Source organism: Eretmochelys imbricata, chromosome 13 (genome assembly GCF_965152235.1).
Source record: "Eretmochelys imbricata isolate rEreImb1 chromosome 13, rEreImb1.hap1, whole genome shotgun sequence".
In the NCBI taxonomy this organism is placed as follows: Eukaryota; Metazoa; Chordata; order Testudines; family Cheloniidae; genus Eretmochelys; species Eretmochelys imbricata.
Genome location: NC_135584.1, coordinates 16,499,120 through 16,643,298, shown reverse-complemented (window position 1 = coordinate 16,643,298; position 144,179 = coordinate 16,499,120). Strand labels below are relative to the sequence as shown.

At 43.8% G+C, this 144,179-nt stretch overlaps 2 protein-coding genes and 1 long non-coding RNA gene across 4 annotated transcripts; all 3 read right to left on the bottom strand.

The window, feature by feature from the left end:
* Positions 1 to 28,427: 28,427 nt before the first annotated feature.
* On the bottom strand, positions 28,428 to 60,142 carry LOC144273443 (uncharacterized). The gene is made up of 5 exons (XR_013347761.1): positions 60,016 to 60,142; positions 38,420 to 38,511; positions 32,222 to 32,401; positions 31,262 to 31,315; positions 28,428 to 31,150 (listed from the first exon to the last, which is right to left on the bottom strand). It is a non-coding gene; the product is annotated as an uncharacterized LOC144273443 (long non-coding RNA).
* An 18,032-nt stretch (positions 60,143 to 78,174) lies between these two features.
* On the bottom strand, positions 78,175 to 96,315 carry UBE2V1 (ubiquitin conjugating enzyme E2 V1). Its single transcript, XM_077831679.1, has 4 exons — positions 96,183 to 96,315; positions 84,203 to 84,351; positions 80,307 to 80,432; positions 78,175 to 79,952 (listed from the first exon to the last, which is right to left on the bottom strand). Exons 1-4 carry the CDS (start codon positions 96,202 to 96,204, stop codon positions 79,806 to 79,808), a joined length of 444 nt encoding a protein of 147 aa, XP_077687805.1. The 5' UTR covers positions 96,205 to 96,315; the 3' UTR covers positions 78,175 to 79,805.
* A 14,583-nt stretch (positions 96,316 to 110,898) lies between these two features.
* Positions 110,899 to 143,824, bottom strand: PEDS1 (plasmanylethanolamine desaturase 1). Of its 2 annotated transcripts, XM_077831678.1 has the most exons (7): positions 143,485 to 143,824; positions 136,941 to 137,060; positions 119,610 to 119,699; positions 118,826 to 118,917; positions 117,957 to 118,101; positions 116,926 to 117,138; positions 110,899 to 112,087 (listed from the first exon to the last, which is right to left on the bottom strand). In XM_077831678.1, the coding sequence occupies exons 1-7, from the start codon at positions 143,645 to 143,647 to the stop codon at positions 111,966 to 111,968; spliced, it is 945 nt and encodes a 314-aa protein (XP_077687804.1). In that variant the 5' UTR covers positions 143,648 to 143,824; the 3' UTR covers positions 110,899 to 111,965. The 2 variants fall into 2 exon arrangements, with proteins under 2 accessions (XP_077687804.1, XP_077687803.1); XM_077831677.1 differs by lacking the exon at positions 119,610 to 119,699 and having other exon boundaries at positions 143,485 to 143,678.
* Positions 143,825 to 144,179: the final 355 nt, after the last annotated feature.

Genomic DNA, 144,179 nt, shown 5'->3' with positions numbered 1-144,179 from the left:
CTTTACAGGGTCATCCTAATGCTCTGATTTAAACCCAGGCTGCCTATTTCTCACCCACAGGAAACTCAAGGAGACACTGCTGTGCTCAGTGTAGCTATAACTATGTGAAAGCCAAAGGCATTTATAATCATTCCCTATTGTGAGCTACCACTAAGCCCCTAAATATGTCAAAAACAGCCACTTGTGCAAGATGCTGCTTGCATTTACCTGCTTTGGGATTAAGTAACCCTAACCCCGCCACTGTCCCTATCTCCAAGACTATGTCAGACAGGTGTTCAGGTACAGACTTTGCCCTGCAGGCAGGGCTGCTACTTCGCTCGCCATCCCTGAGAGTCCATCAGGTTCAAAGGTTAGATGTGAGAGATGCTTCCCCGAGCACAATCCGTGCACCCTGGAGTCCTACCCAGCTCTTCCATAATAAGTTTCCCTCAGGACAGAACGAAAGCCATTATCCACACACACCATCATCAGAACTTTGCCGTTTTTTAAGGGCTGGTCCAGTTCAGAGGCTCTGGACTGTTTGAAGAAGTGTTGGTGGTGTTTTTTTCTAGCTGGGTCTAGAAACAGAAATTGTGAAATGCCACAAGAAAGACTCTATGTGAGTGTGTTAATATATTTTATTTGGCCCAACTTCTTTTGGTGAGAGAGATAAGCTTTTGAGCTACACGGAGCTCTGCTTCAGGTCTGGGAAAGGTACTCCCAGCTACTGTACTGATTAGTTTCAGAGTAACAGCCGTGTTAGTCTGTATTCGCAAAAAGAAAAGGAGTACTATGCTCAAATAAATTGGTTAGTCTCTAAGGTGCCACAAGTACTCCTTTTGTATTGATTAGCTTATCTATCTAGCTATACACAGGAATTACTGGACTGAGTCAGAGCAATGGTCCCAGCTGAGCTACTCCAGTGCCCCCTCAGTGACCAGTACCAGATAATTCAAAGGGGTAAATTTCTTCCTAACTCTAGTCATGTAATGACTGACTTATGTCCTGAAGAATGAGGATTATTGTCATATAGATTTTTAAACCCTATCTTTTAATGTAACTATGCATTTCATTATCCTTATAAATATCTGTCTCTTTGTTTGTTTGATTGAATCTTGCTAAACTCCTAGCCTCAGCAATATCGTGTGGCAGGGAGTCCCACAGGTAGGCATGTGTTGAGTAAAACGGTATTTTTTCTTTTCTCAGTTTTAAGTTTGTTGCCTTTCAGCTTAATTGCATCCCCCCTTGTTCTTGGTATGCTGAGAGAGGTTAAATACGAAGTGCACCCAATTTACCTTCTCTATGCCAGTCACTGTGTATCTCTCTGTCATGTCCCCTCTTGTCCAGCTCCCATGAGTTTTTCCTTGCCTGGGAAAAGATAAAGAAGACTCCGTACCTCATGGCGGATACGTACCCAGGGGATCTGATCGGGAAGCGATTTGTGCAGTGTCTCGCCGGGCTGAGCCCCGCGGGGCCAGGCGGGACAGGGAGCACGTGGAATGCGCACCTGCCCCTCAGAGCCACCCCGCAGTGAGCTCAGGCGGGTGACAGCCGGCGGCGCTCAAGCCCGGACCTGCGGGCCCAGGGGCAGGCCGGGGCGCGGGCGCGCTGTGAATTCCAGCCCCGCGGGCTGGGCGAGACGCGGGGCGGAATGCGGCTCTCCGGAGAGCCGGCCGCCGGCCGGGCTCGTGCTCCGAGCTGAGGCCGCCGCTGTGGAGGCGGGGCCCGCCTGGGGCTGCAGCGCGATGCACCTGCCGGCGCTGGGCTCGCCGGCGCACGGCAGACACGCTCGGGACGCGGCCCACCCACCCCGCAGTGATTTGCAGCCCGCGGGGCCGGGCAGCGGCGGGAGGATGCTCGCGCTAGCCGGCTCCCAGGGGCGGGCCACAGGCACCGCCTTCACTTGCCCACCCCCAGGGGCGGCTCTGCGGCTTGGGCAGGGAAAGCCGGGGAGCCCCCCGCGCGGGAGGGCGGGCACCGGGGGCCACTGGCTGGAGGACGCGGTGTGTAGTCCCAGCGCTGCCGGGGGCGATGCACGGGGTGGGAGCGCTGCAGGTGCAAACGGGCCGTCCGGATTCAATCCCTCGTTCAGAGGGGAAATAAACCCTCCGCCCAGCAAGCGCCACGTGCATCCTCCCCTCCTGCGTAAAGGGCTGGGGCGAGGAGTCACTGGCGCGGGTGCAGGGGCGAAGTCCTCCCCAGCAGCTGTTCCATGGACACGGCTACATCTCCCGTGCGGCGCGGCGTGGAGCGTGGCCAGGGGATCCCCAGCGTTGGGGGTGAGCCTCCTTGTCCCGCCGCCCAGTGGTGTGGCACAGGGGGAGCTGGAGGTGTTTGTACCCCCGCAGGTGGGCTTTCCGGGGGGTGCCTTCACAAGCCTTTCCGGCTGCAGGCACCCATGCTGGGAAGAGGAAGGTCAATTGCCCCCATACGCGCCAGTGAATGGATTTCACTCCAAGCGTGGATGGGGCAGGAAGGCCTGGGCCCTGCTGGTGCCGGTGGAGATTGTTGCTGGTGCATTTTTGTGGCCGGGATCCCAATGCCCACCGACCCCCTTCCCAGCCAAACAGGTGCTGCCGTCCAAGGCCGGGGGTCAGCTGGAGTGAGGGCCTGCTGCTGGCCGCTGGGTCTGGCCGGCCAGCCACTGCTCTGCAAGCCTCCAGCTCGGGCTTGGCGAGCGCGGCCATGGATGGAATGACTGGCACGGGTGCAGACAGACACAGCACGTGTGGGAGAACCCTCGTGGAGATTAAGGCAGAGATTGCCTAAATTGCCCAGGAGATTTGAATACTCAATACTCGCCTTCCCAAATTGCACCCTATACACATGTAACTTGCAAAAGTAGTATCCACAGGGGAACCCTGATGGTAAGAGGTACAGGGAGAGCACCATGTGTCTGCTCAAACCTAACCAGTGCAGCTCCCCTGTCACATATTTGTAGTCAAGTGTCGCTCTTCAATAAATTATTGATTGAAGATTATTCACAGATCTGCAGAATTTCAAAGAACAAATAAACTGAGAAAATCCTGAATTGCCTGGGGACAATTTGTGAACAGAAAAAGAAGCGCAACAAACCAAAGACGTTCTTTGCAGTGAATTATTCTCCCATCTCTGCTGTTCTGCATGGGCCCAGGCACGTTTTGCTGGTGTAACTACCCATTTGGCTGTATACGTTGAGGGCACTGCTGGCCAGCGACTGTTGGAAATGTAGCTCAAAGTTGTATTTTTCCTAATAGTTATTCTGCTGACATTCTCTGCAGCAACTCAGTCCTATTCCAGGAGACTCGTGACAGGGCAAAAAGCTGTGCCAGGAAACATCAGCTGTTTTGCGTTATTAGCTGAGGGTAAAAAAATGTGATTGCACAAACTACTTTCAAAACCCACTGTGCCTTATGCTCATTTCCAATAATGGTTTAAACCCTGAGGCCATGTCAGCAATTGGTTGACTGTCAGTATCTGAACCTCAGCTAGAAAGTATATCAGCAGCAGGGCTAACTATTCAGGGCGGGGCTGATAGCAGGTGTTTTACTGGAGCCTTGTGCAGGTTTGCCAATCATTCAACTTTGTTTGAGGGAAGCGGGGGAGGAGGGGCCCAAACCATGCAACTTGACCCACCAGTCCTTGCACCTGCCTGCACTACATGTTAATCAGACTGAGCCTGCTGCCTCATGTCAGGAACCAGTTACATCCCCCCAGAGCCAAGACACAAAAATGTAAGGACCATCAGCAGCTTGCATTGAAGTCCACAGCTAATAGCGGGTAATTAAGGAGCCTCCAGAACAGTACAGCTCTATTATTGCCACTGGCATCAGAGTGTTTTAAAAGAGACCTCGATGCAAAACACTTTTGATCCAGAGTCTGCCCTGCCCCAGTAATCGATGCATGAGTGCACAGGGTTAGCAGCGCTCCAGAACTGGGTGGGCAAGAAGACATTTCTTCCCAATTCTGAAAGAAGCCCCTCTAAGCAAGTTAAAAAGAAAGTGGGGGAAATATGGAAGCAGGGGAGCCTGTTCAACTCACCACATTAGGAAGAAGGCCAGTAGAATGGGACAGGGATGAAACCAATAGGATTTCATAGAATTTACTCTAAAAAACCCAAAGAACTTAATACAAACTGTGATCTTTGCTCTAAGCTTTTTGAAGCACCCTGCAGAATTCTATAGCAGAGAAAGATTTCTCTATTCGCTCATCTGGGATGGACAAAAATCTGATAGAGATCTTAGTCTTTATCAACTAAATTCTATAGAAACATCCTGTAAGCTTAGAATAGAAACTAGCTAGGAACTTAGACCAGAGGAAAGGGATAATAGGATACTGGAGTAACATGGCCACCATAATATATCTTCAAAAATGAACAGGAGAACTTGTGGCACCTTAGAGACTAACAAATTTATTAGAGCATAAGCTTTTGTGGGCTACAGCCCACTTCAACGGATGCACAGAATGGAACATATAGTAAGAAGAAATATATATGCATACAGATAAGCTGGAAGTTGCCATACAAACTGTGAGAGGCTAATTAAAGATGAGCTATTATCAGCAGGAGAAAAAAAACTTTTGTACTGATAATCAAGATGGCCCATTTAGACAGTTGACAAGATAATATATCTTGTGTCTCTGTAGGGCCTTTCATGAAAAAGGAATAAAAAAAGTATGATGCCCAATCCTGAGAAGTGAAATTAGTAGTAGATATGGGTTTTCAGCAGCTGCTCAGAGCCTCTCAGGGATTCAGCTTGAGAAACATAGGGATCTCTCCAGCCAACAGCGAAATGCAGTCAGCTCTCAGGGAGGGAAGTGGCGGTCGTTCAACAGCACACAGAGATACCACCAGACAGTTTAGGACAGGAAGTGAAGAACCGCAACCCACCCAGTTGAAAAAGCAGGGGGAGGGACGGATTTAGGGAAGCACAAGTTGGAATTTGTCCAGTTCTTCTACAACCTTTCCTCTTGTGAAAAGTTCAGTGCTTTAAATCTCTGCCCTCCAGCTATCCTGTTGGATGCACAGCAGAGAGCTGTCCTGCAATAAAATACTGTGATTTTTAACGTAGTGCCGGTGCCGTGCCTAGATACTACAGCGATGGGTGCCCTAGACAGATAGATGGGTATGCAGGAGGATGGATAGATCATTTCCTACATGCTTCTAGTAGCTCAGCCAGCCCTGACACCAGCGCAGACCCTGTTTTGTTCAAGGCTCAGCAGAGACAGACAGCTACCTACTTATCGGCTGTGCTATGTAACATGGACACAGCTCTTGTTCCAACGCTCGGCTTGACATGAGACCTCCAAAGGATGATGCGGCGAACAGGTTCACAATAGCCTCTATCACCCATAAGTGAGAATGCATTTTAGAGAGGGGCATGGTCTAGTGTTCTGAGCACAGGCCTGGGAGATAGACATTCGTTAGTTTTAACCTCACCTCTAACTGCAGCTCTCTCGACAGCCTTGGACTGCCTCCTTGCCTCAGTTTTCCTATTTGTAAAATGAGGTTAGTGATACTTACTTACCTCCCACATGTGCTGTAAGGTAGAGGATGGAAAAAGTACTGTTTTTAGCCAGCCTCCACAAATTCACTGTTCGAGATTAGGTGATGCGGTGGGTTAATGCAAACATAATAAAATACAGCTGCATTTGGCACAGACCCTTTCATACAAACTGTATTCCAAAATGCTCAGCAGAGTTAAATAAATAACTGTCATAAGAGTGGGAAATTAAAAGGGATAGGCAAGGAAGGATCAGAGATTGCTATCTGGGATCTGAAATGGGATGGAGAACCAGTTACATTCAGAGATAAAGGGCAGCTACAACTGCAGAGGAGAAGGCTCTTGCACCCACAGTGGTGCAAGCATGTGACAGGAGGAGAGAGGAGCAGAGTGGCCAGTGATGGACATGAGAAGCTGGAACAAGACTATGGAGGGTTTTAAAAACTACATGCATGCAGCTGGGCATATGCCTCATACACACTGGCATTCAATTTTTCATGAGTTTGGGGCAGCATTTCTCAAGGCAAGAGGCTCATCTGACTAGCTTAGCCTCCCTAATGGTACCCATTGTGTTGGGAGTGGGGGGGCTCCTGTTGGTGAGCAGGAACGGGCTGGCTAGTGTGTATGTACTTCACGTGGCAGGCTACACCCCTGAATGAAAAGAGCCTTTCATCTCTGTTGACCTGAGTTCAGATATGATTTAGGTCAACAAGAATGACTTGAGCAGTTTCACACTAGCCACCAGGGGCTAGCTGGCCACATGCCAAACTCACCATGCACTTGAGCAAAATTATAGTTTGTCACTGGCAGAGCGGAGTAAGGCGTTTACACTGCCTGTCTGTGCTAGGAATGGGGTCTGTCTTGCACTACCAGATGGTGTTTAGCAGAGTTGGTTGGAGAAACTTTGCGGGAACCATATTTTGTCGGAATGTGCAGCCCCGTTGAAATCAAAACCTGGTGAAATTTTTGCTGGAATTTCATTTTGAAAAAAAAAAATCAGAAAAAAAAGTTCCAACAGTGTCAAAATGTTGAGACATTTGTGGAATGGAAGGTTTCGATTTTGTGTTTTGAATTTTATTTTGTATTGTATTCTAGTGTAGTATATAATACAACATCTTGAAACAGTCAAACACAGGAACAAAACATTTCAAATGAGCCAAAACCATTCCCCCCCCCCCCCCGACTTTTCCTTTGTGGGGACTTTTGAAATGTTCAGTTTCTGTTCCAGTTTGGAATGGAGCCAAATGTTGACATGACTGGAAGTTCAATCTGCTGCATGGCTCTAGTTATTAGTACAGATGGGCTGAGCTGGAATCAGGGCTCCAAACACCAGTGAATCCTGAGAATGTTCAGATTCAGACCTGCATCTGGTGCTGAACTTTACAGCCTATAAGTCCATTTCTAGTTTGTGCTAAGACATTATCAGAAAGGTAGCATGGTCTAAAAGACTATACCTGGGGCTGGGTGCAAAGAACCCCTGAGTTCTAATCCTGCTTGACTGCATGCCTGTGGAGAACTCATGTAAAGTATATGCCTCACTTTACCCGTATTTAAACTGAGGTTAATAATACTGAGCTGCCTCACCGGGGGCTAGGATGAATCAGTTATTTGTTTGGAAAAATTTTTGAAATATAAAGTGCAAATTTTTATTCATGTGAGAGTAAACCCTCACTCAGGCAACTAGTCCTATAGAAGTCAATGGCACAACTTGCAGAAGTAAAGATTGCTCACACGAGTAAAGCTTTATCAGATGAGGCCCAAGCTGCTTGGTATTAACATATCGAGCCCCTGCTTTCAGAGCCATAAAAATTTCTATGCCATCGAAAGAAAACTGACTATCTCTTGTTTTAAAAGAAAAACTCTTGAGTTGGCTCCACCTGGGAATGTGGAAATGGGTGACAGCTCCCCAACAGAAAAAAAAAAATGGAATGATAGTAACTTGCTGAGCCTCTCCTGTTCCCAGCCCCACACCACAGATGTTCCTTCCTCACAGTCCATTCCACAACATACCTGATGGATTGTCACCGGAGGACAAAATCACTTTCCAAAATATTTGATCTGCGGCTGAAGCAAACCTCTTTGTATGTCAGTTTTATCTGTTGAAGAGCTTGTGCCCATCCATTTTAAGGCAAACCCCCTCCCCTCTCTTCATCTCTAAGTGTTATACCATGCACTTCACAGGGGGACTTCCACATACAGACGGAGAGTGGAATAATAAAGTTGAGATCCACCATGCAGGGTTAGAGCGCTCTCCTCCCTGAGTCAGTGCTGACGCCAATGGGTGAGTCAGTATGAAGCACTGAGTCGGTACTGACCCTAACGCCTTAAAGTGGCACTAGAGGGCGCTGTGTGCTGGGAGAGCCTGGGGGGCTCTTCCCACTGAGTCAGTACTGACCCCAATGCCTCAGCTTGGCTCCAATGGGTGCTGTATCACTCAATATGCTATTTTTCAGATAAAGCCATGGGCCTTAACGTCAATGAGATTTCCACGCATGCAATAAAGAAACATACCAGAGACAAGTTCTGCGGCCTTTGTTCAACACTAAGAGTCGGAGTCTCTGGTTCATTAGGGCTGCCTTCAGGCTGATCTAATTTATCAGACCAGTGACCAGATTTCTTAGGACTAAGTGCCCCCTTCCCCCCCCCCAAATTCCAGTGCCCTGAAGATCTGGCCTATTACCTTTTCAGGCTTGCTAGGCCCCTGACTTCGCTTTGCAGCTGTAGTGGGAGGTGAAAATATACATCTAAAAGAACACCACGCATCAAGGGTTTTTTTCCTATGAATTATAAAACACAAAGAGTGAGAAGAGAGGTAGACACGTCCAAGTTGTTTCCCAACATTTATGAAAGAGGAGGTTGTAATTAGCCAACCCCTGTGGTGAATGCATTTATCTGGAATCCAAGGAGACTCCCATCACCACTCATCTAAATAAACATTCCAATAAACATGGGCTGATGCAATTAACACAGCTTTGGGGGATGGCAGGCAGCCTCCCTCACACCTGGTGTCCTCTCAGAATCCAGGAGGAGAACTGACACCCTCCTGAGAAGGCAGTGGGGTGAGAGGAGTGGGGTGAGGGCCCAGGACCTCCAGGTTGTGGTCCCCACCAGCTTGTTAATATCCAAAGTGGCTGTGATAAGAAGCAGTTCCCAGGCCCACAGGTGGGAAGGTGTCAAGTCGTACACACGGAACTATAAACAGTGCACGCTCGTAAAAAGATCAAAGCAGAAAGAATTTATTTTCAGAATGTCTGTTTCCTCCATGGAGCTTAGAGACAAAGATCTTTTTGGGGGCTGGAAGGAGAGGTGAAACCTGAGGGGGTAGGAAGAAAAAGTTCTGATGTTTAATCTCTGAGCATTGGACAAGAGACTCCTGGTTCTGTGCTCAAAATAGCCATTGATACGATCAGCCGTAGGACAAGTCTTCACCTTGGTCAAATATCAGAAGTTATTTGCATTTAATCACCCAGGCCAAATGTAGAAGACAATGTAACCAATTGATTTCTTCCCAAATACCTTTTGGCCACAAATATGGGGCTCAGTTCAATACCCCTTGTTCGAGGTAAGCATCCATTAGCCATGAACTAGAAGTCCAGTTACCATCCCACCCAAGTAATTAGTTGAACTAATGCTCAGAGGCTGAGTTTGAATCATGTAGGAGATTCAGAATCAGAGCGCAAGCAGCAGACAAGTTCCTACTATTGACGAGAGGACCTAGAGCACAAACAGCACGAGTATGAGCCTGTAAAACTGGAGCCCGTAAGCAAACTATTGTGAAATCCGAGTTGGTTTTACAGAGAATACAATTCCATCATCCAAACAGGCTTCAGCATTGAAAGTGTTCACATTGAAATAAACAAATTACAACCTGCACATGATTACAGCAGCCAGGATTACCAAACAGACCTAAACAGAGATAGAGACCCAAATCCATCGACTTCCCATGGGAGTTGAGCACATACCCGCCAGGTCCTTTGAAAATCCCACACTGCTCCTTTTCCATGGTGATCATGGTTGTTCTGAGTACATGGAGCGGGGGTCCTAAAGGGAGCAGCCAATCAGAACAGATTTGTAGCAGGCAATCAGAGTACAAGGGTGAGAGGTCAGAGAGCTAAGGGGGGGTATTAATTTCTGTGTTAACTCAGTAATAATTGTAACCTGGGCTCCCCAGATCTTTGGCCACTTAGATTATTTTGTTTAAACATCCCCACTCTCCTGCCACCTTTGGATTTGATCCCTACACAGAAAAAGCCCAGCACCAACAATATATCCTTTCTGTCAATTGCTTCATTGCGAGATGCACCAGAATTATGTAATTCAGTATGAGCTCACTCTCCTCCCCCTACATCACATGGAGAGCAGGGCTGCACCCCTGGCTCAGGCAGCTGCCTTCTCCCTGACATGAACACACAGAAGTGTCAGTGTTAACATTCGTATGGAAATGTCCTGAGGCAGGAAATAGGTAACATCTGTCCCGGAATTCACAGCACCTGCTTCCTCACACAAAGTGTGCTGCTAACCAGTTCCCCCTATAGGAACAGACATTGTGCTGTGTAATGCTGTTCAATGCAGCCAGCAGTGTCACTGGTTCTGTCAATGGAGAGAAACAAACATTTGTCCGTTAACAATACATTCTTGTTTTAACATGCACTGCTGACCCTCTATTCACATTTGAAACAAGATGTGTGCATACTGCCCTTAAAGAAGACCGGGAGGATTAGATTATACCCACATTGCAGTACAGCAAAGTGACAGTTATGGGCAAAAGTCTTCTCTCACTTACACTAGTTAAATCCATTGACTTTTATTAAAGTACATTCCAAATTTACACCAGTGTAACTGAGAGCAGAATTTGGCCTTCAATGTATTTTTCTAATCAACTTTCAAAAAATTATTAAAGAGAATGTAGAAATGTGATTGAATGGTGCTTGATAGGCCTAATTCATGAGGCCATCTATTCAGCCACAGTTCTGGAGTTGCACTGAGTTTCTTGCTGAAGTACAAAACAATGGACTTGCACCAGAGTAACAGGGAAGGGAATTTCCCCAGTGAGTACAGCACAAAGTAGACTTCACTGGTTCAAGTATAGCTACCTACTCCCCACCACCAACGTGCCTCAGCCCAGAGTTCAATTTCCATGGTCTACTCAGTCCCTTCACTCTCTGCTGGCACATGCCAGTTCAGTGCCTGATCCAAAACCCACAGAACTCCAAAGGGCTTTGGAGCTGACCCAGAGTGCCTGTCATGCTCAGCTTTTCCCATAATGGTCAACACAGTTTTTTAAATTTATTTTTAATTTACTGAAATAAAAAGAATGTATTTTCTCTTGAGAAAGAAAATTAAATATATAAACTACCCTCCCATATCCTCTCAAAAGCACCTGCTGGGGTTCTGGCCTTCACCTTCAAAGTTAATAACTAGTGCGAAGGAAATATGCTGCACATTCTTCAAGAGATATTACACTCTGTTTTAAAAAAAAAAAACATTTAGCCCACCTGTTTCCCGCCTGGAACAACTCTGAGCCCTAGAGGACTCGACTGTGTCACAGACAGCCAGGAAGAGGAAACAGCAGAAGACCAAAGGCATTTTGCACACAAAGTGCTTTCTTCTTTACCGCTAAGCAGTTCTCAGTCGCTAGTATTCATGTTTCATGGTTTGCACTAATGCTGTAAAATCTGGTCCAGCTTCCCACCACGTCCTCTCCCCAGGGGAGGGGACAAGTGTTATGTTTGGGTCCAGGGTTCTGGTTCAGACAGGCAGAGAAATAGGAGCCACAGCACAATTAGCATTGGGGTTTGTATTTCAATCCTCACCTTCAATGACGTCAATAGAGTCACACTAGGATGTAACTGACCCATTGTGAAACTCTGGTAACACAACTCCCCCCGCCCATCACCACCACCACAAATAAACTCATCAACATTGCAAATTAGTATTGACTCATAAAGCTCTTTTAGGGCCATCCACAGCCAATGCTAGATTGCTCCTTGCAGTACATTTTATTTCGTGAGCTACAGCTCACTTCATCGGATGCAACTCACATCCGATGAAGTGAGCTGTAGCTCACGAAAGCTTATGCTCAAATAAATTGGTTAGTCTCTAAGGTGCCACAAGTCCTCCTTTTCTTTTTGCGAATACAGACTAACACGGCTGTTACTCTGAAATCAGTATATTTTATATCACTGTTACCAGTGTAATTTTAAAAGTCCCAAATGATGGGACTTTTGTCATAGTCCCCTAGGGACCTGTTGCCCAAGCTAAAAGGTCACTTGGTTGGGATGTTTCCTCAGCGATTTAGCCTAAATTCTCCACTTTTTACGTCCATCCCATTATGCCCTCTTACACGACCCTAATTCCTGGTATTTGCACTCTCCCATATTTGTAGAACTGTTAGCATGTTCCCCTTTTACTCACTCAAGGTACACTGCACATTGTTAGCGCTTTCAATCTTTGTCCATAAACCAGCCCATCCAAGGCCCTAGTCAGTTTTGTTTCTCTCCTCTCCACTCTCCTCCAGCTGGTCTAATTCTCACTTGTATGATATCAAGTACTTTATTAAAATTAAGGTCCTGATCCTGCCATCACTACCAGTGTAATGTTTGATACATGAAGTAATCCCTGTTGGATTACGCCCCATAGTAAATGTACGTGCTTGCAGGATCACTCCCTGATTGGGAAATTATATCAGAAAAAGCACTCAAGCCTCTCCTAGCTAAGCCCTGATCCAAAGCCCAACAACGTCACTGGAAAGAGCCCTATTGCTTTCAGTGCACTTTGGATCAGGTCCCAGGCCACCAGTTTGAATCCAACCTACAGATGTAGGGACTAAGATTGGTTACCTCCAAAAGCTTTTGAGGAATAAATTTGAGGGTCTCAGTTCAATTCCCACATCAAAAAACCCACTGCTACCACTGACTCCCTTGTTAACATTCCCAGCAAAGGGGGCAAGGATTGAAGGGTTATGAGGATTGAATACTCCTCTCGTTTTTAGAGATGGTCCTTCCAGGTCCAGGGGTTGAGGGGACATTGGCAGGTCAACCGTTGGGGGAGTTGTTCTTGCTCACATTAGTCCTGTTGCCTTCAGGAACTGGCGTATGTCTGGGTTCATTTCATATCCCACCTGCCCGCCTCCAGTGGGAATTTAGTGTGCTGTAAGTGTAGGTTCCTGGACAGCCTCCACAATGTTTATCCCAAACTCTCCTGTCCTTCCCAACTGCACACTTTGTGATTCATAACTACAGCTCATTAGATCTTCTTTAGAAACCCTGGGGGACGTACAGTCCATGGCCACATCTGCGCACGCAGCACAATTAAGAATGGCAAACTGTGTTTAGGTAATAGTGAACACCTGCATGTACCTCCTGCTAAATCAGACTCTCAGAGACACTATGGGGACTGTCTCTGAGACTCATTGTTCTTCTTTCCTGAACTGCCTCCATTGTGCAGTAAAAATGTACCAATCAAATAACCATTTTCAAATTGACAACATGCAAGTCAGAGCAGCCACGCTGAGCAAAATGTTAGCGGGAAGGACTTGACTCACAGCAAAGTTAATGAAAACAAAACTCAACAAATAAATAGCATTCCTATCACTTTCTCACTGAGTGTCTTGCTGTTTCCCATTAAGTGTATCTTTCCTGGCAAATGACGTAATGCTACTCATGACATCTCACATAAAGGGCCAGACCCTGATCCTTTTCATATCACTGGCCAAATTCCCAGTGGCTTAAATGGGACAGGACTGGCCTCCAAATCTTTTCATATTCCTATTTACTCGAAGGCAGATAAAGGCTGTAGTTGGAGCCTATGCACACTGCTCATGTGGAACCCCAAAGCAGGGGAGTTTGAATGCTTGTGAGTTTCATTACAAACCTGAAACACAAGATGGTATGAACTTCTGGCAAAGCTAGGCTAGCTTTAGAGTGAGGCTGGATCACAGTGTGAACCGCCCTGGGCTGAGTGTCATGTGAGCAAGGGGCACTTTGTGAGCAAACCTGGGCTGATTTGCAGTTCTTGGGGGGATATTATTGAATGTGTTGGCTTCCACTCAAAACCAGGCCATTCTCAATGGTTTGGGCTGAGTTTAAAGTTGACTTCTGAGGTTTGTTTGAACATAGAAACTCAAAGCAAAAGTCAGGTGGGTCCAAAGCGATGAATGACTAAAACCAACAAACAGGTCTCAAAGAGCTTCCAAACTGAACCCATTGGTTGCTGTGCAACTCTAGTTATTCTCCCTTAATGCCCTTTTCATGATAGTCACCAGCTTGTTAACTAGCTAAGTAATAGTTGGAAAGTACTTTGAAAGTGTATCTAAGTATGGGCTAGGAGACAGAGCATGGGGCTGGGAGCCAGGAGCTTCCAAATTCTAATCCCAACTCTGCCACTGATGTACTGTGCAGTCTAGTGCAAGTCACTTATGAACAGACATTCAGCCTGGCCACTGTCTGTGCATGCATATCTGTTGTGTGGGCACTTTGCAGATGTAAATGGCTGTGTGTGATCTATAAACATTTCTAACACCTGTGCATGCATGTTAGAATTTGCACCAAAGTGATCACAATGGGATTTGCGAGTGTTAATACTTAAATGCTTGCACACGCACAGAAGTTTGCAGTGTGCGTGCAAGAGTCAGAAACTTCACAGCCTGTGCACAGGTGTTTGCCTCTTCACAGTGAAGGCACAAGAGATGTGTGTGTGCAAACAGCAGGCCAGGCTTTGAAAATGTCAGTCTTTCCTTCATTTTGCCTCAGTTTTTCAACCTGCTTGTTTACCATTTGAAGCGTGCTAAATATGGTTATTATGAGATAGCACTTCTATATGATTTAAAAGCTACAGGGGCTGACCAAGGAGAGATATTCCATGCTAAGTGTGATATAAAGTCTTCAGATCCCTTTTGCTTTCCCTCAAATGAAAACTGTTAATTAAATGGTCTATGTTGTAGCAGCTGAGAATGAGTCACTGGGATGGTGGAGAAATTAATATTTTTATCCCCACTGGGCATAGAACAGCAAGAGGCTGTGGGCCTGTGAGCACACTTGCACGAATACATATTGCTCACTTACTTGGCCTTGTGGAATGTGATGTGCCAATTTTTCATGTAACATTTCTGAAGCTGTATGCTAGTGCTAATTACAAGATAATTAATTGGGACCCACTCATGGGATATTTATTTTTCTCTATTTCTCTGAGCAATTATATCAGCAGTGACCTACTGAATAACTTCATTAGAGGAATACAGGGATATGTGACAGCTTACCCAGCTCTCCAGGTTAGATAAGCTGCATGTAGACCTCATAAAGCAGGTCAGAACTTTGCACCACACAAGAGCTGCTGAGAATTTTATTTAACAAAACATGCTTTCCGCTTTTCGTCAGCGACCCCAGTTTTGCTTTAGTGAAGCAAACTAAATAACATTAAATGCACTGACTTCACTTACCACTCTGAGTACTGGCCATTACCGGACAGGTTTTGTAATGGCACCAGGAAAAGGGCTATGGCATTACCTTGGCCAAATGGCCTCTATTTTTGGATATTTACAATGTATTTCTCCTACTCTTTTTTTTCTTTAAGTGATATTGTTAGTATTGAAGCATCAGCCCTAGGGATAAAGGCTGTGTGTATACTGCAATCAAGGGTATGGCTGCAGTGTGAGAAGATATCCCTGAGTTAGCTCAGGTAGCAGAGCGGTGAAGCCATGGTGTCACTCACTTCATCAGGGACTGCTAGCCTCCCGAGTAATTACCCAAGGTTCTGAGGGTGCTTGTAGATTGCTAACAAGAAAAGCAGCACCCTAAGCCTGGCACCCCCGGAGCCCAACACCCTCCAAGCCGCCTGAGTTGCCTGCCCCTAAATCTGTCCCTCTACAGCCCACACCGATGCATGCGGTGCGTCAGCATCGCTGCTCCAGGCCCCAAGTTAGCTAAATGAAAGCTACCACGGGTATGTCTACTCAATCTGCAGTCATGCCCTATGACTGCAGCATAGCTATACACTAAGAGTACACGTTTCAAAAGTGCCTAAGGGGTTTAGGAGCCTAAGCCCCATTTTCAAAAGTGACTTAGGCACTTAAGAACTCTAGTCCCAATGAAAGTCAAAAGGACTTTGTCTCCTAAATCCCTTAGTGCCTTTTGAAAATGGGATTTAGGCTCTTAAATTATTGAGGCACTTTTGAAAATTGTACCCCATGTCCTCTACTCCACCAGAGCACGTGCAAGGGCAGTGAAAGCTTTGACGTACCTCCCTCCTCCCTCCCACCCCGACTTGGAGAGATCACTTTTAGAGGTGAGAAAGTGAGGCTCCCTCTCTTGGTCAAAATGGCCGGGGGGTGGACAGGACGGGACGGAGGGAGGGGGAAAGTGTGATGGATTTTTTTGTGATATGGACACTTACCAGCTAGGAACCAGACTGAGCCCATCATATTCACTGCAAATAGACCATCAAGCAGCCTTCAGGCAGTCATGATTTTGGGCTTATATAGAGGGAGAAATTTACCAGCAGAACTATACCTGTCTAATTATGTTATGATAGTTATAACCATATAATTCCATCCATATAATTCCCCATCTGGACCTTCTTATTCCAGAACCGCAGCATTATTATATTGGTTTGTTCTGCCATTACATTTCTCCACCAAGTCAACCCCTTAACACCATTACTAGCCCAGGCTGGACAATTCTTAGTGGCCTAGCCATGAAAGGCTCTGTCCATTCCCCATGCCTTAATCCTTCCACAATACTATGGTTCCATTGTGCCGGAATGCTGCCCGAGGATCTGACCTGGAAGCTGGATAGAGTGCTGAGCACCTCGGAGCTGATGATACCCAGTACCTCCCAGAACCAGACCCCCAGCTGAATGTTCCTCAAGGGCAGGGTACCAGGGGACTAACCAGGGAACCTGCTCTTATTTTTTGTAAATGACCAGAACACCCACAGCACTTTCAAGGTTTGATCCTGCTTCCTCTGCAGTCAATTGCAAACCATCCATTGCCTTCAACAGCCCAGACTTGCTATTCTGAAGCCTTGTCTTTGTCCTAGAGAATGTGCCTTTTATAAAATCAGCACGCTACTAAACTTTTATAGGCCACCAAAGTACATTACGTGGAACTGGCTGACCGTTTTTTTGACTGAAAAATTGTGCCAGTCTAAAACTGAAGTTTCGTCAAAAATTATTTTTTGGGTGGGAGTTGAGGGCAGGAGGAAATGTCCTTTTTGTTCAGACATGTTTCCATTTTTTGAGGGCAATTTCTAAATAAAATGAAAAATAAATTGTTTCGTCTTGAATTGAATTTTTCAAAACCTACCACAAAATGAACATTCTGATTTGACGAGCAATGTAATTTTTTATTCTAAACAAAATGAAAAATTTTGTCTAGTTTTGAAATTTCCTGCAAAACTTATTTTTCAAATGATCAAAAAGGCTTCATTAGAAATTTTACACTGGGTAGGGGACCCAGTCTTTGAACCAGTTCTAATAGTAAGTAACGTACTACACAACAGGCGCTAAATTAATCCCTGGTGTCACTGTGTTACAATCAATGGATTATGTCAGGATAAATCTGGCCCACAAATTCATTATACTCTCCAGAGGATGAAACTAACCATGTTTTCTTAACCCCTTCCCAAACTCTCCTGCTGACTAATTCACGAAGAGAACAGATGTTTAAAAAAAGATCAAATCTCTTTCAACCTACTACAACCTGAAATGCACAAAACATTTCCTGCTGAGACAGCACATTCACTGGAGAAAGGAAGGATCACATCCGAGAGGCCGATGGGTTTGGCTGACGCTTCCTAACCTTGCTTTCATTCACATTTTTATCAGCTTCCATCTTTTCCTTCTGTTCCTGTTCAGCTTTAGCAAGGTCTAAACTAAGACCTAGTGTTTGATGTCTGGCCCATTGTTGCACACCTCACTTGCCTCCCCCCCACCCCTTGGGTGAGATTTTTCATATTTCCATTCCAATTCTTTTTATTTAACTTATATGATTCTCTATGCCTACTTGCTTTACTAAAACACACACACACACACACACACACCCCAGAATATATATACACACACAAGCTACCTTTGTGGAGATGACAGCCATTTGATAAACTGCGACACCCTATACTTCTCTCCACACACTTGTTGGCTGCTGTTGGGGTTTGTACTGGAGGTCTGCTTTAAGACTATAAGTTTTAAGGCCTTTAGCCAAATCACTGGAAACATTTACTTTTGACTGTGAAAGCAGCTGGTTCTAGCAGTTAGAGTAGAGCCCAGAACTCCCGGGTTCTCCATTGACTAGCTGTGTGGCTCTGGGCAAGCCCCTTAACTTTGCTGTGCCTCTGTTTACCCATCTCTAAAATGGAAACAGTACTCACCTACTTCCCAGGAGTGTGGCAAGGCTTGTTTAGGGCAGGTCTACACGTAAAACACTGCAGTGGTACCACTGTGGCTCTTCAGTGAAGATGCTACTCTGCCAGCAAGAGAGCTTTTCCCGGCTGCACAGTTAATCCACGTCCACAAGAGGAGGTAGTTATGTCAACAGGAGAAGCCTTCCCACTGACATAGTGCTGTTTACACCAGGGGTTAGGCTGGTATAACTGCATCGCCCAGTCCGCACCCTGAGTGACGTAGTTATCCCGATGCAAGTTTATGGTGTAGACCTGCTCTTCGGTTTGTAAAGTGTGTCCTGGAAAGTGCCGTGGAAGGAAAAATGGTTACTAAATTGCTGGTGGTTTGAAACCCACCTTAAACCTTTCCACTCCAAATCAGGGTTAAGGAAAGAAAAGCCACTTGGTGGTGCGTTGTGATTCTGCTGAAGGACACTACAGCCGTCTGGACATACCACATCTCTCTATAAACAGGCCCCAGCTGTAGGCTCCTTATTGTGGCAGTCATCCTCTAGCTGTTTTGTCAATCTGAATGGCAAGTGTACCCATAGCTCTGGAAGCTCAGGAACACACACTGCCTGACACCCCATGGCGTCATCCGGATGACGTTTCCTGTTTATATCCTGTCCTGAGCCTTTGTCCCAACTGGAATTCAATTCCTGGCAACAGGAGAGCAGAGATAATTCCTGCAGGAAGCCGAGGCGGTGGGGAAGGAGGGAGAGGGGCATCGCCTGGCCTCTTGCTGGGCCAGGATGTGAATGACTTCCCGTCTTCCTTTATAAAATAAAGTCAAATGTTGATATAAAAGGAGCCACTTTCCTTGCCCCCTCCATCTTTTTTGTTATTAATGAATCAACTTAGGCTTCTTTTTATGTATTTATTTTTTAACTATTTGCTTCTCTGTCAATGGAATCTGTGCTGGGGCCAGCAGCCTATGCAGTGCAGCCTAGCAGAAGAGGGCAATTAATAATTATGACTGAACGGGGCATTGTAAAGAGGCAGGGTCGTAACATGCAACTTCCACTCTGGAAAGCAACTGTAAGAAATCGCATCCTCTTACTCAGCAGATCTGCCACACTGCGTGTTCTAAGTCATCTGTGCAGACTTGGTGGACCAAAAATATCCACAGATCAATACTTTACATTGGAGAGAGCTAGCTGCACGTCTGCCACACTGAAGGAAAGGGTCTGTTGAGATTCCTATAATGAAAAATCTATAAGAGAAAGTATGCGTCAACCACACTTCGGTGTTGTCATTATTAATGCATCCAGGGTGAAATGCACCTCCGGGTGCAGGGGCACTAAAGCCCTGATTTATGTGGGAATTAAGTGAGGCATAGACTTCATGCTGCTCTATACACAGGGGCGAAATTCTGCCTGGAGGGCACAATCCAAATCCAACTAAAGTCAATGGAAAGACTCACATCGACTTTGAATGGAGTTGGATTAGGAATTTTACTCTGAGACTCACTGGTCCAGAGAGGCAAATGAGTTAAGTGTGACGTGGGCAGAAGGGGTAGCACAAAAGCTATGCGCCGCTTAAGCCACATTTAAAAGAGGGTTTCAGTGGTGACTAGGCCATGGACTGACCCACTGCACAGAGGTGAATTTACCCAAGATACCCAAGTTGTCTAATTTGTGTGCACTATTACAGCAATAATCCAGGTGGATTTGTCAAGTGCACATGCAAATGAAGTTGGTTACGCACACCGTGGCTGCACAGCTACCTGATTTGCACGTGATCCCTGTACCTGTATGTGCAAACCGAGCACACAGCACAGCTGTTCGGAAACTGGAACTCCCAATTCCGCAGGAAACATGGACATTTTGAAAAAAATAATCATAATTCCAAATCAGAATGAAAATCCAGAATTCTGAAATGTCCCACAAAATGAACATTCTGAACAAAGTCAGTTCTGGATCATTGAAACCTTTCTTTTCAATAGTGCTGAACTGATTCATTTCAATAAGGTTTCAGAGTAGCAGCCGTGTTAGTCTAGAAAATGTTTTGTTTAAATATATATAAATATAATATGATACAAAATTAATCATAGACATGGAGGACTGGAAGAGACCTCAAGAGGTCATCTAGTCCACTCCCCTGCACTAAGGAAGGACTAAGTATCATCTAGACCACTCCTGACAGGTGTTTGTCTAACCTGTTCTTTAAAAACCTCCAGTGAGGGAGATTCCACAATCACTCTAGGTAATTCGTTCCAGTGCTTAACTACCCTTACAGCTAGGAAGTTTTTCCTAATGTCTAACCTAAATTTCGTTTGCTGCAATTTAAGCCCATTGCTTCTTGTCCTGTCCTCAGTGGATAAGGAGAACAATTTATCACCCTCCTCTTTGTAACAACCTTTTACGGACGTGAAAACTGTTATCATGTCCCCCCCTCAGTCTACTCTCCTCCAGACTAAACAAACCCAATTTTGTCTGTCTTCCCTCATAGGTCATGTTTTCTAGACCTTTCATCATTTTTGTTGCTCTCCTCTGGACTTTCTCCAATTTGTCCACATTTTTCCCCACGTGTGGGTCCCAAAACTTGACCCAGGACTCCAGTTTAGGCCTTATCAGTGCTGACTAGAGTGGAAGAGTTAATTCCACTATTATTTTAGTGTTAATAACAGTCAAAACAAAATGAATTGAAATAAGAAAGTCAAAATGAAATCTTTGTACCTTATTAAAAAAATCTGTTGATATTATCAAAATGAAACAAGAAAGTCAGACGGTTTTGTTTAGACTTTTTCTCATGAAAAATGTTGTCAAAAATTGGCATATTCCTGCAAAACGGTTTTTGACAAACCTGCATTTTTCAATGGAAAACTGTTCTACGTAGCAAAATGCAGCCAGTTCTAGCACACCATTGCACTCCTAAACTGTCTGAAAAGCTGATTCAGGCTGCTCTAGTGCAGCGTTTTTCAAACTGTGGGTCACGACCCAGTACTGGGTCGCGGAACGTAAGGCACTGGGTCGCCTTGCTCTGGTCAGCACTGCCTACCGAGACACTAAAAGTCCCATCAGTGGTGCTGCCCAGCTAAGGCAGGCTAGTGCCTACCCATTCCAACACTGCGCTGCACCCCAGAAGCAGCCAGCACCGGGTCCGGCTTCTAGGCAGGGGAGCCACAGGGAACTGAGCACCAACGGGAACCGGCCAATGGGAACTGGGGCGGGGGAGCAGTGCCTGCAGGCGAGAGTCGCACAAAGCTGCTTGCGCACCTCTGCCTAGGAGCCAGACCTGTTGCTCACTGCTTCCAGGGCACAGCACGGTCCATGGTGCCAGGACAGGCAGGAAGCCTGCCTTAGCACCCCCACTGCGCTGCTGACCAGGAGCTGCTGGAGGTTAAGTCCGTGCCCCAACCCTGTGCCCCAAACCCCTGCCCCAGCCTTAACCCCCCCAAACCTGGAACCCCTTCCTGCACCCCAAACCCCCCATCCCTGGCCCCACCCCAGAGCCTGCACCCACAGCCCAGAGCCCTGACCCCCTCCCACACCCTGAACCCCTCATTCCCGGACCCCCCCTGTAGTCCTGACCCCCATACCCCAACCCTCTGCCCCAGCCCTGAGCCCCTCCCACACCCCAAACCCCTCATCCCCAACTTCATTGGGTCGCAGGCATCAACAATTTTCTTCAATGGTTCCCCAGAAAAAAAGTTTGAAAATCACTGCTCTAGTGGACAGTGCAAAGGTATAGGAGCTGAACTCCAATCCCAGAGCTGCTGACTGCCATGAACTTAGTGTGTTGCCTTGGGCAAGTTACTTAACTCTGTAACATGGGCTCAATAATACTTACTTACCTACACCACAGGGGTGTGGTGATTAATTCGTTAATGTTGTGCAGTGGTTTGAATGTAAAGCGCTATAGCAGTGGTAGGTGTCATTACGAATGCCAAAGAATCACTTGGGTTAACTGTTTTGGATACAGTCCCCCTTGAATACACAGTGCGTTCAACACACCTGAATCCTTCTATGTTGCTTGTTGAGGCAGGACTGTGTATTTTATTGCTGCCTGGAGCCGATGAACCAACTCCTCTGCACTCTAGGAAACTGCCATGAGCTATATAATACTTCCCTACCTAGCAGGGGTGTTCTGAAGATTAATTACATCATGTGTGCACGATGTTTTGAGATTTGAAGTACCAAATGAGAAGCAAATAATCATGAATGAGTACATACTAATAATGACACTAGATAATAAAATTAGGAATGTTGAATGCAATCTGAAAGGACTCCATACTTGACCTAAGCTCCTTGAGTTGCGTTAAGTTAATGTGGCACCTTAGAGACTAACAGATTTATTTGAGCATAAGCTTTCGTGAGCTACAGCTCACTTCATCGATGAAGTGAGCCGTAGCTCATGAAAGCTTGTGCTCAAATAAATTTGTTAGTCTCTAAGCTGCCACAAGTACTCCTTTTCTTTCTGCGAATACAGACTAACACGGCTGCTACTCTGAAACCTGTTAAGATAATGGTTTACCAACCACCCCATTCATTTAATTGCAGGATGGAGAGGTTTTGAAGTGTTCTGTTTGCTGCTCAGAGTGATAGACAGATAGCCCAAGATTACCATGAGCTAATCAAAGCCAGCTAATTTATCTGGACAGTCTGCAATTACTTCCCCATGTCTATATGTCACCAGACTTTACCTGGTGGGCTTTGAGATGTACAGCGATGGCAGCCTGCTGCATTTATATTCCCGGGGGAGGGGCTAGCTTTGCCTTTTGTGGCTCTCTTTTTACAAAGGCCTTTGTGCACATTCCTCTCGCTGAGGACATCAGATTGCCTGAATGGCCACAAGATAAAGGAAACAGGCAAGAAGAGGGGAAAGCCTCCTCCACCAGCTATACTGACAGCAGAAAGTGACATAAGCCGCTCTCAAGAGAGACCAGGGTTTCCCAATTATCTTCCATGCCAGGCACAGAAAATGCAACCACAGCTAAAACGGAAAGGGAAGGCAAAGGGATGGAGTCCAGTGTATCCCTGCAGAAGTTCTTGCAGAATTTGTGTCCCAAGGGGTAAGGGGAAGTTCCAATAAGGGCAACAAAACAGCCACAGAGACTTATTTTGCTGCCACAAAAGAAACCTCTCCCCAGTGGGACAAGCGTAGCCTGGATCTCTGACTGCTGGACAGATGGGATAAACTATGATACTGCAAATAGTGCATCCACCTCACATGCGTAGCTCTCCAAGGGTGGGATTGTCAAAAAGGGAGTTAGGAGGCTAAGTCCCACTGAACATTAATAGGTCAAGTGCTCCTAAATCACTTCAATGAAAATCTCAAAATCCAAAATTGAGGTGTCCATGTAGTAGAAAATGAAAACTAAAAGAAAGAAAATCCACTCCACTGATTTCTGCATCACCCCAGGCACTTAGTACAAACGGCAGGGCGTCTTGCTGAGATTTATCATATTTGCAAGTATTTAAATGCTATTGTGGGTATTTCTAATCTGCTGCAAGTGTTTCAAATGTGTTGTGCATATTTCAAATCTGCTGATCTATAATCTACGGTGAGCATTCATAATCTGCTGCATAATCCACTGCAGCTTCGATTCCTGCCTCTGGATTTATTTCAGCAAGTTGCCATACTTTTTACAAATTGTGTTTTGAAATCCTTGAGTCAAATTTTCTCCTCATTTACTCTTGCCATACCCCCTTACTTTTTGGCTACTCAGTCTGCTGGCTGTCCATCAGGACTCCCCATGCACTAGGGACTAGGGAGAGGGCACCTTTTCCTACATAATGCCACTCCAATATCATTCAAGGGAGCCCTGGTGACACAGCATCACAGACTTTCCATGGACAGGCGTTGGGTAGCCATGCAGGTCCTACATCATTGCCTCTGCGGGAGTGGGAAGGAGTGGGCTGCATACCAGGGTCCACAGCAGAGGACACACAAGGGCTTCAGGATTTGACCGTATGCATTAAAAATTTACACATATTTGTTCAGAGACGCAAGCCTGGCAGTCAGGCTGTTCCACTCAGTGGATGGGTTAGGATACTCAGCTCATATACTAGCCCTGTAAATCCTGCACTTCTGCTGCCTTATTTAGACAAGTACCAAATGCTGTAACAGCCTGAGAGGGAGGCCTCCTCCCTTCAGGGGTTTAGATGTGCTGCACTTCAGCATGTCTCAGGCAGAGTGGAGCACGGACAAGGGCAGAAGGACATTGTCCTGTTTATCAGTTCTTGGGAATTGCAGTATTGAAGCACCTAGCCAGGGGGTATGTTTCAAACAAAAGGCACATCATAAAGGTATTAGCCTTAAGAATTTCATTAGCATCATTACTAGCTTTCAGGACCGGAGTCCTCATTTTTATTGTACCTGTTAAGCTAGCCACACATGTTGGAAAGGAGGAAGCAGAAGTGAATGTACCTGATCTAATCACAGCTGGGCCACTGTGGTTCTGCTCTGGAGAGTGGCAGATCTGCTTAGTGAGACACTGCAGCAGTGACAGCTGGTGACCTGAGACACAAAAATAATAATTTACCACTTTTTTACTCCTGTCAGCCCAGCAAAGCTGGCATAGCTCTGGGAGAGGGAGCTGGATTCCATGCTGGTTCAGGCATCACCAACGTAATTGTCTGTTGTATTTCATTGGCACCTGTGCAAACCTAATGAGGGCTATAGGACTGCCTAGGTGTCACTGAAGATAGAATTGAAAGATAGTGGGGTTGGACAGATGTGAGTGAGCCTTACAGAACTTTTATTACTGGCCTTGATGTGTGAAAAGGAAAGAACGTCAGCTTGATTCTCAGGTGCCAGATTTAGTTGGGGGACTGGAATTATCAAAATATTGTTAAGGCCGGAGTCACCAGATAGCTCTGACACATATGTAAACACTTACAGTTTTCATGTTTGAGCAAGATTTTAGTCTTTGAAGAAATGCTGTATTGTTGTTAGTTTTGATATGTACTAGTCCTTTGAGAGAAGCTGTGGCAGATAGGAGAGAGTTTGCACTTGTTATGTTCACGGCATACACACATTGATGTTAGATAAACATACCAAATACTCTTGCTGGAAGTCTGCAAAATAACATTACTTTTATTCTTAGAATCCAAAATAACTCACAGTAACCAAAAACACACAGAGAGACAAAGCAGACTGCTCCCCAAAGCAGATAGGCACAACTCACCACATCTTTTTCTACGCTGGTTCTTTCCAGACTGACTCTGTCTCTGATTGCACTTTCCTACAGAGCCCCTCGCCTGAAAGCAGGAACAGGAATTACCACCCAGCTCTGTCAAAGTGACAGCTTGCAGTTCCAACACAGTCCTCAATAAACCACAGCTCTCTGCTTTATTTTCTATATTTTGAGGTAATTCTTGAGGCATAACTGGGCAGTAGTATAGGGCTGAGATTTCTGGAAGAGGGGACTGTTTGCATGCTATTTGCAACTGCCCCTATTCTAGGAATGGATGTATATGTGTAAATAAACCAGGTTACACTTAGATTATACCCAGACTCTGTGTGACAGATTTCTCATCCCCTGGAAAGCTGATCCGCAGGGTCCCAGAATTTTGCTACTGCTGGGAAAAAGGGGCAACGATGGTAAACTCAGCATATATAAAATCAGCACATTGCATCTGGATTCAATGAGAGACAATAAACATGCAACCATTTTCAATTTTTTTCCCAGAATAGAACCAAAGTTTGATGCCTTTGCTGTGAAGAGAAAAGCAGCTGTGTCCCTGAAAGTATCAGTCCTTATACACATCTTACAAATAGTGTCTGCTATGGAGTGTAGCAATTATTAAATATTGCCAGATGGTTGAAAAAGTTCCTATACATCTTATCTACTCATTGGTGATGAGCAAACTTCAAAGGGTCCAGCACAACTAGGCTAAGCATCCAGAACGAGCCAGATCCTCAGCCAGTGTACATCAGTGTCACTTCACTGAGTGATTTACACTCATTAAGGCTCTGCCCCCAGATGTTTATCCAGTCCTGTCCCAACCTCTTGGGGCTGCAGAACTTGGGGAGTGATCTCTCAGTAGCCCTTCTTGTGATATTTTAACACTTATTCCTTTCAGTCCCAGCTGAACACAGGTGGTGATGGTATGAAAATGAAAAATAATAATACTTGCCATTTATATTGCACCATTCATATGAAGATTGCAAAGTGCTTCACAAACTGCTTATGCCGGCCAACAGCCCTATTAAAGATGAATAGTTTCATATCCTTATCACGGATGGGGAAACTGAGGCACGGGGAGTTTAAATGGCTCACCTGAGATCATATAGGAAGTCTGTGCTTGAGCCAGAAACAACTCAGATCCTTGGGCTCCGAGCCCTGTATCTTAGCTACATGACCACATACATGTCCCATAATGGGGGGAAAGAGTTCTCTGATCTTCGTGAACCTTCAAAATATATTTGCACTAGTTCTTTGTTAATATGAATCAATTTTCATATATATATGTAAGCAGAGGCAGTCACATTACAGATCAAAGGCAAGGTCTATTCTCTATCAGTTTAAGAGCCTATAACCTTAAAACCCTGGTGGCAGAATAAGATTCACAGCCACTTATCACCAGCTGAGGAGAGTCGCTTAAATAGTGCTGAAAATCAGAGCAGAGCCCACGACCAAAACTCCTTTATGTTCAGAGGACAATCACAGCTTCTTGGAAGGAGGGATGTCCCGTGGGCCAGCACCAGGCCAAACCTGGCCAGTAGTTACCTTCTTCAGCCCACGAGGTCAAGCAGAGAGAGACTGTTGAAAAGCATGAGTTCTGGAGAGGCTTCCAGGACAGCCCCTGTTATCACGATCCCTGGAAAGGGAGCAACAACTAGAGGAGAATGGCAGGAAAGGCCAATGGATTTTTTAGAAAACGTTGTGGCCCCAGAAGAAATATTCTGAAACGCTCCGATTGCCTGGGCTGTTTCTAAGCTGCTTTGGAGCAGTGCGTTCCTCTGAGTCAACTGTTACTCTTATCAGGGTACAGCCGGAGTTACCGTGGCTGCGTTCTTTAAGCTGCCTGTCTGTCTGCTTCCGTACCAGCACTGTAGAAACGTGCAGGCAGGCTGGGCTCCTACAGGCACAGATTGTCTCTGAGAGACAAGTAGCAGTGGGAGTCCAGGTAGGGTGTAAGTTAACGGTAGGGGGATGGTAACTCGGCCCACATCCTGTGCAGGGAAGTGAAGTAAGAACCTGGCCCATCTCCCAGTGGGGGCAATTTGGACCTTGGGCCTGGGACCTTGGTGCTGGGTGCAAAGGCGGAGACAAGCGCTGTGCATTACCATGCAAGCGGGGAAGGGGTGAACAGGGAATGGCCAGATCTTGGCTCCACCCTACCCACAACGTATTGGCCAACACAGCTGATTTGCACTGTGGTGCAGTGCTTGCTGCCAGGGTAGACCAGCAGGATGTTACGCGCACACAGACGCACACCCCACTCCCCGCCAAGCATGGGGAAGTAGGGAGGGGACTCTGACTCAGAAGGGTCTCTTGAGGAAGAGCACTTTATGCAGCAAGTGTTGCCCAGGGCTGTGCCTTAGAGGAACAATCTAGCCCTGCATGAATACGGCAAGAGAAAGCCAGTCACTAAACAGGGGCTGTGTTGGTTTATCTCAGCAGGGCTGTGTGGGCTGCTACTTTGAAGTGAGCTGGAGGTTCTTCGCCTGCTGCTGAGAATTAGCTCTGAGCTTGCCCTTTTCTATCTAATCTATCTGTCTGCACATTAATGCCATGCTCATCGTCACTGTAGTAGCTGAGAGCCTTTTACATATCAGTTTCTCTGATCCCTTTTCAAGGTGACACCATCTTCCACAGCCCGTGTGCTCAAGAAGCACGGCCATTTCCTAGGGCTGTGCAAGATCTAGGGTGCAGATACTTTGCCCACGAGACACAAGCTTGAAAGCCAGAGGTGCATGACAGCTCTGCTGCGGGCAAGCAGTTGTCTGCTGAAGCAGCACCCGCCAGGGGGACACAGTGCCATTGAGCAGGTACATACCGCCAGGAAATACACACTGCTCTGCCTTATAGCCACTGCTTGGGCTTGAGGAGAACAAACAGGCCCACAGGTCTGGGGCCCACTGAGTTAGTCATTGTTCTTTGGCAACCCATTTGTCTTCCTTCTGCAGGGACTTAAGCAGGTGGCTGTACCTCAGGAGGGTGCTAAGCGAGCCCTCATTTCCTACTGGGCAGGCAGTTCAGGCAGGGAGCTGATATGGATTAGGGCCTTCAAGCATTCTAGGCAGCCCCCTTTTCACCCCAGTACCCTCTCCAACAATGCAAACTTGCATGCTCCATGCAAACACTTCACCCCACAAAGCCAAGGACCCACAAGGCTATATTGGGGTGGGGAGAAGGTATTATGGTGGGGTGCAAAATTTCCCCCAAACCACCTTCCTGGATCCTCCTAGCCCTGCCTGTGCCAGGAAGCAAAAGTGTCAGGGACCCCATCTACACTGGGAAATTTCAGCGCTTCCCACCCCTGTTCCGTTGGTCTAGTGCTGGTGCAGTTCCCCTGGTGAGAATAGTAGGGCAGACAGTGGGTGCAAGTGTTTTTACCACTTGTTATGATCTGCTGCACCCAGAACAGCCATCTTAAAATACAAGGAAATTAAGACAAGAATCACAGGTAGGTGGTCAATCAAAACATGTAATAACCAGCAACAGCCTGAACAAAACATAATACAGTCCAAATGGCAGGTATGTAGCAGCAACTGCACACACCTAATGCTATGTACACACACACACAAACACACCCCCGCATGCACATGTGTGCAAACTGGACCACGGAGTTGAGGGAGCAGGCACCAAAAAACAAACAGGAACAGAGGGCAGGCAGCAATAAGGATACACACACCCCCATCATTACACCACTGGGTCATCCTACCCTGCACATCTTGGAACACATCCCGTTTTTTTAATGTACATGGACAAAGCTAGTCCACGCCAGTTTTTACGGACCAGATCAGCCGAGTGCACAATTTTGGAAGCTGCAGCTAGGAAGAAGGATAGGCTTGTGCTTAAGACCCCAGCTGTGGTATCAGGGGACCTGAGCTCGTTTCCCAGCTCTGCCCTAAATTCCAGGGGCCTATGGACAAGTCACCTGATCTTTCTCTTCCTCACTGTCCCCATCTGTAAAGCAGGGCTGCCAATCCCTAACCATCTCAGAAGGGCTCTTTGCGGCTTAATTCATTCCAAGGCATTAAAAGCCGTCAGCTCCTTGGAAGGACACTACCACAGCAGTGTGTATTATGATGATGATGTGGCCCTTCAAGCCTGCATGACAAAAACCCTGGAGTGGCGAAAATATTTTCACTGTGAACACGATTGCAGCAGAAAACAGTCTCTGTGAGAGGGCACATGGGAGAGTCATGCTCTGTCAGTCATCTTTCTCTGCTCTCTGCATGTGTCTCCCAAGCTCTTCTCAGGGTCTGCTGCAGCAGAGCCTTGTGTCCGCTACATGGGATCAATGTCTAGACACCTCCCAACTGAGATATTGTTTTCAATATGCTTGGCGTTGATGCAAACTTTCCCTCCATTCCATAGCTGTTTATTTTGCTCTCGCCGCCTTACGTACGTTACCTTTGTTCATGTATCAATATTCCCTCCAGGTAACAAGGGAGGTTTTATTTGTAAGGGACTGAAGCCAAACTGTGCTCATCGCAAGAATTCACACAGTAGGTTAAGCAAACACAGAAGCGACACACGGCTTCCCCAGCAATCGGTCCCTTCAGCCAACACCTCAGCTTGGGTGTTTTGGTGCGGCTGGTTTATAATGGTGCATAACCAGAGCATGTCAATGGGGTTATTTCAAACTCATCCATCTGGCTGATAATGATAAGGTAATCTGAATGGCTCCATTGAGCAGACTAATGAGGGATGCTACCTTCAGAAGCTAGATCGTTCTAGCTATGAATAGATACAGAACAGGAAAGCAGTCACAGCAATGCTTCTTTTCACTGTGGGGGAACGTGTCTAGGTTTAAAGGCTCCAAAGTACCCACCACATGTTATAATTGGGTCTGACCCTAATGCGCAACCTGGCTTCCAGGAACAGGAAAGAACAACAGCTGGTGCGGGGAGGGAGCTGCTTTATACAGAGAGGGACAAACACACAAAACTGTCAAGGGGTCAGCCCCTCTCACACAGGCCGTGCAAGTCTGCCATGCTCTCGGCCTGCCAAGGAGTCAATTTGGGCCAAAGGCCCAGCAGCAGGGACACACGAGCATTATGGACAGAGGAAGCTTCCCTTATAAAATGAGAGGCAGGGCTAATTATCCAGTGGTTAGGGCACTAGCCTAGGTCTTGGGAGGCTCTTCAAGTTTCTGCTCTGCCACAGATTTCCTCTGTGACCGCTTGGGCAAGTCATTTAGGGCCAGGTTTTAGGCACCTAAAGATGCAGCTCAGAGCTTTTGAAAATCCCACTCATTGCCCACCTGGATCATTTGGTGCACTAAAAATCTGGCCTCTCGTCTCTCTGTGCCTCCATTCCCCACCTGTAAAATGGGAATAACGGCACTTGCAAAGGGCATTGGGAGGATGAATACTTTTGTTCTGTGTTTGTCCATACTGGGGTCCTGGCCTGTGACTGGGGCTCCTAGGCTGTACTGCATAACAAAGAATTACTACTACTAATAATAAATGCATTAAAGATTGTGAGTCGCTCAGTTAATGGGGGCCAGATAAGAAGCTTAGCTAGATAAAGACAACAAGGCAGTATTGTGCAGTAACGGACCACAATAAGTTACAGCTCCTTGCCTTCATCTTCCAGGCTCCACACCACCCCATCTTGCACATGCCTCCACCCTCCCTCCTGTACCCCATTGGCCTGGCAGCAGTCTAGCCGCCGGATGCTGTAGTCCACGGGGATGGGAGCGTTGGAGTTTATTCAAAGTTTATCCTGTTGCTCATTTCATTGGCTGGGGAAACAATAGCCAGGGTCAGAGCTTAGTGGGACTGAGCAGGTAAAACAGAGGGGTCAAGAAGATAAACATGTTCCAAATTGGCACCACTGAGGCCCAAGGCCAGAGCTCTTTCAGGGATTAAGTCCCGGGTGCTTTGTATGAGTCACGTATTTTCCTACTTACCAATAGTAATCTAGGCAGGCTCACTGACACAGTGTGGCAGGAAAGCCCAATTGTTCTAATGGAGACATCGCGTGAGGGTGAATGTAACAGCAACTGGCAGGAAGAGATGCGCTGAGATATAACCACAGAGCTAGTGGCCATATGGAAACTTTAGTTGGGCACTGGACACCCAGCCTGTGTCAGTGCCTAGGGTACATTCATATTTCTTAGCATATTGTAAATATGCATCTGCACTTCTTGTCTTTCCTTTGTAACCACAGGAAGAGTTGAAACCACACACTGCCTGGACCGGGGAGAAGTGGAAATCTATCAGAAATGTGTGTTAAGGTTAGTCCCCTCGCACCCCCATTGTATGCACTTCCAAAGGCATATTTCATACATGGCCATGACCTACCTGCCCATCTTCTCTGGGCTGGGTGCTCATCATGGATACACCATCCGTGGGCTCCTTTCACCAGGAGAACAGAGAAGGAGAATTGGACAAGAACAGTCAGAAAATTCAGTGACTGGCCATAGAAAATTACTCATAACGCCCTGTGAAAAGCAGATCCTAAATGGCAATTCTGTACACAAAAGCATGCATGCAATTGCGAGTCTAATTTGCTCATGCAGTAACTACAGTTGCCCAAGCAAAGTGGGTAGTTGCCCATACAAACCAGCTGGTTAGACATGTGCCAGTAACTGATCAGCTGAATGTCAGACCGCCTGCACAGTCACTGGAATTGTGCACAAACGCGTGCATGATTTTCACATAAATGTACTTTGTATTTATAAAAAACTTTAAAAAATAAGGATCATTCTGAGAAGTCAGGAGGGAAAAGAGCTCAGAGGAGACCCAGTAATAACGGATGAGTCATTCCAACATTATGGGCCTGATTCCAGAATCTGGCTGTGCAGTACTTAGTGCAGGAGCTGAGCTGTGTGGAGGACGTGGCTCTAAGCCACCTTCCCGCTCTCCTGATCGTTGGCTTAAGGATTTAGAGCATTCCGCTGGCCAAGCATCAGCAGAGGGCCCCAGCTCCACCCCTCATGTCCCTTATCCTCCCTACATCTTGTGGGAGGAGATCGGTAAGTGGCATAGAGCCAGCTGCGCTGGCTTTACATCCCCCAGGGATTCCCCTACATCTGGGAAGCCTCTCCATCCTCTTTGGGCAACTGTCCACCTTCTTTGGGCCACCAGAGCAGCACAAAGAGGAGAGAGGAAGGGGCCAAGCCTGGTTCTATGATTGGTGTGATAAGAATATGAGCTACACAGGCTGTAATAGACACCACAATGAGTGCAGGAGAAGAGGACCCATGACTTATTACAATAGGGACAGACATGGCTGAAATAATGGAAAGGCCTGTACTTTACCAATGTGCTTCCCTCTGATCCAGACGCTTATGTTGTCTCTGCACTGAGAAAATACAGACACCCACGGCTCACATGCGATGCGAGGAACTTCCAAATGGTTTAGATATGCCTGCTCATGTTGCAACTCATGACCAAAGGCTGCTTGTTGCAAAACAAACCACACTTGACGTCACCACACAGCTGGGAAGAGAGTGATTTTTTTTTCAGATCACAGCAAATAGCCACAGAGATCTGTGAAGCTGGGTTACGAGCAGCCTCTTCAGCAGTTACAAAACTAAATCAACGTTAGCTGGTGTTTGTGAAATGGGTGGGGAGCTTTGTGCAATCCTTGTGGTGCAGGAGAACATCGTCAGAGTAACAGGATGAATGCTAGTGGAGGGGAAAGCCGATCGGTAAGGTGCTCTCCAGTTGAAGGCACTCACCATCACTCAGGATGAAGCCCAGGGTTCACAGGGTCAGTTATGAGAAGTACCCAAGTGGTCAAATGACACTTCAGAGTCCAACACACCCAGGAGAGCGTAGTCTGAGACTTACACGCCAATCAATTCCAAAACATTCACTGCCACTAGATGTCACTGAGGCCAAGAGCTTTTGTAGGATTCAGAAGAAGATTAAATAGGAGAGCACTCAGTTACATTAGTAGGATTAAACAGTTATATTAAGGATCTTCAGGTTCTGTTGGCTCAAACCAACAATTAAGTGTCTGGGATTAGGTAGAAAGTTCCCCTAGGGGCTAGTTATTTCTTCATTGTCCTCTATGGGGTTTCTTGCCCCTTCCTCTGAAGCATCTGGCAGTGGCCATTGTCAGAGACAAGATATGGGACTGGATGGACCCTGGTTTTGATCAGTAGGGCATTTCCTGTGTTCCTATATTGCTCTTATTGTAGGTTCCAATATGCACGTGACGCCATGCTATTAATCTAAGGCTCTTATATGGCCTCCATTACCATGATGTCTGAGCACCTCACAACCTTTAATGTGTTTATGCTTACAATACCCCTGTGAAGTAGGACTGTGCTGTTATCCCATTTTGCAGCTGGGGAACTGAGGCACAGAGAGGCTAAGTGACTTGCCCCAGGTCACATAGAACATCTGTGGAAAAGCAGGGAGTTGAACCGAGGTTTCCTCAGTTCCAGGCAAATGCACTAAGCACGGGGTGATCATTCCTCTCTCAGTTAGAACAAGGAATACGCTGGAGTGGATCCTGCAGCTTTATAAGGCTGTGTTCTTCCCAGGGTCAACGGGAAATAGCAGGGCCAACATGGTAATTGATTTTCTATTCTTTCCCTGGAGGGGTTTTTTGACTGCACAGTTTCAGCACTTTTGAAATCCCACGCTGCTCTTTTGGCTTCCAGGTAAAGAACACTTCTCTGCAAGCGTCCCAGAGGCCTTTGCAGGTGCTTCATCTGCATTTGTGCAACCTTCCTGGGATCTGGAGCCAATTCAGCAAGAGAACCTGGGCCAAGAACTGCTTGACAATCACTTGACTGCTCTTAGTGAGCTGTGGCCCACCCTGCCGATCCCCGGATGTGGCTGAGCTTCCAGCCTTGCCCTCACCTCTCCATGCCTCTTAGGCTCTGTACCAGTGAGCAGACGCAGCAGAGGGTGATGACACAGCAAGGATCTGACCCAACACTGTCTGCTGCCAATTCTCATTCCGCTCCAAGGCGGTCTATTAGATCAACGCCTGGCAATCTCAGCCTCTGGTTTACAGACTAAGGGCTCTATCCTGCAAGGTGCTGAGCTCCCTCTACTCTCCTTGAATTAGCCACCCAGCACTTTACAGGATCAGGCCCTGAAGCTAACCAAAGGCCACATGTTCCAGTGTTACTATTCCATTTTCACCCTGTGCGGAGACCGGCTTACACTCTCCATGGGTAGGCAGTCGGGAGCTTTTCTTTTACTTTGTCCGACATTGAGCCCACGGCTTGTAAACTAAAATCAAGTTGATTTGCATTTTCCATGGGCAGCTTAGAGTCATGGATAATTCATTCTCCACACATCTCTAATTAAAATGCTGCCCAGCAGGCTAAACAGGGCTGGGATTTAGCCAAATGTCCCCCTGGCCAGGTTGGGTCAGGAAGGCCCAATGTGGCTTGAATTTTGGGTGTAGTATCACTTACCGTGCTGCATCCAAACCACAGGACAACTAGGATAGGCGACCTTTCAGGACATGGAAGATTTGAAAGCTCTGAGCAGAGGTGAAGTGCAGCCGCTCAGGAAGGAATCCTGCAAATTAAAGGCCTGATCCAAATCCAACCAAGTCTTTCCATTTCCTTGGGATCAGGGGGCTAAATGCTATTCCAAAGGGGAAGCAGTGACTTGGATTCCCGCAATATATTTATTTCAATACATACATGCAGAAGGAGCTCACTGGAACCTGCGGCCAGCTTTTTGGGGCACTAGCCCTACAGGGCACTTATTGATTTTTCCCTTTTAATTCTGGTTAGCTACAGAAATAGGGGATCTGATTAAGCTGTAGACCATCGAAGCTGGGTTGGGCGAGGCCTGTCAGGTGCAGCAGGTAGGCTGCTGGTTTTTCAAGCATACAGAGGATGACGATATAGCAAAACTAGCTGGATAGGCCTGGAATTCAGGCTCCCCAAAATAAACAGTGACTGTAGCTGTAAGCAGGGGAGGTTGTTAAATGAAGGAATCCTTCACACAGACCTTGGGACAGAGTTTTCACAGACTAGAGGCATTTGCTCATGCAGTTGCAGTTTCTGTGCATACAAATTAGCCGGACACAGCTGAGCACGTTTTGCACATGGAGGTGTGTGCAATCTGGCCGTTTAATCGGTTAGCAGTGTGCCTGCCACCCAGACAGAGTCTGGCATTTATCTGGAAACAGAGGCCAACTGAAATATGAAGTATTTTTATGTTTGTTTAGGAAATACCGCAGCTGCAAAACACCCATTGCTACCTACACCCATGTACACACACACATTCAGAAATTCAGTCATGTACACACACTCAATCTTACTCATAGTGTCATAATCACACACATACACACACAGGTATACACACATACATCACAGATTTGGCACCATTTAGACTCATCACATGCGTAGTACACATATACAGCACAATTCATGTTCCTATATTCCTCACGCATACACCACGTACAGTACATCGTCATTCACACACACACACACAGAGCCTCACTTCCTGGAACAGTCATTTGGCACCAGCCAAAATTTTATATGTATAGAAAGCTGCTCCCACTTTCAAGACAATCCCTCTTATATTTCCCATTAATCTAACTGCTGCTGTCCCCGTTTGGAAAGTGCTTTCACAGAACTACTTTATTACATTTCCAATGGGAAGGTTTTAGCCTTGGGTTTCTTGCTTTTGTGTGTTGTTTTTTAAGCATTGCATTCTGCTTCGGGACTAAGGAAAACAGACAATTGGGGGAGGAGAATGGGGGCTACGAGAGAATTGGTTACATTTCCAGCTTTGCTAATGAGAACTCCAAATGTGCTCAGTGGGCTGCTCTCAGCATGGAGCTCTCAGCAGCGAAGACAGCCAGGGCCATTTTAATCATTTCCAGATTTGTGTGGGAGGTCAGGGCCCTGGGGTGCCGCTCCATGTCAGTTTTATAAACACTGCAGTTTTTCCAGATGGTCTCTGGCTCCAGCCTGGCTAGCAGGTTGATTGGGCCAGACCAAAATAACAACAGGTGGAGAACAGGCCATGACTGCCTGACGCTATCTCCTTTTTCCATCTATTCCCCCAAAGATTTTTTTTTCTTTGCAGAAAACAATTAACATTTGCTGGGGCAGATCTGCGGAGGCAGCGGTGGGGAGGCCAGCTCCAAGGTCCACACCTTTGCATCGAGTGCAAGTGCAACATGCATCTCTGTACGCCAGGTCCTTGCCAGGACTGGGTGTGACTTAAAGGCCAACCACACTCCTGGAATCACATGTTCCTTTGTGTTTGGGTTTCTTTCTTTGCTTGGCTGTTTGACTTTACCCAGCACAGCCCCTATGCCAAGCACCATACAAACCCTCACAACGCTGTCCACACGGGAGAGAGATTATGCACAAATTGGGGGGAAACTGAGGCACACAGTTACCTAGGGCCAGATTTGTCAAAAGTGTTAAAGGAATGAAAACATTGTGTACAAAATGCATGTTCAGTTGTGTATCTAATTTGCATAGACAGACACAAAAGTTAAGCATATAAATGGAGGAATTAGGCTTCCAAATTGGGTGGTGAACCATACCGGTATACAACTGACCATTTTGCACTTGCAGTCACAGCAATTGCACAGATTGGTTCTGCAGCCGAGCGTGCCTTTTGGACGTACATTCGTATGCCTAAATATTTTGAAAATCTGGCACTATATATATATGCCTTGCCCAAGGCTAAACCACAAAGTTCCGAAGTCCAGACTAGAAAATGGACTTCCTGCTTTCCAAAGACCGCCACTGCTTGTTCCATAGACAAGGGCAGTAAAAAAGGGGAGGCTTTTCATCTACCCACACTGATACAATGGTCCCACTTTTGCAGGAGCAATCAACCAAACATAACGGATTCCATCCCAAAATTGAGGATGCAGACATTTCCACGTGCAAAGCATGTGCAAAGTGTAGGTCAGACAGAGCTGGCCATTCACTCCTCAGTTTCTCTCTCTCTTATTGGCATTAGTAAACTGCAGCAGCTCAAAGCGCCCAATTAGACCCAAGGCATCAGGGGTTCGACTTGAAAAGAAAGAAGCCCTCTCTCCCTTAGCTGCTTTATCCTGAGGATTTTCTGTTGTTTCCTAGCTAAGGAGCTGACTCAGCAGATCAACTGCAAAGATTCAGACCAACAGACTTTATTCCATGACTGGATCTCAATCTTTACTCTTCTGAGTCCTGCGGTGACATTCCTCCTTCATCTTTTTCATTAACTCTTTAGGAATGTAGTTCCAAATTGATCACCCAGGAGTATGAAGTCTGCTGTGTACATTTCCAGGGCTGAGAGGCAAAACTAAGTCTCCATGGCACATCGACTCCTTCGCTTCTCCACTGAGACAGCCAGCAAGGGTGCCCCATTAGTGCCATTAGTTTTGGTGGCTTTGTGTTGTGGACACTTGTCCACCAGGAGCTGCTCTGAGACCCATCATCTAGAGGGTAGGGGTATATTTCAAGAGTCAGTGGGTGAGACTCTTTGGCCTGCAATCTGTACAGGCTCAGATTAGATGATCATTATCATCCCTTCTGGCTTTAAAGTCTATGAGCTCATTCTGGACTGGGCTAGATTTGAACCATCAGCCCCGTGTTGACAGGCTATTAGTAAATGCCGGCTCTCTGTAATTTTAGATTTTACAGAATTTACAAACAATTTTAGATTTTTTCCTCCCCCCCCTCCTCCAAATTTTGAATTATTCTGCTTTATTTTCCACCCTGGTTCTAGACTTTGAGTTTACGGCTCTTGTGCCACTGAAAGGCAAATCAATCTCCGGCTAGCTGTGTGGAAGCTGACATTTGGTACTGTGGGCTCCACAAACTAGCTTCTTAATAGCAGTCACAGCAGTAATACTGTAGCAGGCAGCGTAGGAAGTGTCTGTTAAACTGGGACGTCAGGCTAATATCTGAGGTCTGGCGCAATCCTGCCCTCTGAGTCCATGTGCTCTGGCAAGTACCGTGGGGGCCTGTACTGTAAAGCCTCAAGGGCTCAAATGCCAGGGGGCACACGGAATATGTTCCAATGGCGGCAGGTTTGTAGAGTCGTGAGGTAACTCAGATAGACTGGGTAACACAATCCTGTTTGGGTGATTATAGAGTTTGGATAGTCAAGGTTATGCTGTACTGTTCTTGATCCACAGCAAAAGTCTCATTGATCTCATGGGGCTGCTATAAACACATCAGGCCAACTCCTCAGCTGGTGTGACACAGCATGGCTCCATTATGGCCAATGGAGCTACATTGATTTTCGTCAGCCACAGACTAGCCCATCACATTCTGCAGCTCCAAGCAGAAAGATAGGAGTTGAGGGTTGTCTTAATAGATACCTGGAAAACCACTGTTTTCAACTACACTCAGACTGATCTGCACTTCACAGTCGGGACTATTTCACATTTGCCTTACCGTGAAAGAGGCTCTGTGGGCCAAATCCTCATACCCAGGAGGTGGAGTTTTGGCCACAGGTTATAAAATGCCTGTGGGTGTAAATTAGAAAGTGTATGTTATGCACACCAAGCCAAGTACTTACTCATGTCTGCAGCTGCTCATTTTAGACATCTAACAGCAGCGAGTGTAGTTTACTCATGCAAGTCCTGGGGTGAAACTACACAGGTACAAGGCCTGAATTAAAAGAAATAAAAACAAGCCCTGTAATCATGCATAAAAAGCCTTCACCTAACTTGTGCAAACAATTATTCCAGCAGTGCACATCAGTTCACAAGTAAATGTGTCTAATTAGCCATCTGTGCTTTCTATTGCCACAACTGTGGTCATTTCAGGTGCAAAATGAGCATGCAGGACATGGGCACACTTTTTGGGCCTCTTCTCTAAATATCTGGGCCATAGTATTGGCTGGCTGAACAGTAAGGATCTATAGTTGAAACGTTCCAAAGGGGCCTCAGCCAGGCCTCCGAGGGTGATATTTTCAAAAGTACCTTGGAGAGTTAGGCACCCAGACCCATATCCTCACAGACATTTAAGTGGCTAGCTCCTATGGAACTAAATACCTTTGAAAATCTGGGCCCCAGTTCCTACTGACATTCAATAGGAGTTAGGCACCCAGTACCCTTAGGCACTTTTGAAAAATCTGTTTTGGTGATTTGCCTTCATAGATCTTCATTTTCCAGAAGAACGTCAAAGCTCCATTAATCAGGATATTTGCCCATTCTCAGCCCTAACACTAACCTCTTTCTACAGACTACAGATTTCTTCCATAGCAAATAGTCCCCTTACGTCTAAAACACACTGACGCAGAAGAATGTAAGTCCCCCACTGTTAATTACACAATCCCAGGATAAATATAGCTCTGCCCCGTCCCTGTAATTTGTATAAATTGCTCACAATGTTGCAATTTAGTATTTAAGTCCAATTTATTTTGTGTTGATTAATGGAAAAGAGGCTTCCTCCTGTGACCAATAAAAAAGCACTTGCAGGCAAAGAGCTCCATATAAGGAGCCTGCAAGGGGGCTCTGCTCTGTCAAACTGCACACAATCCCACAAGCATGTCCGTCAAGGGTCTGCCAGCTGCTCCCAGGAGACAGCCAGTTTACCCAATGGTTTGTGTGACAGAAGAATTTCCTTGCCTGTTATCACATGGAAACCTCCACCAGTGCAAAAGCAGCAAAAAAGGGAACGAAACATTCATTACTGAATGTATGTTTTTGTATATGCAATTTCCATGAGGCAGGGGAGCAATTGCACATCTAGTTTGCATACATAATCATCATGATTGCATGCACAAATCCACTGCATGTACAGATTCACTGCATGTACAGGCAAATGGCCATTTGGGTCAATTTGTATAAGCAACATACCCATGGGGGTGGGGGAGTGTATATATGTGTGTGTGAGAGAGAGAGAAATAGTCACAAAACAGGTAAATAGATTCACTTCTGCCACAGCTACATCTACGCACACACACACAAAGCCAAACAAACAAAAAGCTCAACCACAGCAACCAAACCCAGGAAATCTATCTTGTCTGCTTCATTAAGAAATCTAGGAAATTTAGAACCTTATACTTTGCATTTTTGACTATCTCCTAAAATGGAAATTATGAATTTCCGCACTTTAGGGTCTGGAAAGCTTTACTCTGGGAGTTATGCAGGACAGCAAATCTGGAAACTCTCGAAGCTGGTGTGTTAGCTGTGGTAGATTCCTCTCTCTCCTTTCCCCCCAGCCTTTTGCTAGCATTATTGGTTGTTTAGGATCCCCAATTGAGCCAGTTTGAATAGGCCCCAAGCCTGAGAACACTTATATGCCTAACTTTGCTCATGTGAGCAACCCAATTTAAATCAGTGATCCTACTCACATAAGTACAACTACATGTGTGTAAGCATTTGCAGGATGCAGGGATTTGGTTGCTAGCTCATCATGGCAGAGAACAGGTCTCTACTTCTTTCTGTGAAGTACCTAGCACACTCAGAATAATAAATAAATACTTTTGCACTCATAGGTTATTTTATCCTCAGAATTTAAAGCACTTTACACAAGTATGTAAGTAAGTGAGACAGAGAGAGGTTAAGTGACTTGGCCAACGTCAACCAGTGATTCCGTGGCAGAGTCAGGAATAGAACTAAAGGTTCCTATGCCCAACCTCTAACCCCTGACACTTGAGAGTATTAACAAATAAAATCAGAGTTTGGTTTGCAGAGGGAGGCTCTCCACATCCCTCCCCCTTTACACTGGTCATTTTCATGATCTCTAACTTTTCCCTGACATAGGGAGGTCAGCTCTTGTCTCTCTGCAGCAATGGCAGTTCCACCACCTACTTGGGCAACTTGTTCCACTGCCCTGACTGTCGAAGGGAGCCATAGAACGTTAGCTGATATTTTACTGAAGGGCTCCCTGCTGCAGCTTAAACCCTTGTTCTCGCCTTAGGGCCACATCCTGGTACCACAGAACTCATGGCAAAACGCCCTTTGACTTCAATAAAACTAGGACTTGGCCTAGTGAGAATAAATGCTGAGCCCTGATCTTGCCACACCTGTAGGTAGTGTGAACTATAATATCTGTATATTTTTTGTCAACACTTCTGAAGTGTGAGCAGCTGTTGCCCCACATTCCACAACGGGAGCCCATAATGATTTCTTCTGTTACTGGCACTCGTAACTCTCTAGGTCTTAACACCCAGAAAACACTAGTCTCTGGCAAATGCTATTTTCAGGCATAAAGGAATTGTTCATATAAAATCAGAGCATTTCTTTAGAAAGGCTCTGAAGCTACATAAATCAAGCTACCCACACAGCCCACAGCCAACACCACAAGGAGCTATCAGAAATGACACACAGTAGATCTTTCTCCAGAACCATGTCGGGTGGAAATTGCATCATTTGTGCATGGACAGGAAAGTGGGCTCCAGTTTTTACGAAGATGCTGAATAAAAAGAACCTCTCTCCCTAGAAATAGATGTGTTTCAATGACAGGTGGCTCCATGGTAGTTGCATACGTTGATACGGCAAAACACAAAATGCAACATTCTGGCCCCACTGAAGTCTATGGCAAAATTCCCATTAACTTCAGTGGGGACAGCATGTCAACTAAACTCTCCAGAAAATGACCCAGTGTCTCCTTGTTACCTCATGAGCTATTGGGAACCTCCCATCTAATATGGATGTGTGTGAATGGATGCAGTAATTCATGCTGTGATACCCGGCTAAGGTTTTTAAAAGTGACTAGTGATATTAGGTGGTTCAATTTTTAGGTGCTCATCTCGAGATGCCTTAAAAGAGACCTGATCTTCAGAAAGTGCTCAGTGCCCCCTCTCTGAAAATCAGACCTCCTCAAGGCATCTCTCATTGGGCTTTGAAAAACGGAGCCACTCAAAATCACCAGTCACTTTGGGAAATCTTGGCCAGCAGGGTCCACCCACCAGCTCCTCATTGGAGAGGTGGGGATTCAGCCACCTGCCTTGATACCTGATAGCAGATGGGATTTAGTAACTGTATTTAACCCTTGAAATTGGGCTCATAGATTTGACGTTGAGACAGACACTGAAGGTTGAGACAGACAAGGAATGCCACTTGCAGGGGTATGAATGAAACTGCACGTGCTCGGAGTCTCAGCATTTGTACTTGCAGTCAATGCAGAATCCGTTCCCTCAGCCCAGTGAGGAATGGGTTAGTAAAGCTGAGATCCTCTCCTGAACTGTTGCCTAGCATTGCTGTGCCCTGGAAAGCCCTCTTTCAGGAAAGTGGGAAATACATGCTTCATTTTAAGCATATTAAATCCCAATGGAACTTAAGCATGTGCTTTAGCGCTTCTTGGAATGGATGCTTTAAAGAGCTGGGATGTTGCACTCCAGAAGTGCAATACCTGGACACAGGGGATTCTTCAGGGGTGAATGGCAGTGTCAGCAATGACAAATTTATCATTCTTCTCTGCAAAGTCAATATACGGTTGAACTGAACATTGGAAAATATAAACATTGCTATGGACTTGGGTTTCCGACACCCCCAGTTTGGGTGGCTGCTGCCACCACCGTGCTTTGCACCTGCAAATGTTACCTTGCATAACCCCCTCGCTCTGATCCCTTCTTTCAAGGACCCTGTCCCCAAGAGTAGGGAGCTCACTAATAAATACGGTGGATGCTATTTGAAGGCCACTGCAGGAAAAGCCAGTCACCACAGCTCCACTCCAGACTGTATTAAGAACTCTTACTTTATTAATTACAAGTGAGCCTATGAATGAATGAATTTAGAGTCCCCTTCTGGAACCATCAGCCAGGTCCCGGAACAACCCAGCTGTAACTGGCAAGTCTCAACACTCTCTGCAAAGAGTTCTTTTATGTAGTACAATTATTATCTATATATGCACATATATACAGTGTGTGTGTGTATCTACACTTCCCATTCCTCTAGGCTTAGCACTGAGAGTGGGAGAAACAGAGGCTGTTTCTTTTATTAGACAAAAGAAAAATAATGAAGGACGGACATAGGAAGCCCACACATTAAGCCACCCTCTTGGAATATTCTACCAAGCTCTGTTCCCATGTTGCTTCCAGAGACTCAGGCTAGCATCCCTTATTGGTTGCACCTGGCTGCTATTAACTATTCAATCAAAAAGGGATCACAAGCCAGATCGGAACTTTTTTACACAACAAACGCTGTTTGTTTTTTGGTGGGTTTTTTTTTAAAGCTAACTCTGGCCTTTGTTAAAATGAGCAAGATTTTTCTCTGCTTCAGAAAGCAGGAGGTGACGCAAACACATTTATAACTGGCTGAGAGGAGCCAGTTACAATATTATAAAAAAAAAAAATTACAATACAAACTAGGACCAATTGCTACCCCTGGGAAAAATCAGGAGATTGTTGGTTGGGAGGCGGGATCCAGCTTACATGAAATATTAGAACCATCCTAGAACCTTCACCCAAACTGAACCTCAACTAAAACTTTGTGTGTGCGGGGGGGAGGGAGAGGAAGAAAGAATAATTATAAATATATTATTGGTGACAGTGCCATTCACCCCCAAATACTGTCTGTGTCTAGGTGTCTAAAAACTTGGGTTATATTTTTTCTACCCTGTTTCTTTTCATTGTCTAGGGGTTTGGGGTTTCCTCGTTCTGGATGAGATGACATAAGAATTGCCAAACTGGGTCAGACCAATGGGTCATCTAGCCCAGTATTCTGTCTTCTGACTGTGGCCAGTGCCAAATGTTTCAGAGGGAATGAACAGAACAGGGGAATTTTGAGTGATCCATCACCTACCGTCCAGTCTGAACTTCTAGCACTCAGAGGCTTAGGGACACCCAGAGCATGGGGTTCCGTCCCTGACCATCTTGGCTAACAGCCACTGATGGATCTATCCTTCATGAACTTATCTACTTCTTTTTTGAACCTATACTTTTGGCCTTCACAACATCCCATTGCAATGAGTTCCACAGATTGACTGTGTACGGTGTGAATCATTATATGTTGTATGGCATAATGAGAAAGCTTAGTCTTGTGAAATTTCCAGCCTAGTTTGGGAACCTTGGAAAGTTCAGAGAGCTGAGATAAGTAGCCAGACTTTGGGGCACTTGTCTGAACCAAACAGAATTGCTGAACCTTTTTAGGTTCAACCATAATTAAAGGCCACATCAGCCCACATGTGAGAAATACCTGCACAAGATACTGGCCAGTTCTTGTGCTCCCACTCATGGAGCTTTCACTTCATCCTTGCATTGATGGAGGTTCTTCCTATCCCTAGAAGAATGGGCAAAGAGGTTCATCCTAAACCCATGGATGTCGCAAGATCTGTATGTATCTTGGGAGAACTGCAATAGGCTTGATGCTTCCTGCCTCTCCCATCCCCCACTTATTATTATTTTTTAACATTTATATTGTGATGGTGCTCAGAGGCCTCAAAGAAGTTGGGGCCTCATTGTGCTAGGCGCTGTGCAGAAATACAATAAGAGACAGTCCTATAGCAGTGATACTTCCTCGTGAACAACAGAAATGCACTTTTTGAATTTTCTTGACTTTAGCAAAGCTTTTGACACGGTCTCCCACAGTATTCTTGTCAGCAAGTTAAAGAAGTATGGGCTGGATGAATGCACTATAAGGTGGGTAGAAAGTTGGCTAGATTGTCGGGCTCAACGGGTAGTGATCAATGGCTCCATGTCTAGTTGGCAGCCGGTGTGAAGTGGAGTGCCCCAGGGGTCAGTCCTGGGGCCGGTTTTGTTCAATATCTTCATAAATGATCTGGAGGATGGTGTGAATTGCACTCTCAGCAAATTTGCGGATGATACTAAACTGGGAGGAGTGGTAGATACGCTGGAGGGCAGGGATAGGATACAGAGGGACCTAGACAAATTGGAGGATTGGGCCAAAAGAAATCTGATGAGGTTCAATAAGGATAAGTGCAGGGTCCTGCACTTAGGACGGAAGAACCCAATGCACAGCTACAGACTAGGGACCGAACGGCTAGGCAGCAGTTCTGCGGAAAAGGACCTAGGGGTAACAGTGGACGAGAAGCTGGATATGAGTCAGCAGTATGCCCTTGTTGCCAAGAAGGCCAATGGCATTTTGGGATATGTAAGTAGGGGCATAGTGAGCAGATCGAGGGACATGATCGTTCCCCTCTATTCGACATTGGTGAGGCCTCATCTGGAGTACTGTGTCCAGTTTTGGGCCCCACACTACAAGAAGGATGTGGATAAATTGGAGAGAGTCCAGCGAAGGGCAACAAAAATGATTAGGGGTCTGGAACACATGACTTATGAGGAGAGGCTGAGGGAACTGGGATTGTTTAGTCTGCAGAAGAGAAGAATGAGGGGGGATTTGATAGCTGCTTTCAACTACCTGAGAGGTGGTTCCAGAGAGGATGGTTCTAGACTATTCTCAGTGGTAGAAGAGGACAGGACAAGGAGTAATGGTCTCAAGTTGCAGTGGGGGAGGTTTAGGTTGGATATTAGGAAAAACTTTTCCACTAGGAGGGTGGTGAAACACTGGAATGCGTTACCTAGGGAGGTGGTAGAATCTCCTTCCTTAGAAGTTTTTAAGGTCAGGCTTGACAAAGCCCTGGCTGGGATGATTTAATTGAGGATTGGTCCTGCTTTGAGCAGGGGGTTGGACTAGATGACCTCCTGAGATCCCTTCCAACCCTGATATTCTATGATTCTATGAATGAAAATTTCCTAGCATCCCCAACCCCAGGTGCCACCCTAAGAAATGATAATTATTCTCTCTGCTGGCCAAAGGACAGAAATATTGATATATCTTTCAGCTCAGTTATGAATAGGGTTGTTGGTTACCCACAGCACATCCCAAGCCCAATTCAACCAAAGCTGTTGCCAGGGAGATGTCTGATCTCCATATTGCAGGATGGATGATGAAGGAGTGGGAGAGGAACTGAAGAAGCAATGAAGATGGTAAAGATCCATTGGGCTGACATGTTCAGGGGTTTCACACACGTTAGAAGACCAGGGGCAAAGGTGGACATGATGGAATCCTTGTGCCTGCGTGAACCCGCATTTGCACATACCTCACATTCAGTTCACAGGCAGACTCACCTGTCGTGTGTGTACTTACCTGCTTCGCAACATGTTGTATGCTCTTTAAGGTCTGAGACAGGCACACTCATCTTAGTTATCTATTTTTCAATATTATGTTGTTTGGATTGTCACTACCTGTAATGAAGCAGCGCCCCCTCGCCCTCCAACACTCCAGGCAACCTTACTGATCTTTGAAGAACACTAGTAAATAAACATACCCATCAGGTCCCCCAGATCAAATATAATAAACCGGACACAATGTAAAAGCAACAAAAATGAATGGAGCTCCATACACAATCCCTGGAGTCCTGCCACTCCATAAACCTACCCAACAACTATGTCTGCAAAAAGAGAGGAAAGATAAGCCTTGCAGTGTGCCCAGTAAGCCAATGCAGTGGGCTGTTAAGAACCTGGAAAAGAAGCAAGTTTCCAAAGATGAGGGACTAACAGAGAGCACCCTGCCAGCCACCCTCTCTATGTTATACTGCCCAGGCATCTTCACTGACCACAGCTCAGGAAGAATGTCATGGGTGAGGGATGTCTCTTAGGTATGTTCCTGACCATTTAGTGCTTTATAGGTCTAAACCAACATCTTAAAATCAATCCAAATACCAACAGGTGACCAGGGCCGGTTGAGAGAAAGAGACTCTGCTTAACAAGCCAGCTGCCAAATTCTGCATCAGCCACACCACCATGTGGGTGAACCCATATTCCCTGGCCCCCAAGACTCATTCCATTCACATTAAACCTCTTATCATCACCCAGTCAGAACACGGAGCCATCACCATCCTTGCTGTCCTTCTCAGTACCTTTTTTATGCCTTTGCTATGTCCTCTGTTATACAGTGTTCAGATCTGAGCCCAGCACTCCAGGTGTAGTGTGGTGGTAGGGGGCTCTGACTTGAGAACTGCCACTTTTGGTCTTGCATTAAGTTCAATGGAAAGCATACAACAGAGAGAAAGTGCAGCCTGAGGATTTTGTAGATAGTAATAGACTTAGTAGACTGTAGATTTCCGAAGTAAGATTAACTGGATAGTAAGATAGCCAGACTATATACATAAGTAAGACTAACCAGATTTTATAGATTTACTTCAATTGTAAATTTTTGGGGGCAGGGCCTGTCTTTTTGTTCTGTGCTTGTCCAGTGCCTATGGGTCCTGGTCCATGACCGGAGCTCCTAGGTGCTACTTCAATCAGTTGTCATCATAAATAAATAAATGAACGGAATAAATTCTGCAATGGAAAAGACACATGTGAATGTGAAACATGCAGTGCTCTTCCAAATGTCCCTCCCAGGGATGGCTGCTCTCCGGAACTGTTACTTCCCAGAAGTAAAAAAGACATGAAGGGCATAAAATAACAATACTTTGCATTTTTTAACCTCCTGGATTCAAAGCACTTTCCAGACACTAATGAATTAACCCTCACAGCCCTCCTCCCTCTCTGTGCTTGAGGTGAGCATTATTGTCCCTGTTTCCTGATGGGGAAACTGAGGCACAGAGGGGTGCAGTGACCTGCCCAAAGCCACCCAGTGAATCAGTGACTGAGAGGGGAGGACACAGGAGCTGTGACTCACAGTCACTGACTTTAACTAGTGGACCACACGAGTCCTTCTCTATGTGAGACAGTCACTTGGTGCCACTTCCTATGGTGAGAATTCTGGTTTGTCCTGCTCTCCCACCATGAAATAAGAGAATTATCATAATATTCTGAAAATTGCTGATCAATTCCTGAGACTGTTTTGATTTCATGCTAAGTGCATTAAATCACCAGTTTCCTCTTCATTTCTCCCATAATAAGCCAGTCTGAAAAACTCATCGAGTGAGTGAATGGCCTTGTATTTACTCAAACAGTAAGCAGAAACCAAGGAATTTTTACAGATTAGATGCTTCCCGTTCCATCGATCCCAAGGAATTCTTTTTAAATACTCATTTATAAGGACCATACGCAACACATTCCTGAATGCTTTTCTCCACGCATAGACATTTTCAGATGCCTGCTGAAATATGCTTGGTTTTAAGAAGGCTCCAAGGAGGTTTTGATTTATTACTGGCGATTATCATGAGGTGAATTTCCATGCTAGATAGGAAATAGTGAATTTACTCAAGCCGGGAAGAAATGAGGAGACAAGGGGAACACGCAAGCCTACCATCTTAATATTGCTTGTTTCATGTTGCTTGTTGTTGTTTTCTGATACTTACCTCATAATCACTGATATTGTCTTTCCTGACAGAAACTTTAGCTGTTTTAAAAATTTGGCTAGACTTTATATTTGATTTACAGTAGATTTTTAGCTCCCACCGTACCCAGCTTGTTGCTGATAAGAAGAGTCTAAAATCCTTCAGAATGGAATGCAATGGCTTATCTTCATTGCTTGGAGGTGAGGCCTCAGAGTTCTTCTACACAGCCTGTAAACATAAGGCATGGTCCAATGCCCACTGAAGTCAATGGAAAGACTTGAGGTTTAGCCCACGAAAGCTTATGCCCAGATAAATTTGTTAGTCTCTAAGGTGCCACAAAGATTCCACGTTGTTTTTTCCAGTGACCACAGTGGGCTTCAGATTAGGTCCATCCATAGCAGGGGAGCCCCACTGGAAGGGCTAGGGAAATTGTGGGCTTGTCTTCACTAGAGATTTTGTCTTGAGTGTTCCTGTTAACTCGCCCCCTGTACAGATACAAAAGCCTCTCAGAGCAAGGCAGCAACCTCACTTGGAGGTATGGTGGCTGGTCTGTAACTCAAGGTGTCCCTAGAGATAATTCTGGCCAATGTCACCAGATAACAATCAAGTAATGCTGGTCCTCCAGTCCCTTCCCACAACTTCCCAGGGTACACTCAGCTGGCTTCCTGTCTTGTAACCTCCCTATTCTCTGGTCCCTGACTGGAAGTCCCCTACCTTTGTATGGTACTGAGCCTTACCTCACCCACCTTGTCTCTAATATCCTGGGACCCACATGGCTTCAACTACACGTCGTACAGCATCCTCAGTCACACGCTGAGGAAAATGGTGGAAGACCCATTCAAAACTGGCCTATGCATAACACTGGAGGACATAGAGTAACTAGGGAACCACAGTGCATTTGGGAGTGGATCACACAGCAGCTCGGTTTTCTTTACCCTCTTTCATTTCTATCATTTCAAGGGCTTTGAATGGTACCTCTAGTTTTGCAGCGTTGTTGCTCAAGCCATTACTTGGGCTTAGCAAACTGGCCGTGTTTCATAGCCGCATGTTGTATTCTCTGCTAGATAAGATAAGACGCCTAGAAGAAAGGATTTCAGAGTCCCTGACTCACTAGAGAATCTTTTCCTATATCTCAACTACAGAGGCCTATAATACACTTAGCTATTTGATAGGCTTATCAATGAAATTTAAATGCCCATCTTTTCCTCTGGAAGGGAGACTCTTATCGGGAAACAAGGTCATCCCAGTCAGGTGTTAAGCACAGAGGGCCCTAGCATTGTGCAATTGTCAGCATTCAAATGCACAATATTCTCTCACTCCTGTCTCTGCAGCCAGTTGGCTATTCCTGCTCCATGGGTTCCCCTTGAGCAAAAAGCCCCTTCTTTCTGGCAATAATTAATATTTCTTTATCAGTGCTTTGTGAGAGCATAGGGAGGTAGAGGTGTGCAAACCCCTCATTGAAACATCCTTTCCCCATCAATCTGCTGATGAAACCTGCTCTGCACCCCTTTCTGCTAGTTAGAGAAACACTGTTGCCTAAGGAATACTCTGATTCGTAACTAACAGGTTTATTGTATTTGTTTGACGGAATCTCAGCTTCTGATCACTTAGTGTATATATGAGCCTAGTTGGGCAGCCACTTGTCACCTGGAACTCCCATTGGTTTTCAAGACTGGGTCATTTAGCTTAGATTGCATTACTTGATTATTTTAGATTGTAAGGCCCTTGCCTGGTCCAGTGTTTTGTACACACTGAGAACAATGATCATACTCTGGACTCTCCCTTGCAAACAGGGAAATACTGTGCCAAATTATCCATTACGCTCTGGTCCCTTGGTGGAGGGAAATATCCTGCTGCCATAGGGCAGGCAAAGCCAATTCCTGTGCCAACTGCCCTATGTTCCCCAGCATAGGGAAATGGAGGTGTGCCAGAGACAGGAGCATGGCAGAGCTCCACCCCACTATACTACGCTATGCTGATCTTCCATTAGCATAAATAAGAGCTACCCCAACACTGCTGTAACTCATGCCAGGGCCAGGCCAGCCAAGAATCAAGGAGCTATATCCTGCTCCATAAAGGCCTCTCCACTTCTCTGCACTGAGCTGAACTCAGCTGTAGGAGGGACTTGAGCCAATATCTTTCAAATAAAATAAATTCCTGGATTAAAGATCAGACAAGAGGAAAAAAAATGTTGATGGCGAACAGGTGGAAAAGACAAGATCATTATTATTTTTCATCCGCATTTCACACATGAGAAAACTGAGGCAAACGCCACAGTGTAGATCAGAGAAAAAGCAGAGGCAGAACCCAGGTCTCCTGATTCCCAGACCAGTGCTCTAGCCACTGAATCGTACTGCCTCACATTGAGCTGAATGGCGCCGCTTGTGTGAATAGAGTTAGAGGATCAGGCCCCATTTTAGTAACACTGCAATGAAAGACCACAGCATGGCCATGGCTGACCCGGGTCAGCTGACTGGGGCTTGTGGGCTCGGGTTGCAGAGCTATAAAATTGCAGTAGAGATATTGAAGCTTGGGCTGGAGCCCCGACTCTGAGACCCCACAAGGGGGGAGGGTCTCAGAGCCTGGGCCTGGGCTCCAGCATGAGCCCAACTATCTACACTGCAATTTTTAGCCTCACAGCCCGAGCCCCAGGAGCCCGAGTCAGCTGACCCAGCCCCTGCAATTCGGAGCCACCGGCTTTTTGTCACAGTGTAGACGTACCCTAAGAGCCCTCAGACCCTAAGGGTAACAGGATAGAGCTCTGCACTCTCGCAGGTCCTCAGTTCTTCTATCGACTGCTCAAGGGATGCAATTAGCAAAGCCTCTTATTTCATTAAAATATCGTTTCGCCCTCTCCCGTATGTTTCCTGTTAGCGTCGCTTTCCCAGTGTCGCTGAGGCTGGAATATCCTGTTCAGCTCGGGGTCTGAATGGAGTGTTAAATACATGCAGGTGGGCAACCAATGAACCCCCCTTCCCCTCAGCCTAGCTGTGTATGAGGTGCAGTAATATCCTGGAGAGGCAGCAATAAGGAAAGGATTAGATCCAGGAAGGGGGAGGGGAAGCTTCCTCCCCTAGGGAGATAGGTCAGGATCCGTCATTGCAGGTTCTGTACCTGCTCTTGGATTCTCAGCCCTGCATTGTCCTGTCTGTAAAGCAGCTACAGAAAGGAGCAGACTCATTATAGCAGGAACTTCAAGGGGCCAGATGGCGCAGCTCTTACACAGGCAAGGCTCCCACTGAAGCTAATGAGAATTTTGCCTGAGTAAGAACTGAGACCAGTTCTGTGCTCAGTTACACTTGTGTGAATCCAGAGTCACTCCATTGACGTTGATGGAATTACTCCTGATTTACTCCAGCATAAAGGACAGAATTTGGCCCGAAACGCTTCATGAGTTAACGCCAGGAGCCTGATTCTCCTGTCACTTACTCTGGTGCTGGCCCTCCCTTGATGTCAGTGGAGTCACTCAAATTCACATATAGGAAAGCAGACCCAGCCCTAAAGGCATGATCCAACTTTGTCAATGCAAGTCTTTACATTGATTCCAAAGGGAGCTTGATCAGCCCCAAAATGCTTGGTTTGATTTGACTGCATGAGAATTCACCATCTTACTCTCCACCTGTGTTTTTCTTTTCCAAGTATCACATTCAAATCTCCCCTGGCTGATCTGGGATCTGAGGCCTCTCTGATAATATCAGCAGGGTTTCAGCAGTGGCCTAAAAGTGATTGGGGGAAATTCTTTTTCCCAGGCAGTAAACAAACTGCCAAGTTTTGGAGCAGTTTTCATCTGCATGTGGCTCTCTCCTAGTTCTGTGGCTCATTTCAGATCTTTGTGCTTTTCTCTCCTTACTTACGCTGAGACAGAAATAGCTCTGAGAATAATTTCAATATTTGCAACCTTGCAATAGCACCTCAAACCTGGAGATTATATTGAAGCCTCCAAGAGGATGCTGTCAGAGTTGACAAGGGATTTTCTGACCATGTGTATAGTTTACTTTTGGCCACACAGCATCGGGCTCCTGAGATGGCACAAACCTAAGCATGCCATTAACTTATGCTGAAGAGCATTTGTTATTCCCGTGCAATGTAAAATACAGCTCTGCAAAAATGGGTGGACACATGCAAAAGGTCCAGGGAAATGGCACAGTGGCCCAAAATAGATTTTAACCAGGGCATGAAATGTAAGAGAAGGGTAAAGCACTACAAACAAATGTAAATATGTTTATCTATATATCTATCTATATATATATATTACAAGAAAAAAATAAATAGGAAACTGCCATCTGAATAACATAGGAAGGCTGGTCTTGTGGTTAAGACACTCGCCTGGGACCTAGTGGATCAGAGGCCAGTTCCCACCTCCGCCACAGAGTTTTTATGTGATCTTGGGCAAACCATTTAATTGCTCTGTGCATCCTTGGACTCAGAGCGTGAGCTTCTTGTCCTTGTGGACTATGCCAGCATCATTAACCTCATTTTTGACAAGACACAGATGGACTAACTCCTCCCTTGTAGAAGGCTAGCACAAGGTCCTCTACACCACTGCAGCCCTATATCACTGGCAGGGCTTGTGTGTCACAGATAGGGTGTATGGGCCGAGTGGCCGCTGCATGCTCCGTGCAACACAGAGGTGAACTTCATGCCTGTTCTGTGACACTAGGAACAGGGTGATCCATTAACTAGGAACCCCTATATAGGGCTGAATGAGCAGTGAAAGATAATTTCATGAGTGGACTTCCTCTCCCCCTGCAGAGTCCATTTATTCTGACTTTCCGAAATTCACTCAGTAAGATCACATGGTTACCCCTGGTCCAGGAAATCTCTGCCAGAGCTGGAATCCAGTTCTTCAGAGTCCCAGGCCTATGCTTTAACCACCAGATCATGCCTCTAATACAGAGAGTGGGACAGGGAGCTGGCGTGGGGGAGGGAGCAGCATAGGGACCCATGCCATAGTCTTTTTCTGCTCAAACCTCAGCCTACAGCAAACCTGCCGTGCTCAGAACACAACAGGTTAAAATAAGGGAGGACAACTGCAACTGATCAAATAATGGCTGATTTTCCTCAGCTCTGGAGGCAATTGTCAGGCCTGTTTTTAAAGACACTCTTGTAGGCAGCCTGGCTATGCTTTTTTGCTTGAGAGGAATTCCTCTGAAACAATAATAGTGACATTGTTCCTCACTTCGCTGGCGGTTTTATAGGGCTGGCTTTGGAGAAAGGTGACCATGGAAGACTTTTGGCCACATGTGTTTACATAAGGAAATGCATGTGGGTTCTGGGGTGGCGCCTGGTGTCAGCAGCCGCTCTCTGTACTCCTGACCCTTACAGAGCTGCTTTCTTGCTTCTGGGTCCGTTTACTGCACTCCAGATGTGTGCTGGCTCCAGCATGGCTGCCGAGCTTCAGGGATCTGGCATCCCCAGGCTCATCAGTCCGTGGGGTAGAATGCCACGGTGGTTGTTTTAAAAGCTGTAACGTGTCTTGGTAACACATCATGATTTATTCAGTCCTTGTTTGACAGAGTTGCTTTATCAAAAGCTCATGTGGAGGGCTTTCCAGAGAGGAAAGGAAAGCTCTGACTTCCCCGAACGCTCCCTATATATTCAGGTTTGAATTGTGCTGTCTGCCAGGGAAAGGTATGAGCAGGTTCTTTTTGATACTCCAGATCTGCACCTTCTCAAAAAAATATCTTTGTTTGGCTTTTAAGTTGCAATAGGTATAACAAATGCATAAGATCACTAAGCATGTATAGTACTGTTCTCAGACCTTCTATACTGCAGAGGGAAAGTCCCAGGGATGTTTTGCATTATTGCACAATTGTTGTGCCTCTCCCCAAAGATGGCTGCATTTCAGGATTCCTGCGTATCAGATGTATTAAGTTTGAAAAGTCTTTATCTAACTGTAAGATATTATTATTATTAGCACGTATGAATAAAAATCATGGCCTAATCAAATTAATAATTGCCCTTCTAAGCCCCAGTTTAGTGAAGTGCTTAGCACATGTTTAAGTCTGTCCCTATTCCACAGCTATGTGCAGAACTCTTTTAAAAATCTGGCCCTAGTACTTGTTACTATCAGCAATACCATTAGCATCAAGGCATGAATCCAAGAACTAAGCCTGATGGAGAAGCATTTGCAGGATTGGGCCAGTACACAAAGCGTTAGCTAGTAGCTTTGACTTTGGGTGGCAAACTCCTAATTCCAGATTCACTCCTCAAACATTGTGGTTTCATATGTTGGATTCCAGCATTATCTGGGTCACGTCCCACTTGGGAAAGATTCAATAAAAGGAGCCGAAAGAATTAAAAAAAAAAAAAAACTAAAAAAGAAAAAATAAATAGGGTAATATCAGAGCCAAGAGTGGGGCAAAGTGCAAAGCAAATGGGGACAGAGAGAAAGGGTAATAAGGGAAGCACAGAAGGAGAAAGAGAAGCATGGTCTCTCATAGAGATCTCTCCTCATTACATGGCACGGGCTGCTGTTTAGCTAGAAACATTTTGTTTTGTTTTTTTATTAAAACGTGCTTAATAAATTAAAAGTTAAGCAATGTGCAAAAAAATGGTTTGGAAGCTCAGACTAGTTTTGTGACACCCCTCCCCAAAATAGTTTGAAAGGAGCAAACCTCAGAGTGCCCTGGGTTTGCCTGTCCCTAGTGCCAGCTGATGATGCTCGGTACTAGAGTGCAAGTGAGTTTGTCCTTAAACAATATATATTGGAGCGTGAGCAGGGTGGACAATGCAACCTACAAAGAGGGTTGTTTTAATCTCCTTAATAAATATCTAGTAAATAACTAGCTTTAGTCTGACCAGCTGACATGGGCTGAATCTCCCCAGTCTCCAAGCTATACCCCACTAGATGCTCAAGAGAATATACTAGTGCAGGATCTGTCACCAGACCGTTCAACAAGAATCATGTTCCACTTCACCTAGTCCCATCTTTATGCTTCTTTTACATTAATCTGAAGCTGAACCTCTTAGACCCTGGTCCTCCAATATGGCCTCGTTGCACTGCTCTAGCTATGAAGCAGACCCTGAGGCTGCTCTAACTTGTGCCATGCTGGCATCTGGCAGCCTTTGGGATTGGAGAGCACAAAGATGTCATACAATCATCTTTGCTTCTCCGCCCCCCCCCCGGGCTTAGTGTGTTTCAACACCCCCTCCCCCCCACCAAGTTTGAAGGTATTTGTATCTAGAGGTTTGTATCAGGCCCATAGAGTATGAAACTCCTACTAGGAAATCTTTCCACTGAGAAGCAGTTGGGCATAGTGGACAGATTCTGCTCTCAGTTACACTGGTGTCAATCCAGAGTAATTCCATTGGAGTCACACTGTGATGGAGATTGGAATCTGACCCTGAGCCTCCAAGAAGCTGACTAAATCTTCTTGACAGCCATGTTCAGCATTCGCCTTCCTGATATTATTTTCTTTATGACTTTAAAGTCATATTCTCACAGGGGCGAATTGATGGGGTAGATCTTTACCCCCGGGCTTAGACATGAGCCTTCTGTAATTTTTTCTTCCTTTTATCACAATGGAAATAAAATAATACTGGAACAGCAGATACAAAGGGAAGAAAAATCCTGTCTGGGTCAGGATCTCACACTGGGTAGTTCACTTCACAGTTTAAGTAAATAGTTCTCATCCCCAAACCCTTCAGGGTCACATAAATGTGCCTCTTTGCATGGAAGGGACTATTTGGATAGTAACTGGGTGCCTTATGAATTTGCAGCTTTCCCAAACCGTGGGTGTCTAGAATGTGACTCAAGTTTTTTCACAGTGAGATATAAAATCCTATCAATTAATCTAACTTTTATTGCACCTCTGGGGCATGAGCGTGATGTTATTTAAACAAATGGTTCCCATTACCTTCAATTATTTTATAAATGTTTTGCACTGATTTATAGGCTTCTATTAAATGGACAATCTACTTCTGTGCTCCTGGTGGGGGGGGGAGGGAGGGAAGGGGGTAAAAACTAATCTAAGGGCTTGATTCCCTCCCCCACTTCCTTTGCACATACATAAGTAACTCTGCCATTTAATTAAAGGGAAAGGGGGTAGGGCAAGACAGCCAGACACTTCAGTTAAGGTCTTGCTTGAAGCTGGAGGCTGACTTGACTGAAGTCTTCCGCGGTGGATTCTCCAAATCCCTTTCTGTAACACATTTGCCTTGTTTGTGCCAGGCTGCTACTGGGCCCGCACTAAGGGAATTCTTGCACATGGGCTCTGCCTACACCACATTTCCCCAGACACACGCTATCAGCCAAGTTTCCGACACAGGAAACCTATCCCAAACCTGCCCATTTGACTTCAATGGGAGCAGGAACAGGCCCATTGTCTCCAACACGAAAACACTGAAGCAATGAGAAAGCATGGGGCAGCGCTTTATAGACGATTGGTTTTGTAATCTAACCCTGCACTATTATACACCAGCTGCCAGCGCACTGAAGTGACCAGCAGTCAAAAGCCAGCTCTCCATTTCTTCTAGGGGTATTAATTTGCCTGGGATTACCTGAGATTTAAGGGATTTTTCTGTTGCATGCAAAGCCTGCAGTATTACTTTTATTTATTGGGGGATTTTTTTTTCTTTTTTGTTACTTGCAAACACAATTTAAAGGCAGTTCATGGGCACAAGCGCCGCTTCTTGAACTGAAAGGGGATGAGCCCTGTTAGCAGGCGCTGCAGGCAAAGCCCTAAGAGCTGGATGCTGGCCGATGTTTGTCTAAACAGCACATTGTGGGAAAGGACATGCTGGTGGTTTCTCACTTCTCACAATCTGGGCAGGTTGTGGGACACATCCCACAGCACAGCATGGAACCAGCTCCACAAGAACACAGCGAATTGCTATGGCCAAGCTCCCTCCATTCCAAAGGCAACTCATGGCTGGATAACGTGACAGCCGTTTGCAGTACAGCTACCAGAGAGTGAGAGATCCCAGTCTTATACAGTACTGAATGCCCTCACCTCTGGTCAATCTTGCTGGGAGTTGAAAGGGCTCACCATGCTGCCATAGGCACAGGAAGAAGCTCAAATGTTAGCAACCCGGGCACTGGCTGATCAAAATGGCTTACCCCCACCCACGGTATGAGGAACAGACTAAGTGCATTCTGGGGGTTGCTCATTGGGTATTGGCTTCTGCCAAAGTCTGATATTACGCATGGATCTGACCTCTGCCGCAGCAGCTCTTAGGTTCTAACCCATTTGGAATTGCTTCAGACTTGTGCCTTCCTATAGTGCTTTAAAAGACAGCGTGTCTCCACTCTGACGGGGTGGGGTTTAAAGTGTCTGCTGCTGAGGGCAGCTATCGGTCACATCATTCTGAACTCAGCTGACTGCTCCTACTCCTCTGCTGAGACTGAAGTCAATGGGAGCAGAGATCCTGATCCTGCGAAGTGCTGAGTGCCCTTAGCTCCCATTAACTCCAGGGGGGACTGACAGAGCTTAGCTGCTCTCAGGCTCCTGGTATTAGCTTGAGAGGCAGAATTAAGCACTCGGTACATCGTGGCGACCAGCTTGGGCGTCAATGTGACCGTACAAGACTGATCTGCATTTTGTACAGGATTTTGCCATGAGATTTCAAATTAGTTTAGACACTAAACATATCCCAGCTAAAGACCATTCCCCTGGTTGCTGAGCTGCGCACAATAGCATGTGGCTAGGCACTGGGGGGCACCAGCCCGTTTTTGCAAATCAGGGTAGAAGACACTTTTCTCCCAACTCTTTCATTCCCAGCTCAAGGCCCCGACCATGCTGGATTTGGGGGGAGAAGGGGGATGGGTTGTGAGCACTAGAAAGAGACAGTGATGTGAACTGAGCAGAGAACGCTTATCTCACCAAGGGTCACTCAGGGACTTGGCTGCTAGAGCAGTGACCTCGGGTTGCCATCCCATCACAGGATCTCATCCATCTCCGGTGCCACAGTGTTAGCCTGTTAACCCTCAGCACTACACATGCTGACAGACAGGACAGCAATTAAGTACTTGGTGAGCTAATTCACTTGAGTCTGTCTACATTTCAAACGGGTTTGGAGATAGACTTCTGTTTACAGAGCCTGCTCCAGTTTATTATTTTTTGGAGAATTAGAGGAACAGCTTCCATTTCAATCTGGGAGCGAAATAAGGCATAAGACGCCATAAAGGTATATATTTGTACATGTTTAAGTGTTCCCTTTTGTGTAGACATACCTCCATGCCCCCTCACCCACCACACACATACACAGCCACCCCCATTAAACCCACCTGTAAACATCTGACTGGCTCTGATGACACTCCAGGTTAGAGAAGCCCTGAGCAACAGGGAAGAGAAATGCATCTTACCAATACTTATTTTCCATCTACAATGCTCTTCTCAAACAAGTTAATCTTCACAGCCCTTCTGGGAAGCCTGTGGGGTCAGTATCATTAACTCCATTGTACAGATGGGGAAACCAAGGCACAAGCAGATGAAGTGACTTTAGTCAAGGTCACAAAAGGAATCAGTGCATCGAATCTCAGGAACTCCTGGCTCTGAGTCCTGTGTTCAGGCCACACCTCTCTCACTCACTCTCCTGCTTGTAATTATCGTTTGTGAATTAGTGTAATTTATGGAGAGTGTCACTGGAGTCCAATTCCCTCTGAAAGGTTAAGAAAGAGTGACTGGGTCAATGGCACTGAAATCCTGTTCCCAATGCAATGTTTGAAAGATATGCATTGCTGTGGGTGGGGAGCAAAGGAGAGAAAGGATGGAGATAGCAAAGACCTAGTGTAGGATGCTCATCAATACCGTCCCACAGAAGCAGGTGCAAGACTGTTCCCTGCTGCATGTTTTCTGGAGTTTTGTTTAGACTCCCTTACCTGCCTGTGTGAACTTTTATTAGCAATCAATCACAGGTGGGCTTGAGCCATAGAATTTGGATCTGGGTTCTGTTTGGGAATAGCTCGCAACCAGTAGAGATAAGGTGGTGTTAGTACCATTATAAAAGGCACTGGTGAGACTTCATCTGGAATACTGTGTGCAGTTCTGGTCTCCCATGTTTAAGAAGGATGAATTCAAACTGGAACAGGTACAGAGAAGGGCTACTAGGATGATCCGAGGAATGGAAAACCTGTCTTTTGAAAGGAGACTCAAAGAATTTGGCTTGTTTAGCCTAACCAAAAGAAGGCTGAGGGGAGATATGATTGCTCTCTATAAATATATCAGAGGGATAAATACCAGGGAGGGAGAGGAATTATTTAAACTCAGTACCAACGTGGACACAAGAACAAATGGATATAAACTGGCCATCAGGAAGTTTAGACTTGGAATTAGGCGAAGGTTTCTAACCATCAGAGGAGTGAAGTTCTGGAACTGCCTTCCAAGGCGAGCAGTGGGCGCAAAAGACATATCTAGCTTCAAGACTAAGCTCGATAAGTTTATGGAGGAGATAGTATGATGGGATTGCCAAAATTAGGCTATTAATTGATCTTCAACTATTAGCGGTAAATATGCCCTATGGCCTGTGATGGGATGTTAGGTGGGGTGGGATCTGAGTTACTACAGAGAATTCTTTCCTGGGTGTCTGGCTGGTGAGTCTTGCCCACATGCTCAGGGTTTAGCTGATCGCCATATTTGGGGTCGGGAAGGAATTTTCCTCCAGGGCAGATTGGCAGAGGCACTGGGGGTTTTTCGCCTTCCTCTGCAGTGTGGGGCATGGTCACTTGCTGGAGGATTCTCTGCACCTTCAAGTCTTTAGACCATGATTTGAGGACTTCAATAGCTCAGACATAGGTTAGGGGTTTGTTAAAGGACTGGGTGGGTGAGATTCTGTGGCCCGCGTTGTGCAGGAGGTCAGACTAGACGATCATAATGGTCCCTTCTGACCTTAAAGTCTGTGATTCTGTGAACTTGAGGGTTGTATCGGGTCTACCTCCGTTAATAATAATTACGACGACTACGTTCAGCCAATCTCAAAGCTGGAATTTGCTTCAAACCCTGGCACCATGGGGCACCAGAAGCTCATTCTTACCCTTTCCTGCCTCTGCTGTAGGGTCCACCTGGCTGTGAAGCCTCCCCAGCCCAATGGAGTGACGGTTCGCCCGAGGCTGGAAGCAGAGAGGAAGGTCCTTAGCCAGAGGCTGGGGAAGAGCCTTTTGTTTTAGGCTGTTATCAATGGAAATTGACACGTGTGAGACGGAGGTTCTGGAATTCTGATCTCCTCAGCTACGCAGAAGCTATTGTGGTTACCACGTCTCAAAGCTGAATGCTGACAAAGGAAGCAGAGTGGAGGTTTCCATCTGCCCGCAGGAGGAAAGGACTGTAGGGCTCTGCTCCAGCCACATCCCTTTCGGTTCTGACCTAAAGCCCTGAGAGAAGAGAAATCAAGCTTGTTTGGCTGCACTCGCTCTGGTTGTTACTTTATCAGCACGTGACTGTGTTTAATCCTGGCAAGGACACCCAGCTCCAACATGGGCCCAGGGAATCCACATCTGTGCCACAAGCATGGCTCATCCCCTGAGCCTCATCCTCCACTCCTCACCCAGGATCCAGCCCAGGGGCTGAGTGGGTGGAGGAGGGAGCAGACAGGCTATTACAGAGCAGTGACTGGGGGGCACTCACTTTTCCTCGCAGACTGCAGGGCAGTGGGTAGCTGAGCAGCATCTTCCGGGGCATCAGTTAAAGCTGCTCTCCAGGATCAGGGCAAATGGTGGGGGAATGAAAGCCAGCTCCCCTCTGCCTCTCCCCTCCAGGGAGCAAAGGCTGGGGTTACCCTCAAACCTGATTTCCCTCCGAGCAGCAGAACGCAGCCCCTAGCAGATCCAGCTGAGCGTGCTTCAATAACAGCATCCAGAATTGGCTTCATTACAGTCAATAGGAGTTTTGCCATTGTCTTTAGAGAATTTCACCCACACGCTTTTCCTAGTGAATTGAATGCTAGTGGGAATGGGAATGGCCTGAACAGCTCTGGGGATTGACACCCACATTATGCACTGAACAGGGTCAACACAGGTAACACCAGCACTGCCAGCTGCCCCCACTCAAGTGCTTAAACTACTAACTGCAGGGACTAGTCCCCATGAGCCAGCCTTCCACCGAGCTGATGAGAAGGTCAATAATGGTGCTAGTTAGTGCAGGGCCAGGGACCCTCACTGAGATGCATTCAGTTCATTTCATGCTACCCACTGTGGGTATGTTTACACTGCAGTTAAAAACCCACATTGGCCTGTGCCAGCTGATTTGGGCTCGGGGGGGTGGTGAGAGGGGTTTGTGCCAAGGGGCTGTTTAATTGCAACAAGACGTTTGGGCTGCAGCCTGAGTTCTGGGACCTTCCTACTTCACAGGTTCCTAGAGCCAGGGCTCCAGGCCTAGCCCGGGCCACCCACCAGTTTTTAATTGCAGTGTACACATACTCAGAAACTCCATGGCCCTCTGGGGATCTTCATTACAACACACCTTCATGTTGCATTATAGTTTCTTGCAGACTGGTGGCTGATGGGGTCCTGGGTTGCTTTGGGTGTAAATCTCCCAGAAAGCCTAACGGCATTACCTTTTGCAGCCCCTGAATAGCTTTCTAACCACAATGTAACAACTCCTGGCCAAGATTTTCAAAGGTGACTAGCAATTTTGGGTGGCCAACACGAGATATCTTAAATGGACCTGATTTTGATAGGATGGGTGCTCAGCACTATCTGATTCAGGCCCTTTTAAAGTGTCTGAAGTTGAGCTCCCAAAAATGGAGGCAGCATAAATCACCAGTCAGTGTGAAAATCTTACCCCACAATTTTGGAGTACTCATTAATTAAGTACCCTGAGCTAATACAACAGTATTGTCTGGTTATTTCTTTCATTTAAACTAAGATGTAGAGCTGCTTGGAGAGCCTGAAGGAAGGGACCATGTTCCATTGGATCAAGCCATTCTGTCACAATCTAAACACTTCACAAAATCGGGTTGATTTTACCAGAATGTTGTTTAGGAAGAAAACTGGAAAAAAAGTTCTGATCATGTTGAAACGTCCCATTCTGACATTTTCCAAACTGTTTCTATTTTTCATTTTGAAATGACTTTTCAGTTCAATGGTTTGATTTTGTAGCACAGTGTCTATTTTAACACAAACGGTTTTTAAAAAATCAGAATGGAAACAAAGCGTTTCAACTGCAATCTTGAAATCCTTCCTGAAACGGAACTTCCGTCCTCTACTTAGCTTGAAAAAATAGCCAATATTTTGGTGCAAAAAGTGATCTTTCTGAAAACAGAACACTGGCTTCAAACTACTGAAAGCGTTGCAGGGCTTTTGCTCAAAGACCAAAGCATTTTTGAATGAAAGTGGCAAAAACCTCAGGATTTTCCACACAAAGTGGTCCAAAGAGGAAAACACTAAAATGTCACATCTTTGTGACTGAACATTCCTTTCATTGTGGTAGCACCTCGGGGCCTCACTAACAGACCACGACCCCATTGTGCTAAGAGCTGTTCAAACAGAACGAAAACAAAAATAAATCCCTGTCCCAAAGAGCTTCCAGTCTAAGTAAAGAAACTGCTGCCATGCTGAGACCCTCTGATTTTATTGCATGTATTTCACACAGTCTGAGTTTAAACGGTTCTGACCATAAAAGCAAAAGGCTGCCAACCCCATGGGAATTTTTCTTAGAAGCTGCTGAATTACTTTGAGTATAATCAAATAACCTGCAAGATCACATCAGCTTCATTAGTTAAATCCATCCCTGGCATAAGTTCACTGAAGTTAGCCCTGAAACTAGGGAGTAACTCTGGGCCCTATGGACCTGGTCCCACCGAAGTTGGGTTTGTCCCCACATTCTTACAGGTGGTACATAAGCGGTTTGATTTCGGCATGACCGCTAATTCAATATTTTGCTATATAACGTACCCCAGGTAAGATCATCAGCCATTAGGCAACTGGAGTTACAGCAGGATGCATCAGGCCCATTAACGATACCAACCAGGGTTTTTCTGAACCAGTAAAAGCAAAGGCAGAGAAATAACCTGTACTAGACTCTGCTCCCAGCTTCACTGGTGTAGATCCTGCTTAATTCCACGGACATCAATTAAATCGCTCTAGATTCATACCTATGTAACGGAGTCTCACCCACGATTCCCAGCATACATCCCGCTATCAAGTCTCTCTGCTGGCACCTTCAATTTTTCTTCTTGCCTTTGACTTTATTGCTGGACATTGTGGCAGGCAGGTGAAAGTAGGGGCAGTATGCAGGTGTGTGTGTCAGGGGTCATATGAACTGTTGCCAAGCCTGCCCACAAGGTGCTGAGCACCCCCTGCAAGCCAAAGTGCACCACAACGCCCCGTGGGCCTGCACCTACTGCCGCTCCCATTGAAGTCAATAGAAACAGAGATCAGCAGAAGTACTCTGCACCTCACAGTATCAGGCCTTTAGCCTGCATTAGCTGGCACCTATAATACACACATCACAGGTTTTATCTTCTACCCAAATCATTCCCTAGCCCTAATCAGAAGCTCCTGGAAACACCTCACAAAGGATTGCATGGGGAAAAAGACCCACAAACAGTTGCTTGGATGTTACAGTTACATGAGAACCCACAGTTGCTCACCCTATGAGCAAGATGAGGACAGTGGGACTTAGCTACTCCCAGCATATGCCTGACAGACATCACCCAGAACTGATAACTGGCCACCTGCCCACTGATTCGGACTCCGTACCTACGGCCCCAGGTTGTGTGAAGGGACAGGGCTGCCGGGCGTGGGTGGGGGGGTAATTTATGAAATTCCAGAATTAACAGAATGATCATTTTACACACACTAGCTGGCGACAGGACAGTTGCTGGGTGGAATGGAACTTTTATTTTCAGACTACATTCCTGACAGAACTAAAAAATATTCTCTTCAGGCCCTTTTCAAAGAGCTGCTGCTAGTCTGGGGGTCTTGATAAAAGGCATTTTGTCCTTTAATTCACTGGAAGGTCTGTGACCCTTACACCAGCACAGTGGGAAAGCAGGAGCCCAGCTCCTGCTGACCAGACCTTTCACACTGTTTAACTCAGCTTGTGAAATCGGTCACACAGCAGGGGGCTAATCCGTTCAGTATTTGGGGCGGTGTGGGGAAGAAGGGAGGGCGATGCACAGGATTGAGAAGCCCATCATCAGTTCAACTGCAGACTTGTTTCCCCCCCACCCCAAATACATATTGTTTTAAATCACATTGAATTTCAGTGCCTTCTAACCCAGACAAACCTTTGTTAGGATGGAGTTAAGGTTGCAAGTTCCTCTCTGGGAATTCAGGGTGTAGGAGCTTCCAAGACTGGCTGAGTTCCAGCAGCAGCAAAAGTCTGGAAGCCAGGAAATGGGGACGACTAAAGCAAAGCGCTAATGCTAACCCAGATGACAACTGCAACCTTAGCTCTGCCCCAGCAGAGACAACACAAGCAAAGTGACAGCTGAGCTCTAGAATCCCAATAAAGCTGCAGGTTAACACAACTCATCTTTTCTGCATAGTAGCTCAACACAGAGAGACAGCTGCAGGCTGGGGAACTGCGAGTGGGGAGCCACAGCGGGTGCAGAGGCACTGGGCATCCATGCAGATAGCTGTGCAATCTACCAGGCTTGGGAACAGACCTTTGCTGCAGGGGAGCATGTTCTGCCTGTTTTTGAAAGGCGGGGTTCTCCACGAGGGGATCTTCATGGAGATTTCATTCCCCAGGCCCCCCACCCTGCAGTTTGCTCGGTGAGAGATCCTGCTTTCACTTACATTGGTCTGACAAAGTTTAAGTCAGTGATGTCAGGCTGGCATGAAAGTGGTGTAAGTGAGAAAGTCAAGCTCCTGTTATCCAGTGGGTGTGGAAAACAACTAACAGCCAGGCAGAAGTTTACAGGGGGCTGGGGCATACCAGGAAATGCAACTAACGAGGGCGGAGATTTAAGTAGCCTCCTGGGGCGCACACAGGGCACTTTAACTTACATCTCACGCTGTTCCCAGCTCCCCAGTCCAATCTCATTCACAGAGTAAGAAGCCACTGCCTCCACTAAGTTCAGCCGGATTGTACCAAATCAGTGTAAGCTGCATGCATTGCGCACATCTCTTGCCTGCCACATCAGTGCGAGCTATGCTGCTTAGCAACCTTACACTATTTGGGGCTCAGTTGAGGTGCAACTCCTTGATATCAGTGGTGCAAGAACAAGCACTTACTGACCATCTTCTGTCTTGGGTTTTTACACTGTGCTCACCCCCACCGTATCCGAATACCTGGTAACAGAATGGGGCACTTACCATTGTATATGGGTCTGCTCAGTGTGGCCTTTGCCCTAGATATTTTCCATGTGTTTCATTAATAATCACCCCCTATTTCTGTTACAAGTACATGATTTCTAAAAATAAATAAATAAGTGTTTTCCTGAAAGGCTAATAGATGGGGTCCGATGCAGGATGACATTTCTCTCAATCTGTTCTGGAAATCCATCTGGAACTAAAGCCACAACCCTACCTAGGATGCTAGGAGACCTGTGTGATTATTTCCGTTGGCAAACAACGCATCTCTCAAACTTGTTAAACAGCTGAGAACAGTTAATAACCTTTTAAGCTAATTAAACACCACAGAGCATATCAATCCATGTGGTCATTTTTCCTTTGCTCTAAAAAATGGTGGTATCCTGCTAGAGATTAACCAGCGTATTGTTCAGATCATGCTCTCTCTGCATGTATTTTACTATAACTAGAGCCCTACCAAATTCATGGTCCATTTTGGTCAATTTCATAGTCTGGGATTTTTAGAATAGTAAATTTCATGTCCTAACTATATCCAAGACACCCAGGAACTCCCCAATTGTTATCTCAGGGTCAAATTCAGGGCTAACATTAGCAGTTGTGACTCCATGGGCCTACTTCTGATCTCGCATCAGTCAGAGTCATTGTATTATTATCCACATTTTCCAGATGAAGAAACTCAAGAGAGGAAAGCAAAGGGACATTCCCAAGACAGCACAGCAAAGACAGAATTAGAACTTAGGATCTGTCAATCCAAACATTGTCTTCAGTCCTCCAGACCACAGTGCCACCTCCTCTAAACAGCACTGGATGGCAGCACCAGTTATAGTGCAATGATAGGCTTCCCATAAAAATGCTTGCGTAGCCATAACATACAGGTTCAAACTCACCTGCAGCACATGTCTCACGATCCTGGTCTAAGACCCACCCTTTAATGCTTCCTGTTTATTTTGCCACAGCCTTTTCAGTGTTTCATTTATTAAAACAAATATAATATTATGTCTTCACCTACCACCCTGTCCTTTCTTTGGCTAAACCAGGTTAAAGCTGGAAGACAAAAGTACTGTACTTGGAAATCAGAAATGTGTGTGATACAAAGGGGGGTCTTGTCTCGAAAGACTGGCCAGGAGTCAAACTAATGAAATGCTAACTATCTTGGAGTGCATTTTCACAGCAGCAATTCTGAAATCATATTTCACGGCAGCAAAAGATAGTCTTTATCATGTTTCACCAGATTTAGAAGGATTTGTTCTATTTTTTGCCGCAAGGTTATTAAAAACACTTGAACCTGAAACAGTTTCATTGTGTCTATGCATTTGCTATTTATTATTATTATAAGCAAGGGTGTCAGGGCCATTAAAAATAAATTGGAAGGGGTAAAAAGCGAACAAGAAGTACAAGGAAATAGGATGATTGAAAACATGCAGCTCTGCTTCCAGTGCAGAAAATTCCACTTTGGAATAATACCTTTTCTGTGGTAGGCAGAGAAAAAGACATTTAATTTTATTTCCCAATTAAACCACCTTCTCCCTTTGCCTCTAGAAAATCCAGCATTCCTGGACTGTAAAAAGAGTAGCGGCTACGACCAGTTAGAAATAGAAATGAACCCAGAGACCCACATCCAAACACACCTGAACTTTGGGGAAGTTCAGACCCTGCTCTGAATTTTATGATGCAGGCCCACCTCTAGTAACAAGGTCACATTGGTTCAAACTAAAAGGGGTTTGAATGAGCATTCCTAATGGGATAGAGAGCCTCTCACCTGTCGGTCACTGGTTCCAAAAATGAACCCAAGCTGACAGTAACTGAGAGTCATTAACATCTGATGACTCTTACGGTGGCCTGTTGGTAAAGAGCTTGGTGGGTCTCAGGACAATTCCCAGCGGACGTTAACAGTTGGAATTTATTGGCTTCTTTGTTGGCAGCCTAACCCCAGAAAGGATTCTTCCAGCTCAAGGTGAAGGCAGAATAGCAGGTCAGGAGAGGAGGAAGCTTGCACTACGGCAGCCAATGCTGTACATTCTACTGAGAAACAACTTTTCAATTTCCTAGCATCAGTCCAGCATCTATCACATGGACAGATGTCAAATAGGGCAGCATCTATTACAAGCATTTAAACTCACGCATTTCTCCCTCCCAAATAAACAACTAGTAAGATTCAATACATCAAGTGATTTCAGTGTAAGGGCTTTGAGGCAGAGAGTTGTTTGTCAGTAAGCCAAATAACGAGGAAAAACATTGTGAAAAAAAATCACATCATATTTAAAAGGGTTATTGACACAGCATCTCCACAGCTCTTGAATAATCAATAGGATTAAAAAGAACCCCAGGAACAAGTTCCAAGACTCTGTTTTCTCTTTCCCTCACTGCAGGAGGCAGCTCCAAGATGCAGAGAGGCTAATCAGCACAGGAGGATGCGGGATTACAGAGAATGTTTGGGGAATGATTTTGAAGAATGAGGGTCAAAAATGCCTGTATGTGACTGCATTCAATTAGAGAGAATGCAACCGTAGGAGCTACAGAAATGAAACATTGGCCTGCCTAACCAGCAGCATGAAGGCCCTGGCACAAAACTGCTTGGGAACGTTCCATATTATTAAATCACTCTAAATTAGCCAAATCTCAATAATCTGTCATTTTTATACATCTACAAATAATGGGCCAGATTTTGATCTCATTTACTAGCATCCTTTGAAGATGAGCGTTATTCCTGATGGACACTGAACATAGAATTTTGCTCACAGATTTTCAAAAGTAAAATTAAAAATAAAATGGTCCAAAAACATGAGTTCAGTATTTGACAATTAAATAGAAAGAAACTAGAATGTCAGATATATACAGTCAAATATTTGCCTGTGTGTATATCATAAGCATATTTTATATGTTGAATTTTTAAGGCAAGATACTGTGATTAAAAATAATTAACTGCTTGCAATGGTATTCTTGAAAAGTGACAGTGAATATTCACACACGGGCTTCTCAGAATTAAAATATTAAGCTGCATTAAGGGTCAAATCCTTCTTGCTTTAATACAAATAATGAAAAAGGGACTGTTCTTATGAGTAGAGTAACCCTATCAACAGCAGGACTCCACTATGCCAGGTGGTTAGGGGGACCAGATGTCCCGTTTTTAAATAGGAAAGTCCCAGTTTTGGGGACTTTTTCTTATATAGGTGCCTATTACCCCACACCCTGTCCCATTTTTTCCACAGTTGCTACCTGGTCACCCTATAGGTGGTGTACACACATGTAAGAGACAGCCCCTGCCCGTAGGAGCTTACAATGTAAATAGTCAATAAGTGAGACAGATAAAATGTGGGAGACAGAGGTGAAGGAACTTGTCTAAGATCACACAGCAGGTCAGTGCAGAATTAGGAATGTAATTGACACCCAGTTCCACTGAACTTAAAGGAGCCAGGCCAGGGATGAATTTGGTCCAAAGACACTTACTCAGATCAGTAAAGTGAGTGAGATTTGGAGGCAAAAGGCTCTGGCTATCCCCTACTGATGTCAAGTGAAAACACCATAAAGTTACAGGAAAGACATGTTACAATGCTGAAAATTTTCCATTGGATCATTGTTGTTCATCACTTTTGATTGTGATTTGTGCAATGTTAAGTGCAGGGCTCATCAAGCCAAACGACTTGGCAGCTATTGAAAACACCACAGGGAAACAAGCCCCAGACCCAGAACCCCTTTCGTCCAGAAACAATACATGCTTTGGTAGGCAAGAGGCAAATGAAACCAGGGGTGAGGGGCTCGGTATCTCTGCTCCATCAGAGTCTTGACACCAACTTTCTTCTGCCATCAAAAGCACAATTCCATGCTGTGGATTCAATGGGAATTGCCCCAGATATAGAGCTGGTGATGCGGTGGGATCTGAGTCTGTATTTTTCATTGGTCTTGAAGAGAAACGATTCACATTTGAACCTATAATCTGCAATACGGGACACACACTGAGTAGAGCTGGAGAAGACAGAATCTAGGCAAAAGGACAAGTCTGTTTCACAAGAATTAGTTTAATTTTAAATTTTTAATTTTAAATTTAATGTTTCACATGTATTTTGCAAATTTTATCCAAGGTGACACTTTGCCATTGAGTTCTCCCTTTCTGGATGAATTTTCATAGATGTGTCCCATCAAATCAGTGGGGAAATGTAACAACAAGATTCAACAAAATCCAAAAAAAGAATGGCAAAATAAACCTTGTAGCATGACCATTTGTAACTTCAAAGCTTCTCTTCACCCCGTGACTTTCAAGGACTCTGCCTAATTGTTGCTTTCTAGGTGGAGGGAAATGTAAACAATTACACTGAAAACAATCTCAAAATTGTACATTTTCATAGCCTCTTTGGAAACTTAGCTCCCACAAAAAGCAAAGGGATTCAAGTAAAACAGGAAGGATAATTAACGTCTGAAGCCCTCTCTCCCCCAATACATGCACGAATGGGAAAGGACTGGCCATCTTTGCTCACACCAGGCTTGGCACTCGAACAGTATGAATGAGGTGCATTGATAGGGCAGGACAGGGACCGGGATTAGAATAGCAACGTGTGATTCAGGACACATCGAGGTGCATCTCGTGAAGATGGTGAGGACTCGCGGTTGGAATTACAGAATGTAGCACAGGCCAGGATCATGAAACACTGCAGCTGCTGAGAAGAGGAAGCCTGCACAACACCTCACTGCACTGGGATGGCTCATACAAGAGCAATTAATCTTTCCTTTTCCTGACCACTACATTCACTCACACATTTTAAAAAGATAAAATCTCTGGGCCTGATCCAAAGCCCATAGAAGTCAATTAGTAATCTTTGACTGAGGCCCTGTGTTAGATGAGAAAAAGGAAAAAATAATATATACCCAGTTCAGCGGTGTTAAAAGCAGACAAAGAAAACAACCCAAAATAAAGTCACCCTCCTGAATTGTAGGTAGTGCATAAGAGCAATCATTTTCCAATTTTGTGTCAGGTTGATGCACTAAACAGGACTGACTAGTGTTGACTGTATTTTATTCCAGTGCTCTAATTATAACACACTTCAAAATACCAAGTAGGACAAATTAGGAGCAAAAATGAAGGTTGAATAAAAGCTAAGGAAAGCACAGGCCAAAATCTATAACATCTACAGGCTTAAGTAAAGTCCTAATTTGGCGGCAGGACAATTGTGAAGTACAAGTGTATTATGTAATTCAACATACAATTTTTTACTATATATTTACTCCATCTTGACAACTGAAAACTTCAGATAGGTTGTTAGGGTACATTTCTAACCCCCGAGTAAATAACCTCCTTGTTTGTAAACAGAAATAACTGATTCAAACATTGGCACTGGAACTGATTGGCCTGCAGTCCCGCTTTGAAAAGTTAGAGAGGTTTTTAAAGCTTTCTTTAACTTTTTTTTTTTAAACATAATTACAGTTTAACAGGAAATGTTCACCCCATGTAAAAATGTCACAAGGCTATCAAACTGATGGATTCAATCTGTGGATCAAGCACGGACTATGTAAACAGTATAAAATCTCACAGCAATATGCAAGATTATACCCTCCACCCAAGAAGAGAATAATAAAAGCAGAGACCACTTAATAGAAAAACTAATTGAAGGGACGCCTACCTAAGGAAAACATGTTTAATTAATTAAAACCCTCTTTCCTCACCGCACCACACAGCGCTACTCAAGACAGTAACATTTGAATGAGGATCTTGCCAAATGAAGAGCTAAGACTTGCTTGTTACTAGGGGTTATTTTGGGGCTTTTAGTAAATGAAACTGTGGACTTAAGTTTCAGTTGCTTTTCATTTTGGTGCCAAACAACGCAATAGCTTGTCTTTAGTGCTGATATTTTAGATTTTATAACAGAAATGGAAGTGATTGTCAACCCAGAAGGAAAACTATGTTTGTTATTTTATTCAAACATTTTTGCCAGTTGCAGTCTATTCCATAGTAAGGCTGTCAGACATGGCCAACATTTAGTGAAGAGGTCTCAAAGAGACGTTTTCAACCTAAGACTCTTATTTTAAAATAAAATCTTTACCTTTTCATACTAGCTCCACAGGTTAGTGACTGCCAAGTTTTTCATCAGGTGAAATGCATCTGAATAAAAGGGTGTGATTCTACCACTTTGAGTAGCAACTTAGTTCAAGAGCAATAATCCCAAATAAATGGAACTATTTGCAGAGCAAGATACTATTCCACACAAACAAAGGTAGCAGAATCAAGTCCAGAAAAACTGTCTCGTGGACACCTCTCTGTCCATTTGTCATTGCATCATCAGCAGCACTACGGCAATTGTTTACGTGGAAAAGTAACATTAGAAAACTATAAAATGTGTTTTTAACTGAGTTTAATATGATTCAGCAACTTAAAATAAGGAGAGCAGCATTGTCTCACAGTTCTACATAGCACACCAACAAGTGCTCCATGGACCAGAGTTTGGCAGCCACTTCTTAGGTTCAGACTGGACTACACGTATTCATATGTAGTAGCGCCTTCCTCTACACGTAGTTAGTCCCAACGGAAGTGTTGTTGGTGTAAGGTACTAGTCAGCATGAGTAAGGCTGCAACATTCTGGGCCACAAATAAGTAAAACTGAAAGTATTAAAAACTTGCTGCGTCTCATTTAATTTTCACCCTTTTTTGCCAGGTTATTTTACTTCTGATTTCCCTGGAGTGAGAGAGTAAAAAAAACCAAGGACAGGCCAATTTCACTTTCCATTCCTAGTGCACTAGCCCCAATGGTCTGGTTTGGCATTCACAACATTGCAGAAGAACTCATTTAATAAATAAATCCATTAACACAACCTTCTTCATGTTGGTAAAAGCTTCATTTCTAGTCGTTTTTACCCAAAATCTGAACACTGGGCTTGAAACTAGTGAAAACGAACTCTTTAAAGGAGCAAAGTTGAAAACGTTTTTGTCGGGGGGGGGGGGGGAGGGGAGGGAGAAGGAGGGACACAGGCCCTGGGATTGTGTTTTGCTGGGAAGCATGACGACAGCCAGAGAACGAAGGGAGCACTCTAAGCCTTCTGGCCTAAATTATCTGCTAACACAAATAATCAAATTCCAGGGACCACACTGCTCTGGCGCCACTAAAACAAGGGGGAGGCCTAGCCCAGGCTCTATATTAGCAGGTGGCAGCCCAAGTCTGACCCACGCAGGATATTCAAGTGTGATATACAAAATACTGATGCTCTCTGAGGAAGTCAGCATCACTCACAGTATCGTGGGAAGTTTTTAAATGGCTTGCTCAAGGCTAGGCCCCTAAAATGTTTATATTAATACTTACATGTTGAATAGCCACTCATTTGGTCTCATCTGGAAATCGGTCCAACAGCTGAGAAACATCTGGCAGCTAACCTTAGACGACACAATCTGGTAGCTCATGGATTTCAGGTCTCTTTGGAGGGGATGCAGTTTGGCAAATTTCTTATAGAGATCCCTACTCTAACCACAGTTGTTCCTCAAGCCCCAGTTAAAGCTTCAGTATTACACTTGCCATACAGAAAGGCTGTCGGTATAACAGAGGTCCTATTTACGTTGCCTGTTATGCCTCATTAGTGACTACAAAAGGTTTCATTAATTATACATCACAACCCCATTTTTCATCCCCCATTTTGCAGGAACATTTCTGAAGTATGCAAATGGCTTGTGTCTCAGAGAAATGAGGGAAAAAAAACAGCCTTTACCAGTGTGAACAGCAGCCATCTCTCCCCAGAAAGTCAGCTCCCGATCATTGTGTGCGCGCAGGTATGAGCATGTGCATACCCTTCAGCTCTCGATCCACCTCCTCTCGATTAATATAGCATAAGTCTGTCGGCATTTTGCATAACAAACAACAGTCCCTGCCCCAGAGCTTACAGTAGAAAGTAAACAGAAACATTAGGCAACAGGCCCTAGGATGTGGGGGCCAAAGGATTTGCCAAATAAGTGGCTTTGAATGGTGATTTCTGAATGAGAAATCAGGTTGTCTCCCACAGAACACACTGCAGTGACTGGAGAGCTAGTGAAATATATCATAAGAGAATGAAAGTTGAGCAACTGAGGGAAAGGGAATTTTAAACAGACCATTTGAAACTTACTTTTCCAGTTTATGAACATGCATTTAACTTCCCTATGTAGCGATCTTTTGGAAGAAATGATTTTTGTTGAAGACTAAACCTTCAGTTAAGGCGGAGCTCATCAACGTGCTCAACCATATCCAACGGCCCTGTAGTAAAGTCATGGACAATCACACCTGGTGTGAAGACAGATAGGACACAAACCCAATTTTTGGGAAATATTTTGCAGATACATTTAAGGAAAAATACAGAGGATGGGGAAGGAGGTTCCTGGCAGAGAAGTGATCTACAGGTCATTTTACACCATGTCCCTCCCTGCCCACTCCTCCAAGTTCCCTTGCCTTAGTTCCCACCATCATCTCCTACCACTGCACTTTGTGATTTCTTTGCTGTTCCAAATTTAGGAAATGGTGCGAAAAAGCAAAGCCAAAAACAGATGAGGAGGAGAAGAGCAGGAAGGAAAGAAGACTGGGAGAAGCACAGAGAATAAAGGTTCAATCCTGCAAGCTGCTGAGCACTCTGGCCCTGATTCAGCAAAGCACTTGAGCATGTGCCTACAGTTATGATTTCAGGGGGACTCTTTCAGAGGCTTAAAGTTGAGCACATGCTTCAATGCTTTGCTGGACCAGAGAGAAGATAGGGAGAAATGAAATTACCTGTACATGAGCCTGCTGAAAGGCAACTTCCCATTGCTGAAAGTCAGTCTGGCCAAAGATTAATACACTGACAATGATTTCCATTGGCATAAGAGAACTCTGCTAAGAAGTCAGAAAAGCTTTGCTTACAAAATAAAGTTTTGCAAGAGAGCCACGATTGAAGTTTCTTGTCCCTCCCTTAACTCAAGCTAGTTAAACTTTGAAGCAGAAGCAGCCATTGCTGTGGCTATGTGCTGAATTAGCAGGTACTCTGGTGAGGACAGTGGCATATTTATGGTGGGTGTTTACGCCATCGCCCCTTGATGGAGAAAACATGGTCCCATAGTTAAAGCACTGGGCTCAAGTGACCTAAGTTCCATTCCCAGGTAAGCGACAGACTTCCTGTGTGATCACAGACAAGTCACTAACATTGGAATTTTCAGAAATTACTCAAGTGCCATTGACTGCTGAGTCATTTAGGCACTCTTGAAAACCCCACTCCAGCCCCTCAGTTGAATCTGGGATAAATACTCCTCTTACTCCTACTATGTGCATCTGCCTTTTGCTACTACAATGAGGTCCTAGAGCATTTAGGTGCCACTCTAATACAGACAATAGCTTCTGAGCAGCACACTCTTGAATAAAGCTGGTCAGTCTCTTCCATCTGTTATATCACATTCGCTGCTATGGGGGGAAAGCATGGTTAGTAAAGACATGGTTCATGGAAACACTGTGGACTGAACACAGGACTATCACTGTCACTCTTGAATTCTCTGGCTCCTGTGCCACTGCCTGGCCTTGGTAAAGTTACTTAAGCCCTTCTGTGCCTCAGTTTGACCATCTATATAAAATGGGGACATACCTTAATATTTATTTATACAGCACTCATAGGCATGCATGATAAATGGCAACAAACTTCAGCTGATCCTCAGCAAGTCAATGGCAGGGTCTGGCTTACAACTCAGAATTGCCTGGCTGCTGGGCCTGTGCTCTATGCAATAGATGGCTATGTCTGACTCATCAGGCTCAAAAGGCTTGTTCCTATGTCAGGCCTCAGGCCCAAAATGGGCAGTATGTGGACCCTAAGCCAAGGGAGCTCATTGCAGGATCTAGGCTCTGTAGAGTAGGAACTTTGTCCTTTTGTTTGTAGAGTGCTATTATGTTAGTAGACTTATAAGTAGGACAATGGTAATTTTGCAATCATGCAATTCCTTGATATACAAGTAAAAATATAGACTGTCAATTCTCTGGCTAAGCATGTTTCAATAATTCACTTAAAATTTATTAACAGCAGATCAGAGATTGCCAAATGTTTATAAACAAGATAGCCATAAACTTTCCCAAAATGTGCCTAAACAGTCTGTTTGCCCCTCCCCGTTTTAAATAGAAATGAAACAAAACCCAAGACCCATGTATTTTAAATTCTGTTGGGAAAAGGTTTTTTCTCTTCTTTAAATCAGATCATTTCCAGGCAACTTTAATACTGCAGCTTTTTTCTAGTGCATGAGAATCAGAAACTGATCTCACTTGGTAGTGATAAAAAATTTTACATCTAAAAAGCTACAGCAGGAGCAAGAGATACAAAAAAAGCACAAATAGGTCCCATGGCTTTGCTTAATTTCAGAGGAAGAAGACAGTTTTAATTAATAAAAATCTCATTGCAGCACTGATTTGTCTCCTAGAAAAATAATGTCAAACTACAGTGCCACATATAACTGTCCACTTCTGGACAGTGTGGAAGCCATCATGCTGAACAGGCTGTTAAAGTCTTAAATCAATACAAGAAACACAGAAGTGGCTCCACAGAAAGATTTAGCATTTAAATTAAACAACATCTGCACATTGCTCAGAGAAAAGTGATGTAAAGCTGGCTAGCTCCCTCTACTGCCTGAATGCTATTTAAGTAACTGAGGGTATGTCTCCCAAGAAACCTCCAATTTGTACTGCTTGAGTGGCCACAGAAAGAGGTGTTACCATACTCAGGCAAAAAGAACAGGAGTACTTGTTGCACCTTAGAGACTAACAAATTTATTTGAGCATAAGCTTTCGTGGGCTACAGCCCACTTCACTGGATGCGTGCAGTGGAAAATACAGGCGGATGATTTTATATACACAGAGAACATGAAACAATGGGTGTTTCAGGCTACTACAGATACAGTGCTACTCAGGCAGCGAATCTCAGAGCCCGGGTCTATGGACACAAGTTTTCAAGGCTCGCACTACAGGTCTAAAAACAGCCATGTAGAGGCTGCGGATGAGGCTGAGGCTTGGCCTCTGAAGCCCAACCCTTGTCCCCAGGTTTCAGAGCTTGAACCTGAGCCTCAATGCCTACACTGCTGTTTTTAGCACCACAGCATGAGCCAGAGTCTGTAGACCAGTGAGTTTCATAGCCCAGTTGTGGGTTTTAAAATGCAGTGTAGGCATGAGTATAACACCTCCTTCTATGGCCATTCAGAGTGGACATGGGAAATTTCTTGGTAGGATTGTCCTTGCTGAATGTGATTATATATAAAAATATATAGAATGTTTAGCTGTGAAGTGCAGCTAAAAATTAAAGGGCTGTCAAGGGAAGCACTTTTAGGGTCAAATCCCACTCAGTCCTGCAGGCTGCTCCCACTGATTTCAGTCGAAGCTGCATGCATTCAAGCCAAGTGATGACCAACAGGGCCCAATTCTGATTTCCAATTGATACCTGTTCTTATTCCACCCCTTCTCTCTCTAGAGCTTCCATTTAAGAGGAGACATGTTTCAGGACACAAATCAATTGCCTGAAAGGGTCAAGCAGAAACCCCACACCCCTTCTCTCCAAAAGTGGTATAAAGAACAACCAGGCAGATGTGATACAGGATTGTTTCTTCTCCCTACCTCTTAGCAGGCAATGGACTTTTGGGTCTGTTCCACAAGGGCAATTAATACATCATCTGCAGTGGATGCACATCTCAGTGATTTGGGTTCAGATCATCTTTGACTTAGACTGGAATACTGGTATGGTGTTCTGTTGACATGTTTCAACAAAAGTCAAATACAATGAAGGTTTTAAATACACGTTAAATCCTTTCCTCAGCAACTCATCTCTAGGAAAGCCACGGTTAAACATAACTTAAATGGTACTGTTACTAGCATTTTCAAGATTAGTGTGGACCAGGGTTAAGGATCTGGAATACCCTAACCTCTACATCCTACCTGTTGTCAGAGAAGTTTGTGGGATTTGAAAAGTTGATTACTCAAGGTATTAAGGCCCTCAACTAAGCGTTGTCCATGTTATATGGGATATTGCAAAGGTAATCTTAAAAAAAAAAAAGTACTGGTCTCAAGAAGCACAATAATCAGCCACCCTTCTGCTTTCCATTTAAAATCATTTTAGATGCCAAGGTCTTTGAAATAAACATTACAAGCTGATGTAGCACGAATCTCAATACAGTTTCCACATTTTACAAGATAATTTCTGCTTCACCATATGGTGAGTATTTCAAACCAAAACACATCAGTAAATTCTACAGATGAACATAACCCCTTCCCCTCCACAATCCTACCTCCACCCCCCACCCCCCCCCCACACAGAGCCCAGTTTCCTAAGACTTTAAGGTGAATTCACAAGCAATATCTAAGTTTTCCCTTTTGAAGAAGGCTCTCTTCATAACCGGAAACACCAAATCCCAGATAAAAAAATAGGGAATATGAAGTTCTGAACAGAAGTCCAGGTTTGCAGAATACACTATTACAGAGAGCAGGAAAAAAATCTTATGATGGGAATGAATCTGACTAATTGACTTTCCAGCTTCGATTCCCCCTCATCTTTTCTTCCTTTTGTGGCTACACAGACAGTAGAATAGAACAGACTGCAACACCTGTATTTCATTCTCTCAGAGGGACTGCAGCAAATAAGGCCATCGTGGTAGGCACCAGGGTAGAAGTTTTCTGTCTGATGGAGTTTCTATTTCAGCAGTTCCTTAAGATCATCACAGGAAGGACACTCCAATTATTTTGGGTCTGGCTTTAACCTAAACCATCACACTGATGTGACTCATATAAAATCCTCCTTTACAAAGTACTCTAAAGGAGGCAGCAGCACACCCAAACCAGAATAGTTGTTTCTTTCACCACACAACGTTAAGTTATATGCAAAAATGTTCACATTTTACTATTAAATCAGATCACCATATTATGATCTGTAACAAGATACTCCAAAACATTTCAAGATTTCCCTAAGTGATCAAAATTCTAAACATAAATACAACTAAAGCCTTGTAATATTAATGCACACTTTTTATTATATTAAAATCAGGCAATGGTCTGATACAATAAAAAGGCTGCTTATGGAATACTGTTATGTTAAACTTTAATTACAGAGGATGTTAAATCCTTACAACTAATATTTTCCTCAAAAGAGTTAATGGAAACATCAATTGTTCATTGACTTGATAGCCGCTGCTTTAAAATGTGGTTTTTACACAAACACTGAATTTGTCATAAAACTTAGGACACACTAGGTTGTTTGTATTTAAGCTTGCATCCACATATCAGCAGTTTGTGGTCCAAAACAGTAAGTCAGAAAAGGCAGTGATTTGCCAGGAGGCATTGCCAGTAAGGTCTCTCTCTAATCTGCTGTGCACACCATTTATCCCCAAATCTTCATGGAAGAGTTTCTCTCACAACACGTGAAGTGTCAAAAAAAAAGTCTACACTACGTTGATTTGTTTCTAATTGTCAGGTCTTTAAAAAGGGTCAAAAGTAAGTGCACTGTTTATTAGTTAACATCCTCAGGTCAATTTTGAAGCACCAAAATTTGACTGGTTGTATTGGAGTGTGTGTTTAGAATTTCTACATGCAGATTTTCCCCATTAAAGTTTGGCAGCTAGCAAATCCAAGCAATCCTGGTAAATTACTGCTCTTTTCACCATGTCAAAAGCCTATCTAATAACATCAGCCATGGCCAGCTTGGCGGTGTGGCAGCAGTGCCATGGGGGCAAGGGAGATCCAAGTTTGCGAGCAGAATAGATACTCTTGTTTCCCAGGCTGGTGAAGACTAAATTCATTGGGAAAAACAAAATGACAAGCATGAGGGGACAGGTCAGGTGATTGCCCAAACACTTTCTCCTGCTGGCCACTGGCCAGGGGTAAGGAGAAGACTCACAAAAGGGGCAAAAATAAAGCAGCACCCCCTCTAGGAAGATGGGGGAGAGGAAAGATTGAAAAAACCCTGAATCCCTCATCCAAGGCCCATGTTATTCGGGGAGGAGGGGAGGGGCAGGAGGAGAAATACAATCTGTGCCTTGGCCAAAGGGAAGAAGGAAAGCCTGCCCTAGATTACTAGGACTTAAAAAATAAAACCAACCACAGTCACATTCAGCCTTTACTAGAGATAGCACAAAGGGAGGGATGATTGAGGTTAGCACACATCCCCATTAGTAGTCCACAAAGCCCAGCATAGTCCTGGAAGCTAAAACCTTTGTGTCTATTCTAATAAATAGCCCTGAGCTTCAACTCTATTGCAAAAGACAGAGAAAGAAAAAAACCCAACAACCCAGGCCAAACACACAGCAAGGTGATTGTGTGATATATGTTTTCACAGTTGAATTAAATGTGCCACACTGGTCTTGACAGTAATAAATTTAAATAGACTTTTCTTGATACCAGAAGTTCAACTATGTGGACAGTGGTTACACATGACAAGATTAATTGTTATAGCACAACTTATATTTCAAATGAAAAATTAGTATCATTTACAGTATCTCAAGATAAACTTCCTTTGAACGGGAACTTCCTTTCCAGTACTTTGAGGTCTACAAGATGCATCTAGAAAATTTACTACTGTGGAAAATGAAGACAGCTTAAATTGAATAAAGGGGCATGATTTGTTGTTGTTGTTTTTTAAATTAATTGCTGTAACATTGTCCTTCAGGTGGCTGAGGAAGTTTCATATTTTCTTTAGACATCATTAGACGCCGAAGTTCTTGCAGAACAACTTTGATACTATAAGAATTCTGCCATTTTGCTAGGACTGATATGGCTCTGGGATCCACCTAAAAACAGACAAAAACACCACTCCTGTCAGTCCTCCGAGTCCAAAAAATATAGCTGCCTATCAGATACGGTGGTTTTTAATCAAGTTACCTGCCAGCAAGCTTGAAAAACTTAACATATGTTTAGTTTTCTTTCAAGCTTAATAAATGCTTCTATTGTGTAACAACATGAGTGTTGCTAAGGCAAAAGAGAGGAGTCGTTAGCAATATCTTACAATTACCTTATCCCTCCCCTACTTCCACTACTCAAAAAGAAAGCAAAGTATTTTGTTAAGAAACATCTGAGTAAAAATGTAGGTTGAAATTAACGTTCAAAGCTTAAACTGTGTTAACAAACAAACAAAAAAAACTTACCACTCCATTAGAACTATTTACTCCATTCATATTAATTTTTGTTACAAATCTTACAAATGGAGGTGCTTCTGGATATTTGGGCCCACATTCTATTTTAAGGCTGTATATTCTGTTTTCATAAATTGTCTGGAAGAGAGGAACATCTGTGTCAGGCAGTATTAGAATCACTTAATTACAATAATCATCAGGGACACAAAGTTTGAGTGCGACACACATGGCGGACGTTTCCACGCTTGTTAAGCTACACTCTGAAAATTGCAAGAAAAATTCACTTAGTGCCCAACATAGACAAAGCTTGTCACACTGCACACCAATATTTAAACTATCATCTATTTATCACATTATGGAATATAACTGACATCCCTGCTTGGAGATTAATTTAGAGTAAAGTAATCCAATATCTCTCCATAGACTTCAGTTTCATACCAGGCAATTCAAAGGCATATGCAGTTTTGAATTGTAGGTTCAATGGGCTAGACTACCTCAGAAATGAAACCAATGCTTTATATTAGCCAGCTATTTAAACCCAATTTACCCCAAAAGCCTGTCATTTTTTAAATTTTATCAGAAACATTTAACTGTAAATACGATAGGTAGACCTTGATTTTTTTTGCCATATTCATAACTCACTGAAGTGATAGAGTTGTGGGGAGATGAGGAGAATGCTCCAAAAACACAACACATTCACAGGTCACTCCCCATCCTCAGAAGGAGTCAAAGGATTATTATTTTTCATAGCAATTATGTCTGTAAGGCACGTAACACAGTGTAAGACAGTCCCTACCCTGAGGAGCTTACAATCTAGCTAAACATAGGGAAAGGAGGACAACAAAATGTACAGGGACTGAAGAACATATCTTGTTGTTTTGCAATTTTTAAAGACGATTTACAGTAGGGAGAGCAATAAGTACAACTAACGGAGTGCTGGGGGTGGGAGGGAAGCTAACCAGAAACAACAGGAGTTTTAAGTGTCCACATGATAGACTGGGTCTGGGAGGGATTCCAGCTGTAACAGGCAACAATGAAGGGAGCATGACAGAAGGCCACAAAGCGGGGAGGCCTGGATAGAGCAGTAAGTCTCCAGACTGGGAAATCTGAGCACAGATTCCTGCAGAGTCAACATGACTCTGAATGCCAAAAGATGGGAATTGCTCAAAAACTACAAGTTCTGTCGTCATGCAAGCATACGGGCGTTCAGAAACATAATGCTGTGTTTTTTTACACAGAGAGCTCTCTATGTAAAATCCTACTGGAGATAAGCTACAGGCAGTTTTTACTTTAACACCGCTAACCGAAATCAACTGTATTCCCCCCCACCCCCCCTTTGGGATAACCTTGATGTACAAACAAAAGGAAGAACTACTTCACACAATGCACAGTCAGGCTGTGGCGCTTGCTGCCAGAGAATGTTGTGAAGGCCAAAACTACAAATGGATTAAAAAAAGAATTAGATAAGATCATGGAGGACAGGTCCATCACTAGCCATGGTCAGGGATGCAACCCCATGCTCACGGTGTCCCTAAGTCTCTGACTGCCAGTTGCTGGGACTGGACAACAGGGTATGGATCACTTCATGATTGTCCTGTTCTGTTCACTCCCTTTGAAGAATCTGGTATTGGCCACTGATGGAAGACAGGAGACTGGGCTAGATGGACCATTGGTCTGACCCAGTATGGTCATTCTTATGTAGCTACATTGAGGTAAAAATACTTATGCCTTGTCTCCGCTACGATTTTACATTGAGAGCTCTCCTCAATGTAAACACACGCTTAAGTGTAATCTTTTCACAATTATGGCGCAATTTGACTAAGGACAGACTGAGAAAGCGGCCAGCAAGCACTGGGATGTGATCTATTACAAGATTTAGAGCAAAGACACAGATGCATATATATCTGATACTAATAAACCAGAACGTGCCAGTTTGAAACTCAAGTAAGAGTCACGATATTCATAGACAAATACACACACAAATACATTTGCAGCTGTCTTTCTATGCAACAGTGACATCCAGTGGTCAGTTATGCAGAGCAGGATTTTCTAATGACTTTGGTAGGAGAGATCTTTTAAAAAGGTATCAGACAGGAAAGGTGAAAAACAGAAGATAGTTGTGAACTGAAGCAAAAAGTTGTCACCTCTAGACAGATTGGATTATCCTACACAATTCTGACATCAGAATCACTTAGCTGTACTTTGCTCCCATGACAACACTTCTATGGTAAAAGCACACGAGTGTGTACAGATTTCAGTCTCTTTTTAAATATTTGTTTAATACAAGACCCTTATAAGGTGCCACCAGACTTGTCATTGTTCATATTTAAGGAGGTATTTACAGTGGCAGTCAAAGAGCAAAAAAAGTTAAGTTGAACAAAGAATGAGAGAAAATATTGAAAGTGTAATGCCGTTAAATAATAAATGAATGGTAAAGCCTCACCTGGAGTACTATGTTCAGTGACAGTCACCCTATCTCAGAAATGGCTACAAACAGAAAAAAAGGTGCAGATATGGGCAATGAGAGCATCTGAAGGCTTCCATATAATGATAGGTTGAAAACACTGGGATAACTTAGAGAGGAAACAGATCAGACATGAGATATACATCACAATGCAACGGTATAGTGAAGGTAATAGGCACTCACATTTATCCTTCCATAGTAAAAGAGCAAGGGGATAGTCAGTGAAATTGGAAGGCCACAAGTCAATTTAAAAGTGATGAGGAAGGTTTGTGTGTGTGTTTTTGTTTTAAGATACACACAATGCATAAGTGACATGTGGAATTTACTACTGCAAAGTAGAGGCCAAGAGCCTAATCAGATTAAAAAAGGGATTTGACATATGGATGAGAACATAGAGTTAGATTATCCCTTCTATATTGTTAAAAAATAGGGATAAAACCTCATGAGACATGGCAGAAGCCAATCACTAACTGATCAGGAGTCATCTATGGGGACATTCCATAGATGGTAGGGCCTAAGGGGCTCACCCCACTGTAGAGACATCAACAAAGTTGCTGCCCAAATAAATTAGTCCAATCTGTCCACTACAGCCAGAGCGTAGTCACATGGACCACAGCTCTGAAGAACCATCATACCAGCCATGTTTTAAACTAGCTATGAGATACTAAGCTTGTCACCACTGTAGGTTTCAGACTACAAGACCATGAGGTTGGTACATAAGGTACTTTGGAAATATCAAGTGCTATGGAAACACTAAGCCTATCATCAAGATGTCCTTTTTACTAACCTCTCTAAACAGGACAGATACTCTCCAGCTGCAGTATTACTGTAAAGAGCATGGTAGCGTTATAAAAAGCCATTCTGAGGCATATTAAATACACAGATTGGGAGACAGGTGACAAGAAAGTCAAAAGCAAAATTTAGTTTATGGCTAGAACCAAATTCTAATCTGAGTTAGCTGAAACTTTAAAGGAGCAAGCCAGTTTTGCTGCAATAAAAATACCACAACCCCCACATCCTCAAGAAACTCCCTAAAGTGATGACCAAAAACAACTGAACTGAACTAAGGCAGAATATGTTAATAGATGAGGACTGGCTAGTGAGATATTACCAGTATTAGCTCCATATTGAACTCTTACAGGCTTTGAGACTTTGCTGTAATTCAGGGTTACAGAACACTAGAAAATTACTGTGTAAATTAATCTGTAAATGTGAATGTCATTTGTTTAACAGAGCTAATCAATTAAAAGGTATTAGCATTGTTTAAAGTCATAAGCAGAAAGATATACTGACATATCAACCCCAATTTATATGCCAAGTAAACCTGGTTGCATACACGTACCCACTCAGATACATGCATGAGAATGTCTGCAGGGGGAAAAAAAGGACAGGAAAGCAGAATTTTGGGTGACACTGGCATTTAGATCTGTAAGTTGATGCTTACTCTTGGAGGCCCAATAATCATTCCTGTCCATCTTGTAAGTGTCATATCTTCATCATCTTCAAGACCCCAGCTAACTGTACCATCTCCTACTCCTTTCTGACCTTCTTCAAGTTCTTCCAACAGTCGAAAATTACGAGGAACTTTTACTCCTAAAAAGAATCAGAAAGAAACTTTGAACTGAGACTATCTGGCAGTGATACAAGACTGGATAATTGGACTGCTACTTTTGGTAATCTGATGTCAAAACATTTAGACCAAAACACTGAGAAACAGCAATATTTCTGAGTGGCAGTATTTTCATGGTGTGAGGAAGATACAAGCTCAGATGTCAAATATAAAAGTAAGTGGAAACAAGGAGTAGTTTGCATTTAAAAAAAAAAATCATACTAGTGAGCCATGGCAGCTAGGCTCTGCATTAGTGCATACAGCCAGGAGGAGGAAAAGGACCTCTGTGTATTCAAAGAAGTAAGCAGCATATTTACTTCCTGCTTCCTTACAGTCTGTCTTTCTACTTTATGTCCATTTGATTTAAGATAAAAGGTAGAAGCTACATCATTTGGTAAAAGGCTGGACATCTATGAATCTTTCCAGAGCTTTTTAAAAGTAGCAAATCAATCTGTTTTGTAACATAAACAAGTTAATTTGAAATTAATTTCAGTGGACTTCATCAGTGCAAGATCTAACTAAAGCACTTATATGGGCCCCCATTATGTAATATCTGAGCATCTCACAATCTTTAACAAACTTATGCCACAACATCCCTGTGAGGCATTATCAGTGCCATTTTACAGATAGGGAACTGAGACACAGAAAGGCTACGTCACTTTCCCTCTAAGACCAAGCCAAAGCCATTAAGAATCCTGAACAAATCCTAATCTGTGTCATATTCTTTTATTTGCTCACAGTACATGCCTAAGAACAGTTCTAAGAGAAACAAAGGTGCATTAATAGGACATAGAATGCCAATGGAGTTCTTTTTCACATGACCTTCTAAAGAAAATTTTGTTTACAGAAATACCAAAAGGTTAATTACGTATTGAATAGTTGCATCACATGCAGTATAACTGAAGAGACTGCCTAGTCCCCTTGTCCAGCCTCACCTATTTGTTCGCATAGAAGAAACACAGACATTCTGTTTATGAGACTACGCTCATCTAGTGCTCAAGAAACATCTCTAGTACATGACACCAGGGACGAGGCAAAGCAAGAGCCTTGAAAATATCCCCTTTCACTGCTTGAGAACCTGGAAGGGTTCTCATATGCAATGTGACAGTGCTTAGAATATGACAACTTTAGTGTCTTTAAAGTCTCCCTCAAGTGTCTTTTAGAGACCTAAAAGGGATTGAATGCCAATTCTGATTTTGTTGTGGAATCAAAGTTCTAATCCTCAAACACTACAATATACATTAAAATATATATATATCTCCAAACCCGTGAACTTACATAAGAATACCCAGTAATCTGGACACCAAAAAAAAAAAAAGTCAGTTGTCTCAAACTGGGCATCTAAAATTATGACACTTGACAAATTTGGCCTTAATATCATTCCACCTCAACTCGCCATCTGTAAAGCAGGGATAATATCACCACCTCATCTCATCAGGTGCTACGAAAATAATTCATTAAGATACGTAGATACCACAGAAGAGCCTAAGATGAAGTTAGTTCTCTATTCAGTGCAAGAGATGGATGGTTTGTGGTAAGGCATGGAGCCACATACTGACAAGGATAAAAGGAAATATTAAATAGCTACCCAGTCAGTGAGCACCATCAATTCTGTGCACTGAATAAGGCAGGAGTCCTGTGGGAAGAAAGCAGTATGTGATCATTTGATTAAAGACTATCATAATGTAAATGCACAGGGAAGCCAAACTAAAGTTCAAACGGCAACATAAACCTGGATTTGTGCTGGAAATGGCCCAACTTGATGATCATACACATTGTAAGGAGAGTGATCACTTTAGATAAGCTATTACCAGCAGGAGAGTGGGGTGGGAGGAGGTATTTTTTCATGCTGTGTGTATATAAAAAGATCTTCTACACTTTCCACAGTATGCATCCAATGAAGTGAGCTGTAGCTCACGAAAGCTTATAATAAATAAATAAATAAATTGGTTAGTCTCTAAGGTGCCACAAGTACTCCTTTTCTTTTTGTGAATACAGACTAAAAGGGCTGTTACTCTGAAACCTAACATTAACTCTGTCATTTTCTAACCTGAGTGTGTTAGACTCTGGAACCTTAATCAGGTACAGGGAAGAGTGTGTGTAATATTAATATAAATTCTTATGGGAACAGAAGGCAATGCTGTTTTAGGGCTCTTCCAAACACTCTGATTCAGAATGAGTCAAAGCAATGAATAGCAAGGGTCCTAGAAATAAGAGATTGTAGAATATCAATTAAACGAGTCTGTGGATTGCTGGTGGTCCACAGAGAGCTGGTTGGTCACATGGTTTCCTTGTTTCTAACTGCTATATCACATAAAAAAAAGCTAAAAATAAACACTTAATATTACTGCTACAGAAATTTTTTAATTGAAAGTGTCACAGGTATGGTAGACAACTGCAAAGTGGTGGGTCCATGAGGCACTATCAAAATGTTGATTTCACACTATATAAAAAAAACTGGAAATCCCCTGGGGGTGTTTTTTTTTTTGGGGGGGGGGGGGGGGGAAGAGGGAGGGCAGGGAATCAGTGTATGACCCTAGTGCAGCCGGTACAAGGGCATCTTCTACCTGCATGCTAAAGCATAAAGTATCATGTGTAAGTTTGGTCCTAACCTGGTACTTGAATGAAGTTAAAAAAAACATACACATTGATAAGATCAATTTGTGAATTTAATGAGGGGAGGAGGAAAGAGTACGAAGAAGAAAAAACTGTTAGTTATCCAATCATATATCCTAAAATATGTTCTTATCTGTTCTGTGGATATTCAGTATTTGCCAAGTTACTTTTGCAAGCCAACCCCAGGGCAAGTTCAATGACAGAAGACAGGTTTCAGAGTAGCAGCCGTGTAAGTCTGTATTCGCAAAAAGAAAAGGAGTACTCGTGGCACCTTAGAGACTAACCAATTTATTTGAGCATAAGCTCACTTCATCAGATGCATTGCATCCGATGAAGTGAGCTGTAGCTCACGAAAACTTATGCTCAAATAAATTGGTTAGTCTCTAAGGTGCCACGAGTACTCCTTTTCTTTTTATGACAGAAGAGTATTCTTACATCAGCTGGCTCAAGAGTGAGTCAACTACATTTTCCACATATGGCAAATACCTGCATAACTTTCTTATTAAGTGTAGTTATGGAGACTGCCAACACAATAACAAAACAAACCTGTTTGCTTTAAGAGTCCTTCAATACAAAAACAGAATACAGAAGAAATAAGTAGTTCACTTCGAGTTTTAACTACTACATCGCCAAAACAGGCATCAGACTATAAAATTTAATTTAGCCAATTCTTTATGAATCCAGAATATTCTGACCAGCAGCTGCAAACTTCATTTAAATTATGACACAAAAGGTAGGAAAATATCTACATCATCTTAGTTCACTGCCTGCAGACCTCATGGAAATATTCCAGAGAGAAATATATTATATTATAAACTTCAGAGCAAAAGTAGAAAGATTACCATAATGAACCTGCTAAAGACTTAACTATAGCAGCACTGACAATGTTATATCTCCAATTTCACAAGTTTATAAATTGGATAAAAATTTTAAGTCTTGAGTAAATTTGTACACACCAGGCCTCAATCTTAGACTTTTGTTTACTAGGTCTGACAAACCCCATGAAGGACATTTAGTTTTACGGTGGGGATTGGAAAAAAAAATCCACTTGCCAGTCATAAGTGGAGAAGCCTTATTCCTACAGAACTCAAGCTCCTAAAGAAGTTGCTAGCCTTATGGTTATGAAGATAGCATTCCAAGTGATACAGTGCCCTCTTCATGAGTCTTTGCTCCTCAGAATTTTACCAAGCAGCAGCAGCAGATTAAAATTGATTATTGGTAAGTAATTATCTATCAAGTCATCTCAGATTTTAAGTTGTCTTCCAACAATGCCCTGCCAGATCCAGTGAATTAAGGATGCAGAAGATTGACAGGATTTTTTGCTTTATCAGTCAGAATCGAAGATAATTTTTGTATTAAGAAAGAAAAATATACTTCCAGGCAGATATACGGAAGTCCTAGTTTGACAAAGGGTCTTAAAACATTCCAAAGTGAAACTCTTATCAAATCACTAAAGTACAAAACTTAACAGGGCATATGTTAACTCTTAGACCTCTTGCATCTTGTCAGTCTAAGGTATAGTATTACAAGTTAGAGCACAGAAAGCCTTGATATTTAAGTGTTTTTAGTTTAATTAAAAACACAAAGTAGTTCATCTAAGTCACACAAATTTATATTAGTTTATGATGAGGCAAAAAAGCAAAGTCCATTACTCTGCTTTTCTGAGCTTTTCCAACTTAAGAAATTTCAGTTATAGAATTTAAATATCAGATTCAGAACTTGTATGACCAAACTGAAGCACACAGCATGTTTTACAGAGGTAAAGACTTCTCAGAAATTGAATCCATTTTGGAAGCACCATAGTACTTTAGCAGTGCTAGTAGGTTCTGATACAATGAAATGGTCAAAATACTTTGACGGTCAGATGCTGCACCATGAAAGTCAAAGGGAGTTTTACCATTGATTTCAATATGCACAGAATCAAACCTTCAGAGTAAAGAGTTTTACATTGGCATGACAATGAAAGATTACATCTGCAGCTTTTCTTTCTACAGAGGAGTTAAGATACAAGCATTTATCTTTTGGCACATATGGATTTGTCTCAACTGCAAGGGATAAGGCACAAGAATTTATGGCTAATACATTTCAGTAATTAGGAACTCTAACAAAAAGAAGTTCTTGTTCTGTCAAGGATAATTTTCCATAACTCATTTAAAGAGGAAACATCAGATTCTGATCTCTCATACTAATTTTAATTTTGACATCAGTGATTACTCCAGATTTAACTAGCATAAGTGAAATCACGTCTTTCAACCATAAGTTATCTTTTGTACCTAAATACACAAAACAGCTAGCAAAAAAAAGTTTTAAAATACTTTCCATGTTATGTTTGATATTACAGCCTTAATTATATCTGCTCCAAGTATTCTTTTGCAGAGAGTACTGTATTGGAACAATTTTTAAATGCTAGGTTTTCCAACAATTACACAATTATAAGTACTCTTTTAGATGCAGAAGTTTGTCCTCAGAATAGTTTTGAAGTGATGTAATATTTACCGTTTAATGAAAGGCTTTTGGTTATGACACAAACTGTAAGAAGCCAGGAAATTTAAAGTTCGTATGTTGCCCTTACATGTCATTGTACTCAAACAAGGCAACAGAAACTGACTTTTACTGAGATACTTAACCAGCCCCCAAACCCTATGAAATACTTCTGAATAAGATAAAGTGCTAGTTGCATACTTTTATACTAAAGTGCATTCCTTATAAATTATACTAATCCACACTAGAAGTGCTACAGTGGTGCAGTTGCACCGCTGTAGCATGCCTGATGAAGACGCTCTCTGCCAACAGAAGACAGCTCTCCCGGCGGCATAATAAAAGCACCTGCCTGAAAGGCACTAGCCCGCTGACATAGTGCTGTTCACACCTGGCACTTGGGTTGGTGTAGCTTACGTCATTCGGGGGATGGCTTACTGACACCCCCGAGCGACCATAAGTTAAACCGAAATAACCTGTAGTGCACACAAGCCCTAAAATGGCTGACAGAGACTTGCATTTCCATTAAAGAGCTCTCAAACTAAAGAAAACTTTGCAGTACAAATTAGACAGTTGCAACGTCAACATTGTTTCTTAGTATTTAAGTTGTGAAACAAGCCATAACAGCTACATCAACTACAATTTATTTTACTAAGGAAGGCATTCAAAACTAATATTTTGGGGAAAATATTTACACCAACTCTTATGAGATAAAAATCTGTTATTATACGTGACAAGAATATTGGTGAAGCTGAGTTCAACATTCCCTCACAAACTTCCACCTTCAAAAAAAAAAAAAAGATAAATACCATCACACAGTACTCCAGATGAGACCACACCACTGATTTACATGATAGCATAGTATTTTCAATATTATTCTCCATCCTATTCCTTATGCATCCTCACACTTTGATTTTAACTATAGCTGCATATTAGGCAGAGATCTTAACTGCCTTAACTCATCTGCAATGAAGCTTAGAATCCTGAACTGTATTAACTCTGGAAAAATCAGAACTTTGTAAGGTGTATGAGTAGTTCCCCCCCACCCCAGTGTGTATTATTTTGCATTTAGCAATGCTGAACTTCAAATGCAATCTTGGTGCCCATTCACCTAGTCTGGTTAGCTCCCTCTGAAGTGCTGCACAGTCCTCTCTGATCTTGAATAGACTAATGACAGGTTTCAGAGTAGACTAGACTAGGTAACTCACTATTATCTGCAGATTGTTACCTTTCTCATCTCATTAATAAGTTTACTACATGACACTGGACCTAAGATGGAACCTTGAGGTACCTTGCTGTTAAATTTTTGCTACAATGAAAATTGACCATTTAATCCCAGTATTTTCTGTCTAATCGCTGGTTTTTGATCCATTATAACACTTTGCTGTTCTCCTCATGACTCCTTAGATTTTTCTGTAGTCTCTCATGAGGGACCTTGTCAGAGGCCTTTTGAAAGTCTAAAAATAAGAAGTTCAACCGGTTATTCTTTATTCACCCATTTCAAAAAATTCTGATATATAAAAGAGTATCTTCCTTTGCAGAAACTGTACTGGTTAGACTGTATCATATCAAGATAGTTCAGAAACATTATTCAAGTTTTAATTATTGTTTCAACCTATTTCTTAGATGTAGAGGTAAAGCTCAGTGGTCTAGAATTCTCTCAATCACCCCTGGAGCCTTTTTAAAATATAGGTACAACTGCTACCATCCAATCCTCTGGAACAGTGCTGTTTTTAGATGAGAAATTGGGAATTTTGGTAAAGAGGAAGTGGGTGGGCTCCTAAATTCCTTTATTGCAGCACTATATGCTACAGATATCATTTAAAGATATCCAAGTGCTTTACAAATAAACATGCCTCACCAGGATTTTGTGAAACAAGTATTATCAAAATCTACTTTACTAATAAGATATAAGTTGCTTGTCCAAAGCCCCACAGTAAATCAAAAGGGAAAAAAAAAAACAAACAGAAAACCCCAAGAGACTCATTTCCTAGGTCCTTGTTGTACCCATAAGATTACACTTATGAAGCTTCCGGTATCAATGGTGTACATTACCAACAGCATCACAGTTGTCACTGTAACATTGCTGAAAATGAGTGAACACCACTGTTCTCTCTAGCAGAACAGTCTAAAAACTGCATTGTTGGCCACATGGCAGGATCTATTACCAGTAACAAACAGTTGCTTCATTTACCAACTGAACAAAGCCCTAAGTTATATTTAAATTAAGTTGTTGGCCTATATTCTAAGGTTCCACAATTAGAGGTTAGGGGCAAGTCTCAGGATTCCCATACCATGTTAAAAAAGTTACATACCAATTTTAAGAGTTTTTGCCAAAAGTAGTTAAGGTACACAACATCCTACCAGCAACAATTTAAACTTGAACATAACTATTAGAACATGCTCTTTACTGACATGCAAAGTTCCTGCACCATTTTTTCCCCCTCTAGCCATATATTACCTCAAGTACAAGCGCTCTACTTTCAACACTAGAAGAGCCAATAAAGCAGAGCTTTTAGAACAAGGGTGAGCAAACTACCCGCCCCTCCAGCCCTTTTAATACGGCCCTTGAGTTCCTGCTGGGGAGCGGAGTCTGGGGCTTGCCCTGCTCCGGCGCTCCAGCCGATGAGCAGGGTCGGGGACCACTTCACGTGGCTCCCGGAAGCAGCAGCAGCATGTCCCTCCTCCGGCTCTTACATGTAGGAGCAGCCAGGGGGCTCTGCTCCACATGCTACCCCCGCAGCTCCCATTGGCCGGGACTCATGACAATTGGGAGCTGCAGAGGCGGCACCTGCGGACTGGGCAGCGCACAGCAGAGCCACCTGGCTGCACCTCCGTGTAGGAGCCGGAGGAGGGACATGCTGCTGCTTCCGGGAGCTGCTTGAGGTAAGCACCGCCCGGAGCCTACACCCCAAGCCATCCCCCCATGCCTCAACCCCCTGCCCCAGCCCTGATCTCCCTGCTGCCCTCCGAACCCCTAGGTCCCAGCACAGAGACCCCCAAAACCCCCATCCCCACCCCAGAGCCTGCACCCCCAGCTGGAGCCCCCACCGCTCCTGCCCCAAACCAGAGCCCCATCCCGCACCCTGAACTCCTCATTTCTGACCCCACCCCAGTGCCTGCACCACCCAGCCAGAGCCCTCACCCCCTCATATACCCCAATTTCATGAGCATTCATGACCCACCATACAGTTTCCAAACCCAGATATGGCTCTCGGGCCAAAAAGTTTGCCTACCCCTGTTTTAGAATTACATGGAGATAGAATGTGATCCAGAAGAAGCAAAATACCCATTATCAAAACACATTTTACTGGTTAGTTAAGATTGTTCAGGTCTGGCCTACAATGCAATGCCATGTGGAAACCAGGTACCAAGAAAAGTTTTAGACTTTGTCTCCATGAAATGTTGGTTGCATAGCTCCTACTGCATCTCTTCATGCACATCCCCTCATGTCCACCCAGACAGTGAATTTATGGATCTGAACTGGCTTCAAAAGAAAGCCACTTGCCTTATTCTTCCAGACAAACATAAATTGAAAAGTCAGCAGCTGCAAAGGATTATTGGGAAAATATGGCTGCCAGAATGAAGTGACATGACAGCTTGATGAGGTCATGTCACAGTTTCATTTTTTATACTGAGTATTCCAACATGGTCTCCTAAAATATACAGCACATTTGTGGCAGAACAGAGATGATATCAGGATTATGAGAACTTTTATATATAGCTCCATAAAATACAAGCTTTATGGCAGTAGCCACTGCGCTGCTATAACATCAGGGTTTTCCCCCTTTAAATCTTTATTCTCTACAACCATTGTTCTTCTAAACTTTAAACTGTCTTTGAAAATAGGCTACCCCAAGAGAAAGACCTTAAGATTTGCTCATTTCCTACTTCAAAGAGGAATGTCCTATGATTGATGGATGGATGTGTAATTTTACATTTCAACAGAGATTTTAAAATAACTATTCTCATGCAACATTTGAAATCCAAACACTGGGGCAAGAACCTGAAAGTGAAACTGACTTTATTATACAACTTGAAGAAATGAAGTAGACAATGCCTGTAGAATCTGTAACTAGATTTTGAATATTCTTTCAGTTTTAACTGAAAGCATTTAGTTACGGATGTAAAGAAGCTTATTTACAATAAGAGATTATGCTAGTAGCATTTGTTTAGCCTTTCAAATTAGAACAACAACAAAATTAAAAGCCACAAAATCCTCAGTCTTTGAAATATATTAGTCCTGTAAAGGACGTTATGTCAAGCCCTCCCTGTGAAGAGCTATATGCTGCAAAAGTGAATACAAAGACAGCTAACTTCATCTAGACAATACCAATTTTTGCCCAATAAGTGACCAAAATGATTTTGGGAGTTTTCAGGTCTCACTACACAGCATTAGCCAGAAAAAAAAATATTCAAATATGTAACACCTGCAAGTCATTGCTTCATTAACAAAGCAAAAGCAGAGCCCAACTCACATTGTTATTTTATCCAGTTGCCAGTGTCTGAAATCTGATTTTAAACTTTTACCCCATAATTCAGATAAATAAATACCTGATAAGTGAAACAGACAAAGGAGGTCTAAGGCGCAACCTTAGGAGAGATCCATTATTCTGGTAGGCACAAGCAATGACAATATAGACAGCTTTTCCTTTATGAACTGCTAAAGAGATGTCTTCTTGAGTTTCCCAGAGATTTCAGTTGACTCAATGTTCTCCGCCAAGTCAATTTATGTAGCTTCTGTGAATCCAAAGGCTGAGCTACCTTAAAATGCTGCAGCAGCACCAATATAGCACTTCAGTGAAGCTGCTACCTATGCCACATAGGTACTCCTCCTCCATGAGGAGGAGTACCTATGTTGAGGGGAGAAGCCCTCCTGTCCACATAGCACTGTCTACACTGGGGATTATGTCAGTTTAGCTGCGTCACTCAAGCGGGTGTATTTTTTACATCCCTAAGCAACGTAGTTATACCAACCTAATTTCCTAGTGTCGATCTGGTCTCACTCATGGTTGTTCTTACTGCACCCAGATACACAGGGTTCAGTTCATTTCAGCCAACACACAACACCTTTTGGAAACAGATTCTATCTCCCTTCCTCCATTTCTCCCACCCCCTCCTGTGCTATAATTTGTCATGTCTCAAAGTATATTTATACTTAAACCACTGTGGCTACGCTGCTGTAGTGCTGCAGGCCTACTCTACACTAAAACATTAGCTCAGTTTAGCTACGTCCATCAGGGGTGGGAAAACTCCACACCACTGAGTGGCATAGTTAAATCGACTTACGTTCTCATATAGACCATGCTAAGTTGATGGAAGAATTCTTCTGTTGACATAGCTACTGTCTCTTGGAAAGGTGGATTAACTCCACCAATGGGAGAATCCCTCCAATCGGTGTAGGTAGTGTCTACACTGAAGCACTATCGGGGCACAGCTGTGACACTGTAGAATCTTAAGTGTAGACAAGTCCCCAGTGTAGAAACTACCTACGTCAACAGGAGATGCTCTCCCATGAGTGTAGGTAATCCACCTCCTCAAGAGGTGGTAGCTAGGCTGACAGAAGAATTCTTCTGTCAACCTAGCACTGTCTACACAGGGGGCTTGGTCAGCATAGCTAGGTCTCTTGGGGATATGGATTTTTTACACCCTGACTGATGTAGCTATGCCAATATAAATTCCCAATGTATACCCGCCCTTAGTAACTTCAGGTTTACTCTAATAGCCCTGTTAATCAGGAAACAATATCATACTCAGGAGTGATAAACGAGTGGGGTTGAATGCTTAAGAGAAATCATGTTGAGGATAGAGGAGAAGCAGCCAAGAACATCCTTACAGCTTGGAACAAGGCATCCTCGTTCTCCTCCAGCCTGGTTTTACCAAGGACATACCATCTTGCCATCCCCCAGCCTGGTATCCCCAGAACCTTACTCCCCCAAAGACACCCATTCTGGCACACAAGGCAGCCCCTCCTCCACCCTGATACCCCCCTCATAACGCCCTTCCCCCCAGGGACACCCCATCCTGGTACACAAGACATCCCTCCTCCAGCCTGGCACCCCAGAATACCCTTCCCCCCAGGGACCCCATCCTGGTACACAAGACATCCCTCCTGGGGGGGTGCCAGGCTGGAGGAGGGATGTCTTGTGTACCAGGATGGGGTGTCCCTGGGGGGAAGGGCATTCTGGGGTGCCAGGCTGGAGAAGGGATGTCTTGTGTACCAGGATGGGGTGTCCTGGGGGGGTACCAGGCTGGAGGACACCCCATCCTGGTACACAAGGCAGCCCTTCCTCCAGCCTGGCACCCCAGAACGCCCTTCCCCCCAGGGACACCCCATCCTGGTACACAAGGCAGCCCTTCCTCCAGCCTGGCACCCCAGAACGCCCTTCCCCCCAGGGACACAGACGGCAGTCCCTCCTCCACCCTGATACCCCTACACCCCTCCAAGCGCCTCCTTCCCCTTAAGCCCCTCCCCCTGGAACCTCGCCCGCCAGGACTGGGGCCTCCAGCAGCAGCCCCCTCACGCTGGGGCCCCCGGCCTAGCGCCCCTAGCCGCCGCCGCCCCTCAAGCCCCAGACACGCCCCGCCGACGAACCCCCGCTCCCGGGAGCCCGCTGGGCCGCAGCCGGTCACCCCCGCGCCCTCCGGTAGAAGCTGCCCCGCCCTGCGGCACCGAGTCCCTCCTCCCCGGCCCGGCCTCGGCTACCCAAGCCCCGCTTACCCGAGCCCGTGGTGGCCGCCATCTTGCGCCGCTGTCGCTCCGACTCGCCCGGCCCTGCCGCCTACGTCACCTTAACGCGGGAAGTGCGGCGGTAAGCAAGTCCGGGGGCTGGCTGAAGGGGCGCAGTGCAGGCGGGCGCAGTAAGAAAGGGCCTGGAGGCGTGGAGGGGCGGGGCTGACCAGAAGGACCTAGACAGAGAGATTTCTAGATGCAGTTATCTTGTGTGGGAAATTAGACCCGTGGGCGGGCGGATGGGTCGTATGTGGGTTTCAGAACAATGGACGTTAGAAGAGGAAGAGAGGAGATGAGAGCAATAACTAGTACGAAGAGCCTGGAGGCTAGATAGGGGAGCAAGCATAGAATCTATAGGGGAGATGACATTACCACATCAGTATACCAGGGATGGAAATAGTACCCATAGTGGCATCTGTAGGCCGTGGTGCCGGAAGTAGGGGTGCTAATGCACCCCGGGGTTGCAGTAGTAATAACAAACACCAAATATGTTATGTATTATTTTGCAGCCCCCCCAATGTGTCCTATGTGCCTATAAGAGGGATTAAAAACACAGGCTACCTGTCCCAAAGTGCTTACAACCGAATTTCAGACATGACACAGCACAGGCGGAAGTAACAAAATAACAGGGCAGAAAACAGGCGTCACCGATGAAAGGATTTGGTTAGTCAGGTAAGCCATGTGCACATACATGATGCACTTCATATAGGAACAATGCTGGTATCTGAAAGCCAAATATGAGAGATGCGCAGGCCACACATCTTCTGTAGGGCAGCAGGGACCTTAGAGGGTAAAAGAAGGAGAAGTTACAGCACCTCGGGAGGAGGAGCTAAAGCTGATCTATAGGAAGAATATAGAGGAAGAATATGTTAGTGTCTCTAATGACCATTTGGAATCTATTGGAGCATGTATTTTAGAATTACACTATATTCAACGTTGCAAAACAAATTTCTATTATAATGCCTGTTTCCTTACTTTCGTAACTGCTGCAATATTGTGCCTTTTGGGCGGATATTGTCCATGCTTGGTCTCTACCCCAAGGTGAATGATTCTGAAAAGTTTCAGCAAAATTGAACTTTGATGTCACACACTCCTCCACCCACCATGGTTTCTTCAATACACATCTTTTCCAGCAGGGGACACCACACATCTATGACAGGTTTCAGAGTAGCAGATGTGTTAGTCTGTATCCGCAAAAAGAAAAGAAGGACTTGTGGCACCTTAGAGACCAACAAATTTATTTGAGCGTAAGCTTTCGTGAGCTACAGCTCACTTCATGCATTCGATGAAATGAGCTGTAGCTCATGAAAGCTTATGCTCAAATAAATTTGTTAGTCTCTAAGGTGCCACAAGTCCTCCTTTTCTTTTTTCACACATCTATGGAAATACACAGCTCCCCATGTGTTTCATGATTCACATTCAGGACCAGTTCCTAGGCAAAACACCTAGAGTGAATGTCAGGAAGGTCTTATAAACATGACTTAAAGCATTACTCTGCCCTGGTCCGGTCTTGTTGCTGCTTTCTTCGTGGTCATTCTTGCATTGTTCAGAGCAGCTTGAAGGCTGTTCTAACGTACACTGGGCTGCAAAGGGCACAAGGAACTGAAGATAGCTGAGGGCCAGCATGATGCAGGGGAGTCTGGGCTGTGACCCCTTTTCCCTTTTATGCTAGGGATAAATACCGGAGAGGGAGAGGAATTATTTAAGCTTAGTACCAATGTGGACACAAGAACAAATGGATATAAACTGGTCATCTGGAAGTTTAGACTTGAAATTAGATGAAGGTTTCTAACCATCAGAGGAGTGAAGTTCAAGGGAAGCAGTAGGGGCAAATGACCTATCTGGCTCTAAGATTAAACTCGTTAAGTTTATGGAGATGGTATGATGGGATAACATGATTCTGGCAATTAATTGATCTTTAAATATTTATAGTAAATAGGCCCAATGACCTGTGATGGGATGTTAGATGGGGTGGGATCTGAGTTACTACAGAGAATTCTTTTCTAGGTATCTGGCTGGTGAATGTTGCCCATATGCTCAGGGTTCAGCTGATCACCATATTTGGGGTCGGGAAGGAATTTTCCTCCAGGGCAGATTGGAAGAGACCCTGGAGGTTTTTCGCCTTCCTCTGTAGCATGGGGCACGGGTCAGTTGCTGGAGGATTCTCTGCTCCTTGAAGTCTTTAAACCATGATTTGAGGACTTCGATAAGCTCAGACAGGTGAGAGGTTTATCGCAGGAGTGGGTGGGTGAGATTCTGTGGCCTGCATTGTGCAGGAAGTCAGACTAGATGATCATAATGGTCCCTTCTGACCTTAATATCTATGTATCTAGTAGCAGGGAAGATGTGTAGCGTGAGCAAGCCCACCAGCAGCTCTACACCAGCCCTTCTCAGACTGGCAGCAGGACAGGGTCTGGGTGGGTGCAGAAAACTCTGGCTTTAATTTTTTTTATTTACATCATTAAAAAATAAAAAATGCCTCTGGCTGCCTGGAATTTCCATCAGTGGTTCCTCCAGCAGCCTTTCTGACAGCCTGCAGCCACTGAGCACGTCCTTCCAATGACTCTTCCAGCCACCAGGACTCTAGCACGCAGGCCAGGGACACTGCCTTCTCCTCTGCCCTTACTGCTTTCCCCCTTCTGCCTTACGCAGCTTGCCTGGAGCTGCCAGCACCCATCTACCTACTTGCCTCAATGGCACAGAGAGAATATGCTTGGACAGGGCACCATAGGGGTTGAGCTGAAGGTTGACCAGGGGCTCACAGTGGAACAGACTGAGGGGGACTGCAGACAGTAATGTGCTGGGGGAGAGACGGGGGGAGGACCAGGGGCCTCAAGGGGTGGAAAGCTAGGCTGGAGACATAAGACTGCTCCAGGGTGCCCCAAACAAATGTTCTCCAAGGCTCCAGTATCCCATGCCCCAGCTGCCCCAAGCTCATCCTTTTCACTGCAATGTGTCAAGGAAAGGTTACTTATACTCTCACATGCTTTGGTATTCTAGCATTTCACTGACAGTCCGTATACATGAATATGGTCTCCAGCACCCAGGAAATTGGACCCTGGGCTCGTTTGCCTTCATTATAAAAGTGGAGCATGATGGTAAAATACTTGAGAACCTCTGGCTCTATGCCCCTTGGCAGACAAGCTCTGGGCTAGCACCCTGGGGTCAGTTATGCCCTCTCTCTAGCTAGATTGCACTGCTGGTGTAGCACAGAGCAGCCAACAGCTGTGGATGAGCTTGCCACCACTGAACAGGGGGATTTAGGTGAAAACTGGACTCTGCTTTCTCTAGGGTTTACTGGCCAAAAGCCATCACTAGATTTTACATTACTCAGAAAGCACACTAATTTTAGAAGGGATGTGTGAGAGCATGTGTGTTTCTATTCCAGAAAATAACACCCTAGTACTGCCACTTCAAGACCTTATGGAGGCCATCTAACCTTAATACACCTCAATAACTATTTGTAAACATATGTAACACTCACAGAGGTATGGGGAGGCTCAGTTCATTGTCTGTAAAGTGCTATAGAAGTTTGCAGTGTTGATGGAGCTGTAGCCTGTGTTTGTCCCAGGATTGTAGAGAGGGTAGATGAGGATAATGTCTTTTATGAGACCAAGTTCTGCTGCTATAAAAGACAAGCTTTCAAGCTACACCAAGCTCTTCTTCAGGTTAGACCTTGCCTCACTGCTAGAGAAGTGAATAAATAAAGAAATAAATCTAGAGATAGCTAGGATTTCATTGGTGCCAGCACACTGTACATCTTCACAACTTGTAACTTCACAGTAAGAGCAGCAGGGATGAAACTCTGATCCAAACTGCTCCAAGAGCACAGGCCCAGCATGACACACAACTGCAATTCCATCCCGTAGAGGGCAGCAGAATACAGGCCTTAGCCAGTTCAGACTACACAACACAATGGCTTAGGATCAAAGTACTTGCAGCAACATAGAATGGCTTTAGGTACTTAGCAGTAATTATCATTGATTTTAAAGTCTTGCTCATATATTGTATAATGCAATTGAGATGAATAGATGAGGAATTCACTATTGGGCATGTCAAGGACAGGGGAGGTAATTATCCATCCCTCTGACCATTTCCGTCTATGCTGCTCATCCACATGGGCACTAATGATACAGCCAGTATGACCCTGAGCAGATCAGCAGTGACTACAGAGCTCTGGGCGCAAGGGTGAAGGAGGCGGTGGCACTCGTGTTCCCATCCATTCTCCCTGACTGGGCCTTTACCCTTGACTGGGACACATGCATCCTGGAGATGAATTCATGGCTACGCAGATGATATAAACAGGAGGCCTTCTGCTTCCTCACCTGGGATGCTGTTCCAGTAAGGACAACGTCTGGGATGAGGAGTCCCACAGCCCACCAGTCCAACAATGGAAACAACATCTTTGTTTGTTGACTCCCCAGCCTAGTGAGAAGGGTTTTAAACTAGATTCAAAGTGGGCAGGTGAAAAAAAGCACAGGTAAGCAAAAAATAAAAGGCTACAGCTGGCTAGATGCTGGGCGTGGTGAGAGGGACATGGAAAATTACAATAGGGTCATAGAAGCAACAAGAGGAAAACCAGTGGGTGAATCTGCTCAATACCTACAATGTCTACACACAAATGCAAGGAGTATAGGGAATAAATAGGAGGAATGAGAAGTAAATGATGAGCTAAATTATGATTTAACTGGCATTACAACTTGGAAGGATAAATCTCATGACTGGACCAATATTCCAGAGTGGCATAACTTTCCAGGCAGAACATTGCAAGGTGAAAAAAGGGAGGAGGTGTTGCATTATATATCAGAAGAATGTCTCTGTAAAGATAAAAGGGGAAAAAACAGGGGTGAACTCATTGTAGGGTCCTACTGTAAACAAACAAATCAAGAAAAGGAGGTGGATGAGACATGTCTAGAACAAACAACAGAAATAGCCGAAAACACAAGACCTGGTAGTAATAGGGATCTTTAAATACCCAGAAAGCTGTTAGAAAAGTAAATATGGCAAAACACAAAATTTCCATAAGTTCTTGGAATGTATTGGGGATAACTTTTTGTTTCAGAAAATGGAGGACATAACTAGGGGGACAGCTATTTAGACTTGATTCTGACCAACAGAGAGGAATTACAAATTTTAAGGTGGAGGGCAATTTGGGTGAAAGATCATAAAAATGACAGATTTCATTACTGTAAGGAAAGAAAGGAGTCAGAACAGCAAAACAATGACAGTGAACTTCAAAAAAGCAGACTTTAACAAATGCAGAGAACTGGTAGGTAAGGTCACATGGATAAAGGAAGGCTGGCAGTTGCTCAAGGTGAAGGCCCAACTGCAAACTATCCCAATGTGAAGGAAAAATAGAAAAAATAGTAAGAGGGCAATATGGCTCCATGAGGAGCTCTTCAGTGACCTGAAAATCAAGAAGGAATTCTATAGAAAGAGGAAATATGGACAAATTGTTAAGGAGGAGCATAAAAGAATAGCAAAAGCAAAATCAGAAAGGCTAAGGCACAAAATGACAAACCTATCAAAGGACATCAGGCAACAAGGTTCTTTATATACATCAGGAGCAGAGAAGGATAAACAATGCAGGTCCTCTTCTTGGCAGAGAAGATGAGCAAATAACTGGTGGCCTCACAAAGGTTGAGGTGTTTAATACCAGTTTTACCTCAGTCTTCACTGAAAAGGTTAATGGTAACCCGACACTCACCGTTAATATTAACGAGGAAGAAGAAACACAAGCCAAAGTAGAGAAAGAGCAGCTAAAGAATATTTAGATAAGTTAGATGTATTTAAGTCGGTAGGGCCGGATAAAATTCATCCTAAGGTATTTAGGGAACATTAGCCATCTTTGATAACTCATGGAGGAGGGGTGAGATCCCAGAGGACTGAAGAAGGGCAAACAAAGCGCCTATCTTTAAAAAGGGGGGGAAGGAATGAGGACCCGAGGAATAATAGACCAGTCAACCTTCAATACCTGGAGAGATGCTGAAACAAATTATTAAACGATCAATTTGTAACCACCTAAAGCAGTGGTTCTCAATGCATTTACCATTGTGGGCCACATATGCAGCTCTGTGAGTTATGCGGGCCACATTCACACATTATCTATATGGCCCTGAGGAGGTCTCATGGGTCACAGCTGTGTGCTGATTGGGCCATAAGGGGTCCACAGGCCAAAGGTTGAGAACCACTGACCTAGAGGATAAAATGGCTATAAGGAATAGCCAAGATGGATTTGTCAAGAACAAATCATGCCAAACCAGCCTAAATTTCCTTCTTTGACAGGCTTATTGGCTTAGTAGATGGGGGGAAGCAGTAGATGTGATACATCTTGATTTCAGTAAGGCTTGTTGTCACAGTCCTACATGACTTTTTCAAAAGCAAACGAGGGAAATGTAGTTTAGATGAAATTACTATAAAGGTAGGTTCACAACTGGTGAAAAGCCCGTTCTCAATGAATCTTCACGGGTTTCTTGTGCAACTGAGGGCATGGCTACACTGGAAACTTCAAAGCGCTGTTGCGGCAGCGCTTTGAAGTGCAAGTGTGGTCGCAAGCGAATGCTGGGAGAGCGCTCTCCCAGTGCTCCTGGTAATCCACCTCCACGAGGGGACTACCCTAGGATGAATTTTATCCAGCCCTGCTGACTTAAATACATCTAACTTATCTAAATATTGTCAGCTGCTCTCTCTCTACTTTGGCTTGTGTTTCTTCTTCCTTGTTGTTAATATTAACGGTGAGTGTCGGGTTACCATTAACCTTTTTAGTGAAGACTGAAGCAAAACCGGTATTAAACACCTCAACCTTTGTGAGGCCACCGGTTAGATTAGTTACACTGCAACTGGTGTAAACTGTCATAGCTCCACTGAAGTCATTTTTATATTGGTTTCAATGGAGCTATGACAATTTACACCAGCTGAGGAACTGCTCCTCAGGCTCAGAGCCTGTTTACACTAGTGCTTTAAAGCGCTCTGACTTGCTGCGCTCAGAGGGGTGATTTTCACACCCCTAAGCCAGCAAGTTAGAGCGCTATAAAATGTAAGTGTAGCCAAGCCCTGGGAGAGGGTATCTAGCAGGGTCCTGTAGGGATCAGTCTTGTGTTCAGTACTATTCAATGTTTTCATTAATTACTTGGCTAATGAAGTGAGAATATACTTGTAAGTTGCAGCCAACACCATGCTGGGAGGGGTTGCAAGCATTTTGGAGAACAGGATTAGAATTCAAAATGACCTTGACAGATTGGAGAATTGTTCTGAAATCAGCAAGATGCAATTCAATCAAGACTTTTGCAAAGTACTACACTTCGGAAGGAAAAACCAAAATGTACAACTTCAAAATGGGAATAATTGGGTAGGCATTAGTACTGCTGAAAAGTATCTGGGCATTATAGATTATCACAAATTGAATGTGAGCCAACATTGTGATGCAGTTGTGAAAAAGGTTAATATGCTGGGGTGTATTAATAGGAGTGTCAAATGTAAGACACCAGAGGTAACTCTCTGACCCTACTTGGCACTGGTGAGGCCTCAGCTGGAGAACTATGTCCAATTTGGGGCCCCACACTTTAGGAAAGATGTGGAAAATTGGAGAATGTCCAGAGGAGACCAACAAAAATGGTAAGTTTAGAAAACTTGACCTAGGAGGAAAGGTTAAAAACACTGGGCATGTTTAGTCTTGAGAAGAGATGACTGAGGGGGACCTGATAACAGCCTTCAAATATGTTAAGGGCTGTTATAAAGAGGATGGTGATCAGTTGTTCTTCACATCCACTGAAGGTAGAACAAGAAGTAATGGGCTGAATCTGCAGCAAGTGCAATTTGGTTAGATATTAAGAAACGCTAACTAGAAGGGTAGTTAAGTTCTGGAATAGGCTTCCAAGGGATGTTGTGGAATCAGTGTCACTGGGAAGTTTTAAAAACAGGTTAGACAAACACCTGTGTGGGATAGTAGGTTTACTTGGTTCTGCCTCAGCACAGGGGGCTGGACTTGATGACCTCTTGAGTCCTACATTTCTATTATAAGCATAAGGTAGCAAATTTGATTATGCTTTTTGTGATCTAAAAGTACCAACTCATTTCACATAGGTCAAACAACTGCTAGCTGGTGCAGTCATTACTGCTCTGCAAAGGCAGAAAAAAAAAGTTAGCAAAGTCCTCTAGCATTTTTAGGGGTAAGATCTTCAGCTGGTGTAAACTGTCATACCTCCACTGAAGTCATTTTTATATTGGTTTCGATGGACCTATGACAAACTTACACCAGCTGAGGAACTGCTCCCTAGAAATTTCATCCTATTCTAACAGAAGGATTTTGTTGTTGCCATCCCTATGAGCACGTATACCCACAACAACGCATACCAAATGAAAATCCCACAACTGTCTATGGGTTGCTGAATTCCACTGGGACTTGTTCACTGCCATTATTTTATAACAGAGACACTGTGTGCAGTTCCCAAGAGATGGGGGAAATGGTATATTCCAGTCATGTCTAGCCATCAAGCAAAGTGTGTGTCTAAATCTTGAAAGTCATCCGCAATTGTTAGTTTGAACTACTTAACTTCAGAGGAAAAGGACAAACAGGTTTTGTTCCTGTTACCCACCTACTTAAGCCTATGAACACAAATACACCCCGCCCTACTTTTATGTTAAATTGCTGTGGAACAGAACATTTCTAGCTGGTAAAGACTTGTCAAAAAAGAACCTCAGTCCCACCACATTTGAACTGGGATTAGAATCCTTGCCTCATTCAAAGCCCCTTTTAGAGATTTGGTTCCATGTCGGATTCAGAACTGGAAGAAGTCTGTTTTGATCCAGCCACTACATCATAAGAACAGGTATCTACAGGCAAGATTTCTGCCCTAGGTAGCACACAACTGCCACCATCAGCAGCTGAAATAATGTGAAAAGAGTGAGAGATTTTGGTACCCAGGCCAAAAAGTTAGTCTGGAACTGATTCCAGGTTGTCTCCTCCTCAGCACCTCTCTAATAATAGAAAGCTTACTACTAGGACACAGCATGAGACCAAGATAACACTGCTTCCTGTACCAAAGTGTCAAAGCAAAGCCCACATTCTTAGGGAAAATAATGGTTTAGATGAACCCAAGACTTGTTCATACAAATAATGCTTAGCATAGTGATTTTTATCTTCAAAAGTACTGTTCAAACATTAACCACCAGGAAAGCAATGAAGAGGCTCATTCTACTTGTTCTTTTAGACAGCCCAGTTTGCTCCTTGTGTAAAGTGCCTACCACATGCATCTACTGATCTAGGGACTGATGACTAGAGTCCTCTTGAGTTTTACCTTTTCCAACTGAAACACTTGGTTTTACATAACTTCACGTTTAGAGAGGTTTGTTTTTAACTGGAGGAACCTGTAAAACTTGTTAGTGAATAAACAGCCAGTATCAACTGGTAATCTGATTGGCTGCAAAACTTCCATAAACTGTAACGATAAATACCTAGATTTAAAGTATTTCTGCTATAAGGCTAACTAGGCACCAGAGTAATCACAGAGCTTCAGTAGATGCTCCAGCTCTAAAGCAGCTGATTAATCTTGCTCTTGCAAGTCTGTTTAAACAGGAACGTGTCTACGTCAACCCATTTTTACTATATCCTAATGCCCTAGCAGACAGTACAACCCTACATTTTAACTCACTACTACAGGAAAGAGCAGAGAAAAAAAGCCAGGAAAACTTGGAAAAGTTTTAGGGCTCATTTCTGCTCACATGAGCGTGTGTGGGAGCAGGATGTGATGGAGCTCATGTCTGTAATACACAACTCTCTCTTCGGTTTAATTTAAATAGCTTTTTTAACTGATTCAGTTAAACTGAAAGAAGTGAATCTATACCGAGGTTTGTATTGATTTAAACGGAGTGGCTTCTTCCAATTCAGCTTTATCCTGTTTCTAATCAATTTAAGATAAACCAATAAGCTATTTATATTGATTTAGGAGCACCCATACAGCCTCATTTTGCACTAGTGTAACTAAATTGATTTTTAAACACAGGTGTATTTAAACTGGTGCGACCATGTGTAGACAGGCCAAAAGGAAAGAAGAGAGACTTAAGAACAGAACCCATTTAACAACTAACATGTAGGGAGTGGCATACCACCGGACATCACTACTTTACTCTGCACTTATTACTCCTGGGGGCATTTTGCACCAAAAAATTAAAAATTCTGCACACATTTAAAAATTCTACAAATTTTGTCAGTCATGCCAGTTTCAATTATTTTGGTAATTTATTTCAAAATACGTATCAGCAAGTAGGTCTGTAACAATACAGAGACACACAAAATTTCCCCCAGGAGTAGAGTTAAAGAAACCCCTATGACAACCCAGTTCCTGTTTCTCTACCCCCTTCCTCCCCACCCAACCCAGAGCCAAGCTGGGGGTGGGGGGCTGACACCCCTAACCCCTCCCTCAGGGCCCACTTATGGGATCCCCCAGCCAATACACCCAGCCGCCTTCCTCCCCAGAACCTAGCCAAGGCCCCCCCAAGCCCACATACCCACATCCCTTCCCACCTCAGATCCTAGGGATCCAGAGGGAGAAACAGCCTGATCCTCGGTCCCAGGCTTGCACAGTTTCCTGCACAATGCCCTCTCCTTCCCTCACAGCATGCTGGTAACCTAAGCTGCCAGGACCCCTGTAGCTCTGTGGTTTTCAAACTGTAGGTCATGACCCAGTACTGGGTCACAGCAGCTCTGGTCAGCACTGCCGACCAGGCTGTTAAAACTCCCATCAGCGGTGCTGCCTGGATAAGGCAGGCTAGTCCCTACCTGTTCTGACACTGGGCTGTGCCCGGGAAGCAGCCAGCAGCAGGTCCGGCTCCTAGGTGGGGGAGAAGGGGACCTATGAGCACCATCCAATGGAGGCTCGGGGGGCGGCGCCTGGCAGCGTGGTCCACGGTGACAGGATGGGTGGGAAACCTGCCTCTGCACCCTGGCTGCACTGCTGACCGGCAGCTGCCAGAGGTAAGTCCGCACCCCAACCCTGTGCCCTAATCCCCTGCCTCAGCCCTGAGCCCCACCCTCAGACCCAGAGCCCCTTCCTGCACCTCAACCCCCTCATCCCGAGCCCCCCCCAGCCCAGAACCCTGACACCCCCTGCCCCCCCAACCCCCTGCCCCAGCCCAGAGCCCCCCCCCCCCCCCCCCCCGAACTCCTCATCCCCAGCTCTGTTGAGTTGCAGGCATCAACAATTTTCTTTAACTGGGTTGCCAGGAAAAAAAAATAAATAAAAAAACCTCTGCTCTAGCTCCCTCTCCCCAGCAGTGTCTTCTATGTGCAAGCTGGGCTCTACCGAGTCCAGTGGCCCCTAATGGCAGCTAGCAGCACTGCAGCCCATTTCTGTGGGGGAAAGGAAATTTTGCAAACCTATTAATTTCTGCAAAATTCTGCATTGTACAGTGGCTCAGAATTCCCCTAGGAGTAACTTATGTAGTGCTTTTCACGCATTTATCCGGAGAAACTGGTAAGCATCCTCATTACCAAAGAGGCACAGAGGTTAATAAACTTGTCCAAGATCACACAGCAATCAGGGGAAGAACAAGGACTACAATAACAAAAAGCTCAGGGCTCATTGGCCATGCCTCCCACTTTCCTCACACTGCCTCTTCCTCTGCAAGTTGAGTTATCATGGTCCTACAAACATTCAGACATCAGTAACATCCCCCAAACATGCTAGAGTGACACTGATCTGTGAGAGTTGCATCAACAATTGAACACAATTGTAGCCCACGAATGTACGGTTTAGGAGTATGTCAACATGTGCTGCCTGGATGCTACAGCCAGAGCCTAACCTTGTCCCTCTGTTTTTTATATTCTAAGCAGAAGGAAAGTGGAGGATAGGTAGTAACAGTGGACAGTGCTGCTCTTCTCTGAAAGACACACTGATGGTCTTTAAGTGGAATGTAAGTTGCTGAAATATGATTGGGAGCAGGTGGCAAGAGAAGATGCTGCAGACAATACCAGCAACTTCTGCTTGTTTATATAAGTCAGCCCAAATGCTCTTTTCATACATTTTCAGTGTCCATTCTCAATAAAGGAGATTTCTGTTAGAGGCATCTGCCTCAAAAGAGGTTTATTATTTAAGAGGGAAGAAGTGTTATGCAATGGATAGCCTGGGAGTCAGGTTCCTGGGGTCTATAGCCACAAGTTAGTGACCCTGGAAAAATAAGCTAAACCAAGCACATAAGGTCTGTAAAAAGAATATAAACTCATGAGCCACACGGTAGAGGAAGGCATGAGTCATGATGTTTGTAAAGTTGAGAAATCCCGAAGAAAGATGCTATCAACATGCAAAGTATCACACAGTAACTGGCTTCTATTCAGGAAGCAACGTTTGTATTTACATACCCAAGGTGTATATATTTAAACTCCAGGAAACTTCACAGCACACTTTACCTGTAACACAAGGACTGTTTCAATTCCACTCCAATGTAAGTGTTCCTGTTTCAGTAGAACAGATGGAAGGAACTGATTTCCTGAAGGGTATTGCCCCTGGTACTATTAGAGTCAATAAAGTTAGAGGCAGCAACCTAACCATAACAAACACACTGATGGTTAAAACTATTGTAGAGAAATCATCCCTCTCGGCTCCTGGCATAACTTAAGACAGCACTGGGGGGCTGCTAAATTATGGCAGCCTCCCTTGGCTGACCAGCATCTCCCAGTGCTGTGCTTAAGCCAGGCTTCAACAGGCCTCTCCCATCCCCTTCCCCATCCTTGCTCCAGAACACCCTACACAGAGTGTGCTCATAATGCTGCCTTCCACAGTGCCTGTACTGGGGGAAACTTCCCCCAGTCTGGATGCTGGTCTTTTAGGGCCTTTTTACACTGTTCTGGCCCTTCTATCAGGAGTAAAGGAGCCAAAGTGTGGGGGTGTTCTCACCCAAGTCTATTTAAAAAGACCCACACTTTTGCATGGTTACACTGACTGAAGAATTTGGAGCAAGCAGATAACTGCATTTTATGGAGGCGGAGGGGGAAAGACAGGTTTTCTTTAGCTTGTTAGAATACAGGACCTGAAAAGCTTAAAAACAAGGCACCGACTGCAACACGAATCTCTAGGACCACATTTTCAGAGCTCAGCACCTCTCATTGAGAACAGAAGGGAACTGCCACATCCTGAGCCATTTTGAAAAGCATAGGTCATGATATTCAAAAATTTAGACTCAAAATCAAAACATGGCCAGAATTCTCAGACCAAGGCTATGCATACACCACGATTTACACATGACCTAGTACTTAACCTTGAAAATGTACCTTCCTATTAAAGTGACAAACTTTAAAGCCAATGCAACTTATTTACCACCCCAAAATTAAGTGTACCAATTTTACATTGAGGTACAGAGAGTTTACAACTGGGAAAGAAAAGAATCAAAACACTCAATCTATTTCACAGCAGTTCATTTGTTGGAAGAAAGCAGTGGGTCTCAAACTTTTTTTTACTGGAGACCCCTTTCACACAGCAAGCCTTTGAGTGCAACTCCCCCTAATAAATTAAACACACTTTTAAAAATATCTACCACCATTATAAATGCCGGAGGCAAGCGGGGTTTGGGGTGGAGGTTGACAACTTGCGACCTCCCCTATGTAATAACCTCATGACCCCCTGAGGGGCCCCAACCCCCAATTTGAGAACCCCTGGAAGAAAGGGAAAAAATAGCTACTATGCTAATCTGCTTCACTTGAGTGAGGGACTGCTAGGAACAGAAACGTAGCAATTTAAGGGCATTTCTCTCAAGCATTCAACCCGGGGTAGGGGTCCTCCCTATGTCAGGGGTGGGCAAGCTACGGCCCAGGGGCTGCATCCAGCCCTCCAGATGTTTTAATCCGGCCCTTGAGCTCCCGCTGGAGCGTAGGGTCTGGGGCTTGCCCCGCTCCAGCTAGGGAGCAGGATCATGGGCTTGCCCCACTCCGTGCAGTTCCTGGAAACAGTGGCATATCCCCCCGTCCGACTTCTGTGTGTAGTGGCAACCAGGGGGCTCCACATGCTGCCCCCACTCCAAATGCTGTCCCCGCAGCTTCCATTGGCCAGGAACTGTGGCCAATGGGAGCTGCAGGGGTGATGCATGCAGATGGGGCAGTGCACAGAGCTGCCTGGCCACTCCTCCAAATAGGAGCCAGAGGGGGGACATGCCACTGCTTCTAGGAGCTGCTTGAGGTAAGCGCATCCCAGAGCCTGCACCCCCAACCCCCTGCTCCAGCCCTGATCCCCCTACCACCTTCCAAACCCCTCGGTCCCAGCCTGGAACACCCTACTACACTCCCAATCCCTCATCCCCAACCCCACCCAAGAGCCCTCACCCCCTCCCACACCCCAACCCTCAATTACATAAGCCCGCCATACAATTTCCATACCCAGATGTGGCCCTCAGGCCAAAAAGTCTGCTCACCCCTGCCCTACGTAGAGCTCACTGTAGGATCTGGGTGTAAAGCTTTTCTGTAGGGTGATAGAAACTGGAATAGTCCTTTGTTATAGTGCCAGATGCTTATATACTGAAAGAGTAAAATACACTGTAAACCTGGCCTTTCCTTTGCTTATACTATAGCAATCACCCCCCCACACCCCCCCCAGGCTGCTGGGGGACTCATGCATTAATCCTGTGAATGCTAGATATTTCAGACTAAGTGTTGAGGACGAAGTGTGATTTTATACCATCAAATAAATGAAGAACTGAAACAAGACTTACAAATGTGATTAGTATTATCCAACTGCTGTTATAAATTATATACATTTAGAACATCACGTTAAAATATTATTCCATGTTACACCAGAATAGATTAAGGCTTTATATTATTTACAGAAACCAACAAGCACCTTAAAAAAACACCATTAACATTTCCGTGCTAAAGACACAAAATCTGATGTCTTTTGCTCTCAAAAGACAACAATTTGCAGATGTGCTCAATGCTACACCTACTTTAAACATTGATTATTGGAACAGGAAACACATACTGGCAAGATCCCATCAGTGAGCACTCTGAATCAATTAATGCAAGCATGTGGGGTACACATATACAACGTGCCCTCCAGATACTCAGACATTTATTCATGTAAAATTGAATGCTTATACATAAATGGTTGGTTCAAATTCCTCATAAAAATTTGAACAGATTTATTTTAAGGGAAACTGAAAACACTTAAGAATTCTTTGCCCATTGATCAAGTCAAGATTTCAAAGTCTGCTCCACACCACGTTAACAAGACTTAACACAATAGCAAAGATGGAATTGACAGATTTATCAACCACTAAACGCACAAACTGTGACAATTTTATTGGCTTCCATCACTCTGACATGCTGTTTTCATGCAGCATATCTGGATGGGATTTCTTGAAATGCCATGACAAGTTATCTTCACTATTCTCCATATTGGTCTTAGACAACAAGCTACTTTTAAAAGTTAAATAATGTTGATACAACACATGTTTACTGTGCCACCAATGTATTAGAAGTGATGGTGCATCGTCTTCCTCTCTGGCTCACCTGACGGTTTTTATGAGACTCAGTGATGAAATATTTTCTAAGACATCAGCAGACATGGCTAAAGAAAGGTGCTCAGTACAAACGGAAAAGTAACCATTCGCATTTCAAGTATTGTTTGAAGAAGAATGAGTTTTTAATTGCAGTCGATGTTAGCACTTTTTAGCTTGTGCTTTAGTCTGTTATTTCTTTGCAAGTCTTGCATTTGGCTGATGGCTTTTTTTTTTTTTTTTTTTTAAAAGGTTGGCAACAAAGATAAGAACTGTAGAAGGCTGGTAAGAGTTTTATTTAACTTTCTGGGCCCACTTCATGTCATCTGCTCTAGGCTTTTGCCCAGTCACTCCTTGGATAATATTCTCCAAGCATCTCCAAAATCCAATCTTCTCTAATGGATAGTTCAGCCAACCTGAAAGACCCCGGGGGGGGAAAGGGGGGGGAAAAAAAGGAACGAACATTAGCTTAAACCATAGCAGTAGAAATGCAAGTTTGCATTGCTTTTCTTCCCTACTTAAGAGTGTTATTCACTTTAAATATCAAACAAAAGTGTGTTATAGAAAAGTTCAGCGGTAGCGCGTTATGGGCAAACAGTGAAGAATGGCCACTACACAAAGCTAAAGGAGACCCTATTAGGGCAAAAGAGAGAAAAAACACTTTGAATTTAGATATTTCTGTTTTAAAATTTCTAGCTAGTTATATAGATTACAAATGGCCCTTCATTCAGACCCATCAGTTTCACTTTTTGTTCAGATGGTTTCCCTTTCTGGTTCCTGTGCACTAGCACACGGTTGCAATGCCTCATTTGCAAGCTGTGCAAGAGAATATTCAAATCAAACAAGATAACTGGTCACTGACATTTAGACAGATTTATTAACTCATCAGATTTTGTAAGACCCAGTATATGTTGCCCCAGCCATAGCTAAATAGGCTTTATATTAAATTCCTAGTTTTCAGTGGCACAGCCGGGGTAGGGAAAACTGCATGCTTAACTAGGGCAGCTCCAGCTTTTAAAACACATTAACTCATATCTGTCTAAACATGGTAACTCAGAAAATAAATTCTAATCACACTGTACACTATGTCCTATTATCTGTGCTTTTGTCACCTTGTTATTAGATACTGTTGTGTGTTCTAGATGGGATACATGTTGACATTATTTGGAAACTGAAGCTAACAGCATGGGACCACTGTGTTTACTAAGAAAAGCATCACAAAGGGAGCACCTAACTCCAGCGTTCCAGTATCTGAAGTAGCCATCAAAAAGTTTCCAGGCAATGGTCAAAGTGTTGGTATTAGTCTATAGCAGTAAGTAGCGTGGATCTTGGCTATCTCAGACCCTGCCTCTCCTCATGCAATACTGCCACAGATGCAATCAAGAATGTTTGAGCTGTGCTCCTCTTGATTTAAAAGGGAGGGGCTTGTAGCACACCTTTGCTTCCAGATATTTGGTTAGACTATAATGAGTTTCATTTGGGATTATGCTTTTATCACGAGACTTGCTCAGTGGTAGATTTGTTAGGCAACCGTATGTCTAATTTTAAAAGGTGTAGAGAAATAGCTTAATCTTAAGAGCCCAGAGTTGCAATAAATTAAGTAATATTAATGTCCTCCACATACACTCAGGAGATTAGGGCACTTGAAGTATTTTACCTAAAGTATTGGGATGCCTTGGATGTGCTTAGTAAAATAACATGCAGTGCTCAGTATAAAGTTTAAATTCTAAAACAGCAGTTCAGACTTTGTTTAGCATGCAACATGCAAGACTCAAGAGCACTTGGTATGTCACCTTCATAATCTTAATCAGGATAGTTACAATTCTTTCCTGATACTGTACTTTAAACCAACCCACATACTACCAATTGAAAACAGCTCTGAAAACCTTAAATCCATCTTTTCCTGCACAGAGGCATTTAGGTTAGTCACGCCAGTGAATCCATGCTTCTGAAAACTGGCTCAAGTACATAATATTGCACCCACCAGACGGAATACTCACTCTCAAATTTTCTTCCCCCAGGAGTTGATGAGTGCAGGGAAAGCAGCAGCAGGCAGAGAGGAGGAAACCCAAGAGAAGCACAGGTGCATGGACATGCAAGGGCTATTGGGCAAGAGACAGAGCAAGCAGGAAAGGCTGGTGAGAATGCAAAAAGTGAGTTGGATGGGAGGCAGGATGAGGAGAGGAACTGAGAGGCTTTCAGAGGAGCTGCCCCACAGCCAGCTTTGTCAGGTCAGGACAAAGCATTCCTATAGATGTGGTACATAAGAGCAAACCGATTCAGGCTGGTGAGATTTTCATGCTGTGTATATGCCCATCACAGGATTCAAACATTAAAGTGGCACCTGTTGATCCCAAAATAAGACAAGGACACTTTCAGGGTCACTTCAGCACGGGGCACTGGTGCACCATCTTCTCCCTACCAAGCAGGTCTCTTGCCCACCAAGTCAGTCTGCAGGCTAATGATCCAGAACCTGTACCCAGCGGTCAGCATTTACTAGGTCTCCTGCTAGCAACCCTCCCTCTCTGTACACCTCATCCCTTCTGGAAGGCAAGTAAAGTCTCATCAGAGCAATGCTGCCAGCACCCTCTAGAAATGGACCCATCCTTCCCAAACTTCTAAATGTGACAGTTGAAGGCTTTGCATGAACAATGTAACGAAACAGAGGTTAACAACAGACAGCATGAATTTACAAGTGGCCTTGTAAATAATATGTAGCTAGTAGATAAATAATAATAATAGTAATAGGTGATAAGCTTGCAGCTTTGCTTCCTAGCATAAGAACGGCCATACTGGGTCAGACTAAAGGTCCATCTAGCCCAGTATCCTGTCTTCCGACAGTGGCCAATGCCAGGTGCTCCAGAGGGAACGAACAGAGCAGGTAATCATCAAGTGATCCATCCCCTGTCACCCATTCCCAGCTTCTGGGACATCCTAGCTAATAGCCATTGATGGACCTATCCTCCATGAATTTATCTATTTCTTTTTTGAGCCCTGTTATAGTCTTGGCCTTCACAACATTCTCTGGCAAGGAGTTCCACAGGTTGACAGTGCATGGTGTGAAAAATGCATACTTTATAGTATATGGATAGCTTAAGATCAATACAGGGATTGGTTCACAAAATTAGGAGGTCAATCAAAGCATGTGATACAATGCAGAATGTAATGTGCACGTGTTAGTCTGTTTTAGAATAGGTATATAATCTGATTTATAATTATGTACATGGGAGTTGTGGTGCATCTTAGCCCATCCCCCTCACCTAAACCTGATCACCTCAGGTATAACTGTATGAAATGCCAACAAAGAGACCTCAGTGATAAGTCTGGATTCAAACCAATTTTTTGGATTCCAGAGAACTGGATAAAGTGTTCTCTCAGAACTGGATGACATGCTCTGGTAAGCCAAGTGGAAAAAGTCTCGGAAGGAATCCCAATAGTCAGCCTGGAAGCTTTAGCATTAGGAGTTCCATTAAGAGTCTGTGTGCTCAGTCATCTGACACACTCCTGGCAAGATACAAGGGCAGACACTTATGTACATGGGGTCAGCTCTGAAGCAGTGTACGCTCTCAGGATTTGAAGTCTTGCCCAATGACACTAACAAGCAAGGCTGCTTTTAAAGTGCAGTTCATGCCTCAGTATCTATTAGCACTTCACACACACAGCTTTACATCGTAAAGGCTGGGGGTTTCCCCATTATTCTGAACTAAGACCACTGTGGTTAGGAACCCAAAAGCCCTTGCATACCTACACTTTATTCAGTGAAGCAATCCATCGTATTACCTTGATGTGAAATCAAAGTGGGCTGGAGAAGAGGGAATGGGATTAATACTTTTTATCATGGTTTTTGTTCATTTAGAGCTTTCCGTATGAACAGCTCAAAGTTCTTCACAGAAGCTTGCTGTTGGAGTCAGTCAGTCAAGTGACTAGCTCAATCCTAACTCCCAATCCTCTGTTCTTGTCACCCTACCATACTGTCTCAGTCGCACTGCATTTCGTTCTGACAATGATTAGGAGCAAACCATTTGCTTTGCTTCACATTTTGATGTTAGGTGAAATCCAGACTTCAGTGTAAGTACGAAAGGCCAGATAGATCAAAAGAGGACTCAGCTAGCAGCATAGTCGTACCTAAAGTACCAGGGAGCGGGCTAAAGAAGCTGAAATAGAAATGAAACAAATGCTAGCATAGGAGATGGTTTTCTGACAGGTGACAGGAACAAGTTATAAAGCTTTACACAGGGCACACAGTACTGCATGACTAATACAAAATCTATAGATCTTTATTTCACAGTCCATTTGTCAGAGCAGGAGATGGAGTCAGGAATCTAGAATTTTATTTCCAGCAGTGCTATCGCTCACTGTGTGACTTTTAGCAAGTTATGAGCACTCTGTGGTTTAGCTTGCCCATCTGCAAAATGGACATAACCATAATGACTTTAGTTGAGGTGAATATCATGATCCAAGGGAATCAGAAGCCAAAAAAAAAAAAAAAAAAACCTTGATAAAGAAGTTACACATGTTCTGAATGCCTTTGTTAGAAGCATTTGGAAATTCTCTCATTATGGCCATGAATTTCAGAAGTCTAAAAACTTGTTTTGGAAACTAACATTCAAGGAGAGAGCCAGTGCAGATTAAGAAAATAAAATCATTCCCTTTGTATAAGAATAGAAGCTTTCACAGAATTCACTGCACTAAATAAAGATGCACCAATTTGCATGCGAGATCAAATTGCTTGATCTTTCCCAAGCCCCAGCATCACTGACCTGAAGTCAACTATAGAAAGTTAGGTTTCAGAGTAACAGCCGTGTTAGTCTGTATTCGCAAAAAGAAAAGGAGTACTTGTGGCACCTTAGAGACTAACCAATTTATTTGAGCATGAGCTTTCGTGAGCTACAGCTCACTTCATCCGGAAGTGAGCTGTAGTTCACGAAAGCTCATGCTCAAATAAATTGGTTAGTCTAAGGTGCCACAAGTACTCCTTTTCTTTTTATAGAAAGTTACTGATTTTCAGCCAATCAGAAGCCTGATTCTTCTTTGTGGGATTGGGATTTTTCTTATTTATGTATACCAAGTGAAGAGCCTCAGTTGAATTGTACAGTAAAAGCTAAACATACGGCAAGTTGTGGCACGTAACATCATCCACATTTTATAGACTGCTAAACAGTAATATATATGCAATCAGACTACATTCTTGCCACATGTATGCTTTCTGGTTCAGTAAAAAAAAGCTCGGTCCAGGAATATATAGTTACTTTACCTGTGGTAATACAAAAATAAGTCTCATGGGGAGACACATGATGGATTCGATGGTGTTTCCGTGGCAGGATAACATGCCAGTCCTGCAGAAAGATGACCCAGCAAGGAAGACCAAAGTATGTATGAGACCATTTGTGAATCTGGTTTGTCAAGGTTACAAAGATAGCCAGGGCAAAGACATAACACTCCCAAGGGCATGTTTGGTACAGTGCTTCTGCAAATAAATAAATTAAACAAACAAATAAATGAAAAAGCATAAAAAAACCAGACTCTCTCTTTTATTTTATTGAAGCAGATTCCTACCAGACAGTTTCTAATCATACCTGCCCTGTTTAGAAGTTGCCCCTTAATTCTGACACTATTCTAGCAGTTGCTGACACTTCAGATGTTAACAAGGCCCATGACCAAATTGCTTCAGCAATAGATTGTGACAGCAGAGCGGCTGAGTCATGAACAACTCATCCCATATGACATTCTGAAATGCCACAAAGTGATAGGGTTGCAAGACTAGTATGCACCACACCAAATTAGGCAAAATAAATTCAGTCTAATGGATAGTGGGAACCTGAGCTATGGATTTACTGACTGTTGTACAATTAAATAGGAGAATGTAATGCTGCATTATTAGTATTTACATTTACTGAACTACTTCTGCAAAATAGAAAATTTCACTGGTTTTTAATCTTAAACTTTCTTCCTTAATTGCCTGAGTTTAAAAGTCCTTTGGGAAAGATAGATGCTAGTTCTTCTGCAGAATTTATATTCTAAGGTTTCTTTACTGAACTCTTCAGTAGGACACTTTCCTGGAAATGGGAGATCCTTGGCATGGGAGAGGTTAATCACCCATTATCAAATAGTGGAAATTTTTTTCCCCTCTCCTCCAAACATCTGCTTCAAACAAAACTTAGAGCTGTTGACATGCATCACCGATTCAATTTTTAATCCCTTCCCCACACAAGGACAAGCACTTATTCAATTTATCCAGTGATGAAGATTCTAAATCCATATACATAGTCACTGCTAATAGCTTACCTGGGGAAAGAGAAACAAACTTGTAGGCCATGTTTGCCAATGGCAGTAGTGTCATCATGCAGTTATCTCCATTGGTCTCTATAAAATCATGTCTAGTAATTGCTGTGGGGTCAATGTGATGTTCTCTAAAAGGTCTGATGAAAGCCTGAAAGAACAAAGCCAGAAGTGCCAGGCCATTACTCCTAAGAATGAATGGATCAGAAACAGAATGAAAGCATCAAACCAAAGAGTGATACAAGGGCTTCCATACTACCATGAACCTAGGAATTAAGGTTCAAGCTTTTAGAAGTAGCATTTGAAAGAATTCATCCATCTGTTGCTTTACACTTGCAAGTCTTCATACAATGCTTATATTTCAGCCCAGTTTTTGCATTTTTAAGCAATGTATTAATATTGTTAACACATACCTAGCAGTTTTCATCTCAAAGTGCTTTATAAGGGTGGATATACATTATCACAATTTTACAGATGGGGGAGAAGCACAGAAGTTAAATGACTTGTTAAAGGTCACATAGCTAGGCAACAGCAGATCTGGGAACAGAGATACTTATTCTTAGCCTACTGTTACTTCTGCTTGTTAATACTCCCAATCGGAATAGAGCACATTAGAAAGATAGTCACCTCAAACTTCCTGGCTTTTATCAGTCTAGAAGAAGTTTAACACTGTATGTCATAGCTCTACCGCCAATATACCAGACCAATAAGCATAGGATAAAGAGAGGGTGAGGAGGACAACAAGTCGGCCAAACCAGGAGGAGAGACAAGACAGAAAGAGATAAGTTCCTATATAGTGCATAGCACATTTAAGGTGATGGCAGCTTCCCCCAAAGTGATTTTATTTGAAATTTTAAAAATTCAGAGTCTCAAACCTTTCCAACTATGGGCAGCTCCACAGATCCCCAGGTGTCTGCTCCCCAGTGCACTAATCCCGACAGAAAGTCAGCAGTAATAACTCCTGCAACTTTAAGAAAAACAGAGTTAGGAATCCAGAAGTATTGTTTTAATGTCCACATTTTGCCCCGCCCCCCGAGAAAAAAAAATATCAACACTACTATTTTTTGGACAGATACACACTCCCAAACACAAGAGCGATCTGGCCACTCTGAATGCAGAAAGGTCAACCTTCAATGAAAAGTGGGTGATCATAACAGGGGCCATTAAAAGATTAAGTCTTCTCTTAGCTGACAATAAGATCTTGGATCTGATCTATAATCATCAAATAATAATTTCCATACCAGTAAATCTAGATTTGTCAGAAATTAATTTATAACAATAGTCAAATCAGTGAAACCAATTACTTAAACGTATATTTACACTGAACATGATCCTCCCTCAAATGGCTAGATGTATAGCTGGTAGATCTAATTCACACCCCTAACATCCAATGTAAAGGGACAGTTTCGTTTTACCTAGTACGTACTCTGTTTAGACCACCCTTGTCCAGATCTGCATAGATATTCATAGCGTTAGTGAGTAGCACTACCCACAACATGGTTGTTATTCCTTTTGCACTCAGCAGAGACTCTCCTACCAGCCGACCCCCGCTACCACCACACACTCTTGGACCTCGCCAATGCTTTCTAAGCATGAACCACAGAGAACTCTCTCAGCTTACGACTAAATAATACCTGCTACAGATGCACACTTTAATACCTGGAAGGGGCTTCCAGACGTGGCTCTTTACAGCAAGGCTGTTTACAAAGTAAGGTTGAAAGCCTAGCAGCCAGCTAGGGGGTGGAGCACCTACAATAATGCAATGAGGAGCATCAGAGTCCATATTGATGATTCCCTGGAGACAGTCTTCTATACTGAAGAGTTATTAAAGTGGCATGGCAGATGTAAAAGAATGTGTCTAAATCTGTAGACAAACATGGACAGTTTGTGAATAAGAATTTTTTTTTTTAAACTGCCAGCCATGTGCACTAAGTATGCAATTTAAAATTTAAGTGTTCTTCTGTTCTTGCAGATAAGTAGATTTATTTAGATTTTGGTTTTATACATACTCTTCACAAAAAGCTTAGGGCAACTTTGGCACATTTAAAGACAAATAAAAACTGATTGAAGCAACAGCACATCTTCCCGTCAGACATCATCTTATCAGTTGTGTGACCAATGCATCTTAAGATGACCCTATCATACTTCCTCACTACATTGAAATTCTACCATCAGCTCTTCACCAGACAAGGATTTACAGCATGCCCAGAATGTCACCCATTATGGGCAGATAATTAGCAGGAAAGTCCTTAGAGAGAAAGCTCTGCCAGCAGCCACATTATAGAGGCAAGATGGGGGGAAAGAGGGCAGTCAAGCTCAAAGGTGTCTGCTGACCACAGCTGTGGCAGCATGGCATAGGGAGAGACACGGTCTCTCAAGCAGGCAAGTCCCAAGGAATTTAGGGCCTTATAGGTCAAAACCTAACACTGTGACTATTACATGGCCAGCAACAGGTACAAAAAATCATTAGTAATAGATTCTACAGATCCAACTTTACCCTTATTGCTCTGGCTGGGGTTTCTGAAGTGTCACCAAGGGTAGGATTTGGTGACAATTTTGTTGATACATAAGCAGGAATAGAATCCAACTCCCTTGTGGAGCTGTGTTGGCTCTGCAGGTATAATAGAATTACAGTCTTTCTGTGCATTTAAAGACTTATCTGCTGAATTCAGCCACAGAGAAGAACTGTATTGAGTAAAAGGTGCATTAGTTTCTCAGTGTATAACTGCACTTAAACTGTCAAATACAGCAGTACTCTCCTCTCCCTCACCCCCTCCTTCTGCAGCTCTATTTAAAGCCATTCAGTAGACACTGACCTCAATTCCCATGTCTGCGAAATGTAATATGCAAAGAAGATATACCTGGAAACTGATTAGGTGTTTTATCCTGGAGGGAGTTACATGGAAACTTTACACAACTCCTGCCAAGCTAAGCATCACATTGATCTTTCAATCCATTGTCAAAAGGGCACCTTGGGATCAGAGAAGTAAATAAATGAGGGGTGTGTGTGTAACACATTTCAATAAAGGGATTGGCTAGCAACCAGTATAAAACCTAATGAAACACACCATTCATATCTGACCCTTGGAATGTATTTTACAAGAGTAATCTAGCAATGTGTGTACTAAAGGCGGGTGCATGCTATATTTGAGGAGCTGGTTAACTGCTCATAGAAAGCCACATAATAGAACTAGCCATATAGCCACGGTCACAGAGTTAGTTACTGTAAGTTTTTTTAGTTCTCCATTTTTTACATTCACATTAATGAATTACACAAACAGCTGTCAGACATACTCTTGACTTTTTAACTCTAGAAACACCAGCTAGTTTTTAAAACAAGGTAAGAACAGAGTTTTATTTTATTTTTGCTGTATATAACTGGACGGAAATACCCAAACTGTCTCACCGATTCTCCCTGGGACCTTGGTCTGCCACTCCAAGAAAGCAGGGGGCTCCTGGATTTCTACTCAGCAGGCAAGCATCTTTTCTTCCAGATGCCTTAGGGTATGTCTACACTGCAATTAGATACCCATGGCAGGCCCAAGCCAGCTGACTTGGGTTCATGAGCTCAGGCCTAATTAACTGTGGGGTTGACATTCTGGCTTGGGCTGTAGCCCGAGCTCAGGGACCCTCCCAACTCGCAGGGTCCTAGAGCCTGGTCTCCAGCCTGAGCCCAGAAGTCTACATTGCAATCAAACAGTCCTGCAGCCCAAGCCAACTGGCATGCACCAGTAAACGGGTGTCTAGTTGCAGTGCAGACATACCTTTAGACTTCTTCTCCACCTCAGCTCCCCCGTCACAGGAGGTGGTGCTTTTGTCATGTGGGTCTGCTAGGATTTAGGCAGAGACAAGCAGACCCATGTCACTACTTGTGACCCAAACCAGAAATTAATGGTTCCGTTGTTAGTTTGCCTGCCTATGCCATCCTGGCATCTCACTGCTGCTCTAAAGAGAGCCTCAAAAACCTCCTTCCAGGATGCATCACTTTAGTAAATTACCTCTGCATTTTTATCTAGAAGTGAGACAGGTTGGATTTCTCCTAGTCATGAGTTGATGTTGACATGCTTTTTACTATGGGGTTATGGAGCCACACATCCTGTTGCAATCAGGATGCTTAGATCAGCTGTCTTGGGACTGTTAACAAGATTTTGTTTGACATTAGCAGGATTGCCAAAGTGCAGATACTTTTATGAAACAAGATGAGAGTAGTCTATTTTTATTAATACTGCAAAGTACTGCAGGAATTCTCTTCATCTGCATGTGGTGCAGAGGTAGTGCAGCTCACCCACTACCCCCCTCAAAGTATATTTTGAGGGTCCCCCTCACTCTTTGCCCTTCCCTTTGTCTTTGTTTAGCTAATCCCAGACATATGTCCCTCTGCCCCGAACAATAATAATGAAACTAACATGCCTTTTCTCTGTCCTTTGTCTTGACAATTTAGACTGTAGGCTCTTCAGAGCAAGAACTGTCCACTGCTGTTCTTGTACAGTGCCTGTCACAATGAAGCCCTGATTTGGCTAGTCTTTAGGTACTACCATTAAAAAACCCCCACGATTAATACATTTTAGAACAAGACACCCCTGTAAGACTGTCTTGTTCTAAGATAGATGGATATATTAGAGATACAGCTAGCCAGTGTGGGACAGCACTCAGCCTTTGGGATCACCCCACATCATGAATCTGAAAGAATGTGGGGCTTCTACTTAAAGGGGAAAAGGAATAGGTGGGGTTTATTTTAAAAACCTGGGCTATGGCTACACTAGAGAGCTTACAGCTGCACCGCTATAAGCTCTTTGTGTAGCTGCTCTAAGCTGACAGGAGTGAGCTGTCCCGTTGGCTTAATTACTCCAGCCCCCGCGAGCAGCGGTAGCTATGTCAGCGGGAAAAGCTCTCCCACCAACCCAGTGCTGTCCACACCAGCACTTATGTCAGATCAGGGAGGTGGCTAATTCACATCCCTGAGCAACATAACCTAGTCAACTTAATCTAATTTCCCCCTGCTGATACTTACACCTTCTTGTCAACTGTTTGAAATGGGCCACCTTGATTAAAGTGGCCTCATTAGCACTACAAAAATGATTTTTCCTCCCTTGGTATTCACCCCTTCTTGTCAATTGTTGAGAATAGCCCATTTTCACCTTAATTGAATTGGCTTGTTAGCACTGAACCCCCACTTGGTAAAGCAACTCCCATCTTTTCGTGTGCTGTGTATATATATCTGCCTCTGTATTTTCCACTCCATGTATCTGATGAAGTGGGTTTTAGCCCACGAAAGCCTATGCCCAAATAAATTTGTTAGTCTCTAAGGTGCCACAAGGACTCCTCACTATTTTTGCTGATACAAACTAACATGGCTACCCCTCCGATACCTGTTAATCTGTAGTGTAGCCATAGCCTCAACTACCATGAATACGGAGGTTGTAGTAGCCGTGTACTCAATTCGCTCACCTGACCTCACAGACTGAAGTATGTTCTGTGAGCATCATGTGGTTTTGAAACTTTGAAGCTAACTGCAAAAAGAAGAGAAGGAAAGCTGAAAAAAGTCTCTGTGGAAGGGTCTGGGAGACTATTTTACACAGCATTTCAGGAGCAGTCACTATCAAACACCAAGATCGGGGAAGAGTGAAGAGTTTGCTAAGACATGTCTTATTCTAAGGCTGTTTGAAATCCCAGCAAGTCCTAGAAGCCACTTTCTAGCAAACAACATTGGTAGGTAGGTTTCCCTTACAACCTAGCCAATTCACAGCTCAGTAATTCTGGCAGAAAAAGAGTATGGAAAGAGGATGTGGGATTATACCTGGCACTGGTGGTGGGGATAATACTACTTTGCACTTTATAACACTTGGATTCAAGGATCTCAAAGCACCTTACAAACATTAATGAATTTAGCCTCATTTTCCTATGACACAGGCATTCTCCCATTTTAAATGAGGAAAAATGGAGGCACAGACGTTAAGTGACTTGTTTAAAGTCACACAGGAAGCCTATAGCAACACATGGGATAGAACTAAGGTCTCTGGACTCCTAGGCCTGTGTGACTATAAAGAACATCCTTCCTTTCTGACTGATTGAGATGTAGCAAGGTCTGGAGAGAAAAACATAGCCCAACTGTGAGTGATAACATTAGGGAGGGCCAGTCACATATCCAGTAAAGATGGAAGTCCAGAGTTTGTGATTCAGGGATGCATGAGTCTCATGATGATCAGAAGCAAGGCCACTGTAGAACAGCAGAGAAAGGGACTTTTGCTGAACTTGATCTTATTCAATCCAATCAATAGGAACTCTGAACAATTCTTTCATGATGGATTAGAAAGAGCTCAGAAAATATCATACCCAAGAATAATGGACATTACATTCAATGATGGTAGTCAATTTGAAATATATAATAATGTTTTAAAATGTTTTGATTAATGCTTTTTTAAAAAAATCAGTTCTGAACTAGGTATCTAAAGAAAGCTTTCATTTGCTATTTGATATATAGACCAACGTGTTAATAAAAAAAAACACTTCATTTCAATAAACGGATTGGGCTACTTTTGGGCTAGAAGCCCAATAAAAATATTTGGCTAGTTTTGGGCTACTCTTTAAGTGACTTTAGACTATTAATGCAGAACATCATTCAGCTGAAAAGAAGAAGTGGAAGCAGAGGCCTGGTACACACGGGGGCGGGAGGGGAAGAGTTATTTTAAAAACAGCTGACTGATCATGAAGTGAATAAAACTGACAGGCCTCAACAGAAGGTGAAACCAGAGTTCACAGGCATAGAATTTATCAGGCATTTTAACTAGAGCAAAGAACAGTAACAGAGGTGCTTTCAATATCCAGAGGCATAACCCTCATATCATTGGCATGCGAGGGAGGAAGTTTTATTAAAGTAAGAGGCTAGGCACTGGTTTTTGCCAGAAAGGTTGTGGCTGGTTTTGCCCTCAGATACATACAGGGTCTTGAGGTACAGAAACAAGAGGCTGCAAGGGACCTTGGCAGAGGCAAAGGTGTGATGGCTAACGGAGAAAGATCTTGAGCAGGTGGTTACTGTTACAAAATGAGCAACATTGTGGAGAACTCAGGAAAGAGAGTTTCTAGTTATACAGGTGAGATACAGTCAGTGAATGTGACTGACCCTTAAAAGAATTGAGACGTGTTAAGACGACGTGTTGGAACTTTTATACCATGCATCAATACAAGCAGAAGCCTAGGGAATGGCAGCATCTGGGCTGTTTAGCAATAGATGGCAGGCAGGAGCGGGCACGGAAAACCAAAAATTGTCACATTAGAGCAAGTTAAACTCCCAAACTCTACAGGAAGGAGCTAGAGAGCAGTGCACCTCATATGCCTGGGAGTTCCACAGATAAAGTTCTCTTTTTTCTTTTTGGATTTGTGACAAATCAGACACATTAATGGGGATAGCTCCAATGTCATGTTAAATATAACTACCTTCCCTTGGTTGTGATTTGCAAGTGAATTCCACCAACAGAGCAGTCTTATACTGGAATAAGTGAAGTTTCACTCTTACTCAGAGTTCCTACTCAGGAGATTTTTGGGAATAGGTCTGTTGGATTGATGAGTGTCTCATGTACTGAAGTGTTGTATTTTTCCCTAGGCTGTGTGCTTAACCACAATTGCTGTTTAAAGTGAATGACTGAACATTTGCAAGTGGAGGGGGTTAGAAGGGAAAAAACTCAAGCTAAATTCCCAAAACAGATAGAAATATATATATAGATGTTTACTGCTAACACATCTTTACTCCTAGAAGCAGCTTGTTTTAGGTATTCCCATAACAGTAACACCTATCTACATTCCATACAAATTTGTTGCTCCCTCACTTTTGTCAAAAATTATTTACATGACAAATAAGGACTAATGACATCGATGTTTTAGAAAACAATTAGCAGTAAAGGGAGGAAACCTGCAACATTTTATGTTTCCTGCAATTAAAAAAAAATTAAGAGTCACTCATTTTAGCTCTGTCACATATATGGCCATTACAGATAAATACAAAGTAAAGCCGTCAAGTTTGGAGCTATATGCATAGACAAGGAGCTAACCGTATCAACAGACAGCAGAGTCCCAATGGCTGGTAGAAAGGTGATCCCTAAAGGATTTAGCTAGAAGAAGCTGAAGGTTTTTTCCTTTTGCCACAACATGTGTCACACAGGTTGGCAAGACCCGATCTAAGCTACAGGGAACATCACAAACGAAGGTTAAGCAAGCACAAGACAATGACAAACTTTGTCGCTACTTGTCATGTACTCATCAGGTGTAGTTGGTGCAGGACAGAGGGTGTGGTGACAAGACAATGTGACAGTCTCAAGTCGCAACAGCCTGCTAAACATGTTAACTGTGGCTGCATTGTCCCCAAAACAGTGTACAAAGTTTACTCAAAAGTGGGTATAGTTTAGTTTAATGATAAAATCTACTTATATACAGTATTGTCTGAAAATTTAAATAGAAAAACCTGAAACAAACATTGGTCGATGCATTTGAATATTAAGGCACTGAATGACTAGTCTGCCAAGTGTAATTACTACTACTATTTTGCCATTCTACAGCACCTCTCAGGCAAAGATCTCAAATCACTTTACAAATTTAAGCCACAAGTATTCCTGTGAGGCAAGAGGAGGAGAGTGAGGAACAGTTGTTAATCACCTCACCCAAGGTCACATGGCAAGTCAGTGGCAACGCCTGAGATGGAACACAGGTCTCCTGGTTTCCTAACCACATGCTGTCTAGTCACTGTATTACACTTCTTTCAGAAACGCTTTATTAGAATACAGCAGTATCTCTTGCCTGGCCTCCCACTATTGTAGCACACATCTGAACACAATGTAAGAATCCACCAAAAAGCCAGAAACAGCGTGAGGCCTAGAGGAGAAAGACGGCCGAGACTCCTGCACTACTTAACACCTGAAGGTTATATGCTTATGGGAGAAAAACTAATAGGTTCTTTTGGTTAGACTGCCAAAGTGTGAGGGGAAGAGAGTTAGATGTAAAATAGCAGCAGCAATTCAAAGTAAACATGATAGTTTGTCAGGCTCTCCTCAGACAGCCCATCTGTTAAACTAAGGAAACGGATGACTCAACTGGCCTCTCACAGTTCTCGGAAACCTGTGCTGGGTAGCCTTACACATTGGGAGTCGCATTCAGTTCAGTCAAAAAGATTCAAAAAGCAAGTACTAGAGGGATGGAAACATCTTTTGAGATGCTCTCTGTTCCCTTAGAGAGGAACTAACCAACAGAAGTTGGCTACCTTAAAGTTTTATCTCTGAAGGCATTTCTAAATTCCCCAATACACAAGAGTTACATCTAAGAAGGTACCAAAAGGAAGAAGTGCCCAGAAGGATGGAAAACAGCCTGTCAGACACTGTTGCTTGAGTTACAGCCAGAAGCTGCCAGCAAAATCAGCTGGGAAGCCAGACACTAAACACAAGGACAGGCCACAGGAATTGGCTCTTAAGCAAACATCTATCAGATAGAAGATTTGAGCAAAACAATCCATCCCCAATTCAGCAAACTAAAGAACCAAGTGTCAACTAAAGAAAAAAACCCAGCAACAAAACTAGCTGGCTTTGGATGCACCCAGCTAGCTGGACAGCCAGACAGGATTGCAGTGTATGAGACTTTCTTCCTATCACACTAGTCTAGAATTCTGTTTAGAACTGAAAACTGGATGGTTATACAGAGGATATTCACATAGGAACTCTTCTATTCTACTGTCTCTTCAGAAATACAATGGCAGCACGCGGACCCCAGAGAAGGCTGGTACAGTAGAAGATGCTGCAGGAGAACCAAAAGGAAGACTTGGTCTTTTGCTAAAAGACCCTCTCCCTCACAGCAGTTCACCTTCTGGGTGGCTTAGTGAGCAAATCCTCTTGCCAAACACTGACACTCTCTGAAGTCTCTGGTTGCAATCAAGCAGGGTCAATGCAGCCCTTTGCAGTACCACACAGTTTACTCTGGAGGTCCCTTTTGGAGGATAACATAATAATACTCATATATACCTGCAGATACCTTAAGGATCCTGTGGTGCACTTTGTGCAAGGTCCAAGTCTGCCCCTAGTGTGGCTGTTCAACACTCCCTCCAGCAGCACTAGCTAGCACCTCCACCCCAAAGGTAGCAGCATTTCAACAGTGCAGTATGTTTAGGGCTCAAGTTAAAGGGCCCAGTTTTATAAAATAACTTACATTTCTAGAGTACCTTTCACTTTGAAGGATCCTAGAGCAATCAGCTACATACTAACCAGAATCATTGCACCCTTCTGCAATGCAGCTGCAATAGTACTGAATGTGAGATTTTCTAACCAAGACATCTATTCTTTCAGAATAGGCTACGTACATATGTTTACACTGGTGCAATTCCCAGCTTGGGTTAGACACACTTGCGTTAGCTCTAACTGAGTTAATGTACTTGGGACAGCGTGGAATTCCATCCATCTACCTCAAAAAGATGAAGGGATAAATTTCCTGTCTACCAAGATTTATATTGCGCTCGTCCCTTGGATAGCCAAGCACCTTATATTCTAAAAAAAAAAAAAAAAAAACCACATTAATTTCTCTTGATCCTGCCAGACTTTGAACTTGTTCTGGAGTCAACATATTCCATACCTGATGCTTAGGTAACATAACAGTTAAGCAACCTTTTTTAAAGATAAAAATCAACTTTTACAACAAAGCAGCCAATCAATTGAGGTTTTATAGCTAATCACTTATTTCTGCACAGAGGAAAAAAAAAATGGAGAAAAACTATCAATTTGGATTCAGTTTATCTGTCAAGTTGCAGTCGGATGACAATTAATATCCTAATTAATAAACCTCTAAAACACATAAAAGAGAACACCAGATACCACAAGTCAGCCCTAAAGGTACAAAAGATTTTAAGTTTCATCTGCATTTGTTGGGGGGGGTTGTTTGTTTTTTTTTTTTTTTTTTTGGGGGGGGGGGTTGCTGCTTTATGACATATATTGAAGGCCTGAAAAGCAAAGGAGAAACTGCACTTGAAACGTCAAGACTGGCAAGTCTTGTCTTCTCTAGTTTTGCAGTAAGGCATCTTACATGGAGAATGGGTGGGGGGGAGGAGGTAGAGAGGGGAGCTACTATCTCACAATGTAGTCCAAGGTCTCACTTTAACTGAGGACTGGTCTACACTACACAGTTAGGTAGACATAATGCAGCTTACATCGACCTAATTATTCAGTTTCTACACTACAGTCTTCCTCCTGCCGACGTAAGTGCCCTGCTACACCAACACAATAACTCCATCTGCATGAGAGGTGCAAGGCTTATGTTGGTGTAGTTAAGGCAATGCAGTGTCTCTGTAGACACTGCGTCCCTTACATTGGCAGTTGACTGTCTTGTCAATTCCATGGCAGGAGCTGTGAAATTGACAAGAAAGCCTGGCAACTAGAGCTCAGCTGCCCCCTCTCCCTGGTTAACTTATTTTTCTAAATTTTTCTAATTTTCATACCCAGAGAGGGCACGTGTATTAAGTATTTGGCAAAGACATCCATGCAAGTATGCAATGGAGTTAAATAAAAGTGTTAAAAACCTCAGAGTTTTAAACAGTCTTACTCAAAACCACTTCCCCTTCAAAGGGCTCAGCTTTGTCTCACGATGAGACTTTCCACAGCTCTCCAGTCACTAGAGAGAGATCTACAGCAAACAAGACCTGAACTTCTTAAATAAAAGCAAGCAGAAGCCCATACACACAACCCACCCACCCCTTTAAAAAAAAAAAAAAAAATACAAGCCTCTCAGGCCATCTTTGCACATCAGGAAAGGCCAATTTTAGGCACATTCCCAATTTCTCCTTTCCTCTCCAGGTCACCTTTGAGCAAACAAATACAGAATCTTTAATTCAGAAATCGTTCTGAAACCAAACAAAGTTCTTGGTCAGCCTCTCTCCCTGCATGAGACTCATTTAGCATATGATTTGGCACAGCCCATTACAACATGCCAAATCAGATGATATCTAATAAAAGACTCTGCTCACATCGCCCAGGCAAGTGACTGCCTTTGTGACAGCCTGCACACACAGGATCCAGGCCTCTAGAGTTGGAAGTGTTTTTGGAATCACTGAATGTCACTAAATACATTTTAAATACATTCAACAGTAAAAAAGAAAGGATTTTGTCCTATCCTGTAAGGCACTGACAGAAAGGGAGTGTAATGTGGCCATTTAAAGGGTGTCTGCACTGCAGCTGGAAGCATGCCTCCCAGCCTGGGTAGACAGACATTAGCTAGCTGCGCATGAGCTAGAGTGCCAAAGCATGGATACTGTGTCTCAGGCTACCCACCTGAGCTCGGACTCAGGAGCTGAACAGGCTTGGACTTGGGTGGTCAGCCTAAACCACTGTCAGTGCTGCAATGTCCACACTGCTATTTTTGGCGTGCTGTTTGCATGTCTGTCTTATCTCCAGGCACTCTGAACCTCAAGCTCAAATACACACTTTGCAAAGGAGCCCAAAGAAGGGGCACCAGAAAACTAACAACAAGAAAACTATTAGTTACTACTTCAGAAGCTGTTCTGGATCTTTAATATTTTAGATAAACAGGTTTTTGCTAGTCTCCCATGTTTTCACCTTCACAGGGAATAACTCCTCCCACTTCTTTTGTTTTTACATTGAAAAAAATTTAGCGCTAGTGAATGGAATCTTCAGCCAGAACCCATAAAACAGATACAGCATAGGAAGCAGCACTACCTGCTTCCCCACACAGCCAATCAATTCGTCACCCTTGAAAGACCCTCCCTATCTCCAAACCCAGGCAATTTCACTAGCAAGAAAGGAGGCAGATAACTCAGTGGATGCTGTAATGCAACGTTCATCTACTAGAAATGGACTGAGACCCCACAATTCATTTCTCAGGCTAGACAGGTGGCAAAGAACAATGATCTCTACTGAGCAGTGCTGGATTCGAACAAGTGACAGGTAATATTGAATCTAGCTCAGGAGTCTCAATTAAACATTCAGGACCTCCAGTGACACCACAGTAATAATGCAGCCTTCCATTGTTACTAGTTGCTTCAATCATTAAAAAAAAAGAATATAGAGCTTTAAATTAAAAAAACTTTTAAACACACCTGCAGGTTCATAACATTAACATTCACACCAGTACATGCCATCTTCTGCAGTAAGAGAATGCGATAATGCCTGCTCTTCAGCTCAAAGCCCTTTGGGTTTTGCCAAAACGATCTCTGGGGTAACCCTTTAGCAGGGACAGAGATCATCTAAGGCAGGGATTCAGGCACTCAGGGGGTCTCAGACCGGCCATTTGTGCAAGGATGAATATTTCTGTACATTCCCATACTCGGAATAGCATTATTCAGAATTAAAAGTCAAAGAATCCTTGACTATGGACCAAAAGCAACCTCTGAATCAGCAGGTGCACTCATTTACGTCAATATAAGATACACCTGTTTACTGTAGGGCTGAATTTGGCCTTAGTTGTTTAATGTTTTTTTAAAAAGACAAGGCTGGCAAAAGCATATGAGGAAAATTAAATAACCTTGGACCAAATGAAACACTGGTATTATCTCCCTCTCCAGAGGAACAATATTAGAGCATAGTGTCTTGGTTGTTGCTATGTGACATTTATATTACTTTATTGCACTCATTTTTGAATAGTTTATCAGTGGTTTCCACACTACTATATTTACACAGAATCCAAATTCTGCTACTTTAATCATTCACTGCTATTTAAATAGTATTATCAGTGAATTGGCTACCTTATCAGTTAAGCTTGTAACTGGAACAACAGATAGCTCAGGCTTTCATCACTGTCCCCTCTAAGAAGAAAGCCAGCTGGGAACAGATACTATGGGTTAAACACGGGGTGAATCTGATTTAAATCAAATTGATTTAAATCACAATTTAAATCACTAGTCAGGAAGACTCGATTTAATCATGGATTTCTACATAAAAGTGTATTCTTGTTGATTGTTATAACCTTAATACATATTCTTCACAACTTTGATAGATGTAGCTTTCATTTTTAGAAGGTACACACTATACATTTTTTAAGTGATTTATTTTGAAAACTTTTCAGATTAGTTTTACAGCTATATCAGAAAATGAAAGACTGTTGTTTGGGTAGTCTGAGACACAGTATCCACGCTTTGGCGCTCTAGCTCATGCGCCCTAGCCAGCGTCTGTCTACCCAGGCTGGGAGGCATGCTCCCAGCTGCAGTGCAGACATACTTTAAATCGCCACATTACACTCCCTTTCTGTCAGTGCCTTACAGGGTAGGACAAAATCCTTTATTTCATTTACCAAAGGTAATTGAAGCAGATATTTATGAAGTCATTGGGAGGTGAACTATCTCCAATTCAACAGGTTAATCATTAATATTTGGAGGATTTTCTTGCCATGCTATATTAGGAGGAGAACATCAGATAGACATTTAAATTGTTTTATTTTACTAAAACAAAAATGTTATGTATTCTGGATTTTTTTCTTCAAAATATAATATTTTAACAAAACAAGCATATGAATTTTTGAATTTAGTTAAACATTTTTTTAAAATCAGGTTTGTTTTTGTTAAAAATTGTTTTAAACTAAAATAGTTAAATGAAATATTAAAAAAAATTAAATCGACTAGGTCATCCAGGTCAACATGAGAAAATTTAAAATATGGCTTCTGCAGCTAACTCAGTCATTTTCACCCTCATTTTCCTGTTTGTTCATAATCTGGCAAAGAAAAACAAGCTTTTCTGCTTTTCCAGGTCCCAAACGATTTCTCAATTTGGAATGAATTAGTCCAAAGGAAGAAAATATTCTTTCTACACCAGCAGAAGCAGCTACTGCTGTTAAAAGTGAGGTTATCACTTCAACAGTCTCTGAATCCAAGTGCTTAGGTGACTTCCACCAGTTCACTGTTGTGACTTTCTTTAAAACATCATCAGCAAACATATTTCTTGAATGGTTCTTATTCCCAAACTGGATCTCTTATGGCCTGCTGCCATTATAGGTTTTCCCTTCTATTGAGAGAATGGTATGGTAGATCTCAAATCAATGAAGGCTACACTCAGAAAGACCTCAAGACTTCTGGAATATGCTGCTCAAACAGTTTCACTTGTATTTCTACTGCCTGTCCCTCCCTTCTCACATTTATCTCCAGACTTCTTCTCCTTGTCCAGATCTAGTCTGCCCCAACAATCTTCTATTTATTGAACTTTTTGAAACTTTGCACTTTTAGAGAGAGGTAAGGGATTGACTCTGTGTACACAAATTTGCAGAGGAACAATAGGGTTGAGGTCTGTTATTTCTCACCTCTATATATTATTTATTTAAAAATATTTTTGCTGTTAACAAGCATGTTGTGTCTGGAGACACAAATCCACAGTTTGAGCACTCCAAAACTAAGCATCTCTGATGGTATCTTCTAGACTGAGCACTGAATCCCACTGGGTAAATAGAAAGATTAACCTAAATAATCTATACAGAAGCCCCTGGAACCCCATAAAATTGGGTCCCTAATCTATGAACTATTGGAACTCATTTACAAAACTTTTCTTAAACATTACATGAATATATTGTCTCATACTATAGAATTAGAATTTATAATCCCTATTCCATGATGAGATAATGTATCTTAATTAAAACTATAGCTCAAAGATATCTTTAGATAGGTTTTTTCCTCAAAAAGCATTTTATCAAAAGAGTCCAATTTAAATTTTAAAAAAATCCAATTTTTTAAATTAAAAAAAAAAAAAATCTTTGATTTTTATCCACCCTGGTTAAACAAAATTGCTGACTTCTTCCCCTATCTATATTCTCTTGATCATGGGATAATTCCCATGCAAGATGTCATTCTCTCTTCACCCCCATCCCATACATGGGAAACAGAGAAGGGAAGAGGGGACAACATTCTAAAATTCAAGTAAATCAGGTGGAACAATTTATAGTGACGGAGGGGGAGAACGGGACAAAAAAACAAACCACCCAAATGAGCAAAACACAAGTTTAAGAGCCACTGCCAAGCAGATTCACTGCTCAGGTTCAAGGAGCAAGCTCAGGCAAGCAATATCCAATAGCTGTCACTGTTGTACTTGCTTGGTATCCTGTAATAAAAGTCATACTGCTCACACTGAACAGGGATTTAGATTACCATCCGCCACCCTCAGAAACAATGTGAAACCTCACGTTACATTTATTCAAGCCTCCTTCTCCAAGAACAAGCATATTAGAAAGCACAGCAACTGAGAAGAGTTTAGGGTATTTATCTGCAAATATGCTCTTTTCTATTAACTTAACGAAGCAATTACTGTAAAGCCCATGTTTATATTTTTCCTTACTATTCATCGTTAATACATGGTACAAAATTCACACACTAGAGGAGACAGAAAGTTAGCATTTTAGGGATGTTCGTTAGCATCATGCTTTGTTGAGAAACCAGAATTTAACCTACAATTTGTCAGATAGTTAGGAGAACATACAATCTAAGCCAAGCAGGCATGCTCTCTAATCCTTTCTAAGCCGATTCCCATTACAGTCTCAGAACAACACAGAATCAGTGACGTTCTTTTGAAGCACTGTCATTCCACTAGAATGCTGACTCTTCAAAGCAGATATATTTGGCACCTGGGGATGCTTTTTGCCCTCTGTACATTGGGCAGCATTTCAAGTTGTTAAGAGTGCAACTTGTTACATGGAGCCCAATTCTATGAATATTCCAGAACCACCTTCAACTCAGTTTTGTGTTCTGTTAAATCCACACAACATACATTCTATCTATGGGGTTAATATGGTATAATTTAGGGTTGAATCTGTCCTATAAATTGAGGGTTGCCATAAATAAGATTATGAGATTGAAATACTTGACTTCTTGTTCTACTTTTCGATAGACAGAATTACTATAGCAGGAGTTCACTATAAACAGCTTCCAACACATCAGATATTAAAAATAATTGCTATTCAGATTCATAAATCCTGTATACTATGAACCCTGAAAAGAGATAGTGAAGTAGCACAGTATATAGCCTGTGCTGATAACACATTTTACACCCTTCCATACTGTATTCTCTTTCCCTACTATTTTTAGTAACTAATTTGGTAGTTTTTTCCCCCCAATTTGAGGATTCACACTTAAATATTCATGGTAAATAGGCCTAATGGCCTGTGATGGGATGTTAGATGGGGTGGGATCTGAGTTACTACAGAAAATTCCCTCCTGTGTATCTGGCTGGTGAATCTTGCCCATATGCTCAGGGTTTAGCTGATCGCCATATTTGGGTCAGGAAGGAATTTTCCTCCAGGGCAGATTGGAAGACGCCCTGGAGGTTTTTCGCCTTCCTCTGTAGCATGGGTCACTTGCCGGAGGATTCTCTGCTCCTTGAAGTCTTTAAAACCACAATTTGAGGACTTCAATAGCTCAGACATAAGTGAGAGGTTTTCCGCAGGAGTGGGTGGGTGAGAGTCTGTGGCCTGCGTTGTGCAGGAGGCGGACTAGATGATCATAATGGTCCCTTCTGACCTGAGTATCTATGAATCTATGAATAGTGGGTTTTTCATAATTCCTTTTCCCCTTTGAATCGCTCCACTATTTATCAGTAAAATTGTATTGATGATTGTAACAGAAAATAAAACAAAGTGTACAAGTTTTGCCAGTAGATCTCAGAGCACTTTAGTAAGGGGGATAAGCATCACTGTCACTTGTGTAACATCATGTGATAAAATGTGAATGATGAAAGTCTGGAAAAAAGGCAATTAGTAGTTCCAAACACAAATTTTCCCCAGAAATTCCTGAACTAATCCACAATAGGTACAGAAAGTGATTAGGCCAGATTCTCTGCGGTGATGCCTGTGGGAGGAGCGCGCCACAGGAGGAAAGAATTTGGCTCCCTGATTCTCAGGCTCCAGTATAATTCAGAGCAGCCAAAGAACCCTCCATTTCTGCTGATAATATCAGGATGCAACAACGCTTCAGCCACAAGCCTTCTCTCCCAACACTTACCCCCTATTTCAGTGCAGGGACAAGGGAACAGAGTAGGAGCCTGCTATGCATTCCCTCAAGCAGAAGCACCTCTCTGCTCAAGCAATCGAGGCAGCTTTCAACCCCTTTGTACCATCAGAGTGAGGCAAAGGGACCAGACTGTCCCTGGCAATCTGGAAACCCATAAATGCAAATTGGGAAGATAAAGTAAAGAGAACAGATTTTGTCTGGCAATCTGAGCTGTTTACTTTATCTTTCCAATTTGCATTTATTGGTTTCCAGCCCAACAGACTAATAACTGATCAAAAGTCACTTCTTTATGGATTACTTACAACAAGGAGATAGCAGAAAAGACCTGCAATCTCAGTTAAATGACAGAGTTAACATTTTGAAGGTGAAGGCCAGGTCAGATTCTGATACTCCTGACATGTGGAAATAAAGACATTTGTAATATAATCAAGACATACTAAGGAAGAGCGTATATCTCCAAAAGCCCAAATTATACAGATGTCTGATAATTCAGAACCAAGATCTTTCTTTGTACTCACCCTTACGGTGCAATCCTAAAGACTTTCTATAGCAGGCATTTATTTAATGGACACATTTCCATAACAATTTTGTAACTCATCTATTTATCTTTTGAACAATTCTCATGTAATTATTTCAAAGGAATTAAAAAAACAGGGGAAAAATATCAGAACAATTAGTGATCCTTCTGACCTCCTTTGTAAAATTCTTTGAGGTCCACTGATGAAAAGCACATACAGAAGTGAGCATTATTCTACAAAGCAAAGCCATTTTATCTACGAGACAAGAGCACAGAAATGGTTGGAACGACAGCCAGAAGAGTGATGAACTTCAAATTTGAAGTTGCACCCTACACTGAGTATTTAGTTGCAGATACTCATTACTCATTTCCTCAAATTATGAGACAAGCATCTGAACAAATGCTTATGATCATGCATATACTTCCAGCTTCACAAAATGAATTTCGGTAACCAGGGAAAGATGAACACTTATGTTATTACAATTCAATTACTATCTTGTGAATAGCTTCTACTTACATATCCCAACAATAACTGAGAGAGTATGGTCCAGGCTCAAGTAGGAGAGGAGATTGTAGAAGTTGAAAGAGATCAGACAGAAGCATAAGATGACACTGATCCATTCTTGCAGTCTTTTCCCTGTTGAATAAAAGAGGGCACATAAACAGTAATATTTGAAACACTTAGTATTAAAAGCCAAGGTACGAAAGTAATCTATTGCCTGTATGATTTGCTCAGTTTCTCCTCTTTCATGTTGTTTAGAAATGATGAAGCAGAAACTTATTTAGTGGTGGGAACAGTATATTTTGTCTCATGTCAGAGACACTCCTCTGCTATGCACCATTATTTAAAAAAAAAAAAATCAAAGACAGAAAAAACATCTTTTAGCACAGATTTCAGTTTCCTTCTTGCAGTATTCACGGTCATGCCCTTCAGCAGCTTTGGTCTTGCTTTTGTAGCTGCCATACCTTTTCTATGCAGCAACAGGAAGCAGCATGCCACTTCACTGATAATGGCACATTTTCACTATTGTCAGCAGGAGTGAAGTTCAACCTCAAAGTGCTGATTTTCCTTCAGCAGGCTTCTTACCTTTCAGTCTTATGAGTCTCAGATATAGTGACTGAAGTACCCTTTGTCCCCCATATCCAGGTACAGAGGCGATTTTAAAACTGATCATGAAAAGCTTCCAATGTATTAGGGAAATGAACAAAAAATGTTTTTATATGTTTCATTCAGCATATTCAAACAAGTACATGAGTGAAAAAGAAAATGTGTTCTCTGGTATTCCTGTGTCCCCTCAGAGCTGCTTTCATAACATCTTTATGTGGCTCTCAAAGCTCTTTAGGCATTAACCCCCCAAGCCTTCAAGGTCTTATCTTTACTAGGAAAAAAAAACCCCTTAACTTGAGTTAGTTAAAACAAGGGAGTTCAATATTACTTGCTAACTTGTGTGAAAACAATACTGACTACTCTCCCTGACAACCTTTAACTCAGCCTGCTAACTTGTGTGAAAATGACAAATTGCCTAATCTTCCTTAGGATTTTACCTCAAGTTAGCCATCTCAAATTAAGAACACCCTTTCCCCCCACTAGTGAATGCCTGTGAGGTATGATAATCCTCAGAGTGTTAGACAGGTTAAATTGCTTAACCAAGGTGGGTCTGTGACAGAGCTGGGAATAGAGCCCAGGAATCTTGACTCCCAGTTGCATGCAGAACTTTGTATACAGTAGAACCTCAGAGTTACAGTCAACCACGCACCTCATTTGGAGCTGGAAGCAGTGGTGAGCTGGAGCCGATTCGCACGAACCAGTTGTTAAATTTAGAAGCCCTTGTAGAACCGGTTGTTCCATGAGGGACAACCGGTTCTAAAAGGGCTTCTAAATTTAACTGGCCAAAAGTGGCGCCTTGGGTGCTGACTCCAGCCCTGGAGCACCCAAGGGGAAAATTTGGTGGGGGCAGAGCACTCACCGGCAGCTCCCACCCTGCCCCCGGCCCCAGCTCACCTCCGCTCCGCCTCCTCCCCTGAACACACCGCCACGCTCTGCTTCTCCCCCTCCCGCCCCCAGCTTCCCATGAATCAGCTGTTCGTGCAGGAAGCCAGGGTGGGCTGAGAAGCAGGCGGCAGCTTCGCACTCAGGCCCAGGGAGGCAGGGGTGAGCTGGGGCGGCAGGGTAGGGGGTCGCGAGGACAGCCACCCACACCACAGCAGGTAACCCAGTTCCGGGGGCAGTCAGGGGACAGGGGAGGTGGGTGGATGGGGCAGGAGTCTCGGGGGGTGGGGATGGGCAACGACCCCCTCGTGGGTGAGGAGGGAACCGGTTGTTAAGATTTTGGCAGCTCATCGCTGGCTGGAAGTACACAATCGGACAGCAGCAGCAGCAGACAGGAAAAAAAAAAAAAGCAAAGTACAGTACTGTGTTAAATGTAAACTACTAAAAAAAACAAAGGGAAAGCAGAATTTTTCTTCTGCATAGTAAAGTTTCAAAGCTGTATTAAGTCAACGTTCAGTTGTAAACTTTTGAAAAAACAACCATAATGTTTTGTTCAGAGTTACGAACATTTCAGTTATGAACAACCTCCACTCTCCGGATGTTCATAACTCTAAGGTTCTACTGTACTGTGAAATAACAGTGCATACAGCTGTAACAAGATACTCAGACACTTGTGAAGACACATGAAAATGCGGTCTAAAAATCAGTCATTTCATTTGAATCTTGCTACAGTTCTTCACATTACAACAAATGCTCACTCCTTGCCTTTACAAAGAGGAAGCATGTGTTTCAGGATAGACTTACACTCTAGGAAGGTTCTGATTCGTGGGCAATCAAGACCTAGAAAGCATCCACTACTAGCTAATCAAGAGATACTTAAGTTTAATACAGTGAGACACTGACATGCCTTTCCTTCCTCAGACAAAATAAAAAAGTGAATTTACAATCTTTTAAAATGGCCAGTAAGAACAACAGTTGATGAGGTTACTGGTCATGAATTTTCTATCAGATGTGAGAAGTCCCAATCACTTCCCCTTCTTAGATTTCATCTGCTCTAGCAACTCTCTCTCTCTCACTGATGACAACAGGTGTCAGCAGCAACAGAGCTGATCTGGTGCTGAACACAGTTTAACTGTAAGCATTGTCAAGTATGAGTTATCAGAAGTTAACTCTTTTCTGAAAAGGTGCTGAACATGGTTAGCCACTAACTACTTTTACAGTTAAATCACGTTCAGCACCAGTTCAAATGTTTCAGATATCAACCACCAGTAAGGGATACTTTTTGTAGCGTAGAAGACAGTCAATCAGTGCTAACATATGTTGAATACCTGTTTCCAAGTATTAAGGAAAACCCTGCCGAGCTGTATATGGAGGAGCGAAAGAAAATCATGGTGATCAAGGGTCTGGTACGATAAGCAGGGCATTTTGTTATTCTCCAGTAGGCTGAGTAACATGGCATGCCCAGAAAGCATTCCTTTAGTAAGTCAGACAGAACTGGATAGGAATAAGAATTTTAAGAGGTAAACATGTTCTAATCTCACCAATGCAGAATTTTGTTCTGAGAAGGCTGGACATATCTAAATTGTATAGTTGGATCCTGGGATAGCAGATGACTTTGTAGGAAGAGCAAAAGTGATTAAAGGAACACCAAAAAGAACAGGTTTTCAAAGAGGCAGAAGGCAACAATATGGTAGGCTGCTCTAAAAAGGCCTCCAAGGTACCCAAAGTTAAAGTTAATTAACACCCACATTCTGCAAGGAGAAGCGGCACCCTGATTAGAAGAGCTAACTTGAGAGGTCCACAAGGAGCAATTAGTTGATAATGTGGGAAACACCAAGGCACTTCTACTCATGTCCCAGGGTGTGTGAACAGAACCCTGTAACTCTGCATATCAGGGATACTGAGACCACTTTCTTCATATTGACATCTGAAACCAGGAATATGGCCCTAATCTTAGCCAGACTGGTCAATCAACTGCAAGAGTGCAAGTCAGCACTGATCACCTGATATTTATGGAACACTTAAACTTTAACAGTTGCCAAACAGAGAGGATCAACAAAATACAAAATACTATTTTGAAAAAGGATTATGGAAATAAGCCAAAGTGACATACACTGTACTGGAAAAAGGCACTCTTATTCCAGAATAAAAATGTCTACTTGTGAAGTTATAATAGTATAGTTACACCAGTAAGTTTCTCCATGTAGACAATCTGTCATTCTCCCACAAAGTCATTACTCTAGCTTCATATTTGGACCCCTGAAGTATCAGAATATGCTTACTTATGGAACTTGCAGTGTGTTCCCACCAGTGCATGAAGGGTTCACACATTTAATCCCTACTAGCATTAGTGAGTTATTGGTATAAAACCCCCTACAAAATCCACAATATGCACTGCTCCCTAGTTTTTATCTGTAGCTGAAGGTAAAGGTAGCAGTCTCATACTTCAGAGAGTAAACAGACCACTAGAGAGGTAAGGAAGAAGTTATTCTGCTATAAATTATGACAAAGTCAGCAAGGTAAATTATTGACCACCTTTCTTTGAAGCCTAGGCAGTCATTGCTGGGGTTAGGTTAGCATACTTGGATTGATGGTATGACAAATACCTGACAGATACCTGATCTTTCAGCACAGCTGTGGTGTGACCAATGTACAGAAAAAAGTTCAAGTGGGTATGTCACTTGAAATAAACAATCCAGAAAACTAAAAAGCTAAGCAACTTAAAATGCATTCACTGATATTCATGTTCTGCCTGTGTGTGAAGCTTATTTTTCTTAACCACCTCCAATCTGTGAGCTAAGTTGTTTTAGCTGAACTGCCGTTAATGGCTGTTTTGTTGGAAACAGCAATAATAGGCACAGTTTCACGAAGTGCTGAAATATGTATTTTTTCTCTTTCTGAAGATTTACGCTCTCATCTCAGGAGGAATCGGTTGGAAATGACAAAGGCATCAAAAATTACTCTCTACCCTTTATTCCAAAGAAAGAACATATTTTCCCACTCATAGAAAGGGGTATTAGGATGAGTTTCTGCAGCTACTTCCACTGCATGATTGCACATTGATGGTTAGGGCTAAAAAAAAAAAAATGACGTGCAGCAAAGTTTGAAAACGGGTATGAAAAAAATTAATCCTCCCGCCCCAATCTCAAAGCACTATATCACTAGTACATGCCAGTGCCAGGAATATTTCTGTTGGTACTGCCTTGCCCAGAAACAAGACTTGAACTACAAGACTGGGGCGAGGGAAGGGAAATAGTTTCTCTTGCTAGGCAACAGGAAAGGCTGCACTCTCTCGGGGCTGGAACACTGGGCTGGAGTCAGGGGACCTGGATTCCAGTCTGCCTGACTCAACTGTCTGGCCTAGACAGCAAGTCATTTAACTTCTCCATACCTCACTTTCCCTGTCTGTAAAATAGGGATACAGCCAACTATCTTTTTTAAGTACTTTGCAATCTCTGCTTGAAAACTGATATGTGAGTGCTGGATATTACTGATAAAAATAATAAATTCAAACAATTAAAATTCATCTAAAGAGTACAGAAAAACCATGGAGTGCCTCATTAAGTGTATATTATTGCAGTTCTGCTTCAGATGAGTTCATTCCAGATATCTTCACAAGACACACATCACATTGAACACAGATACCAAGCGTGGGACATTGCCGTTTCACAGTGTTCCCAAGAAAGATAACACAAAAGCCCTTTGATATGGGAAGTTCACAGTAACTTCCATGTCTAGATCTTGAGGCGTTTGGGGGGTTGTGCTAGTAGTCTGAAGAATAAAAAGATGGGTCTCCCAGGTCTGCAGAGGGAAAAGGCTGACAGAAGAGAACTAAGCCAGGTAGCTGATTTGCCGCATGCTGCATCCCTGCACCTCTCTTGGCATGCACAGGCCTTGCTGTCTGGAGCCAAGGAAGGCGATGTTTTGCCTTTCCAGGCAGTAAGGAAATAGCCTAAAGCTCACTTAGCTTTGGAAAGTGGATCTCTCAGGCTCCCAACTTCACCCTGACTCTGCAGTCTTCTGTTGCCTCCCTTCCACTTGCTTTTTCTTCCCAAACCCTCGTCATTACCCAGCTTCCTAATAACTTTTCCTTCCTGCCTGTCTTCCTCTTGGTCTCCTCAAAGGGCCCTGTTGCTGTCACTGCACTTTCCTCAGACTGCCTCTCTACACAAGCATCTGTTCTTCTCGCACCATGGGTCCCAGACTACCTCGCTTACTGCCCCACACGCCCAACTGTCTATTCCACAACGGTTACGGACCTCAGTCACTGGACTGTTTCTGGTCCAAACACCCTAACCTGTGGTTTGACTTGACCAGTTGTATGCCACATGGCCATGGCCCCTATAGAGCATACTTCGCTGCCCTGCTGTGTGAATTACAAGAAAACTGACAAGTGGCAGCCTGGTTTCAGCATCACCCTCCACTCAGACACACTCCTCAATCCTGACATGTTAAGTTCAGCTCAAATCATCAGCCGCTCCACAGAGAGCATGAGGGGCCAGGCCAGGCCAGGCCCGGCCCTCCTCCCACATCCCACCCCACGGGATTCACGTCAAGCAAAATTCCCTGTCTGGCTACAAAGGCATCAAGGCCATGGGGCTTCCTCCTCGGGTCTCAAACTGAGAAGTCAGAGCCCTTGGACAAGTCCCTTCAGATGAATGCTACCAGCCTGGGGGCTTATGCCCTAGCCCAAGGAACGAAGGGTTCATACATAGTGACCTGCTTGATCCAAGGGGGAAAGAAACCCCCACTCAACTCTGTGGGGGGCAGGCAAAACTGAGGCTGCTCCCCCCCAACATCTGCCTGGCCTAGGGGAGGAGGCTTGAAGTTGTAACTTTTCCCCGCGGGGGAGGGTGTTTTCCTGCCTGGACATCACTTGGGGAAGCCCAGGACTGCCTTCCCCACACCTCCCAGAGTAGAGCTTCCCCCCCCCCCCGCTCCCATTATACAACAGCCAGAGCAGAGCCCCTCCATTCCCCAACTCCCCCGCCCCCACATACCCTCCCGTTCCCCCACCCCACGGCGCCCCCCACTCAGCGGGGCAGAGCCCCTGCCCGGTCGCCCCGCGCACCTGGGGAGTAGAGCTCCGCCAGCTCCCTCGCCCCGACGTGCTGGGCTCCCCAGCGCCGGCTGCTGCTCTCGGACTCCTCCTGCGCGTAGACAGCCTCGGCCTCCAGCTCCGTGCCCGCCCCGTTCGCCTGGAGCCGGGCGCACTCGGCCCCGCCGCTCGCCATGGCCCGGCCTCTCCGCTCCGCCGCCGCTGCTGCTGCTTCTCCCGCTCCCGCCCCCCGGCCTGAGGCAGCGCGTCGCCTTCGGGCTGCGGCCCGGCCAACAGGGCTCCAGAGCCGGGGGAACCGCCCAGCGCGAGCGCGAGCGCTCACGCCACGAGCATCGACACCAGCCGGCGCCAGCCGCACTTACTTGCCTGCCCGGAGTCGCCGGCCAGAGAGGTGGGAGCACCGCTCGTCCAATCACCTCCGCTCCCGCACCGCCTTTCGGCCAATGGAAACCAGCGGTTGCTATGCCTCAGCCAATGGCAAGACAGCAGAGGCCTTCGCATCTGGAGCACATCGTCTGCTCGCTGCATTAACGGGGGGGGAGTATCACATCTGGAGAAGCGCCATTGCCCGGATGCCGTGATGGGGAGGGGTTTCACATCTGCAGCAGCCCCTCTCCCAGCTGTACTAACAGGGTGAAAGGAGCACATTTGGAGAAGCTGCACCATTGCATAGCTGCATTAATGGGGAGGGTTTTCGTACATGGAGC

Coding starts and splice junctions, on each gene's coding strand:
- UBE2V1 (XM_077831679.1), bottom strand. CDS start 96,204: ATGGCGGCCACCACGGGCTCGG. Junction 84,352..96,182: donor GGCGGCCACCACGGGCTCGG/GTAAGCGGGGCT, acceptor GATTCTTTTTAG/GAGTAAAAGTTCCTCGTAAT. Junction 79,953..80,306: donor TAAATAGTTCTAATGGAGTG/GTAAGTTTTTTT, acceptor GTCTGTTTTTAG/GTGGATCCCAGAGCCATATC.
- PEDS1 (XM_077831678.1), bottom strand. CDS start 143,647: ATGGCGAGCGGCGGGGCCGAGTGCGCCCGGCTCCAGGCGAACGGGGCG. Junction 118,102..118,825: donor AGCTGCCCATAGTTGGAAAG/GTTTGAGACTCT, acceptor TTGTTCTTTCAG/GCTTTCATCAGACCTTTTAG. Junction 117,139..117,956: donor GTTTGTTTCTCTTTCCCCAG/GTAAGCTATTAG, acceptor ATTTATTTGCAG/AAGCACTGTACCAAACATGC.